The sequence below is a fragment of the Psittacula echo genome (assembly GCF_963264785.1).
Source record: "Psittacula echo genome assembly, chromosome: Z".
NCBI classification, from domain to species: domain Eukaryota; kingdom Metazoa; phylum Chordata; class Aves; order Psittaciformes; family Psittacidae; genus Psittacula; species Psittacula echo.
In genome coordinates, this window is record NC_137742.1 from 83,256,139 (window position 1) to 83,399,135 (window position 142,997).

At 46.1% G+C, this 142,997-nt stretch overlaps 2 protein-coding genes across 11 annotated transcripts; one reads left to right on the forward strand and one right to left on the reverse strand.

Moving 5' to 3' along the window:
* Positions 1 to 2,918: 2,918 nt before the first annotated feature.
* Positions 2,919 to 39,680, reverse strand: TSNAXIP1 (translin associated factor X interacting protein 1; the record flags this gene model as incomplete). Its single annotated transcript, XM_080638356.1, is given in 26 exon segments — positions 2,919 to 2,937; positions 3,454 to 3,596; positions 3,744 to 3,903; positions 6,824 to 6,880; positions 8,461 to 8,523; positions 13,879 to 13,948; positions 13,993 to 14,059; positions 14,545 to 14,713; positions 15,496 to 15,602; positions 15,927 to 15,961; positions 15,964 to 16,011; positions 16,014 to 16,045; positions 16,194 to 16,303; positions 16,584 to 16,628; positions 16,632 to 16,745; positions 18,268 to 18,393; positions 20,786 to 20,943; positions 21,169 to 21,328; positions 22,714 to 22,892; positions 23,662 to 23,794; positions 26,087 to 26,172; positions 31,514 to 31,607; positions 32,967 to 33,090; positions 34,590 to 34,693; positions 37,843 to 37,933; positions 39,652 to 39,680. Coding segments are annotated over 26 exon segments (2,523 nt in total).
* Positions 39,681 to 40,193: 513 nt separating this feature from the next.
* Positions 40,194 to 115,392, forward strand: RANBP10 (RAN binding protein 10). 10 transcript variants are annotated; one of them, XM_080636577.1, is made up of 14 exons: positions 40,194 to 40,441; positions 41,345 to 41,456; positions 56,377 to 56,429; positions 78,815 to 78,982; positions 85,344 to 85,366; positions 90,811 to 90,995; positions 96,269 to 96,381; positions 100,214 to 100,322; positions 101,318 to 101,466; positions 103,581 to 103,776; positions 104,831 to 104,955; positions 105,767 to 105,909; positions 106,387 to 106,498; positions 107,687 to 115,392. In XM_080636577.1, exons 1-14 carry the CDS (start codon positions 40,237 to 40,239, stop codon positions 107,815 to 107,817), a joined length of 1,824 nt encoding a protein of 607 aa, XP_080492703.1. In that variant the 5' UTR covers positions 40,194 to 40,236; the 3' UTR covers positions 107,818 to 115,392. The 10 variants fall into 10 exon arrangements, with proteins under 10 accessions (XP_080492703.1, XP_080492701.1, XP_080492702.1 ...); XM_080636575.1 differs by having other exon boundaries at positions 105,764 to 105,909; positions 107,687 to 115,324; XM_080636582.1 differs by having other exon boundaries at positions 40,318 to 40,532; positions 105,764 to 105,909; positions 107,687 to 115,324.
* The last annotated feature ends 27,605 nt before the right edge of the window (positions 115,393 to 142,997 follow it).

Genomic DNA, 142,997 nt, shown 5'->3' on the forward strand with positions numbered 1-142,997 from the left:
AAAGCATCCCCTAGACACCTTCCTGAGCACAGCAGGACAGTCACGTATAGCAGTATGCTGCCAGCAGTGCCTGTGGCTCTGGCCCTGCCTGCCTGCACGTTTCCATGCAGTTTGGGAGTCAGCTTAAATGATGGAGCATTCTCAAAGCCAGTTTGCATGGGGCCACCATGACTTGGAAACTGGCAGCATGTGACAGTATGGACACAAGTGTTTCCATGCCTGGGGACATTCCCAGGGATATTTCAGTTTTTAAACGTGTTGGAGCAGCTGTTTGCGGCAGGAGCGTTTAGTTTTTCTAACCTTAGTGTTGCCTCTTCTAGGTCACTTTGTGGGTATTCAGTTGTTTTCTCAGACCCTGGAAAGGTGTTTTTCTCTTCAAGGAGTTGCTCTTTTGGGGCTAATTGCAAGTAGTTAGCCTGAATTTTCTCTTTGTCTAACTGTTCTTTAGGTTTACTATCTAGGGATCAGACTAGATCTTGTGAAGTTTGTACGAACAGAGATTCAGCTGTTTGTTGTTGTTCCCTAGCCCCTATTGCAGCAGCCAAGCTGGCGCTTGGTATGGCACAGACAATAGATTTACCCTTTCTGGGATGGGGTTTTGCATCCTTTTGCAGCGCACTTATTCAGTCTGTTACACTTTGCAAATTATGCCAGGTTTTCTTTGCCCACTCTACACCTGGCAGGGAGGGAGACTTATGTTTCTCTAGAAGACCATACAACACATCTCTACCCTGAGGCACAGCTTCACTGCTTTGAATGGGGCAATCGTCTCAGGGAGGCAGCAAGTTTGTTTCAACAAAATTTACCCCTTGCATCCCTGAGAGGTATGCACATCGTACCTTACACTTTACATGAGATTACGGTACTTTTCACTGCAAGGCATCCTGTCTGTGATTCCAGTTTAATGCCAGGGTCCGACTGGAGAAAAACCCAGTGTCAGACCTATTTAATTCATGATCCGAAGAGTGAAATTAAGCGAGGTCAAGTACTGTAATTGATCAGTTGGTTTATTACAAAAAGACAATTATTATAAAAAAGGAAATTATTATAAAAAAGAGATAGCTATAGAACAGATGGGAAAAAAGATAGAAATGAAGCAAAAATTTGGGGTGCAGAGAGATGGTCACCACCATGGATCCAGCAGTGTCCCAGGGGTCTGTAGTTGTTGTTGAAGGTGGGTGTCCCTGTGGAGGGTGTCCTTGTGGAGGGTGTTCTTGTGGAGGGGTCCTTCATGGTGACTATCTTTTTCTCCTTTTATTATGAGTTGGGGGGAGTACCTCTGTTCTTAATGTCATGTACCACACGTTCCTGGTGGACCAGCTTTGCTGGTCTTGCAGCCCGCTCTTCAGCTGCACGTCTGCAGCAATTCTTGGGATAATGGGCAGCAATTCCTCACACCAGTCCTCGAGATAATGGACAGAAGCGTCTTACCTCAGCTCCTTCCACCCATCTCTCAGGCAGCTGTCTCTCCTCTCTCCGTGGAGTCCCATTTCAGTTCCTCACACCCTTCTCTGAGGCAATGGACACTGGGGTCTTAACCTCAACTCCTCCCATACCAGTCTTTGAGACAGTGGATGGTGTAGTCTGATTTCAGTTGTCTCTCACACTAGCCTAAAAAGCCAGACTTTCTGAAGGCCTGGAAAATGAAGATTTTTCTGTGCAGCTCCTGGTCCCTGCCTTTGCAGTGCAGAGAAACTCCCATGCTCAGCTGCACAGGCTCCCCAAGCCCTGGGCACAACCAATTCTGCCAGCACCACCCAGCTGGTGCCTTCTGCAGCATGCAAGGAGCAAAAAGGGCAAAGATACCCTGCAGTTTCTCCGTGCCCTCCTGGCTGTGAGGAGTCAGGTGGGAAATGACACAGAGATCTCTTGACATCTCCTTCAGTCATCCAGGAGCTTTGGAAAGAGACCTTCCTGCAGTCCTCAGGCTGGGCACATGGGGGTAACCGGCCCCTCTCTGGTGTTCTCTGTGCCACCCCAGGGACAAGCTCATAGATCAGAGGGGTCAGTTCAGAAGGGCTCTGGGGTGCTGGAGCTGCTGGGTCCTTGTCCTGCTCCAGGTGACCGTACACTAGGCCAGAAATGAGGTCAGAGACTTGTGGTCTCAGTCTCCAGAAGGACTCAGATCTCAGGGCTCAGCAGATCTGTGCACTCTAGGGGTGCATGTGCTCAGCATCTCTCTAAGGTACAGCCTGTGTAAGGAGTCCTGCAGCTTTCAGCTGCTCTGGAGGCAGAGGAGATGCCAGAGGCAGGTGTCTGGGATCCACAGGCACCCAGAATGAGCATGGATATGAGCTTTCTGTAGCTCATGTCTGCTGGGCCCTGTTGTGCCAGCTTACAGGCTGCTCTCTGGGCAGTGCTGTTTGGGCTAAGCCCAGCAGGACTGGGGCAGTGGAGCTCAGCAGAGAAGGCTACCCGCTGCCAACGGCTGTCCCTGCATGAGCACAGGGTGGCAAAGACAAGCCCGGGTGAGTGAGGCTAGTAAAGGAGTTTTGGGATGGGCAGAGCAGCTCTGCTGCAGGGCCTGTGTCTCCTTGCTTTGCCCAGAGATGCTTCCTCCGTGTCCTGTAGCTGTGCCATCCTGAGCGGGTGCGATGCTGGTATCTCCTCATGCGTGGAACAGGGCTGCAGTCACAGCTCTGCCAGCTGGACGTGCTGAAAGCTGCTCCAGTGACAGCCTCAGTCATGGGACTGTCCACGGGTGCTCCAGAGCCAGTAGCTGGTCCTGGTACCAAAGTAAATTAGTATTTTACTGTATAATTGATACAAGGTTAAATTAGTATTTCACTGTGTATAGGGACTTAGACATGGACAGGGCTCCAAGGATTCTTAAGGAAGGTATCCAACAAGAAGACAAGGTGTCTTCTTCTGTTGGTAACGCCAGAGAAACAGGTAATCGGCTGCAAAAGAAAACAACTCTAGGAGCCTCTCAGGGTCCTAAATTAGACCAAACAAGAACATGTAGTTAACTGGAAAGACTAAATACACATTCCAATGTCCTTTAGTAATGGCTGCCCATAAGGATAAAATGAGTACTTTTCCCCAAAGTTTCCCCAAACGACCACCACGACCCCTAGAGGCCATTCCTCAAATTACCATATGCACGAATAATGAGAATTGGGTGGGCATTTCACAGAATTATAATGAATATGTATATAATAATGGTGTTTAAGCTGTAAACTGCCTCTTCTCAGTGTGCATGACAGGCAGAGAGATCCCCCATGCACCCAGTACTGTAATAAAGTCACATGAGTTTCTAACCCATCATTCTGATTGGAGGGGTTATTTCCCGGATTTTGGTGACAGTTCAGAGCAGGAATGCTCGCTTGTCCAGCTCACCTGCTTCTTCTGCAAAGGAGAAGTCTTTAACACAAGGGCAAGTGTGGATACTGGGCTGTGGGGCGCTTCAAGGAGGTGTTGGCTCACTAAGAAGCTACATGCCTGTTTTCTTACCTCCATGTGCCCACTGGTGGGACTGTAGGTGTTGCAGGTGGGTACTGAAGAGCAGCATCTTTCCACACACGCTGCTTATGCAGCAGTTTCTGTGAGGGGCCCACTAATTGCTGCTGAGGACAGTGGGCCAGGACATTCATGAGCTGGAAGCAGTGGGGAATTGGGAGAGTATCAAGTAGAAAGTAGGACTTGGGGGTGTTCAGTGAGGAGACGCTCCCCATGACCCAGCTTCAGTGTGCACTTGATATGAGGAAAGCTAGTGCCTGAAAAACATAGGGTAATAAACATACCTGCTTTATAACTCTCCTTGAGTTGTAGAGCCTGATTCTGTGCATCAATTTGGCACCCCAGATGGGACCTTCTCTGTCCGACCGTGGGACCTGCTGAGGACAGGACTCCTCTGGGCATTCCTGAGATTTCTTGGGAGGACTCCCCCACTCACCCAGATCACTGCGGGGACAGACAAGGACCATGAAACCAGATAAAGGAGATACCTGTAAGTCATAAGGAGACTTCCTACGAGACTTCCTACGAGAGGTAAAGAGCATTGGTGCTCACCCCAGGGGTTGGTTTGGTATTGGTAAGGTCAGCCTGGTGCCAGCCGTGAGCCTGGAATCTCGTAGTAGGGTACCTGGAATATCACAGTAGTAATAGGGTACCTGAATTGTCTAGGAGGGTTGGTCTTGTATCCATTCTGTACTAAAGGGTGTCAATACAAGGGTAACTGTACTAATGGCTTTATAAACTTTTGGCCGGTGAACAATGGCTTAAGATTTATGTGTTAACCAATTACTGGCTTAGAAGACATTCTGTATGAAGCGAGTGATTGAGAGACGGGCCCTTGTGTGAATGAATGTTTTGCATGAGTGAGACATGGCACAGCTACAAAGCGAGTGTGGAGCCCTGATGCACGCTTCCGTGTTCTCCACGAGGGGAGTGGCTGGAGATGGATGAAGCATATGATGTCCCTTGAACCTGTTGTTGAGTTTTGGTGTCCTATCCACTGTAGTGTTGTGTGTCAACCAATTTTTGTCTTTGAATGATTTGTTTGTGAAAGTAAAGTGTGGGTGGAATTTGGTCAGGAATTTCGGTGTGTTAATTGCCCAGGAAATTGGTCCGATTGGGACCGGATTGAATGCTTGGGCGAAGTTTGTGGAAGTTTGGAAGAACTAAAGAACCAGTAGAACAATATAAGGGGTAACTGTCAAAATAGTGTTCAGGCTCCCTGGTGCAGGGCTCGATCTAGCCCTTGCCCTATTTGTCATCATTATATCTGTGCTAAGTGTTCCACTTGTTTGAAATATATTATCTCTTTTGGTGGGAGACAAGAGTTCTATTTACAGTATTGTTTGGAATTTAGGTGTATCCGTTGTGGGTGCAGCACTCCTTTATACCTTTTACTTTGGGTAAGATATTATTGTTGTAGGACTAACCGTCCTTTGAAGGATTACAACAGGAGGAAACACAGTGGGGGAATTCTCAAAAAGAGCCGGTTAGGTTGCATTTTAGCTCATTGGAAAAATATAGGGGGGTCACCAGGAGGAAGTGTGAATAAGAAAACTCTGATCATATATTGTAATCAGTGGTGGCCTTTATATAAATTGGAAGATGGGGAAAAGTGGCCTTTTGATGAAACTTTGAATTATAATACCTTATTACAATTAATGTTATTTTTAAGAAGAGAAGGAAAATGGGATGAAATTTCATATGCTGATATGTTCTTTATCCTTCAGAATCATCCCGAATGGCAGATAGAATGTGGGCTGGGGGCTCCACAAGACCCAATGGTGTTGGCTCTGGAGAAGGATAAGAGGAGGGAAGGAAAAGGGAAATTAAAGAGATGCTGTTCAGCATGTAGTATAGGGCAGAGATGTACCAGATTGGGAAAGGTAGGAGACCCCAGAGCTGGGGATTTACGAGGATATTATAAACCACCCGTAAGACAAGGACCACCGCAAGAGGAAAGTGGGGATTCTGAATCAGACACCCCTCCAGGCAGTCCAGTATCTTCTCATACCCGATGAAGGTGAGGGTGGGAAATATTGCAAGCACTGTTAAGGCAAGCAGTAGGACCAAGGGGAGAACTTGTTTTGATAAAGGTCCTTTTTTCTTCATTTGATCTTGAAACATGGAAAGGTGTAGCAAAAAACTACCGCAGTGACCCTGTAGGGATGACCAAACACTTCCAATTTCTGATAAAGCAACATAATCCCGATTGGAATGATGTTCAGCTATTATTAGACCACCTGACAGAGACAGAAAAGCAATTAGTTCTAAAACTGGCTCAAGATCTGGCCAGGGACCAGCTTAAAACCACAGGGGAGGACGTAAAGGAGCACTTGTAACTTTCTGTTACAAAAATCCATTATGAGATCCCAATAGAGGAGCCCATATGAGGTTGTTAAATGCATATAGAAATCAGATTATTACAGGAATGGAACGGGCTATTCTGAAAACAACTAATTGGGAGGTCCTATATGCTGTCCAGCAAGGGCCAAAAGAGAGCCCCTTGGAATTCTTAGACAAATGAAGGGACACTATGAGGAGACACACCCCCTTGGATCCAGGATCAGAAGCTGGAATTCAGCAGTTAGTGTCCTTGTTTATAGGACAGTCCACAAGTGATATCAGAAGAAAGTTGCAGAAATTAAGGATGACTTAAAGTAGAAATTTGGAGACTCTATTGGATGGAGCATGGAGAGTATATAGTAACAGGGAGGAGGAGGATCGGAGAAAAGACAGGTGAGCATTGGTAGTGGCACTACAGGAAAGCAAAGGATTCAAAACTGGAGATCTTAGGAGACCTTTGGGAAGGGGTCAATGTGCATGGTGTAAACAGAAAGGACATTGGAAAAATGAATGCCCGAAAAGATGAACAGGGAAAGGAAGAGTACAAGCTCTGGTCAAGGAGGCTTGACAGGGACCTGGGGAATCTACCCGAGTGGATCTGCTGGTTGTATTAAAGCTAGGGAAACAACAACAGGGTGTGGAATTTTTAATTGATACAAGGGCAACATTTTCAGTTCTAAATCAAGCGTTAACACCAATAGATGATGATTTTGTAATAGTAAAGGGAGCTACTGGCCAGAGTGAAAAGGCATATTTTGTGAAACCTCTCAAATTTAAATTGGGAAAACAATTGGGAATACACAAGTTTTTATACCTGCCTGACTCAGGGAAACCTCTGTTAGGGTGAGGTTTGTTAGAGCAATTAGAAGCAGAAAGAAAATTCGAAAAGTGAAAAATAGAACTGGGGATGACCAGTTGGTTGAAGTCCTAAGTCTAGCCCTCATAAATACTCTGACTGATTCAGGAACATCTGAGGAAGTTCAGAACCAAGTGTATCCGGGAGTATGGGCTTCGGAAATACCAGGAAAGGCAAAGAATGCCTCCCCAGTAATAATCAAACTGCGACCAGGTGTACGGCCTGTAAGAATTAAACAATACCCCCTCAGAATAGAAGACAGGGAGGGAATCGGACCAGTGTATTAAATATGAGTTATTAACGGAGTGTGAATCAGAATATAACAACCCTATTTTACCAGTCAAAAAGTTGGATGGGAACTATCGGATACTGCAGGATCTTAGGGCTATTAATAAAATTGTTGAAGATCTACACCCAGTCGTGGCCAACCCATATACATTATTAACTAAATTAGTACCTGAATTGGTTTGGTTTACTGTGCTGGACCTAAAAGATGACTTCTTTTGCTTATCCTTGAGCCCAGAAAGCCAGTTGTTGTTTGCATTTGAATGGGAAAACCCAGGCTCTGGGAGAAAGACACAATTAACCTGGACTGTGTTATCACAGGAGTTTAAAAATAGCCCCGCTCTTTTCAGAAATCAGCCAAGGATTTGGAACAATGGGAGTGGCCACAAGGAATCGGATTAATATTGCAGTATGTAGATGACCTGTTGATAGCCGTGCCACTGAAACAAAAGAACTGTGTATAGTATGGACAATCAGCCTGTTAAATTTTCTTGAACTTAACAGTTATTGAGTTTCTCTGCAGAAAGCCCAAGTGGCCCAACAGCAAGTCACGTATCTCGGATATGAGATCACTGCGGCCCAGCAAACCCTAGGGACAGCAAGAAAGGAAGCTATCTGTCAGACTCCCCAGCCGCAAACTGCCAAAGAGCTCTGTATGTTCTTAGGGATGATCGGATGGTGTTGCCTCTGGATATATAACTACAGACTTCTGGTAAAACCACTTCATGAATTATTAAAATCAAGCTCAAAGAACCTTGTATGGAACAGGGAGGCAGATAAAGCGTTCCATCAGCTGAAGAAAAGATTAATGGATGCCCCCGCTTTGGGGCTACCAGATATTACCAGACCTGTCTGGCTGCTCTCACATGAAAAACAGGGAATAGCTCTGGGGTTCCTAGTACAAAACTTGGGAGCCTATCAAAGGGCAGTTGTGTAATTCTCCAAACAACTGAATGAAGTAAGTAATGGATGGACCAGGTGCCTGACAGCAGTAGCAGCAGTCTTGTTGAATATCCAGGGAGCCTACTGTAAGTTTACGCTGGGGCAAAAGATAAGTGTTGGTATCTCACACTGTGTCAGCAGTACTAGAAATTAAAGGAGGACATTGGCTTTCAGCACATGATATTTAAGATATTTAACATCCTTAAATAAGGATATTTAAAATTCCTTAAATATCAAACTGTCTTGGTAGAACAGGATGACATGGAAATAGTGGTTACTAACATTATCAATCCAGCATCTTTCCTCACTGGAAACACAGGAGAGTCAGTATCACACGATTGCTTGAAAACTATTGAAGCAGTCTGCCCAACCACACCTAAAGGAGGAACCTCTGGAAGATGCTGAAGATTCCTGGTACACTGACGGAAGCAGCTTTGTCCAACAAGGCATCTGTAAGGCAGGGTACACGGTAACCACTACTGACCAGGTAATAGAATCAAAAGCCCTTGCCCCAAACACCTCGGCACAAAAAGCGGAAATAATAGCTCCAACTCGAGTGTTAGAATTGGCCATACCCAAGAAGATTAATATTTGGACAGACTCCAAATACGCCATTGGGGTAGTCCACGCTCATGGAGCTGTGTGGAAAAAAAAAGGACTTTTACCCACCCAAGGAAAATATATAAATCATGCTGAAGAGAACTCAAGCTCTTAGAGGCAGTACAACTGCCTGAAAAGGTGGCTATCATGCATTGTAAATCCCATCAAAGAGGAAGCACTGCTCAGGAATTGGGTAAGGCTATGGCAGGTCACGAGGCCAAAAGAGTGGCTGAGGAAGGCAATTCAGAAGTGCAGTCTTTGTTCCAGAAGGTAAAATGCAAATTGATTGTGAGCCCAAATACTCCAAGGAACATCATAGAATCATACAATCATAGAATAGTTAGGGTTGGAAAGGACCTTAATATCATCTAGTTCCAACTCCCTTGCCATGCGCAGGAACACCTGACACTAAACCATGCCACCCAAGGCTTTGTCCAGCCTGGCCTTGAACACCGCCAGGGATGAAGCATTCACAGCCTTCCTGGCCAATTCATTCCAGTGCCTCACCACCCTTACAGTAAAGAACTTCTTCCTTATATCCAATCTAAACTTCCTCTGTTTGAGTTTTAACCCGTTACCCCTTGTCCTGTCACTACAGTCTCTAATGAAGAGTCCTCCCCAGCATCCCTATAGCCCCCCTTCAGATAGCGGAAGGCTGCTATGAGGTCTCCACGCAGTCTTCGTTTCTCCAAGCTGAACAGCCCCAACTTTCTCAGCCTGTGTTCATACGGGAGGTGCTCCAGTCCCCTGATCATCCTCGTGGCCCTCCCCTGGACTTGTTCCAACAGTTCCATGTCCTTTTTATGTTGAGGACACCAGAACTGCACACAATACTCCAAGTGAGGTCTCACGAGAGCAGAGTAGAGGGGCAGGATCACCTCCTTCGACCTGCTGGTCACGCTCCTTTTGATGCAGCCCAGGATGTGGTTGGCTTTCTGGGCTGCTAGTGCACACTGAAGCCAGCTCATGTTCATTTTCTCATCAACCAACACCCTCAAGTCCTTCTCTGCAGGGCTGCTCCGAATCTCTGCCCAACCTATAGCTGTGCCTGGGATTTCTCCGACCCAGGTGTAGGACCTTGCACTTGGCATGGTTCAGCTTCATAAGGTTGGCATCAGCCCACCTTACAAGCGTGTCGAGGTCCTTCTGGATGGCATTCCTTCCCTCTAGCTTATCAACCAAACCACACAGCTTGGTGTCATCGGCAAACTTGCTGAGGGCGCACTCAATCCCACTGTCTGTGTCGCCAACAAAGATGTTGAACAAGACCAGTCCCAACACTAATCCCTGAGGGACACCACTTGTTACTGGTCTCCAGCTGGACATTGGGCCGTTGACCACAACTCTTTGTGTGCAGCCATCCAGCCAGTTCTTTATCCACCAAGTGGTCCACCCAGCAAATTGATGTCTCCCCAATTTAGAGACAAGGATGTCGTGTGGGACAGTGTCGAACGCTTTGCACAAGTCCAGGTAGATGATGTCAACTGCACTACCTATGTCCATCAGTTCTGTAGCCCCATCATAGAAGGCCACCAAACTCGTCAGGCAAGATTTCCCCTTAGTGAAGCCATGCTGGCTGTCACCAAGCACCTTGTTGTTTTTCATGTGCCTTAGCATGCCTTCCAGGAGAATCTGCTCCAAGAGTTTGCCAGCCATGGAGGTGAGACTGACTGGTCTGTAGTTCCCCAGGTCATCCATTTTCCCCTTCTTGAAGATGGGGGTTATATTTCCCTTTTTCCTGTCGTTGGGAACTTCACCTGACTGCCATGATTTTTCAAATATGAAGGACAGTGGCTTAGCAACTTCATTTGCCAGCTCCTTCAGGACCTGTGGATGGATTTCATCAGGTCCCATGGACTTGTGTACGTTCAGGTTCTGAAGATGGTCTCAAACCAGATCTTCTCCTACAGTGGGCCTGGGGTCATCATTCTTACAGTCCCTGTGTCTGCCCTCCAAGACTTGGGTGGTGTGGTCAGACCATTTGCCAGTGAAGACTGAGGCAAAGAAGTCATTAAGAACTCAGCCTTCTCTAAATACAGGGTCACCAGTTCTCCGGTAGCTTCCAGAGGGGGCCTACGTTGTCCCTATTCTCTTTTATTCGCTATGTACTTACAGAATCCCTTCCTGTTATCTTTCACATCCCTAGCCAAATTTAATTCTAACTGGGCCTTAGCTTTCCTAACCTGGTTCCTAGCTTCCTGGACAACATCCCTGTATTCTTCCCAGGCTGCCTGTCCTTGCTTCCAACTTTATAAGCCTCTTTTTTCCTTCGAATTTTCCTCAGCAGCTCCTTATCCATCCAAGGAGGTCTCCTGGCCCTCCTGCTGCACTTCTTTCTAGTTGGGATGCAACACTCACAGCACCAAGGACAAGGTGTTCCTTCAGTTTTCCAGGGATGGAGATGAGGCTGACCGGTCTATAGTTACCCGGATCCTCCTTCTTGCCCTTTTTGAAGACTGGAGCAACATTTGCTTTCCTCTAGTCCTCAGGCACCTCTCCCGTTTCCCAAGACTTGGCAAAGATGATGGAGAGTGGTCCAGCAATGACTTCAGCCAGCTCTCTCAGTACCCGGGGGTGCATCCCATCTGGACCCATAGATTTATGGATGTCCAGATTGCTTAATTGCTCCCTAACCCAGTCCTCATCAACTAAGGGAAACTCCTCCAATTTCCCGACTTCCTCTGGGTCCTCAGGGGTACAGGGCTCCTCAGGACAGCCTCCAGCAGAGTAGACAGAGACAAAGAAGGCATTCAGCAACTCTGAATTCTCTGTATCTTCTGTCACCAGGGCACCCACCCCATTCATCAGTAGGTGATCCTTGAATATCAACCAACAGTCTTGGGCTCCCCTGCCCTCTAGGGCTATATCCCATGGAACCTTACTAAGCAGGTTCCTGAAGAGGCCAAAGTCTGCTCTCTTGAAGTCCAGGGCAGTGAGCTTGCTGCACGCTCTTCTCCCTGTCCTGAGGATCTCAAATTCAACCATCTCATGATCAAAAGTTAATTGAGGATTTAGGAGGAAGAGTAGAAGAAAGTGGGTGGGCAAAGACTCCACAAGGTAAGATGATAATACCATTTGTATTACTGTGGGCAATAGTCATGGCAGAACATAAGAATTCCCACTGGGGAGTAGAGGCCCTGTACAAATACTTGAGCAAACTTAAGATTGCCCGAAATTTATATACCACCATTAAGCAAGTAACACAGCAGTGTGAAATTTGTTTGCAGAATAATCGCAAGACAAGTCCTAAAGTTCAGCTCGGTCAAATAGGGAAAGGAAATTATCTGGGCAACATTATCAATAGTGGCAAATTGATTTCTCAGAACTCCCAAGAGAAGGGGGGTTTTAATACCTGTTGGTCATGACAGATACCTTTTCATGATGGCCAGAAGCATTCCCTTGCCGAACCAATAAAGCCAGAGAAGTACCCGAAATACTTTTACAAGAAATAATACCAAGATTTGGGGTCCCAGCAGTAATCTCCTTGGATCGGGGATCACATTTCATTGCAAAAGTTGTTCAGCAAGTTAGTAAACTTTTAGGAATTGATTGGCAGTTACATACCCCATATAATCCACAAGCAAGTGGTCAAGTGGAAAATATGAACCATCTAATTAAGTTGCAAACTGTAAAACTGGGACAAGAGGCTAGTTTGTCCTGGCTTCAATCTCCACCTCTGGCTTTGCTAAGAATTAGGACTAAGCCTTGAGTAAAAATCGGCCTGAGTCCTTTTGAAATATTATATGGAAGACCATATATTGTTCAAGCTGGAACTTCAGCACAAGTAGGGGAAGAGGTCCTCTACAACTACATAATGAGCATGCAAAAACAACTCCAAGATATAGAAAGACTAGTCCTGGGGACTAGAGCTTGAGGTCTTGATGGACCTGTGCATAATATTAAACCTGGAGATTATGTATACATCAGATCTCTTTCAGATTTACCTCTGGAACCCAAGTGGGAAGGTCCATTTCAAGTGTTGCTGACTTCTCATACAGCAATTAAGATTAAGGAACAAGCATCATGGATACACCACACCAGAATAAAGCAAGATCCTAGACCACAGTGGGAGTCAACACCTATCTGACCCCTGAAACTCAGGATCAAGCAATGAAATCATTTAGACTTACTTTATATCTTTGTTACAAGGGGATTGACCTTGCCATGGCTTCCTACTCAGCCAAAAGAAAATATTTGGGTGACACTGGCTAATGCAACTGGACAAAACGTGTTGTGTCTATCGGTTGCCTCTTCTATGAATCCTTTTAGCACATGTTTAGTGGGACTACCTTTAGATAACTGGACATTAACTGTAGTCCCTTCCTCAATGGCCATGGTGACGCTACCCCACCCTGTGGATACATGGGATGGGTGGGTGGTACATCAATCAATGACTTTCCTAGAACCACAAGAAATTGATCTGTTAGGATCTGTAAAAATGGACATGTGTCTGTATTTTAATTATACAGGACAAAACCAATCATTAGTACAAAATGTGAACTCCCCTTTAGCTGTTTATCGAAATGCTTCTTTATGGCGCAATTATACTTCTGTTAATTTTTCTCATTCTTCAAAGGCACCAATATTGCTCCCTTGAAGTATCTTTTTGATCTGTGGAGACCAAGCATGGCCTGGTATACCTTCCTATCTACGAGGAGGTCCTTGTAGCCTAGGCAGATTAATGATGTTAACCCCAAATATTTCCATGATACTTGATCATACCAGATTCCATCATCTCCACTGGATAAAAAGATCGGTTCACGCTTCTACTCATGATTGTAAGGATGAGGTAACGCTTTGGAATCCTGCAGAAATAGTTTCAGCATCTTTTCTTGCACCAGGAGTAGCCACTGCACAAGCTCTTGCGATTCTAAATAAATTAGGATGCTCGCTTGCAAAGCAAACAAATGCGACATCTGGTGCTCTTTCCAGCCTCCTTCTTGATGTAGATTCAGTAAGACATGTGACCTTACAAAATTGAGCTGCCATAGATTTCCTTTTTCTTGCCCATGGCCATGGATGTCAGGACTTTGAAGGTTTATGTTGCATGAACCTTTCAGATCACTCTGAATCGGTTCACAAGAGTATACAAACTCTTAAGGATCTTACAGGAAAACTCCAGATTGAAGATGCCTGGAACCCTTTTTCAGGCTTATTTCCTAGGCTTAGTGCATGGGTAAAGAAATTAATTGTTTTAGGAGCCTTTATTTTAATAGTATTTATTAGTTTAATAGTTTGTATTCCCTGCTTATTAACATTAATACAGTCTCTTACTAATAAAGCTCTCACCAGCAATGGATATGAAGATTGGAAAAGACACAAGATTAGACAAGTTGAAAGTGGCAAATACTTTGCCAGAACTCTTGAGCAAAATGGAGTTCAGTTAAACCTACTTGTGGGGCAGCACTTGAATTTCTTTTGAAGTGACTTTGTACTGGACAACAACAGCTACACCAAGTCTCCCTGGGGAGAGGCATGACAGCAGATTTGGTGTAGGCTGAACTCACCTTGCACTTGTACCCTGACTATACTGCTGGCTCCTGGTTTTGGAAGTGAATCGTTGAAACCTTTCCTCTGTTAGCCAAGGGACCATAAAGCTCAAGGCCTAAAGCAGCCACATTGCAGCCCACAGTTTGATGATGGCTTCTTGGGTTCTGCTTCCAGTTGCTGGAGCAACAGTTATACTGTCACCAGCCAAAGCCCAAGCCCCTGCAGTGTCCTGGTGCTGTGGGGGGGTGAAGCCTCTATCTAGGAATCAGACAATTTCCCACTGCGAGTCTGGCTGAGCCGGAATGACTCTGCAGAGGCTGCAAAACTGTATTGCAGGGCTTTGCTGCTTAAGCTGAAAGTGCTTCTGATAGTTCAAACTAGCCTATCCTCTCAGCTGCTGGTTACTAGCTGTATCTCTGTGTGCATGGGAATAAGTATTTAGTGCAGTAACTCTACTCGGCTTAGTATTCAAACCTGTTGATCAAACGTTCAATTTATTTTTAACACTGGAGGTCTCCTTGCTCTCCTTCAAAGCCTGTTATGCTTCCCACCCCGGGTTAGGGCCCTACTCGTCTCACATCTCCAGCAGTGAGGACAGTTTCCACAGGCACAGCTTTTTGGGCTGGCTCATCTGTTTGGACCTGATAAGCCAGGCCAATGTAGGTATCCAGTGTCTGATCATCAATACCAGGATCGATTGTGCAGAAGGCGGTTTTCAGATCATCTGCCTTCACCTCCCTGTTCAAAACCAAGTCAGTTACTGCTGTGCTGTGGTAGGTGAAAGGAATACTTACTGGTGCCACAGTAAGAATCCATGTTGCTTGAAATGCAGAGCAAAGATGACTTTTGGTATTGTTATCTCTGCTTCTACTAGTATCCCTTTGTTTTTTAAACACACATGTAATAAAGACTAAGTATAAAATTTCAAACTGAAGGGAAATTAGGAAATGTTACCTTTGTGATAACATGGGAAGACCTTAATTTCACTCTCTCGTGCATTGTGATATCCTTTGCTGCACAACTATATATTCTATTGCTAACTCAGTGCCCATATTGGACAGTACATAACTTCATGGGCATCTACCTACCGTTGGTGTTCTCCTCAGTGCTTCGTGCATGGCGCCAGCCTTTTTCTGTAGGCAGTAACTGCCTCTTGGTTTGAGGTGGAATTATTTCTCAGATTAGCACCTTTAAATCTGCAGTTGTCAGTCCCATTTGCTCTTCACACTCCTCAGAACCACTCCCTAAGGATTTACAGGATTTTACTACTATTTCTGGAGAGCTAAGGGGTATTGAGATGTGAGATTTCAGGTGCTGAAGGGGATTACTGGTGCAACCCATTGTCTCTACTCGCTGCTTGCCATATCCAACTCCTTTGGGTCAGGAACTGCTGCTGTGCAGTGTTCTGCAGAGCAGGGCCCAGCCAAGTTTTCGTATTTATGCATATTCACAGCCAGGGTTCCCTCTGAACATGCTGTCCTGGTCTGCTGCCCACATCAGCCCGTTCCCTCCACACTTATGTTACATTTCCCAGGTCATTCTTCAGCTGTCCCAGATCCTCCTGCTTCCCTCTGACATACTGGGTCCTGAGCTTGGCAAGAAAAGGTTCAGCATTCCCTTTCTCATCCTGAAAGAAGTTACAGGTGTGTTAGCACTCAACATGTGTTCCAGTTTGGATAGGAGCAGTCCACCAGTGTGTATAAAATAGCCCAGCCCTCCCAGAAATGTTATTTCCACATGAAAAGTGAAAATAAAGAGAAAGAATATGGAAAAACTCCTATCACAGGAAAACACAAGCTTGAATTGCTGTTGTCTTGAGATGGTCTTCAGGTGTTAGAGCTTCTGGTGGGCACTGCAACTTTGTTAGTCTAATAAACATAGTTAATCTGATAAATTTAATTACTAAATTAGACTTAATCTGAATCAAAAGGAAGACTTAACATCAGCTTACCTCTTTGAATAAGGATATGTAGTCAATGAGGTCTCATTGCTGTCCAACTTGCACCTGCTTGCATCAACCAGTTCCTGGATTGACTCCTTTTCAGGGGAAAAGCTTCCCTCAGGGCTGTGCTGTATAGAGACAGGAATTTAAAGGTGAGAAAAAAACTTCCCGCCTGGTTGCACTGGCAGGTAAGGAGAGCAGACAGAATCAGTGCGTCACGACCTCTGACGTGTGCCAGATGTGGGCGGAGCTCATGGGCAGCAGTAGGGCTTTTGCCTGAACTGCTTGCTTGTCAAGAATCCACTGTTTGAGCTGTCACAGGCAGCCAGCTCCTCCTGCAGATTGGAAATGAGCTGATTCTGTCTGTGGTACTGTTCTTCACCCACCTGTGAAACACAGGAGAGAGCAGGTATCGTATTACTCAAAGTGTTTGGAAGAAATGGGATCTTCTAGAAGCTCTGTTAGGAGCAGCGAGAGCCTGATGTGTCTTGCATGGACAGGATTCCCTTCTCTAGTGTATGTCAGCTTTCACCACCATGAGAAGGTGCAGCTTCCCAGGGGGAGGAATGGGAGGTGAAGCTGCTTTGCAGTGAACATTGCCCTTGCCTGCTGCCAGTGCCACAAGGGCTGTCTGGGCAGAACAGCACTGGGCTGTGGGTTGCCTACCTGCCCGATGAGTACAGTGTAGGTTGAGCTCACGATGTGGTTTGATCAACAGAGCCGCATGTTATCAAAGAGGGTATAAGACCATTCCATGGCAGTGGCATCTCCATACTGCTTCTGGAGGTAGCTGAGAAAGAACTCGGACAGACTGGATTGTTTCCCTGTCTGCAGGTAACAAGTAAGTCCCATAAGCAGCAGAACCAGATCAAGTATGCCCATGAAACTCCAGCTGTTTGCATACAGTTTGTCTTTTGGGGATGGGATCCCACACAGTGCTAACATAGCAGTAGTGCTGGCTGGACCCTTCCCCTTGTTAGGTCATTTGAAATGTTTCTCCCAGATAAATGAAACTCTCCCATTGCTGAGGCCACTCACAAAATATCTCTTCTCCTACCTGTGCTTGTGAAATATGTAGAAACTTGCTACCTGTGAGGTGCTACTGCTCCCTCAGATTTAGCTGAGCTTGGCTCATGGGTTGGGAAATGGAAGCAGTTCTTGGAAAAAAGTAGAGCCAGACAGTGACTGCAGCAACACTATTTCCCCAGGAAACCAAGCTGGAAGTAAAAGGACAGCTGCCATAGAAAACATTAAGCTATTTAGGGCTTATCTCAGTGATGTTTCTAGGCTTCTAGCTCAAGAGAAGAGATCTGTAAAGCGACTTTGCCTCTCTCAAGGTTGCTCTCATATGACTGAGACACAGTGACAGGGCTTGACCAGTAGCTGGGGATATGGTCTCATACTTGTCCTTAATACGGGAAGAATTAAATAGTTACTTTTATTCTCTTTTGAGTCTTGTATCACCCAAGACAGGCCCCTTTGGTCTCCAGTTGTCAATCCCAACCCACCCTTCTTGGCCCACAAAGAAGGGCAAATGCTTTGGGGTTTGTGTAACAAAATCAAAGCACTTTTGTATTGGTAAATGAACTAATGTGAATTATTTTTTGCCTCTACTCCCTTTTTTTCCTGCAGTGCCACCTGTTCCTCTCTCACACAAACACTATGAAGCTTAATAACGGATTGGCATGGATTCAAATTAACCCAGCAAAAGCCCCTGGCAATGCTCTGGCTGTGCAGATGTTGCCAAGGTTTCTACCACCTAGGAGCAGATGTTGCCTAGTGGTGATGGCATAGTGGTCCATAGTGCACCATCACACCCCAGAGTAGCAGCAGCTGAGCTAGCTGAGGTCTTGGACTCCTGAGTGTGGCTGATTTGGCTCGGGTTGACTGCAGCAGTTCCTCCCCTGCACACCCTGTCTTGTGCAGGAGTTCTCACTGACTCCTCCTGTTTCTGCTCTTGCAACAACTGCTGGACTGCTGCAGTATACAGCCCTGGACACGTGGCACTGAGTTCTGGTTTCCTGAATACCTCTGAATTTGCAGTGGTGGCTGGGCATCACCAGCGTCGTGAGCAACTCAGCTGTTCTGGGAGCAGGAGCTGCAGAGTAGGCCTCTGGCCTGGGATGGAGCTATGCCAGGTTATCCAGGTGATACTGTCCTAATCCATGAGTCACATTCCTGGCAAGCCCTGCCAGGCACAGGATTACTGCCAGCTGAGGCCATTTGGTGTTAAAATGTTTCCTGCAGCTCAGTTCAGATGAAACAGTAGGCAGGACATGGGGAGACCCTACTTCCCAAACTGGATGGAACATCATAGCAAATGCTGTTTGTGAAGGAAACTGGGACAAACCTGTTCTAGTGCAATTCTCTCCTTCCAGACATCCTTTAGGATGTTCACCACATCATTCTGAGTCAGCTTTCTGTTCTTAACTTCACCTTCATGCCTCAGGTACACAGGAACATTGTCACCTTTTCCCTAAGGAATGGAAAAGAAGCAGACATAGGTAAGGCATTCACCTCACTGACAGTGGTGTAGCACCAAAGCCACATCCTCAGCATCTAAAGCCATTAAAATGAGTCATCTGTGTGAGTCTCATTCCCAGTACTATACAACACACATGTCAGCACCTCTGCAGTGTGCCTCAAGTGCTCCAAGGTGGACAAAATAGGACTGTGTGAGAGGTTCTACCCAGCAAATACAGAACAGGAAAGATCTTCCTTGGAAACCTCTTTCAGGAATGGCTGGGCAAACAGTTCAGGGTTCTGGAAAGGCTGAGGAAGAGATGTTGAAGGACCAAGAAATATTGCTGTGTCCCTGAGAAGACCTTTGGGCACAGTTATGCTTGCTATCATGTCCTGGGTTGGAGAAATCTCAGGCACAGCTACAGGTTGGGCAGAGAAGAGATTCAGAGCAGCCCTGCGGAGAAGGACTTGGGGGTGTTGGTCGATGAGAAAATGAACATGAGCTGGCTTCAGCGTGCGCTCGCAGCCCAGAAAGCCAACCATATCCTGGGCTGCATCAAAAGGAGTGGGACCAGCAGGTCGAAGGAGGTGATCCTGCCCCCTACTCTGCTCTCATGACACCTCACTTGGAGTATTGTGTGCAGTTCTGGTGTCCTCAACATAAAAAGGACATGGAACTGTTGGAACAAGTCCAGAGGAGGGCCATGAGGATGATCAGGGGACTGGAGCACTTCCTGTATGAAGACAGGCTGAGAAAGTTGGGGCTGTTCAGCCTGGAGAAATGAAGGCTGCATGGAGACCTCATAGCAGCCTTCCGCTATCTGAAGGGGGGCTATAGGGATGCTGGGGAGGGACTCTTCATTAGGGACTGTAGTGATGGGACAAGGGGTAACGGGTTAAAACTCAAACAGGGGAAGTTTAGATTGGATATAAGGAAGTTCTTTACTCTGAGTGTGGTGAGACACTGGAATGGGTTGCCCAGGGAAGTTGTGAATGCTCCATCCCTGGCGGAGTTCACGGCCAGGTTGGACAGAGCCTTGGGTGACATGGCTTAGAGTGAGGTGTCCCTGCCCATGGCAGAGGGTTGTAACTAGATGATCTTAACGTCCTTTACAACCCTAATTATTCTATTATTCTATGATTCTAAGAATCCTGATAACATTTCCTTGTCCCCTTAGCATTTCTGGATTCCCCCAGGTGCTAGGGTGCAGTGCAATCATAGGATCATCGAATCATAAAATCAGCCAGGTTGGAAAAGACCTTTAAGATCATCAAGTCCAACTGATCCCCAGCACTGTCAAGTCCACCACTAAACCATGTTACTAAGGGCCTCCTCTACACAGTTTGGGAACATTTCCAGGGATGGTGACTCCACCACTGCCCTGGGCAGCCTGTTCCAATGCCTGGCCACCCTTTTGGGGAAGAAATTGTTCCTCATCTCCAGTCTAAACCTCCCTGATGCAGCTTGAGGTCGCTTGTTCTTGGGAGAAGAGACTAGCCACATGCTGGCTCTATCCTCCTTTCAGGTAGCTGTAGAGAGCAATAAGGTCCCCCCAGAACCTTCTCTTCTCCAGACTGACACCCCCCCCCCCCATTCCCTCAGCTGTTCCTCATCAGACTTGTGCTCCAGGCCCTTTCCCAGCTCCGTTGCCCTTCTCTGTACTCGCTCCAGAACCTCAATGTCTCCCTTGTGGTCAGGGGCCCAGAACTGAATACAGGATTCGAGGTGCAGCCTCACCAGTGCCCAGTACAGGGGAATGATCACTGCCCTGGTCTGGCTGGCCACATGGTGCTGATACACAAGCTGGCTCATGTTCAGCTCTGTCAATCAGCACCCCCAGGTCCTTTTCCACCAGGCAGCCTTCCAGCTCAAGATAGTGTGAGTTGAATTATTTTACAGCTCCCACAATAAGTCATTTCCTGTGTAGTCTTGCTACTTACTCTTAGTCGTTCTAGTGCTTGTCTTAATTAATCTCATCAGCAGAGAACTAACCTGGGAATAAATGAGTACCACTCTGCTGGACACTTCCCTGTCACTGCAGCCAGTGTTGGGGTTAGGGACAGGGGAGAAGGACAAGGCTTTTCAGCAGCAGGAAGCTGTTAATTTGGCTCAGCCATATAGTGCAGCATTAGCAGGGGCTCTAGCCCACCTGCATGTGTGATGATTCATGTGGAATCATTGTAAAGTGTGGCCACTTCAGCTGTGTCTTCAGTATGCTCGCTCTCAGTTTCAGCTTTCCTACTGCACCTGAGTTTTCCTAGCTTTAAAGTTTTCAGTGGTTACACTGATGGGAAGGTGGATATTGAGGACACCAGCCACGAAAGCAATCCTCCCACCTTTGTAGTGGATACTTATTACCAATTATTCTCAGTGGAAACAGGCAGTGAAGAAAGCTTGTACATACCTGTCCACAGAAGACCTTCATCTCTTTTAGCACTCTTGTTCCTATTTCTTCCAGCTGCACATCCAGGAGCTCATCGCTGGTCTTCCCCTTAGCCAGAAGATGCCACTGGTCAACCCCACCAGGAATCACCTCTGTAACAGCAAGACGACACTGAGCTGCTAGAAAAGGAAAATGGTTTTGTGTGAATCCCAGTAGGAGCCTTACAATAGCATCAGATCTCTAGACACCTAGTTTGTCTCCAAAGATCAGTAAGGCAAAAGGGAATACTCAGGCACTCCTAAAAGCCTCAGAGAAAATGGGGCATTGCAGATAAGAAATGCACCATAGGAAAGTGTTTAAAGATGGGCTGCCTTAAGCAAACCACTACTAAGTACATTTAGTACCTGAACACTTTGCCCATTTTGGCCAGGGTGCGCTGTTGTGCTGAACTTGTTGAAGTTCAGCATGGAAGTTGTCTCGCTCTTCTGCAGTCTCTCTTTGGATTTCCAGAAGTGCTTCATATGCCTTATGGAGCTGATTAAAATTCTTCTGCAGAGCCTTTGTCTAAAGGATACAGAAAGGAGGACTGTAACAAACTAACCAGAGTAACAGAAATTTTCTGTTTCTGACAACTGCTGGACAGCTCAGGTCAGCAGTCAGGTGTAGTCCATAGACTTACAGAGAGTGGTGTCTGGATAACTGCTTTGAGATCAGAAAGGAAATAAATTATTTATTAAAATTTATTGTTACCAATTACAAAAACTTCTGAAAAACATGTGAGTGACCCTTTTATACCAGTTTTTGTGTTTAGAAATATATCTTAATCTACTAGGAGAGAACAGGAGAAACACAGGCTTCTGTTCTAGAAATTTGTCCACCCGTCCTCTTCAAATCAACTATATTTTATTTAGAAAGTATTTATTTTTGATATGATTTATCTCTGCTGTACTAGTACAAAGGTCCATTGGGATTCAGAGGTACCCACACCTCTGGTCTGGGTCTTGAGGGCTGTGTCTGTATTTATTATGCCCTGACACAGGGACATGAGCAGTGGATCAAGCTGTGCTGACAGTCAGGGCTTGGATGAAGCTGTCGATGGCCCAAATATATCTTGATCAGCCTGGCACTACTTTTCTGAAGCATAGCCACAGGTACTTCTTTTTTAACTTAATGGAGGTTTTCATCCAACCCTCTTGACAGCTGTGCACTACCTACATGGTGGGATCTGATGTGGTCTCTTTTCCACTCTCCTAGAGCTCAGGTCACTACCACACTGCTGCTGGAAGGTTAGAAGCAGACCCTATCTTGCATGTGACTTGGCATTGCTCCTATGCATCTCCAGTGCAAGCTAAGCTGTCAGACTTTTATTCTGAAAAGGCAGCAAACAGATAAAACATGAGGAACCTAGTCCAGATCTTTACAGCTGGAAAATGCATAGATCAGCCCCAAAGCTGGGTTGATGACCTTGGAGTCCCAGAAGACTAAAGAAGTCATTTAATTCTATTGGAAAAGGCAAAACCCCAGCTAGACAGATAAGTATTAGTAGGCCAGCAGTGGTTTTGGACAACACTGTGCAATGTATGTGAGGTGAACCTAGTTCATTTTTTTAGATCTATGATGACTTCAGAGAATAGTGCTCAAGCCAATAGTCTGTAGGCTCCTGGTGCTCTGTGGGCTATCCTTGCTTTTATTGTATTAACTGAGGTAAACCTGCTGTTAAGGGTCTGTGATGGTGCACTGAGTACTCAGGCAGTCTGTAATTCCAATAGACAGGGAGCTTTTGGAATTAGAAGACAGTGACTTTTCATGTATTTTATATACAAAGAACAAAGAAGTGCCCTTATGTGAGCTCTGGGTTTACTGAGTCCCTATGCCAATTTAAATACTGAAGCGTTATGCTGCATTTTTGTATGTGTGGTGTAGCTCAAAAATTAAGAGCTTATGCTTACCTCCTGAAGTAAGTTGGAGTATTTTTTCTCCAGTGATTCAAAATCTGTTCTGGGCACATCATCTCCATAGCTTGCTTTCATTTGGTTCAGCGTTGCATGGGCTTTTGTGAGGTCCTGCCAGGCTACCTTCAATGCCAGAGTTAACTTCACCATATCTTCACCCTTGACAACAGCCACTGCTGAAAGCCCGTGACAGTAAAATTGCAGTTGTAGTTTTCAAAACCATCTATTAAGCTTTTAGACCACATAACCCTACAAAGTGTCAGCAAGAGCTGAATGGGTGCAGACGGTATTACTGTTGAAAAACTGCAAGTCCACAAGTATATTGCAGTGTTCCCATTCCCATCCACTGTCCTACCTCATCTCCCATAGACACATACATATGTGAAAGGTCAGGTTTAGTTTTGATTGACAGAGAGGACCCCAGGTGAGTGAGCCCTTTATGCAGACGCAATGGCTACAGCCAGAGAGTAAGAAGCAGTAGCACTATGGGTGCCTGTAACGTGACTGTGGATCAACAGAGATCATGCACACTGAAAAGTCCCTACCACTGTGAGTAACCTCTATGCTAGGTATTTGTGACACCTGAAACGTGAACAGGCACAAAGCTGCCACCTGTGGATGGGTCAGATGTCAGTTGGCACTGGAGTCAAAAAACCGTAAAGAACTTTTGCATTTGTTTATCTCTTGTGCTGAGCAACAGTGTACAAGAATATAAAGCAATGACTTATGGAATCGGATCACACTATTAGGTACCTCCCTGCTTATTCCCTTTCCTACCTCTTTATGGAATTTTTGTCCATGAATTTCTCTAACTTCTCTCAAGAATCAAAGCATATCTGAGGATATTTCAGAAATACTCTGAATTTCTTTTGCACTGCTGCACCCATGTGTGTGCATTTGGGTCTCTGTGCAGGACAGGTTCTTCCAGAGATCCACTCTCTCTACCTTGTTCTTGGCAAGGTCTTGTGTCCAGCTGTGCATTCATATAATTCAGTTTTTCCAGAAGCAGTTTGCGGGCACTGTGCTCATTGAGATAGCAGGAATACTCCTCAGCTACACTTGCCTGCAGATGCTCCACCTGCAGGAAACAGAGGCTTGAGCTGATCAGGAACACAACATCAGTGGGAACTCTGGAATGCTCTGGTGTGTCAGAGAGAACACTCTAGAAAAGGATTGATGGGATGGAAGTATAACCGACAGTTCAAGCTCAGATGTAGCATGCAGAAGGGTGTTATAGAAGGCTAGTCTGAGCGCTTAGCCTTCTAGAAAGCGAATTACATACATTTCATCATCTGAGTACACCATCTCTCTGATGTACGCCTGTATTTAGAAAACCTTCCAGCAAGATATTCTGTCCCTGTTGCTGATCACACAGGAGAAAATAAGCCGCTGCTCTTACCAATCTACTCCACTGGAACTGGTGACAAAAATGTATCTTGGATGGCAACATGGGATTGTATTTGTGCTGTACTTTAAATTTCTTGCTGTAATTTTGAATTTTAATTGCATTTTAAATTAGTGTCAAAGTAAAACTATCAGAAATCTTGAAGAACTGGGTCTATGGGTAAAACTATAGCCTATTCCCATGATAAGCATTTCATTATGTGATTACATCCACTCACTGCCAACACCTGCCTGAGCTGCTGGATAGGGAAAGAATCAAGAGGGTGTTTTACTTGTTGCTCAGAAGAAAACTAGCGTCCTGGGGACCTCTGACTATTCTGATGAGAATTCTGAATTCTGTTACTCTCATGTAAATACCAGCCCTCTGTAGCAATGCTGGTCTGCCTATGTCTCCACAACCATGCTGCCTCCAGCAGGCATGTCAGCAGCCTAGGTGGCTTCTTCCAAGGAATTTTTCAGTATCTAACCATGCCAGTTAGAACAGTTGAATGCTGTTTCAGAAACTGAATTCTGGCTTTAGCAGACTTCCCAAACTCCTCCACCCAAATCGTAAAACTGAAATAGCCCAAGCTAGAATTTGGATTCTGGGCTTTCTAAGGCAAGTGTAACTTTGTTTAAGTTCTCAGTTGCTCCTTTCAGAGAAAGTTCCGTATGGCTCGATGAAGCACTGAGGCCTGGGAGTACCAGCAAGTGGATCTGGCTAGGTCTAGAACTGCAAATGGAAGGGATACTCATGAGCATTTGGATCTTGCTAATGAAACCAAAGCCTCTTAACGTTCACCAAGTGCTAGCTAGGTGAATAAGAAGCGTACCTCGTCTGTTCCAAAGCTTGTTCTTTTTCACCTTTACCACTTAAGCTTAGTACTTAAACCAGGGATGAAAGGATGTTCAGGCAGTTGTGCCTGCTCTTATCACACCTCTGACTACAGTGGAATTGCTGTAGGTTATATACAAATCGTAGGACAATTTGTTTCTTCCTCTTGCTGATTTTCCACCAAGAGGATGATCCAACTATGGAATGCATTGCCCAGGCAAATGGAAGATCACCATCCTGGGAAGATCTCAAAAACTCAGCCAGACAAGCTCATGACTGAGCTGATGTAATGTAGGTGATAGTTTTGTTTGGTGGGCCGGAGACTCTAAATATTCCTTCCAACCAACACTTTGATGCTTCCTGAATTAGCTATAGTAGCTGTCAGGGCCCCAAGAACCTTAATTATCCTGATCAGCCTCAGCTAGATTCTCCATCCACCCACCATGTGCCCACAGCCAAGGAGCTCTGTTAAACAGGTTGAGGCTATTGAGCTGTGCTGTAGGTGTATCTGCTTCTAGTCCTGTCTCTGTATACTAACTGTACCTTGGACTGATATCACAAGTAACACTTCTGGATGGATCCTTTTGGATGCCTGTTGCAGTTTTGTCTCCAGTCCTGACTCAGTCCCTGTCTTGTGCTGCTAACTTCGCCTACCAACCATGCATGGACCCTGGGGTTAACTGCCTCATCTGGAACTGCTGAGGACAGCTGCTACCAGCACCTTGCTTGGTGCTGTAAGACCATGCTTTGACTGCACTGCAGTCACCCTCATCCCCTGGCTTCTCCTTCCTCATGCAGTAGCTCTGCTCTTACTGCTTTCCAATAGTAGTGTCATTTCTGCCTGAATAGCTGAAACTGTTCAAGACCTGTATAAAGTGGAAATTTAAATTGGAAGGACTTAACTAATCTTCCCATAGATATCAGTGTGACTGCAGTGGCAGGCAGATGAACAATACAGATTTAAAGATGCTAAGGTTCAGTGTTGTAAAACAGTGGACTTATTTTTACGTAAGAACTTACAACATTAGTACCAGGAAGACACTGATTTCCTTCCCCCTTCATGTGTGACCCCGGAAGAGCTGGGACAATGGATGCAAGTGAAGACTTCTGACAGTGGCAGCACAACCTGTCTCAAGGGAACAGGATATTCACCAGAGCCAGCCAAGACCCAGCAGCACAACTGTGCCAAGTGGCTAGTATCTGCTCCAGAACTTCTACTAACACCAAAAGATCAGACACTGGGAGGTAAGAGATCAAACATATAAAATGCATCCAGCTGCTGTTGGGAAACATTTGACTCATCATTGTCTAAGTTACCTGAGCCTGAAGAGAATTCTTCTCTTACTTTATGTGGCTAATGATCTTTAACACTTAGCTGGGCTGTGGGATATTCAGCTTCAAAAGAGTGCTGGTGGGAAGTGGGACTGAAGATGGAGCTTCTGTTGCTTGGCCTGGTGAGTGCCTAGGGACTGGGGGTAATCACTTTTAGGATTATCTAAAAGATAATTTTATGGTTATCTCGCTGTGCGTATGAACTTGGTCAAGATTTCTGATGTTAGTTCATGATATTTGTTCTGATTTGGAAAACAAAGAATGAGCAGTATTTTATTTTGTGTTCTTGAGAATTTAAGGTTTTGATAGGACATAATGAGCACTGATGGTTTTGCCATGTTTCACTAGGTGGGTAGGTCCCCATCTAAGCACAGGCAGCATGTGAGGCTAAAGACTACTGGTAATTAGCAATATATCTTCTTCTCTGAAGGAACATTCTTTGTGAATTTTGACCTGCTTTCTTGTCTCCAAATGCATGGTCTCATGCAACCTTTTGTATACGAACTTCTTGTCTACCCACTATCCCCTCCTTTTAGATTTTCGTCTCTTATCTTGCCTTTCTCTTCAGAACACCAAATAAAGAACTCCTGTGCTGCTCTTGGTTTTCTCTGCTGTAACCTGTGCTTTTCACTCTCAGCTATTTCCCCTTTGTCTTGAAAATCTGTCTTTAGGATATTTACTGAGGAACCCAGTAACAGTACTTGACTTGGGTCCCTGTCCTGGTTTAGCAGTAGCAGTCATTTTTTTCTCCTTCCTTAGTAGCTGGTGCAGTGCTGTTTTTTTGACTTTTGGCCTGGGAACAGAGCTGATAACACTGATGTTTGGTCTGAGCAACAACTTTGTGAGTCTCATGCTCTGCCAGGGAGGAGGGGAAGCCGGGAGGAAGCAGGGACAGGACACCTGACCCAAACTAGCCAAAGAGGTATTCCATACCACAGCACGTCATGCCGGGGATGTAGAACGGAGAGTTCCCAGAAGGGCTAGATCACTGCTGGGTGGGGGCGAGTTATCGGTCAATGAGGTGTTGTATTCTCTTCCCTTGTTATTTTCCTTTATCATTATTATTATTGGTGGTAGCAGTAGTGATTTGTGTTATACCTTAGTTACTGGACTGTTCTTATCTCAACCCGTGGGAGTTGCATTCTTTTGATTCTCCTCCCCGTCCCTCCAGAATCGGGGGGAAGAAAGGGTCAGGGGGGAAGTAGACTGCATGGTTCTAATTTATGGCCTGGGCTTAAACCATGACAGTCCCACATCCTAGTTACAGCTACATGGTAGAATTTCATTTGATGTTACCTCCCTGGTGTGGAGTCTTCTTTTTATGACTAGATGGAATTCCACCAGGAGAATAAAATGATCAAAGATGGGATATGGTGTGATTGAAAGGAGGCTGTGAGCAAGCCTTGTTTTGTTTGCGAATAACTGCATTATTCAGCAATCAAAACTCTTCATTCCCTTTCCTGAACAGAAGGATAGAAATGGTGGATACTGAATTATCTGACTTGAAGGTTTTTGCCTCCTCAGTAAAACCTGGTATATTTATGTACAAATACTATGCAACAGAGTTTACATTTTAAAAGTTAAAACTCATACCTGAATCTAAGAACAGGAACTACTTTTCTTATTGTACTTGGGTGTGAATTTCCCTCCCATGCCGTAACTGTACCAAAGGTTTTGCAAAACTCTTTCATTGTGATACTTGTGTCAGGGTAAGAGATAACAAAAATTAGAGCATTAGCACAGGGATTCTGACATTGTGATGTTTAGTTGCTCAGAGTGAGCTAAGAACTCTGTGTTAAAGTTTCAGCATATGTGTTTCAAGGCATAGTTTGAGTGTTTCACAACTGACTCCTGACCACAAGGAGTCTACCTAAGCCCCTTTAGTTAAGTGCAGCAATATTTATAATCCTATCTGCCTAGCAGTAGAGCACAATTCGTTGGCTGCCAAAGTGATTATTTGGTAGTGTGGGCACTGACTAGTGCCATTTGAGAACATCAGCTCTCTGACCTCTCATAACTCTCCCCATGCCAAGAATAGACAGACATTCTCCCACTTAGAAAGAATTCAGGCTGCAGTGCAGCTCACTGCAAATACAGAATTGCTGGATGGACCCAGAAGTCTTAGCACCACGAAGGAGTGAATGTGAAGGCCCTGTGGACATAGCAACCTGAGTATTATTTCAATCCAGAAATGGATTAAGCTGTGGATAACATCACCATGAAGACCTACCCTATCACTTAGCTTTGTCTTAGAGGAGCTCTTAGTGACACAAACTTTATCTCAGATCAAGCTTACAGCTGTAGGGATTTGAGGACTCTTCCACAATAATCTTTTCCAAATATTGGGAAATATATATGGATAATATTTCTCAAATTCTGTTTAGTACCTTCACATTAATGTGAATTTACACCAGAAACAATGCCATAAAGCCTTAGTGCTGGCTCAGCACCCAAAGGAGCTACAGCTCTATGTACAATTCTAGTAGAAGGGAAACAGTGATTGGAAGCAGCCAGTACAGGCTGCATATCCCTGTACCTATCAGAGGCAGCCATCTTCTGCCTGCCTGTGTGCTCAACTATGCATGAGCTGGCTACCTCAAATGTCTTGTCAAAAAGATGCAGCTAAATATACAGTGTAAGCAGTACTTTTTTAGAACAGCATTTAATAATATATTTTTTGGTTGTTTTGTGGGATTTGTTGTTTTGTTTTTGGTTTTTGGTTGTTTTTTTTTTTAAACCAGACCTGAAAAAAACTGACTGAAGTGGGCTTACACTGTAATGCTAGCAGACGTAAGGGCAGAACCCACACCAGCAGTGGGTGTAGTGGTGAGTACCTTAAATGTCATCTAGGCTAAGGTAGTATATGGGACATATGCCTAGGACAATAAAAACAGAGTAAGACAAAGCTGCTAAATCAGACCACAAAGGTAACAGCTGGTTGGCTGAGAAATTCGATGCTGTGGTGTAAAGCAGGTTTAGTCTCAGTTTCAAAGACAGCTGAAATGCTACGGATAGAGAGCTGTCTCATCACTCCACCTAAGCCAACTGGCCCATTTATCACCTCCAAAGCTGAACCTAAAGACTGAGCATTTTAGTGGGTGACTATAAGCAGAATGTTAAATGCTGATTTTAGGAGCCCTCACAATGGCCACCTCTCACAGATTTTAAAGAAGTTGTTCTTGTTAAGCACAGTCAGAGATAATTCAAGAATAAAGATAAATATTTAGGAGCTCAGTTCTATAAATCAGTAAATGTCATTCCTTTTGTATGCTTTCTGCTTTCAGACACTTGCTTTTGTCTCTTCCCTAGCTTAGATACCTTTGTGAGCAAGTCAGCTCACTAAACCAACAGGAAACTTTGCGGCTCTTGGTCTCTGTTTTTCCTGCTGGGTGAATTGACTCAGTGAGTATCCAGTGAGTGCCAGAGCTGGTGCAGTCTAAGCAGTAGGAGGGCACCATCAGGACTGGGAAGTGAGCCCTTCTTGTTTCCATGGCCAAAAGCTGTTGGATTAGATCTCTGCTTCCTTGGCCAGGCAGGTGAGCTGTTATCTGTACTGGGCAGAGAGGAGGAGGCCGGAAATTACTGATAACCCCATCCAATACTCTTAGCTAGAAGTGGATAGATGTCATGTAGGCTTCATTAGCAGGGTAGTATCTGTAATTAGGGAAATGAGTCCTCAATATTCAGAAAGATGGGAGGATTCCAATTAAAAAAAAGGAAAAAGAAAATCCACTCATTTTCTTATTAGACCTTCAAGTATGTTTGCTACCATGGCATACTGGTTCACTGGTATTCAGCTGATTTCCAAAAAACATAAAAGATATGTTTTTCTGTCTACAGAGACTTCGAAGAAAAAAGGGACCTATCACATCCAAGCAAAATGCATAAAAAAGATGACCAACACCCCAAAAAAATAATCAAATAAAAACCAAACCAAAACCCTTCAGAAAGCAGTACGATATCACCTACAGCATGGGCATCACTAATCTCTCTGGGAGCTGAAGCAAAGAAATGTCTAGTAAAGAATTCTGAAAGGAAACTGATAAAAGTGATTTGAAAAAGAATTTTTCAGAGAGTGATTAAAATGGACTTATTCACCTGGTTGAAGGTGCAAAGAACAGTTGTCTGTAATGAGGGCCTGTGATTTGGATAGTCCAGGTAACAAGTACTGTGATAAACAGTATATATCCCTTAAAAGTTTGTCCCAGTAGAAGACTGCTGATATTTGATAGCTGCTCAGTACCCTGTGTGATATGAGCTGCTGGTTACAGTCTATTTCTAGCCCTCTGTGATAGTTTACAAAGTCCTGGTATCACTGTGGCACCTGAATGCCAATCAAAGTTTAAAGCTCACTAAGAATAGCCTGTTCAGTTCTCTGCCCTGCCTTCAGGAGTAATTCAAGCTTCAAGTTACCAGTGCAAGTTCCTCCAAATATATTAGTATGATATACCTCACCAGAACTGTGATTGTCCCAGAAAATCTTGATACATTGCTGTTGCCTGAACTGTGTATGTGATGAAGATTTAAAATATCTAAAAACCTTAAATCTGATCATCTAAAGTATTATAGGAAAAAAAGGATTCCAAAAACATCTTATGTATGAAAGAAATTGACCTAATGGACCAGAAAGAAGGTTTTACCAGTTGACATCTCTTTAGGCTTCTCATCCTATGTACATATCTAACACAACTAAGCTCTGTAAGAACATCTCCATTAGTGTTTGTTCCCCACAGGTCCAAGTCCAAAAGCTTATAGAATCATAGAATAGTTAGGGTTGGAAAGGACCTTAAGATCATCTAGTTACAACCTCTCTGCCATGGGCAGGGACACCTCGCACTAAACCATGTCACCCAAGGCTCTGCCCAGCCTGGACTTGAACACTGCCAGGGATGGAACATTCACAACCTCCGTGGGCAACCCATTCCAGTGCCTCACCACCCTCACAGTAAAGAACTGCCTCCTTATATCCAATTTAAACTTCCCCTGTTTAAGTTTTAACCCATTACCCCTTGTCCTATCACTACAGTGCCTAATGATTCCCCCGCCCCCCAGCATCCTTGTAGACCCCCTTCAGATACTGGAAGGCTACTATGTCTCCACACAGCCTTCTCTTCTCCAGGCTGAACAGCCCCAACTTTCTCAGCCTGTCTTCATACAAGAGGTGCTCCAGCCCCCTGATTGTCCTTGTGGCCCTCCTCTGGTCTTGTTCCAACAGTTCCATGTCCTTTTTATGTTTAGGAAGCTTACCCAAAGTAACTTCATATTCATTCCTTATAGCGGACAGCAAGGGCTTATACGTCTTGAAGCTGTCTATGAAGAATTCAAAGACCTCTCTGTAGGGCTAAGAGAAGAAAACAAGCTTGAGAAAACATTCAGTAGCCTATTTGTCAAAATTTAGAGATAGCCATTTTGTCTGATGTAAATGGCATCTAATGACAGTAAAGATAATTGCAAAAATACTGCTAACACAGTGCACTTTGTCTCTCCATCTCTGGTCTGCCATCCCAAATCCTCACATGAAGGTGGAGTTCTCTCTGCTGTTGATGGGCACTACAGTATGATGGAGAGCAAAGAAATAGAAGCTTTGGTCAAGTCTGTCAGGGCACAGCTCCAAAATGAAAATGATAAGCATAAGATGGAGCTGACTGGAATTCAGGTTACAATATGGATGTAACAATATGTTCGTAAAGGTAAGAAAGAAGATCCTATTGCTGCTTTTGTTGCCATTTTGTGAAGCTCAATGGCAGAGTGGAGAAGGTCTCTCTGCAGATGACCTCCTCAGCAGACTAAAACTTGTTCAGAGAGGATAGTCAAACTCCTGAGTTGTATCTGGGCCATACAAAAACTTCACTAGCAGTAAGTAATGTTCTCATTATTAAACACAACAAAATTAAAACATGTTATGCAAAACAGGAAAAAAAAAAATTCCAAAGCAAAAACGCACTTATGAAACCTCTACTTTCTCTTGCCATTAGACACTTTGTTTTCTTCCATCTATCACTTTTCCCATCACTACAGGATTCCTTTGGAATGAGAATTTGAATGAATTAATTCAGAGAAAATCAAATGCAAACTTCCCATGGTCTGCATAAATGCTCTAAGGTCAGGATATAACAAAAGCAGGAGTACCCACTCCTGTTCTATCAGTGTTTTAAATTAAAGTGGTGGTTCTCAATGTCTCCATGAGATGTGTCCTCAAAACACTCACAACAAACCTCCCAGGATCAGGCCCCTTAGAACTAAGAATGTTGGGGATCCTGATTAGGTTCAGGCAAAACAAAGCATCTTTTTGTCACACACAGAAACCGAACTTCAGAAAGGAGAGGTTTTGGGGTGAAAATTCGGGAACCTGCACCCTTGCTGCTTGATGGATTTAGGCAGGAATCTCTAGGAGTTTAGTATGTAAATTCCGTTTCACATCCACTTTAGATTATCATGTCTTTTGAAGACTTGGGCTTTGATTTGAAAATGGAAACCATTATAGAAGATGTGGAATACATGAGAAGAGGTCAACAACTCAACGACACGCAATCAGCAGCAGCCCAATATATAGATAAACTGAATCCTGTGTGAGTTCTCTAGTTTGAGCAGCAAATCCACTTATTCAATACTACCCATAGGTGCCTACGTCTTTTTCCTTTGGATAGCATATTTAAATACCCATCTCAGCGCTTCCTTTTAAGAGAACCTTGTATCAGACCTGTAACTTCAGTTCCTGAGTGTTCTCTTTAGTCCAGTCAAGAGCCTGCAGCTCCTTCTCTAAGTAGGACTCCATTTGCTCCAAGTATGACGGCTTTGGAATGCTAAGAAGGGCCTGTTTATTGCTGCAGAGACACAGGGAAAGAATGGACACATGAACTCAAACCTGTTCTATACATAAGAATGAATTCATAATAAATCAGCTCGAGGATCTTGCTTTTCTTCCTACTGCTCCCTTTTTTTTCTCTTTAACCTGTAGGGTGGGTTTTTTTTTTTTTTTTTTTTTTTTTTTTCTCTTGGGTAAAGAAAATTATATAGCATACAGTGGACAATTTAAAATTCCTTGATGGAGCAGGAAGCTATTCAAGACGTCCTGCTTGTACTACCTCTTGGTTTAAGAACTTCATAATGGGTTTTGGTATAAAAAGCCTGGTGAGTGGGATCTTTGCATCAGAAGAGCATAAATAGCAATTGTGCATTTATTGAGTCAAGGAAAACAGCTGTTTGAAGAGAGAATTGAAAATATGCTAAGTTTCAGGTGCTTCTAGATTCCTCAGGAACCTCAGAAGGTTCTAGGCTAAGTGTCCTTCTGCTGTATTTTATTATCATATTATCATATGGTTATCATATAATATTTATGAGTTAAAGCTCATCTAGTTCCAAGCCCCTGCCACAGTCAGGGACACCTTCCACTAGACTAGGTTTCTCCAAGCCCTATCCAACCTGGACTTGAACACTTCCAGGAATGGGGTAGCCTTCTCTGCATATTTCATATTACAACCAGCTAGAATTAAAACTGAAAAGCCCAGCTACCCTTATTATATCATCCACAGAGGTGTCTTGTTTTCTGTCAGAGCCCTGAGTACACCAACAGGCTCTACAACTTTTCCCCTTACTCCTCAGTTTGGATGCCTTTGCTCAAGGGGAGCTGGGACCCTAGGGGGTGACAGCAAGGAAATCAGGGAGCAGGGCACAATGCCACAGGACTTGAACAAGAAGAGCCAAGCAGGTCACTTGATGGTAGCCTGGGTCACCTATAGTTCAGTGATGGTCAGGCAAGTCTGCAATGATGAGGAAGGTGTGATGCCACCTGGGATGTCAAATCAGCAGGCTAGGGTCAGTGAGATATGAGATGCATGGCTACACCATAGCTCCAGCAAGAACCAATGGTGAGTGCACTTGAATGAAGGCTTCTCAAATTTCTTTCTCACACAGCTTTTTCCACAGCACCTGATCCCAGGTTATCCAGCCGTGCTGCATCAAAATCAGTCTTGAGCCCAGGCATCCAAGAGCCTAGGACTGGAGAAGAGCTCACAGAGACTGTTGGTGCACTCAGAGCCCTGATAGAATCCTGTATGATGTCGGTCAATGAATCACTAAATGATAGCATGGTATGGTGATGTTTATATTAAGCATGACTCACTATTATGTTAATACTTGACATCTCCTACAGAGCTACTAGTCAGAACCAACAATCTGTTCTCTATTATGCTGAATGCTTGTGGGGTAACCCAACATCATTGTTCTCTCTAACACTGGAGGAGGTTCTGCTTTGTAAGGTCTTAGTTTTCAAAAACCTTCCAGCAATTCTGGTGACTTAACCAGTAGTACAGGCTGAGCTTACCTAGACTCTGTCTCCTGTGGAGTGCAGCAGGGTTTGTGATTCCTTAGCACTGTCTGTCCAACTGCAAATGTAGGCCATATGGACCAAGGGCCTTTAGTCGAAAGCTGAATGATTGAAAGGAGAGAATCTTTTTGCTGTAGCTGGCACTACAAGCTTACCACAAAGAGCCAAAATCCAGAATCAGTACAACTGCCTATGAAAGACGAGGGCTGAACCCTGAAACTCTTCTCAGATGGGACTGACCACATGTAAAAACCAAGTAAATGTTTCTGTTCTTTGAAGAACATCTCCCCATACTAGACACCATTTGTTACACACCTCTGAACAATCCCCTGGTAGCTGTTGTTCATGCTGCCTGGATTATGTGATTGTGGGAAAGTGTTCACATCTTTGGCTGCAAAAATGTTCTTGGTCTACACTGGGACCAGTGGAAAATCAAGCATCACACAACCAACCAGAATTTTGCAATAATCCTGATGCATATATAATAACCCATATAAAATAACCCAAACTAGCAAGTTTGACACTGCTCTTGTTTGCAGTGGGGAGCTTTGCACTAAAGTGTCCCCCCCACAGGAAGGACACACTGGGCTAGGTTAACTCATACAAACTATGAGTTTTAAGGCAGGTTGGTGACCCTACACAAAACAGCTGATTTGCCTCAGTCTAAGAATGTAGTGAAGGTAAGGTCTGCAGAACCATGAAAAGACCACGATGAATCAATTTTACTTCAGAAGCTGCAAGCTCTTCTGAAAGCAAAATTTTGTTGTTAATTTTAAGAGTCTGTTCATTTCTATCGTGGAGCTTTGTCAGTGTTTCTTTGCGGGTGGGGGGATGTGTGGGGTGTGGGGTGGGGGTGAGGGGGTGGTGGAAAGCCAGGTATACAGGATTGCTCTATTGTCTACTTTATTCATTCATAGAATCCCAGACTGGTTTGAGTTGGAAGGGACCTCAAAGCTCATCCAGTTCCAACCCACTGTCACAGGCAGAGACACCTTCCACTAGACCAGGTTGCTCCAAGCCCCATCCAACCTGGCCTTGAACACTGCCAGGGATGGGGCAGCCACAGCTTCTTTGGGCAACCTGTGCCAGTGCCTCAGCACCCTCACAGGGAAGAACTTCTTCATAAAGTCTCAATCTCCCATCTGACAGGTTAAAGCCATTCTCCCTTGTCCTGTCCATTTTTGCTTTTATAGGAAAGTCCCTGTCCCATTATTAAAACCAAATAATTAGTAGATGATTATCCAATACAAATCCGTCCCTGTTCTGTCTGTAAAATTTACAAAAAATTAACCATGGGCAGACAGGAAGGTTTGACTTTCAAAACCTAAACTTCAGGCTGACCAAGCCTTCAAATGGTTTAATGTAAAGCCTCAGAATTTTAAATTTCCTAATTCCAGTTGAAGAAGCAGGAAGATTACACCGGAGAAACAGTAAGATTCCAATTTACAGTAGGCTAAAAATCTTCTGTACAATGAGGAGGGGCAGAATCTAGCTGGAGGTCTGTGACTAGTGGAGTCCCTCAGGGGCTGGTGCTGGGACCAGTGCTGTTTAATATTTTCATCAGCGACCTGGATGAGGGAACTGAATGTACCCTCAGCAAGTTCGCTGATGATCCTAAACTGGGTGGAGTGGCTGACACACCAGAAGGCTGTGTTGCCATTCAGCCAGACCTGGATGGGCTGGAGAGTTGGGCGGGGAGAAACTTGATTAAATTCAACAAGGGCAAGTGTAGAGTCTTGCATCTGGGGAGGAACAACCCCATGTACCAGTACAGGTTGGGGATTGACCTGCTGGAAAGTAGTGAAGGGGAAAGGGACCTGGGGGTCCTGGTGGATAGGAGGATGACCATGAGCCAGCAATGTGCCCTTGTGGCCAAGGTGGCCAATGGCATCCTAGGGTGCATTAGAAAGGGTGTGGTCAGTAGGTCAAGAGGGGTTCTCCTCCCCCTCTACTCTGCCTTGGTGAGGCCGCATCTGGAATATTGTGTCCAGTTCTGGGCCCCTCAGTTCAAGAAGGACAGGGAATTGCTTGAAAGAGTCCGGCGCAGAGCCACAAAGATGATTAAGGGAGTGGAGCATCTCCCTTATGAGGAGAGGCTGAGGGAGCTGGGTCCCTTTAGCTTGGAGGAGACTGAGGGGTGACCTCATCAATGTTTACAAATATGTAAAGGGTGAGTGTCAGGATGATGGAGCTAGGCTTTTCTCAGTGATGTCCAGTGATAGGACAAGGGGTAATGGGTGTAAACTGGAGCATAAGAGGTTCCATGTGAACATCAGGAAAAACTTCTTTACTGTGAGTGACAGAGCACTGGAACAGGTTGCCAGGGGGGCTGTGGAGTCTCCTATGTTGGAGATATTCAAGGCCTGGCTGGACAAGTTCCTGTGTGATGTACTCTAGGTTACCCTGCTCTTGCAGGGGGGTTGGACTAGATGATCTTTTGAGGTCCCTTCCAACCCTTGGGATTCTGTGATTCTGTGATTCTGTGTGCTTACAGAACGTCTCAGCTCCAGGAATAAAATAATACTTAAAGTTCTTGTGCTAATTTAGCACAAACAGCTTGCCATAGAAGTGGCACATTCTTGAAATACAACCAAAACACCAACGAAAAAAACCCACCCAAACCCAACATAAATGTGACTTTTATAGACCTTAACATCCCATTTGTTTATTGGTCTATATATTCCCAGAATTCATTTTCTCATAATTTGGATATATATTTTTCTCATGCTAGTTTATTTAGTAAGACTGATAAATACCAGGGAGCAGATGTCCTTGCTGGATGCTCTTAGCCTATGATTAAACAGCATGGGATTTCTCTTTATTTTTCCTTTTTTTTAAACTACATGGATTGAATTCTGGCTTTAGTGTTTTACATAGAATCAGAATAGTTAGGGTTGGAAGGGACCTTAAGATCATCTAGTTCCAACACCCCTGTCATGTATGTTCCCTCATAAAGTCACAGCCAAGAACATTTATATTCCTCTCCTCTTTCCTCCACCCTTAAACGTGCAGTAGTTAATTCACAAAGATGACATCTGACTGAAATTCAAGAGTTAGCTGGCATGTAAAGATTTTATACGTATATATGTGTGTGTGTATATATATATATGTATATAAATAAGAAAGATTTAAGTGATTAGAATCTGCTCAGCTTCCTAATAGTTTGTGATCGTTCATGAGCTTCCAGCAAGATTTAAAGGTGCCCAAGTGAGCTAAAGCCTGGATGTTTCACTGGAATTCTTCAACTCACTGGGTCCTTCTGTTCCTCAGACAGGAAGTATATCAGACTGTTGGTGCATGTCTGGCAATATGGAGTCTCTGAGGAAGATTCAGGAGCAGTCCTGTGAAAGAAACTTTTCAAAATATAGAAAGAATATGTGAAAGAAGTCCTGCAAGAACAACTTTTCAAAATACACAAATTAACTAAAAATACAGTGGTGATTGAGTGCCTGGCTCACATATACCTAAGGTAAGCAGCCAATTATCAAGCGCCTAATGGATGAAAATATCCAACAGCATAATGTACCGGGTGGGACTGCTGGAAAGATCTGTAGTACAACTGAATTTCGGGGTTTGCCATCTGGTGACCGGCACACCAGTTGGTACTGTCCTCACTGTCCCAGTGAGAACATCCATGAATTGCATCTCTTCTGAAGAGGAGAGGTGCAAAACAGCACCAGAGAACCTGTCACCCGTGAGTCAAGAACCAGGATTTGGGATCCCAGAAGTGCTTGCAAAGCCAGTTTCCTGGGGTGGCAGTCATGCCATGGCACAGATGGCCTGACAGCCAGTAGGAACTACTGGACAAATACATCCACGAACTCTTTCCTAGACTAGAAACTGGCATGTATAGGTGAAAGGCTTTGAGAAGTAAACATACACTTGCATGAATATTGTAGGGAAAATGAGTGTGGCTGTGGTACAGAAAAGCAGCCCTGAGATTCCAGTGAATTTTCAGGTGCTGCACTGAACAAGATGACCACAGACTCAGCTTGATCTCTGAGCACTGGCTTCAGCTGCCAGCCTGGCTTCACCCTTAGGGGGAAGCAGCTGTTGTACCTTTAGCAGTTCTCACCCTCCAACCCACTTTCCAGGGAGGACGGCACAGGGTAAACTACTCTCACTTCCAGGAGCCCACCAAGGGCCAGCACAGCACTGGGCTGGGAGACTGCATCTGGTGGGCTGCTGGATCTCCCGCTCTCATGTACAAAATTGCAGCCTCAAGCTGCAGCTCTCCAAAATGTGATAACAGTGCAGCCACAGCTGGGTGGGGAGGTCCTGTTTTTCCTCCACTACTATGGGCTCCTGGTGCCTACATAGTGTAAGCTCTACTGTATGCTGGACAACTCTCTGAGCTGTTTCAGTTTGCTAATAAAAGGGAAGACCTGAAGGTCCCCAGTTTAGGCTGCCTAAAAACCTAAGGCACAAGATCCCTTACGCAATTCTGCAGCTGGCAGTGAGGGTGGAGGCAGAAACTCCAAACACTGGGTCAGCTTGCCCAAGGAACTCCACCTTTGGGCGAGATTCCCTCAGACACTGTGAGTTGATCTAGCAGCTCAGTGCTTTTGAAATGACAGAGCACTTCCTCCTCCCAGCCATATCCTCCCGCTGTTTACCTTGTAGTGCTGCCACGGTTTATCAGACCTCTTTATAAGCTGCTTTCAGTCATCACCTCAGTGGAACGCTAACCCAGTATAATCGCTGAAACTTGCTTAGTGGTCAGCACAACGACACAGAGAAGATTGTACCCGGCACAACTTTCACGGCACAGTTACACCTGCACGAAGAGCCGTGGAAGCTTGTGCTGTGCGGTTGGCTACAGGGAGCACAGAAAAGCAGCAGCAACTGGAAGCCATGCCTGGCAACATTTACCGGGGCGCAGAGCCGGGGCTGCACCACAGCACCGTAGGAAGGAACAGAACGGCTCCGCTCGGCTCTCCCTGTGGCGCCCAGGCCCCGTTCCTCTCTTCTTTCGTTCCTCCCTTTCTTCTTTCCTCCTTCCTTTCCTTTCCTCTCTCTCCCTCCTTTTCTCCCTCTCTCCTTCAGGCCCAGCCAGAACCTGCCCTGCGGAGAGCGGCCCGCCGTCATGGCTGCGCATCTGCTGTTTACACGCGTCCCCATGGAGACGACTCCCCTGCCAGGACCCCGTTGCACCGTCATAGCTTCTCAGGCAACGCCTGACGCTCTGGTGCTGTTCGCCAGCGGCAGCAGCACGGGCACGGCCCAGCACCGCTCTATCAGGAGGCGGGCTCTGCAGAACGGCCGGCCCCGGAGCGAGGCCGCCGGCACGGCGCTGCGGGCTCTGCTGCAGGTGCGGTCCGCACCGGCCCTTGCACGCAGGCGGCGTGAAGAAACCCCTCAGCACCGCACTGCCTCGGAGCACGATGGGAGCAGAAGTCGCGCACCCAGAGGCGCTCTCCGGGCCGTTTTCCTGCGTGAAGCGCACCGATAAGGGCGGGGTTTCACGCGCCTAGCCTTTCGGGAGCTGTAGTCCCAGAGAGTAAGAGAGGTGCGCAGGCGGGGACGGAGCAGACTCCGCTTCCCATCGGGCAGCGCGGCGCCATTGTGGCTGCGCTCACAGCTCATTGGCCGGCGGCCGGAGCTGGGCCTCGCTCCCCGCCCAGTGACACAAAGCAAATCCAAGATGGCTGAGGCGGTGGTGGGTGTCTCTCACGGAGGGGATGCGGCTCTGCCGTGTCCGCCCGAAGAACAGGAGCTGACCCGGCGCCTCCACAGGCTTTACCCCGCCGTCAACCTGGAGGAGACTCCGCTGCCGCGGTCCTGGAGCCCCAAGGACAAGTACAACTACATCGGCCTCTCGCAGGGCAATCTGCGCGTCCACTACAAAGGTGCTGGGCTGGGGCGGCGGCGCCGGTTTCGGCTTCGGCCTGTGCCTGGAGCAGGGCGGACCCACGCAGCCCTTGCCCGGCCGGCACCCAGGTCTGCGCTGGGACCGCAGCGGGTCTGGTAGCCCGGGGGAAGGGGCGACTTGGCTAAGGGAGTAGCGTGGGGAACAGGGTATGCCAAGCTCCGGCCGCGGAGCGGGCTGCTGGCCCGGGGTGCCGTGTGTTTCCCTGGGCTCGGACAGTGAAAGCGTTCGGGAGCCGAGGCTTCTTACCCTGGGGGAGTGTGCTGCCTTCTAGAACGCTTCTCAATTTCACCAACCCGGGCCCGAGCGCCTCAGTGTAGACAGATCATGTGTTTACTCCGTCATCTTGCCTAAAGCCTGGTCAAGGAGCCGCACGGCATCGACGTGCAGGGAAGCTGGGGCTTTGGCTCCGTGAGTTTACAAAAAAGGGATGCCTGCGGACTTGTAGGACTAGGGGAATCACACTGGTGTTTTCCTTCCTTGCCAGTGGAGGCTGTTCTCCCTACCCACCCAGCAGAGAGCTGATTATTCCTTTTCCTGCCTGGTTAGTAAACAGTAATGTCATTCCCTTCTTGTGTAATAATTTTTGTCTTCTGTTGGTGTACACTGGTCTTCAAATTCTGTATGTGGGGAGAGAGGTGCTACTGTGAGTCTTTCTCAGTTACTTCACAGTGTAAACAAAGGAAAAAATACAGTGTTCATACTGAGGGAATTGTTCGCGGTGGCAGCACAGGGTTGTATATTGCAGTTCTCTGAAAAGAGGGCTTCAAATTGTTGGATGTATGTAGAAACAGGTCACTGCCATGTTCTGGTGGTGGTGTTTCAGACCAAAATGTGGCAGGCTTCAGCTCCCATCGGGACTTACATTTATGTTCTTTCCTAGGTCATGGTAAGAATCACAAAGATGCTGCCTCAGTCAGGGCTACACACCCTATACCTGCAGCCTGTGGCATTTATTATTTTGAAGTGAAGATCATCAGTAAAGGTAGAGATGGGTAAGTGCTTCATTCCAGTTCAGTAGTTGGTGATGTGGATTTAACAGTTCTGCTGCACTCTGACCTCCTTTCTGGAAGGGCTGGAGGTCCTGTGCTTGTAGGGTGGAACAGGCAGGTATATCACAGGGGGGCTGGATTCTTTTGGCTAATAGATGTAAAGTGGTAGAATGTGCTGGAGGCAGAGGCGCTTACACAGCTGCTTTTCTGTGTTGTTTGATATGTGCAGTTTTAAAAATTTAGGAAACCTTGGGTCTCTGGTGCAGTTTGAATTGATACTGTTTTTCCTCTTGCTAGCTAGATCTGGTCACTTGGATTTCTGGAATTATGCTTCAGAAGTTGAATGAAATAGGGAGGAACTTTGACCTTAATTTTGGACTGTTAGAGAGATTTTGGTGGGGTCAAGAGTACTCATCGCAGTGCTTGAGCTCTGGAAGGAGAACTTCTAAGACTGTTTTTTATAAACCCTATATGCATGTGAAAGGAAGATATTCAAAGAAGGGAAATGGGGTGATTGTAAATATAAGCTGGAATCTGTGCTAATTCTGTCATCTCTGATCTAGGACCTGAATTTGACCTCAAGCCAAAGGGCCTTAGCTCAGGATAGATTGTATCACAGAGCAGCATGACAGATGACAATGTGGAAGCTTGGAGGACTGTGCTGGAACGAGGATGCTAAATCTGAGAACATTTTTCCTGCCCCAGTCCTGCTTTTTGTGGTACAATTTAATATTGTAGACTGTTGTTGAGGCTGCGTTTGCCCTGTCAGTGTCTACTGCTTGATCATGAGCAAGTGGAAGAATTGCCACAGCAGCAGATCCTCTTGAGAACATTAGAAGCAGCCATCCCCTGCAAGGTGGCACCTCAGGGAGCTGAGCTGGCAGTGGGGTTTGGATCACATCCAGTCTTGTGGTCACTCTGTTGGGCAGTATTTTGATCCAATATGTAACTGAATGAGGATGTATATAGAGTTCCTTTAAAGCAACATTAAGGAAGTTGGGAAAGCAATAAAGGGGCATTTCTGACACGGGCAGAGTTTCTACCGTTACTGCAGATCGAATTTTTAATCATTATAAAGGTATCAGCCTGGTATGTGTTTGGCATTTTTTGTTGCTAAAGGATGAACATCACAGACCTACCTATCCTGGAAAGGGAAAGCCCCATAGGAGAAGATATGAAGTGCAATTAATTAATCCAGTCTCTCAAGAATAACATTTGAACTCTAGCTGGTTTAGGGGTCTGTCCTGGGTTCATCTGTAGCAGTTATTTTTCTCCTTCTTAGTAGCTGGTGCAGTGCTCTGTTTCAGCTTTAGTCTGGGAACAATGCTGATAACAAACGGATGTTTTAGTTGTTACTCAGAAATGTTTACTGTGATCAAGGACTTTTCAGTCTCTCACACTCTGCCAGTGAGGAGGGGTTGGGGGAGCTGCTTGGGTTGGCCTGGGTATCTGTTGGTGGGGTTGAGCAATTGTATTGTGCATCACTGCTGCTTGTTATGGGGTTTTTTTTCCCCTCTTCCATTTTTACTTTTATATTCTCTCCCCTTGTTATTTCTCTTACCATGATTATTATTAGTGGTAGTAGTAGTAGTTTTCTATTGTTCTTTAGTTATTGAGTTGTTCTTATCTCAACCTGTGGGGTTTACATTCTTGTGATTCTCCTCCCCATCCCAATGGAGGAGGAAGTGGCCGGGGAAGAGCAGGGAGTGAGTGAGCAGCTGTATGGTTCTGAGTTGCTGGCTAGGCTTAAACTATGACAGGGTTGTAGGGAAAGACAGCAAACATCCTTACTAAAAACTGAATTAAGGTCATGAGTTCTTACTGTTGAAATGTTTTGTTGTTGAATTGAGAAGTGGTCTTATTTGTAAAGGAACTTGGAAAGGATCTTGGATTGTGCTGCGTTGGGTCTGTAATGATTATTAGGGTATCTGTGCAGAGGTGGATGCTGGACTGAATGCTGTACAGATGCAGGGAAAAGACCATCTGTATTCTTTCACTTCACTGACTTAGTGATTAACTGCTTGTCTGTTTCGAAACCCTACACTTGATTAGTTTGTGATTGCTGAAATTGAAATAATTGACAGGGACAATTTTACTAAGAAACTGCAGTATGACAGGTCACTGACCTAGAATCATTCTAGATCAGTCTTACAGAGGGATAATGGAATTTTCTACTTGTTTCCCTATATCCTAGTTGACTATATTATTAGTCCATTGTTGGTTTTGCTGTATTCTGTAGTTACAGTTACTTTCCCAGAATACTTTCAAAGATAGGGAGCTGTGTGTACTAACACTACAGCAATATGAACGTGAACTGTGATCTGAAGGCAGGCATTGGGAAGCCTTCGAGAGCTTGGCTCGTGTCTCAACCCTTCCTGTACTTTGTTTCTCTTTTGCTGATAGAGTGTACTCGAATTTCCAATCCCATTTTGGCACTGGGATTTGGAATTGTTGATTGATATTGTAGCTGCTTTCTGTCTGCCACTCAAGAAGCTGCTCTTAAGTGTCTCATCTTTAATAGTTTAAAGTGTGCTTGTTGGAGGCTTTGTGTGTTGTAATAGTGAACTTTCAGCAGAGACATCTCTTCTTAAGAAGCTCTCCAGTGTTTATTATGCCATGGTGGCTTCAGTTTAAAGGAATAAAAGTCCAGAAATCTAAAGCTGGGATTGGAGGAAATGAAGTTTTCAAGTGGCCCAGGTGGCAAAGCATGCCTGTGGGAACTCAACTGGAAGCCTGTTAGTAAGGGGAGAGGAGGAAGAGTCTTTCTGAGCTCCTTTCCAAAAGAGGTACTTCAGATGTGAAGTCTCTGTTCCATAGCTTGTTATTTTGTTTCTGCTGTAGAAAGTAGTGAGGTGTATTCACTGTGTTCCTCTTGCTGGAGTTTGTGACAGCTTTTCACAGGTTTAAAACGTGAGTGATTGGGGTTTGAAACAAGATCTCAAAAAATTCATAGGTGCAGTGGATTTCAGGAAGTGTGCTTTGAGGAGTTCTGGTTGAATTTGCTCAAAGCTGTCCTCTTTCTGTGCTAATAATTGTTAGTGTAGCACTCTGTGCTCTGTTTGGATGCTGACAGCTTATTCTGTTAATAAACAACTGAAACTAAGGCTGCAGGTAAGAGATGGGATAGAAGCTCCCAGTGGCTTTTACTGGAGATGTGGGAATCCTGAAGCTGGCATGATGGGTTTTCGCGGCCTGACAAGAGATGTTAGAATCATAGAACCTGGAATCACTTAGGTTGGAAAAGACCTTTAAGATCATCACGTCCAACCTTTACTCTAGCACTGCCAAGGCCACCACTAAACCATGTCACTAAGGGCCTCCTCTGCATGGTTTGTGAACACCTTGGATGGTGACTCCACCACTGCCCTGGGCAGCCTGTTCCAATGCCTCACCACCTTTTGGAGAAGAAACTGTTCCTATTATCCAGTCTAAACCTCCCTGATGCAGCTTGAGGTTGTTTCTTCTTTCCTGTCGCTTGTTCCTTGGGAGAAGAAACTAGCCACGTGCTGGCTCCATCCTCCTTTCAGGCAGTTGTAGAGAGCAATAAGGTCCCCCCTGAGCCTTCTCTTCTCCAGACTAAACCCCCCCCCAGTTCCCTGAGCCGTTCCTTGTCAGACTTGTTTTCCAGGCTCTTCCCCAGCTCTGTTGCCCTTCTCTGGACCCGCTCCAGCACCTCAATGTCTCTCTTGTAGTGAGGGGCCCAGAACTGAATACAGGATTCGAGGTGCAGCCTCATCAGTGCCCAGTACAGGGGGATGATCCCTGCCCTGGCCCTGCTGATAGCACTGGTGCTGATACAGGCCAGGATGCTGTTGGCTTTCTTGGCTGCCTGGGCACAAGTTGGCTTATGTTCAGCCCTGTCATTCAGCAACCCCCAGGGCCTTTTCCATGAGCAGCTTTCCAGCCACTCTTCCCCAAGCTTGGAGCATTGCATGGGGTGGTTGTGGCTCAAGTGCAGGACCTGCCACTTTGCCTTGTTGAAACTCATACCCTTGGCCACAGCCTATTGATCCAGCTTGTCTAAATCCCTCTGCAGAGCCTTCCTATCCTCCAGCAGATCAATATTCCCACCCAACTTGGTGGTGTCCACTAATTTACTGAGAGTGCACTCAATTTCCTCATCCAGATCATCAGTGAAGATATTAAACAACAGTGGTCTTAACACTGAATGGGGAATTTTCCTTGTGAATATGGTTAAGCACCAAAACAGGATGCCTAGAGAAGCTGTGGCATCTCCATCCTCAAATGTGCCTGGTCAAAGCCCCAGACTGCCTGACATCTTTCATAGTTAGTTATGCTTTGGGCAGAAGGATAAAGAAGGAAGCATAGAACTGTAGAACAGTTTGGGTTGAAAAGGACCTTCAAAGCTCATCTATTCCAGCCCCTTGCAATGAGGAGGGACATCTTCAACTAGACTAGGTTGCTTAGAGCCCCACCCAGCCTAGCCTTAAGTATCTCCAGGGATGGGGCATCCATCATCTCTCTGGGCATCCTGGGCCACGATTTTGCCACCCTCATTGTAAAGAATTTCTTCCTCACATCGAGCCTGAATCCCCCCTCTTTTAGTTTAAAATCATCACCCCTTATCTTATCACAACAGGCCATGTTAAAAGGTCTCTCTTCATCTCTATTATAGGCCCCTTTTAAGAACTGAAAGGCCACAATAAGGTTTCCCCAGAGTCTTCTCTTCCACAAGCTGAACAACCCCAACTCAGCCGTTCTTCATAGCAGAGGTGCTCCATCCGCGTGATCATTTTGTGGCCCTTCTATGGAACCTCTCCAACAGGTCTGTGTCTTTCTTGTACTGAGGACTCCAGAGCTGGACACAGTACTCCAGGTGGGGTCTCACCAGAGCGAAGTAGAGGGGAAGAATCGCTTCCCTTGACCTGCTGGCTACGCTCCTCTGGATGTAGCCCAAGATACGATTGGCCTTCTGGGCTGCAGTCACACGTTGCCCACTCATGTCCAGGGCTACTCTCAATCCCTCCATTCTTCAGCCTGTATTGATACCATGCAGAACCCTGCTCTTAGCCCCTTCAACTTCCTGAGATTGAAGGTTGGAAAGTCTCTAGGTCCAGACCTCTCCCTGTTTTTGTGGATGGCTTGCTTCCAACATTCCTCGGGTGAGCACTCACGGAAATGTGCATGACTCTCTTGTTCATGAGCTGCCACAAATAACTCCTGCTTGTGTAAACGGTGGTGTTTATAAGTTCAACCTTAACTATATTTTAAACACTGGACTCATCCTCTCTCAAATACATGTTTGTGGTCACTTGATTTGTCAGCACATCTCTCAGCTTCTGTTTTCCCATGAGACGAGCTCTGCTTGGTAAACAGGAGCAGTGTAAGACTCATCAGGGTAGGGCAGTCAACCTACAACTTACAGGCTGTTATGAATCAGGAGTACAATTCGTCTTTATTGTCCTCTTCATGCTGAGACAGCGTGAATTGTCTCATGAGTGGCAGTGCTTGTTCCTGGCCACCATTTTGGTTTCTTGACCTGTTTAATCTCCCCCAGCCATGCGGTGGTTTGTGATGGATTGTGACTGGGGGATCATCCCGCTGGCCAACCCTGTGTACAGGTTCCTGATTCTGGCATTGCTTTCTGTGGGGAAGAGAAGACCCAGAAGGGCAGAAGAGGGAGGTTGGGAAGACATGGGCAACAAAATGAGTTGGTATACTTCTTCAGCACTGTTTCACAGTTGCTCTGGGATGTGCAGCCTGTTGCCCACAGATGCTGGTCGATGCTCCCTTAGGTGATGGCATTTTTCTAGGAGAGGAAGGAAAGAGTACTTTGAGATGAGTGGCCAGAGAGCTAATCTGGCTTGGTCCATACCATAGTTTATTTTAAATCTTCCTTTAGGTTTCATACAGAAGTGCACTGTATCCCAAACTTAAAAATAGCTTTGTTTCTCTCTGAAAGAGAAAAATAAAGGTCAGAGGTATTGGTTGTTTAGCAGTCTTTACATCAGTAGCAATTAATATGCCACTCTCTCTCTTGCTTGTTTCTCCTTGCCAACTTTGCACTTCTCTTCAGCATATGGTGAGTGTGATTGCTCTTTGGAAAGCCTTTCACTCATGTGCTTTGATGGTTTCCAGATACTGATAGAAGGCCTGTTTGCGAAGCGCTCTGCTTTAATAGCATGGTTGTCTGTATGCCCTCATCTGTGCTGTGGCCATCCTGTAATGTCAGATGTGTCTGGATATAGCTGAAGGGAAGGCTAAGGGATGTTCTGTGGGAACTGAGGATTTCCAGTGCTTGCCCATGGTGCGTGATACCTAATTGGTATCTGATAATCCTGTAAGTAATTGATTTCCTTCCTCTTTTTATTTTTTTTCCATCCTGGTTTCCAAGAGTGCAGAACCAGTGCAGAGAGGGGGTTGCTTTGTTTGGAAATGTGTCTGCTTACTTGAATTTATGTTTTTCCATAGACATTCATTTAGACAAACACATAAATCCCACAAGTAGATTCAGTAAACAGTTTTCACCTTGTTCCAATTTGCAAACAGTCTTGCCTGAGCAAGTCCTGCTTGCTCAGCTACTGATTGATGAGCTGTGGTGCTCTGAGGTGGAGAGTCATGCATTTTCTTTGGAGTTCTCATGTCAATTGATGGCATCCCATGCGAGGAGTTATTTTCTATCGATGTTCTGCTAAACTCCTGCACAAGGGAGTAACATTGAGAGCAGCTTTTTCAATGTAAAGCAGGTTGTGAGATTGGAATATCTGATTTTAAGCTGATAACTTTTTTATCACCTTTTTTTTTTTTAATCAATGAACTGGGAAGTGAAACTCGAGGCTTTGTAGCAGTATCATGGGCTCATGCATTGTAATGGTAGAATATCAACTTCTCATTAAAAGAATTTATGAAATAAGGAAACAAAATGGAAGTAGTGATACGTGACTTCCTCCTTGTGATGTGTGCATTTAGGTATGTCTGAAGTCTGAAAACTAGTTTTCAGGCTGTGATAATAACCTCTTTCTTTCTGTTAATTTTTTCATTTTTTCTGTGGGCTTTTTTTTTTCTTTCTTTTTTTTTAGTGTTTTGGTTTCTGGTTTTTTTTGGGTTTTTTTTCTTCATTTGTTTGTGGTGTTTTTTTTTTTTTTGTCCAGTTAGAGTTATGAGATTTGCAGAGTAAAGAAGAAAAATTTCAGAAATATGTGGTTTTGTTTTTGATTTTGTTTTCTGTCCTCTCCTCTTGCTTTTTCTGAATATCTGTTATAAAAAAGGTGGGAAAATGACAGAAGTCAACTATATCAAGATCAACTGAACATCTTTAGAATATGTTCTGGTGTCCTCAACATAAAAAGGGCATGGAACTGTTGGAACAAGTCCAGAGGAGGGCCACGAGGATGATCAGGGGACTGGAGCACCTCCCGTATGAAGACAGGCTGAGAAAGTTGGGGCTGTTCAGCCTGGAGAAGAGAAGGCTGCGTGGAGACCTCATAGCAGCCTTCTGGTATCTGAAGGGGGTCTACAAGGATGCTGGGGAGGGACTCTTCATCAGGGACTGTAGTGACAGGACAAGGGGTAGTGAGTTCAAACTTAAACAGGGGAAGTTTAGATTGGATATCAGGAAGAAATTCTTTACTGAGAGGGTGGTGAGGCACTGGAATGGGTTGCCCAGGGAAGCTGTGAATGCTCCATCCTTGGCGGTGTTCAAGGCCAGGTTGGATGAGGCCTTGGGTGGCATGGTTTAGTGTGGGGTGTCCCTGTCCGTGGCAGGGGGGTTGGAGCTGGATGATCTTAGGGTCCTTTCCAACCCTAGCTATTCTGTGATTTTACGATTCTATGATTCTATGTGTAAAACCAGTATGATTCAATTCTTCAGAATATGGTTGCAGTTAATAAATCATAAAATAATGGGAACTAATTATTTAAATATTCTAGCCTTATAGATCTAAGAAATTCTCTGTTTAATAATGAAATTGTACAAGTGGCATAACTTTTTTAGAAGGGAAACTTTTGTCCTTCAATTATGAAAGTCTGGGATGGTGAATTGCTAAAGAATTTATAATCTTAAAGGTTTTTTCCAACCTAAATGATTGTGATCTGTTGTGAAGCTTGATTCTCTTAAGCTCTGCCACTGGCACTGTAAAGCTGAATTGTGTTAGCTGTGCTCTATCTGCATTGTAAGTGGGGCCCCCAACACAAGAGGGATGTGGAGCTGTTGGAGCGAGTCCAGAGGAGGCCACAGAGATGCTGTGAGGGCTGGAGCAGCTCTGTTCTGGAGACAGGCTGAGAGAGCTGGGCTTGTTCAGCCTGGAGAACAGAAGGCTCCAGGGAGACCTTTCAGCAGATTCCAGTGCCTAAAGGGGCTACAAGAAAGCTGGAGAGGGGCTTTGGACAGGAACCTGTAGGGACTTGACATTGTAGGAACTACTTGACTTGTAGGAACCTGACAGAAGGGAGATTTAGATGAGATCTTGGGAAGAAGTTCTCCCCTATGAGGGTGGTGAGGCCCTGGCACAGATTGCCTAGAGAAGCTGTGGCTGCCCCATCCCTGGAAGTTTTCAAGACCAGCTTGGATGGGGCTTGGAGCAACGTGGTCTAGTGGAAGGTGTCCCTGCCCATGGCAGGGGTTTGGAACTGAATGAGCTTTAAAGTCCCTTCCACCCAAACCATTCTAGGATTCTATGAAGATTAAGTTCAAAGAAATAGAGCTTTTTGGTTCTCTCCCCCAGTTCCAAGTTCTTCAGCAGTAAACATCAGCATGCATGGTAGTCCAGCCCAGTGACCTTTAAACAGGACAGCATCACTTCTGACTCCTAAAAGAACTTGTGAGGTGGGTTCTGCATTGCAGAGATATAAACCACACAAATTTAAGTTGCATCTTTGAAAAAAATGCATACTATTTTTTTGATTCTGCCAGTATAAGGTTTTTCTTGGAAAAGAGATGGAAAGAGCCAAAGTGGTGACTGTCCTTTGAAATTTTAATTAACTCTTAATTTAATTCACTCTTACAGATACAAAAAGTCTGAGATACACTGACTCAGACAGGAAGCATTATATATTGTCACTGGGCAGAAATTACCCAAAAAGGTAGAAGGAAAGTTTTTTCACAGAAGTGGCAATATTTGACTGACCTAAATTGAAACACAGGGATGTCTCAAAGAGGCTGTTATAAGCGGTCATACAAGGAGAGGAGTACTGACCTCTGCATTAGGGAAATTCACCCATGTGAGAAGCAGTTCTTCAAGTCAAAAGTTGTTTCTGCAGAACAGTCTTGATACCCAGAGAGCCTGCCAAAAAGTTGGTGTAAAAGGAGTTTTTTGGCTAGTCTAAAGCTACTTTTGTGAGCAACCCACAAAAATCCTCATAAAACCAGCAGAAAATCTTCAGAACAAACCTTCCCTTTAACAGCAAGTAGCTAATGTTGGAATTCCAGTGCTTCGTCTATTTGCCTTTTCAAGTGCAGGAGTGAAGAACCTGTTGGGTAGAATAGAGAACTCAGCAACAGAACTGCAGGTATACCTGTACTTTTTATTCTCCAGTTTTAAGAATCCCAGAAGCAACAAGCATTTCCCATGAAACACCTGGAAAACTTAGCCTTTGGGAAGCATTGCTATATGCAAAATAAATGTGATGCAGAAGGAGAGAGAAAGCAATTAGTCCACGGTCCTAGCTGGACCCAGGCACTATCCTTTAAACAAAGGAGGTATTTCTTTACCCAAAAACCAACAAGACTTTCTCCAAGAAACATTAAAAGACTACTTATCTCAAATGCTAGTTCTGACAAGTAGCAGAGCAGATTTAAAAAGGCTCTGCCATGAAAACAAAGATATTACAGTTCCCCCTTATTTCATAACCTGCTGAAAGGTACCAGGTCAGGATGGTGAAACAATTTATGCTGCTCCTCTTCCAAGTGCCTTTTGCTGGAAGGCAGACAAAATTCACACATCCTCTGAAAGGTGGAGAGATGAAGGTGAAAAATACACTTTGGTTGCCTGTCTAATACTCGCAATCCTAGAACTCTTCTTTGCTGCTCTGGTAACACCGTGCCAGAGTAAAGCATGCTGTAAAGAAAGACAGCTGTGGATGCCGAGATACATCAAGGCCCCAACTTAAAAACATAGATTTTAAATAAGTTAATAGGTCATGACTTCCAACAAAGCAGTCATGCTCTACTCAGTCAGTGAACTAGCAACATCAACAACATGTGGTAGAAATTCCTGGGGTTAGAATTTTATTACGCAGCTCAGCCAAGACCAAGCAGCCCTGCTGAGCCATGAGTTAACCAGGAGATGTTCCTTTCTTCCAGAAGTGGGCCTGTGATTCAAAGGCTTACTGCATCCTGCATTTTTTTCCAATAACCACACCTGTCTGGTAGGAATCCTGTCCTCCCAGCTATCATGCACCCCACTCCTTCAACACCCACAGCTAAGTCTAAAATAATCATACTGAATTATGGAGTTAGAGACTAATAATACACTCCATAACACTGGTGGCATTTCAGACACTTCCACAGTCTCTTGTGCAAAGCTCTGAACTATCATTCTTGTCTGAGGTGGGCCCTGACTTCATGCCAGGTTTAAAGAGTGGTGAGAAAAGATAACCCATATCAATTTACCACCTGAAACCACATTGTTGCAGTTATGGTGGGGGAAGGGGCATGTTCTTTTAAGGGAGTGAAAAAATAAGTTGCATCTGTTAAAAAAAAATTATATATACCTGTGGTACATAAAATATTGGATTCCGACTGTCTCTGACTCCTAACAATATATGTTTTGGAACTACTACATAATGGAGTATAATGGATGTCTGAAGCGGAAGCAGTTCTGGTTTTACTTCTGGATGCTGTGCTGTTCTGTAGTGGTGCTTCAGAAATAGCACTGACAGAAGGAATCGGAGTTCCTCAAGCAGAGGTCAGTAAAAGAAATAATGCAAGGTTGAAAAGAAGGAAATAAAGGCAAGAAAATAAAATTCTTAAAAACTCTTTTAAAACAACTGCAAGTATCCTGAGGGATGGAGGAGATGCTGCTCAGCTGCCCTTGGAAAGGCAGAGAAGCTCTAAAAGCCAAAGAACATGGAAGAGAAGGTGAGTGAGCAGAACAAAATGAAGAGGCAGCAATGGGGTAACATAACACTTCTCAGTCTGTTTATGAGTACCTACTGGCAAAACTACAGAGGAAGAATAAAAAACTGGTTTTGCTGGACCAATGTATTAGATTCCCAGCTCCCTTCCACTTTTAGGATCAGGTTCAACTGGTATCTGTCAGCTGTAGGAAGGTCAGATCATCTCTTTTCTGAGTTACCTTCAGGAAAGGAAGAACACTGATGATGTAGATTAGCAATATATGTAGGAATGCTGAAAGACTCAAGATACAGATCAGAGATGAAGACTTGAGCATCATTTAAGAAAGAAAAGGCATAATACAAGCCTCACCAGGCTAAAATTGCCACTGGGATCTAGAAGAATAACCACCTTCTCTGCCTGCCACCCCAAGCAGTATTATATCTGACATGACCCCAAACCCTGCAAAATATTGTGATTGAAACCAACTGTACCTTAAACTGAAGTGTTCCACCAGTTTAGTTTTCAAACTTCAGATCTTTCACTCGTAACAGCTGACTTTGTTCTTTAAGTTCAACAAAGGCCGCATAAACCACGTCAGTGGCAACTGGTGTGTTCAGCCTGGGAACAGCATAAAGCATTACTGACATGAATTCTTTGATTATTTATTCTGGTGACACCCAACAGAATAGGTGAAACTTCTGTTTGGTTTGTCCTGGTGATAACAAACCTCACTTCCAAATGAACTACTGAAAATTGAATGAAGAGTTGCTGAAAAATTTTATCCTGCTTGTGTAGTTACCTATTTTATACATGGTGAGAGCTGAAGGATCTTGGCTGACCTTTCTTGCATGTAGCTGGCATGTTACATTGGGATAGCCCAGTTTGTCAGTGTTCATCCCAAGAACCTTTGAACTCTCAGAGCCCTCATCTTGTGGCAGGAAGATGCTGAGCTGTGTGAAGTTACGGGTCCAGGAACAGATTCTCCATATGATCACAGCTACAGGGTGGGTAGAGATGAAATTCAGAGTAGCCCTGCGAAGAAGGACTTGGGGCTGTTGGCCGATGAGAAAATGAACATGAGCCAGCAATGTGCGCTTGCAGCCCAGAAAGCCAACCATATCCTGCGCTGCATCAAGAGAGCATGACTAGCATCAGGTCAAGGGAGGTGATCCTGCCCCTCTACTCTGCTCTCGTGAGACCTCACTTGGAGTATTGTGTGCAGTTCTGGTGTCCTCAACATAAAAAGGACATGGAACTGTTGGAGCAAATCCAGAGGAGGGCCACTGGACTTGGAGGGGACTGGAGCACCTCCTGTATGAAGACAGGCTGAGAAAGTTGGGGCTGGAGAAGAGAAGCTGCGTGAAGACCTCATAGCAGCCTTCTGGTATCTGAAGGGGGCCTACAAGGATGCTGGGGAGGGACTCTTCATTAGGGACTGTAGTGATAGGACAAGGGGTAACGGGTTAAAACTTAAACAGGGGAAGTTTAGACTGGATATAAGGAAGAAGTTCTTTACTGTGAGGGTGGTGAGGCACTGGAATGGGTTGCCCAAGGAATGCTCCATCCCTGGTGGTGTTCAAGGCCAGGTTGGACAGAGGCTTGGGTGACATGGTTTAGCGTGAGGTGTCCCTGCCCATGGCAGGGGGTTGTAACTAGATGATCTTAGGGTCCTTTCCAAGCCTAACTATTCTATGATTGTATGATCATGTATCATGTCTGTCTGAAGACAGCCCTGATAGGCCAAGGGCCAGCTAAAGGGAAAAGGTGGACCACACAATGGTTGAAAGTTCAGTTATCAGGTGTATGGATAACTGGGTTTCTGAATCCAGGGACAACAAATGGCATCCTAAGTGGACTGGTAGACATAAACACGCAGCTCTTCTGATGTATCCAAGTATTGTGCCAGCTGCTGGAGTGTGAAGTGATAGTTGTGATGCCTTTGGAGCTGAAGGCATAGGGAAGAGCAGCAAAGGTTATCAGAGAATCCTAGCATGGTTTGGGTTGGAAGGGACCTTAAACCTCATACAGTTCCTGCCCCCTGCCATGGGTAGGGACACCTTCCACGAGACCATGTTGCTTCAAGCCCCATCCAGCTTGGCCTTGAACACTGCCAGGAATGGGGCAGCCACACTTTCTGTGATTCTGTATGTAAAACTTAGACTATTACATAGGAATTTGAAAACCAGAATATCTGCTGTAGCAGTTTCCAAAATGCTTTTCTCCAGCTTTACACACTACTGATACTAGCCCAGTACCAGAGAGGTGAGGAGGAACACTTCGGGTATTTTTACTGAGGAATTGGTGTGGGGAGGATCCTCTGGACACTGGGGCTCTTCTGAAACAGGGCATGTTTTCTAAGGAAGGGACTGACTTAATTTAAAGCCCTGAAAAGCTGGGGTTTGCATGATTAAAATCTGGAAGTTCATGCTACCAGGATGTGAAGTGCACAACAAAGACTAAATAGGCCATGTTTGCGACAATGTGTTTCCATTTATTAAAGAGATTGTAGGTAAAGATCTGGTAAGCTTTTAGATCTCTAAGGATTAACATTTCTGTGTAAACAAACAAAAAAATCAATTGCTACCATTTCTATGCTCTTTGATTGGGGTGTTGACAATGATTGAGTTGGAGAATTGAAGGGAACAGTTGCTGCAGGAGACTTAACCCACATAGCTTGAAGAAATTTAACTTTGGGTCAAATTGTGAAGTAAATTTTTAGTCATGAATAGTGTTTTGTGGAGCAGGTGGTTGAGGAAGCCACAAGAAGAAAACTGCTACTGTGAAAAAACAGGGGGTGCTGGCTGTAGCCTGTTGGATTTATACATTTACATGAACGAGAGCCCAACAGCAACCTAAAAATATGGAAACTTGTTAAAAACCAAGTGAGCCAGGAAGCTGTTTCTATGGTTCCAGGGGTTAAAAGATTTACAGACCATACAAATTAACAGAAATAGAACAAACAAAATGGGTATGTGCATAAATATTGCAGTGAGGAAGATGAGCCTTTGCGGCTTACTGTTTCGGTGGCTCGCTGTTCTGGTTTCCCCTGGCTTCTCAAAGAGAATACAGAACTGGAAGTGTAGCAAGAGTATTAAGAGGTATAGAGGAGCTTCTGGAAGAGGAACAACTGAGTAGACTGTGAGTAGTCAAACTTGAGACCACTAGGGAGTGCGTTATGAATGAGGACTGTCAAATCCTTGAGTAAAGTTAACAGAGAAACACTCTTCCCCTCTGTTCTAATTCTTAAAATACAAGTGTGAAGCAAAACTGGCTTGGACAGTAATTAAGTGGTGGAGCTGCAGGATGTTGTCTTCTCAAAGAGCTTGCAAAGGTTCAGAAAGCCATCAGATTAATGACGGAAATCTATTGGGGCGTGAAATACAGAAAGGACACTTTAGAAATGTGTAAATTATGTGTTGGACAATGAAAGAATGCTCTTGGAAAGTACAACTGTTTGCTCTGTCCTGTGCATCCACTGCCAGCTGTTCCCTAGGCAATACCTTAGGCTTGATAGACGTTTGTCCCCATATACTGTAGCTGCCCTTACGTATTTTTTACTCTCTTTTAACCACCTATATAAATGGGATTTTTTTAATGATATATGAAAAAAACCACCTCAACAACAAACCCCAAAACCTCCAGAAGTTTAGTTGCTGATTGCTTTCCAGTCTTCTTCCTGCACATGAAGAGCTAAAGAATAGCTGTAGTTGTATACTGGAAGGCTGTCAGTCACCAAAGCAGACTGATATTTTATCTTGGATTCAATAAAAGAGTGAAAAAGTAATGGAAAAGTGGTTCTTACCTTAAATGATTGTGTGTTGGGGTTTTTTTACTGCTCTGTTTCTGCTGCAAGAAATCAGGTGGCTTGGCAGTTCTGTGCTTGACTGATCCTTTGTTTTTTTGAAGGTACATGGGAATAGGACTTTCTGCTCAAGGGGTCAACTTGAACAGGCTTCCTGGTAAGTCACTGTTAAGGTTTGTTTTGGTTTACAGTCTGTGCTCAGTGTTCATTTGAAAATAAAGATTTTAATTTATATATATATATATTAGTGGATGTGTTTCTATTAGTAAAAATGCCATCACTATGAGTATGGGTCTGGAAGTTTTGAATTATTGAGTGCTACCCTAAAATGAGTTACTAGTATTGTTAATGTAGCCATGATGATTTTAGCAGATAATGGAAATTAATATTAAACTAAAGAGTGATGGGTAAGGTAATGAGTTTGCAGACAAGCAAGCTCTTCTTTGTGTCCTATCAAAATAATTTGACATTTCATGTGTGCATCCCACTTGACAAATTTACATGAAGGAACCTGAAAATGACAGAAAAATTGGCCTGTCATTGCCTTTCATCTTCTCTTTCCCTCTTCCCACTGAAAAAAACAAAAGAATGTGACAGAGGTGTATTTCCAGTTAATATTGTTGCTTCCCTTGTTTGAAATGTTTGTAGGTTATCCACTAAGTTGGTTAAGTAGCTTCTTTTTGAAAAGAAAGAATTGGTCATCTTTCTCTAGCAGTATCCGATTTATTAAGTAAACTTACAGTTTTTAGATTGGGATCAAGAGAGTGGCTTCTGCAGCAGGAATTGTTTCAGCTGGGTTGGAAACTAGAAGTGGTCTGTGTTTGGTAGAAGGTAAATGTTCTTCAAGTACCAGGATGAACAAAAGCTGGTCCCAGTGGTCATTTTTTTTGATTTTGGGTGTGATTTACTGCTGATGGAGTTGCTTTACAGCTGAAATGCCTTGTTACGCATCTTAGTATCTCCAAAGGAGAATGTTTTGTGAATGTCCTACCAAAAGGAAGAGCTTCCATAGGGTTTGCACTAAGACCCTTGTGAATTTATTTCTCAGTGAGGATTTTGCTTTCATCTTTTCTGGTAACTGACATATTCAGAGATTGGAACGTGCTTTGTTTTGTTGGTTTTTTTTTTTTTGTGGTTTTTTTTTTTTTTTTTTTTGTTTTGTTTTGTTTTGTTTTGTTTTGTTTTTTTCCCTTATAATTGAAAGTGTTGCAGCATTGGAGCAAAATCACTGACTATTCTCTTGGCAAAATACGTGATTCTGTAGCTCTGTGATAAATTTCTGAATGTATATTTCTATAGCTATGTCCCTGAAGTTCTGCTAAGACTGCAGGTGGAGTGTCAGCAAGAAGATGAAAAGAAGACTAAGCCAGCCAGGGTCCTTGGGGATTTCAGAAAATAGCCAAATTGCTGGTGCCCATTCTTTTAATTGTAAATCTGCTGCTGAACTTTGTGTTGGAGCAGCTTCCTTGTCTCATCACTGAAGAGAAGCATGGGGATCTTGGAATGCATAAGGGAGCATAAGGAACCTTTTGCATTGATAGAGAAGAAATTTGGAATTGTAGCCCAATTGAATTAGTTAATTACTTCAACTAAGATTTCACCAGTAAAACAAGAAGCATTGTCAAGTGTCAGTGCAGTATGGGGGCCATTGATAAACTGCAGCCACAGTTCCCAGTTGCAGGTAGACTTTTCTTTCCCAGGTACCGCTTTGGTTACATTTGATTGACCTCGAGAGTTGTCTTTTGGCCACTGTCAGAGGCAAGTCCTCAGTCCTTTTGCATCTTCCTTGCATCTGTTTTTCTCCAGCAATTTTGGAGCTCATGGAACCTCTGTCTTTGGTGGTATTTAGAACTCAGATGCATGTGGCCTTGACTAACCTGATCCAATTAGACCTCCTTCTGGCAGGGGTTGGACTAAGTGACTTATGGATGTCCCTTTCCTCCTTAATTATTCTACATTTATGTGATAGCTCAGGTTTTGGGGAGAATGCTTTCAGTGACACCCATGTTTTAAAGAATGTCCATTTTACTGTAGACTATATTTGTTAATAATTGTTACGAAAACTACAGCATATGCACATTGGCAGGAGAATTCAGGTCATGGGTCTGTATCCACTTGGAACTAGAAAGAAGAAAGGAGAAAGTCAGGACACTGACAGTTTTCTCAAGTAATACTTGGTTGCAGAAAGGTAGGGAATGTCTAGATCAGGATGATCTGGTGTACAGAAGGTATAGAAGTCTCAGTTTTCAGACTTCTTTCTCTGCACTCCTCTCCTGCCAGACCTCCTGACCCAAACAAGTTGTGCATGTAAGAGATGAAGCACAAGTCTCTTCCCAGAGTTATAGTGCTTGGCTGTGTGGAAGAGGAGTTACTTGGCCATTAACATAGCATTATCTGTTCAGGAAATGTCTTTCTGGCTTGTGCAGTGGAAAGATGGATGGGTTTGTCTTAGTAAACTTGGCCAGTAGACTGCTGGTTGGATTATGATTAACCTAAGATTCTCCTGGGATTATAACATACACATACGCACATATATAAAACACCACTGAATATTAATCTGAGATGGTGTATGTACTGAATGTCATCAGTGTGCTGTCCTGAAATTGAACAACCAACATAATTTCTTTTTTTTTTTCCCTATCTATAGACTGAAAATGAACCAAACCACTTCTGATAAATGGCTTTAGAACTCAAGAGCTACGTGAGCAGTATTTTGTGGCCAGTTTGAATCAAAGTGCATGTATAGTGTTATTTTCTAGAGTGCAGGTGGCAAACTTGGAACTCTTTTCTCTGTGTTAAGTAAAACGTAAAATGAACTTGAGACTTAGATAGTGCTTGTTTAGCAATAGCTGTACAAATTTGATCCTATGAACCTGTTGTTTGTTTGGTTGCATGTGGATTACGCTGCCAAGAGTGATTCAGTGGGCATAGTTAGGGCAATCTCCCATCATCTGTGTAAAATGAACTGTGTAACTGTATTGCAGCTCAGTAATTATATTCCTGGCTTTTGGAGAATGGGTCTGATTTATTTTGTTATATTGCTTAAGTAACTAAAGTGAGAGTGAGGCTTAACTGTTACCAGGTCCTTCACAGTACAGAGTGAGAGCTCATAAAGAAGTGACAGACTTTGAAGTCTTGACTTGGCTTTATGTCAAAGTGTAATTTTAACTTTTTGTGACCTGAAACCCTGCCAGGGTTGTCTCTTTAGATCCTTTCTAAGTCACTTCTGCGCTGACAGACCAACTTTGGCTCAGTGTGGTGACAGGGCAATATGTAACCCACTACAAGCAGTGGTTTAGGAGCCCAAAGCCTGGTATAGGAGCCAAAGCTGGTCCCTTTCTTGTTCTAACTTTAAGCGAGGATCCTCCGCACCCTATCAGCCCTAATTCAAAGAATGATCTTGCTGCTGGGTTCTGTCTTTTAGCTCCTCTCCCCCTGCCCCTGAGAACAAACGCTTTGTCCATATCCAATTCCAGGTCAGGGCATTTGTACTTTATGCCAAGTTTATTTTGGCTTCAGCCCAGCTCAGTGCCGGTGGGGATAGTGCTGAGGTTTCTCTGAAGAGTGGAAGTGTGGCTGAAGCAACTGTGCTGTGAGCAGGACTGCTTTTGAAACTAGAATGCCCTGTCCCTCTTCCATTCAAGGTTTTGTTGGGCTGTACTTTGAAAGTCGATCGGCTGGTCTGAAATTATTGTGTGGTTTTATTGAAGTGCCAACTTTTGTGACCCTGACATGTCTTGACATATGTTCACATTTTTACAAGACATCTACAACACTAACCAGTAAGCAGCCTGCTTTAAGCTAGTGGCTTTTACTAAAATGTCTGCTCACTTCTTGCCCCAAATACAACTTATTTTTCATGTGTGCCCAGCGTTTTTTTTTTTTTTTGTATTGGAGGATGAAATTACATGTTACAGCTGAACTGATATATCACTTACTGTCATCAAAACCTGACCATTCCTCCCTGCCACCTACAGCTTCACAGTCCCTCTTCTTCCCTTGTGCAAGCTGCTGGCTTTGACACTTGTCACCTCCTTCAGCAGGCCTTTGCTGGTTTTCTGCTGTTCTGCTGTGTTGGGGTTTTGGCAGGCTGGTTTCTTCAGAACTTACGGAGCAGAATTGTTACCTTTGCATCCTGAATATAATGTCCAAAACATCCTTTTATGATGGTGATGATGATGATGGTCATGGTTATTTAGCCCTCAATCCACTAAGTTTTTCTGAGCTCAGCTGAAAGTGGTTGTTTGCCACAGGTTTCACTACACTTTCATAAAATGGAACAGACGTGTTTCTGTCTTTACTATGGATGAGAAGTGCACACTGGAGGCAGTTCTCCCCTGCATCTGTTCGAGTTCTTCCTGGTGTTGGGAGAGAACATTACTTTTGTTACAGATCTTTGAGGGTAACCCAGAGGAACATACAGCAAGGCAGAGAAGAAAGGAAGGATGCTCCTCTAGCATCAAGGCCTTAGTTCAGCCTGTAATGTTGTGAAACCATACCCTTAGGCATACCCTGCTTCAGTTTAAGAAACAGCATAGGTAGGATCTGACCAATCTCTTTTACAGATTTTAAACACCCTCTGGTTAATAACTGACTTACCCTGCTGTCCAATATTGCACATGTTAAGGGGAGTGTCAGCTGCCACTCGCTATCCTTTTGTTTTATGAAACTTTGATTATTTTTTCACCTTACTTTTCAAGTGAAAGGGTACTGCTTGGCTTAGTTACTCTCTGCCTGCTTCAAACTCTATATCAAAGAGCAAGCTTTCAAAATCAATAAACTTTTATAGTCTTGAATTAGAGTGCAAAATAACCAGCAAAAATCATTGTACAGAGACCTGCTCTGTGTCGGGGATTGGCTTCAGGGACTATGATGCATTAAGCGAGGTCAGGCAAATCACAAACAGTTTGCCCAGCTGTCCTGTGTCCCTGTTCAGCAAAGGGTCCTTGTGAGTAATCTATTCCTGTAGACATGTAGATAAAATGAAGGCAACCTCATCTAATTCTTAAGTTAACACTGTGATGAGGGGGAAGTTTGGCAGGAGACCTCCAGATGTTCCTTCTGACCTTCCTTCTAGTTTTGTCTGGGTTTTGTTTTGGTTTGGTTTGGTTTTTTTTCTCCCTGTAATTTTTCACAGAACCCAGATCGTTCTACTTCAAATATATCTAAAGAATTTAATTTCTGTGTATCAGTTTATGCTTTCTGTTGTCACTTTCTGTTACTCCAACGATAAATGAAGGACTTGTGCTAAAGGACTTAGTCCCAATGGTAAATATAATAATTATAGAAGATGAAACCTCATGAAATATTCTGATCTAAAGCTAATTCAATTATGCATCAGTCCTGCCTGAGAGGTGTGCATCTAAACGAGTCTTCCATTATCTTTCTAGCAACTTCTTTCAACACTGTCCTTGTGCTGGAAACTTTTCCTGATGAGTAAGCTGAATCTCCTATGTAGTCTTAAGTCTATTACTCTTCGATCATGTGGAGGTGAAGAATAATTAATTTCTTTCATCTTTATATACATGGAGACCTCTATCACTTCTTTTTGCTCTTCTCTCTGGTGAAACGTCCCTGGCTCTTCATGCACCTTATCCCTATTTGCCATGTTTTCTTGATTTGTGGCAATGTGTGTTGACCTCTTCTGAAATCTAACCATCACAAGCAGTGTCTTACTCCCTGTGGTAAAAGAAAACACTATAGTTCAGACAAGTCCAGGAAACAGAGCAAATCAAAGTTTTGCTTTTAGTTTAGATGTAATTTTAATGATGTAGCCTATCCTTCTTGAAACTTGTTAACAAATTAGGAGGGCAGATAGGTGATTCTGCCCCTCTGCTCTGCTGAGACACTCTCCCCGCCCCTCCCTCCACCCCCTGGAGTACTGCATCCAGCTTTGGAGACCTCAATACAGGAAAGACATGGACCTGTTGGAGAGGGTCCAGAGGACAGACACAAAAATGATCAGAGGGATGGAGCACCTCTGCTATGAGGAAAGGCTGAGAGAGTTGCGGTTGTTCAGCCTGCAGAAGTCCTGGGTTCAGCTGTAACAGTTATTTTTCTCCTTTCTAGTAGCTGGTGCAGTGCTGTGTTTTGGCTTTAGTCTGGGAACAGTGCTGATAACAAAACGATGTTTTAGTTGTTGCTCAGTAGTACTTACCCTGATCAAGGACTTTTCAGTCTCTCCTGCTCTGCCAGTGGGGAGGGGCACAGGAAGCCTGGAGGGAGCAGAAACAGGACAACTGACCCCAAAGTGATAATCCATACCACAGAGCATCATGCCTGGGAGATAAACTAGGGGGAGTCACCTGGAAGGCCCAGATTGCTGCTTGCATTGGGCTGGGTTTCAGTCAGCAGGTGCTGAGCAATTGTATGGGGCATCACTTGGGTTTATTGTTTGTTGTGGGGTTTTTTTTTCCCTTCTCTTTTTAGTTTTATATTCTCTCCCCTTGTTACTTCCCTTATCATTATTATTATTAGTAGTAGTAGTAGTAGTAGCAGTAGCAGTGTTATGTTATACTTTAGTTATTGAATTGTTCTTATCTGAGCCCGTGGGATTTACATTCTTTCAATTCTCTTTCCCATCCTGCTGGGAGCAGGAGGGAAAAGGAGGGGTTTGAGTGGCTGCATGGTTCTGAGTTACTGGCTGGGCTTAAACCACAAGAAGAGAAGACTCTGGGAAGACCTTATTGTGTCCTTTCAGTTCTTAAAAGAGGCCTGTAAGAAAGATCGGGAGATACTTTTTTGCAGATCCTGTTGCAACAGGAAGAGGGGAGAAGATTTTCAAGTAAAAGAGGGAAGATTCAGGCTGGATGTGAGGAAGAAATTCTTCACAATGAGGTTGGTAAAATTCTGGCCCAGGATGCCCAAAGAGATGGTGGGTGCCCCATCCCTGGAGACTTTCAGGGCCAGGCTGGATGAGGTTCTGAGTAGCCTGGTCTGAATGAAGATGTCCCTGCTCATTGCAGGGGGGTTGAACTGGATGACCTTTGGGGGTTCCTTCTAACCCAAACTATTCTATGATTTTATAAAAAAAAGGATCAGGAAGCAGCATGTGTGAAGGCTGGGCAAGTAGACCTCAGGTGATGGGCACGCTGTCTGTTGTGCTCTGTGCACATCAGGCTGAAGTGAAGCTACTCGTATGTGGTGCCTGTGGAGTATGTAGAGAACCTTGGAGCACCACAGAGAAACCCACATTCTGTTCCTCTCCTCTATTGTTATCCATAAGGAGGGTTTAATGCTATAAAGAAGCATGGAGACATTCAACTTACCTACTCCTCAACCTCCTGCTTTGTTCTTAATGTTGCTGTAGTTCTTCTTGGGGAACTTGAGGCCATTGAGGTTTCTAGTTAAACCACTTAAATTATTCAAGAATGGCTGAAGGAAGCCTTGTGATTTCTTAGGAGGGGCTTGAGTACTTGCTTGTACATGATCATTGCTTAGTCCTCTTTGCTTGCTTGTGTTCTTTGTATTTTCTTCTTGCACTTTGTTGTGTCCTCTCCAGGACTAAGCACCACAAAGACCTGTGAGTACTGTTTGATAGAGTTTTGGGATAGAAGTGATTCTTGAGTAACTTAAGGTGATACCAAAATGTATACTTGGTTCAAGATTTAATACTTTTTATGGCAATTTGGATCTGTTAATATTACTTCTGCTAGACTGGTAATGGCAAGACTGTCTCTGCACTGTCCTGCTGGAGTTATTCAATGAAAAGGTAGTATATAACCAAACTCCACATTTAAATCTTTCCCCTTACTAGCCAGGAGGAGATACAACTTGTAAGGAAATTATTTAATTTGTGCAGTAAGTATAACCCAAATTGAATAGTCCCGAAATCTTTGGTTTGGTGTCTGATTTGCATATAGATAACTGTAGTACCCATAAGGAATTTCATAAAGACACACATTACTTACTTAGTACCTGTGTAAATGGTAGAGTATGGCCATTAGTTTCTGTATTTCAGTTAAAGTAGGGCTGATACTGATTTTTAAAATAAATAATAAATAAAAGTGCCCTCCCCCAAAGCTGCTTCGGAATCGCTCCCAGGATGTAGATACACATGCAGTCCTACAGCTGGCTGTGCCAGTTCCTATCCACAAACTTGCTTATGCTTCTGGTACCCTCTAATTTATCCCAACAAACTAGTTTGTGGGGCTGCATTTGAAGTGGGTCATGTAATTGGGTTAATAATGGCGGGCAGGGGACGCTGGTTGGTCTTAGGGTTGTTATTAACTTGGATCTGTTTGTTGCCCAGTTCATCACACAGGTAGGGCAGGTTGAAGCAACTCCTCTGTAAAACTTTATTCTACAGAATCACAGAATCCCAAGGGTTGGAAGGGACCTCAAAAGATCATCTAGTCCAACCTCCCTGCAAGAGCAGGGTAACCTAGAGTACATCACACAGGAACTTGTCCAGCCAGGCCTTGAATATCTCCAACATAGGAGACTCCACAGCCCCCCTGGGCAACCTGTTCCAGTGCTCTGTCACTCTCACAGTAAAGAAGTTTTTCCTGATGTTCACATGGAACCTCTTATGCTCCAGTTTACACCCATTACCCCTTGTGCTATCACTGGACATCACTGAGAAAAGCCTAGCTCCATCATCCTGACACTTACCCTTTACATATTTGTAAACATTGATGAGGTCACCCCTCAGTCTCCTCTTCTCCAAGCTAAAGGGACCCAGCTCCCTCAGCCTCTCCTCATAAGGGAGATGTTTCACTCCCTTAATCATCTTTGTGGCTCTGCGCTGGACTCTTTCAAGCAATTCCCTGTCCTTGAAATGAGGGGCCCAGAACTGGACACAATATTCCAGATGCGGCCTCACCAAGGCAGAGTAGAGGGAGAGGAGAACCCCTCTTGACCTACTAACCACACCCTTTCTAATGCACCCTAGGATGCCATTGGCCACCTTGGCCACAAGGGCACATTGCTGGCTCATGGTCATCCTCCTATCCACCAGAACCCCAGGTCCCTTTCCCCTTCACTACTTTCCAGCAGGTCAATCCCCAACCTGTACTGGTACATGGGGTTGTTCCTCCCCAGATGCAAGACTCTACACTTGCCCTTGTTGAATTTAATCAAGTTTCTCCCCGCCCAACTCTCCAGCCCATCCAGGTCTGGCTGAATGGCAACACAGCCTTCTGGTGTGTCAGCCACTCCACCCAGTTTAGGATCATCAGCGAACTTGCTGAGGGTACATTCAGTTCCCTCATCCAGGTCGTTGATGAAAATATTAAACAGCACTGGTCCCAGCACCAACCCCTGAGGGACTCCACTAGTCACAGACCTCCAGCTAGATTCTGCCCCATTGATCACAACTCTCTGCCTTCCTCCTTTCAACCAGTTCTTGATCCACCTCACCACCTGATCATCAAGCCCACACTTCCTTAACTTATCTATGAGGATGCTGTGGGAGACAGTATCAAATGCCTTACTGAAATCAAGAAAAACCACATCTACCGCTCTACCATCATCCATCCACCTAGTTACTTCCTCATAGAAGGCTATAAGGTTGGTCAAACATGACTTCCCATGTAAAACCATGTTGGCTACTCTTAATGACCCCCTCATCCTTGATATGTCTAGAGATGGTGTCAAGAATAAGTTGTTCCATCACCTTTCCAGGGATGGAGGTAAGGCTGACCAGTCTATAATTACCCGGGTCCTCCTTCTTGCCCTTCTTATAGACTGGCGTGACATTTGCCATCCTCCAATCCTCAGGCACCTCTCCTGTTTCCCACGACTTACCAAAGATGATGGAGAGTGGCCTCGCAATGACCTCTGCCAGCTCCCTCAGCACCCATGAGTTTATTCCATCCGGACCCATCGATTTATAGATGTCCAGATTGCTTAACTGATCCCTAACCCAATCCTCATCTACCAAAGCAAACTCCTTTATCCTGACTCCTTCTGGGGCTATAGGAATCTGGGGCCTCTAGGGAGAGTCTGCAGGAGTAAAGATAGAGGCAAAGAAGGCATTCAGCACCTCTGCCTTCTTTATATCCTCTGTCTCCAGGGCACCCGCCTTGTTCAGCAGTGGGCCTAGAAATGCATGGGTAGCAGTGGTCTGAGATTATTTTTGATAGAAACAGGTTTTACTCTCACCTATGATATGTGCTGAAAACCTTAATTAAAGACTTAAATTAAATTAAACAATTAAGTGTTCCCTCCAATTAATAGTTATCCAGCTGATCATGAAAACTTCTCATAAAGGAGCATCTTGCTATGGCGTACTGGGCTGGCTGCGTCTCTGGCTGGATACCTTTTATTTACTATTCACATAATAAAGCATTGAAAACAGATGTTAATGGCAGCATATGCTTGTTCTGCTGTTACCTATGTGGTACATTATAGGCCAAATGATCAAGGGACTGAAGGTTGTGAAGCTATGGAGTTAAGAAAGGCTATTAGCTGTTTCTAGAAGGGCTAAGTGCTAGTAGTGGCAATGCCTGTGCTATGGAAGGGTTTAATGAGGAAAACTCAAATGTAGGTGATGGAGAAGAATCTTATTTTGGGAAATTTCTGAGCTAAATGCCTTCTAGTTGTGTCTGGTTTCTTGCTGGTGATAAATTAAAGAGGCTGTGATGTGCATGCTACGGTTATTAATGCTGTAGAGTACTGTGGGATGAGAGCATCTACGGAAATTGCCTTGGTGGTAGTGGAAGAAGTTACCTTGAAATCATAGAATCATGGAATCCCGTGGTTAGAAAGCACCTCAAGGATCATCTGGTCCAAGATTTCTGCCCAGTCCTTGGATCATCTTTGTGGCTCTTCTCTGGAAGCTCTTCAGCCTGTCCCCACCTTTTTTGTACAGGGGGGACCAGAACTGAGCACAGCACTCCAAGTGTGGCCTCACAAATGCTGAGCAGAGTGGGACAATGACATCTTTATCTCTGCTGGTGATGCCCTTGTTGATGTTCCCCAGCACCCTGTTCCATTTCTCTACCACAGCTGCCCACTGTTCACTCTTACGGAACTTATGTCCCCCAGATTCCCAGGTCCCTTTATCCAGTGCTGCTCCTAGCTGGGGAGATCCCAGCCTGGGCTGCGCTCCGGTATTGTGCAAATCAAAGGACAGTGGTTTCTTGCAAAGAAACCAACTTTGACTATGAACATGCTGTGCAGGAATTGCAAGAAATGCACAAATTTGTGTGTTAGTTTATTGTACCATTCCCTCTTTCTTCCCAATAGGTCTTGGGTTTTGGAGTCATGGTGCTGAAGTGTACTGTGTAGGAGTTGTGGTTTACAGTGGATGGACTCACACAGTTTTTATAAGCAGTTGAGAATACCAAAACAAGAACTGCTGAACTGGCAGTTGTTTTTGTGCAGTTTCCTTCTTGGCCCTCATGGCTGCCACAGCCCCCAGCACTCCTATGCTCTGCTCGTTAGGTGTGCCTCCTCATCAGGTTATCTTGTGCTAGCCTAAACAAGTTGTTTAGGTGGGGCATGTTTTAAAACATGAGCCTTCTGCTGAGAGCTGATATCGGATGAGTTGGCATGGCAGGAGGAGTTGGACATACCTTAGTTCACTGCTTGATGCTTGCTGAATAGTGACACCAGAGCAGTGATGATCAAGTTCCCAAACAAGGTCAGGCCTGACTCTCTCTCCCAGATGTGTTCAGAGGTGGAGAGTATCAAAACCAGCTTCTGAGCCACAGAATAGGGATGAATAACCTTCTGAGTTAAGCGTAAATTTAATCTCATGTTTTATTTATGGCTATTTATGTGAAAATGGGGACTCTATAAAGTAAAAGTGACTGCCTTGTTCCCCTTCAGTTCCACGTCAGTTCATGTGTTTGCTCGTATTGACTGCCTTGTCTGCAGGCAGCAAAACTGCTGCCAGCCGTTTGGGCCAGTTTTTAGGGAAGTGTTGTTTTCTATTATTTTCCCCTGTTTCTGTTGGTCTTTTCAGTTAGACCTGCTTTTGGGCATGCAGACTGCAGGGTTGAATGGAGGAGGCAGACAAAATGCTCAGCTTTCAGTAATCACACTTCACCCTGGAATATTTGGGAATGGGCTTAGCCACATCATTTAAGCTGAACAAAGTCATCAGTCAGTATTTCAAGGCAGTAACCGTAGCCTTGGAAGCTTAATCAAAGAAAATGTTTCCACTGTTAAGTGCTCAGCGAGTAAGGCTGTGGGTAACCCCTCAGGGGCAACCTGTGCCAGGGCCTCACCACCCTCACAGGGAACAACTTCTGCCTAAGATCTCGTCTCAGTTTCCCCTCTGTCAGGTTAAAGCTATTCCCTGTTGTCCTGTCCCTACAGACCCTTGTCCAAAGCCTCTCTTCTAGGTTTCTTATAGCCCACTTAGGCACTGGGGCTGCTCTAAGGTCTTCCCTTAAGGAGCCTTCTGTTCTTCAGGCTGAACCAGCCCAGCTCTCTCAGCCTGTCTTCAGAGCAGAGCTGCTCCAGCCCTCACAGCATCTCTGTGGCCTCCTCTGGACTTGCTCCAACAGCTCCACATCCCCCTTGTGTTATTGCCCCAGAGCTGGAGACAGGACTGCACGGGGGATCTCCCCAGAGAGCAGTAGAGGCAGAATCCACTCCCTCAACCTGCTGCTTACGCTCTGGGGATCCAGCACAGCACACGAGGGATTTCTGGGCTGCAAGTGTAGCCCAGAATAGATAAATGGCAAAACTCCTTATCCAACTTCTTTTTCATCCCAGGCCTACACTGTTTTACACCCCTGCTCTTCTCCCAACCCCCTCCAGTTGGGATGTCAGGGAATATAATAGTTATAATAGTGCAGTGGTGACCTGATCGTGCTAGACAGCTTTTTGAGCCTTGCCTTGTAGATAAGGCCAACCTATTTTGTAGTTGTGCTTTGACCGTGTTGTGCTCTTTACGGGCTATAAATGGTTTGTTGTGCATCTTGATCTTTCTGGTACAGGGAAGACCAGATCATGTTCTGATGCCAGCAGAAGATAACCCATCAAGTTTGTAATCTAGGAGGGTTTGTCATCTTTATTCATTCAAGGAAATAGAATTTTTATCTTGATGACTGTATTCTGTGGTGAGGTGCGTGCTAATTTATAGTGGAATTAATTAATTGACTAATCTCGGGGCAGGGAGAACAGACCATTCCTGTTGACAGGGGTCAACAATAGCCCTTGTTGCAGCCATCCAGAGCCTTCCATTTTGTAATTTTCTCTTTATGAGTCAATGGGTAGTGTCATTTTATATAATTAGGTGTAGACTGTTGTTTGGTGGTGTTTTGAAGGCTAGTTAGGGTGCAGTAGCTGCCAAATGGTAGGAGCTGCTGACCTGGTCTGAAGACCATCATGCCACATCAATATTGTTAAACAGGAAATTTTAGTGTTATTTTCTGCTTGTAGTCTATGGTGGATCAAGAAATGCTGCTTAGCACCCACGTTCTGCTGGGTCTCCCAAATGCTTGCAGGTCTTTTTAGCTGTCCTGGGAGTCTCTTTGATCTTTGGGTTGCTGTGTCCTTTTGGTCTTGCTCTCTTAATATGAAAGTGATGCTGGGATTCCCTTTTTCTTTTTTTCTTCCCCCTCTCTCTTTTGAATGGTTGCCACATTTTTGGTCTTGGATGAGCCAGCTTAATCTGCTGGAAGCCAAGATGAAAGGGAAGTCTGTGGTTGGGATGTGTGCTGTGGTGTGGTGCACTGCACCATTACCCTGGACATGTTCACTGTGATAATACAAAGGCCATGGGACCTGAGCATGTCCAGCCCTACTTTAGGAAGTCTGTCCTGCGTGGGGTGAAGTTTTATATTCTGCTTATGCATTGGTCCCGTAGTGCAGTGTTTAGGCTTCTGTTGCATTCAAAGTCATTTTGCCACCTTGCAGAAGCAGAAGCTGTTACGAGAAAGAAAATGTTGGGGTATTACCAGCCAGGGATTCTTCATTTCCTGGTGTCCCTAGGTAAGTGGGTTTTAGGGACACTTCCTTTTCTTTGACATGTTCTGGGCAAATGTACAGACCCTTGGAGTTCTGCCAGGAAGATGCTATAATATGCTGAGCGTGCTGTTCCCTCATCCTATTCCTGTCTTGCAGCTGGTGGTGTGACTGTGCCTAGAAAATTGTTCCATGTCAGGACCATGCCTCCCCTATTCCCACCACCCGTAATCTATAGCATAGGTTATTTAAACAGGACGATGTGTTGCAACATTAGGAGTTGATCTGATTCGGAAGCATGGTTGAAATGTGACAAAAACCAAATCTACCTCCTTGCCCTCACTCAAGCACCTGATATTTATAAAACTTCATATGGTTTGGCATAAATGCTATAAAACAGCACAGTACAGCTGAGAGGCTGCAGCACCCCAGATGCTTCTTGAGGCAACAGGCTTTTCCTGACCAGGCAATTAGCTTCTACAACTGTAGGAGCACAGGTGCTTGTTTGGCCTTCCCTTTGCTGGGGCGAAGGCATGCTTTGACTGGCTTGAGCTGATGTCCACCAAAGGCATATCCACTGACAGAGTCAAGAGTACTGGAAGATGGTAGAGCAGTCAGTTAGAGGGTGGTTCTGCTTCTAATGTGGTTAACAGCTTCTTCCCCATGTTTATTTCTGTCCTGTCCCTGTCTGGGACTGCTGTGCTCAGGACACTGTAGAAGCAACTCTCAACAGCAACATCCTACTTCTCTCTGCACCATATTCATCTTTTCAGCCTCTGTTTAATGTACCTTCCCCTCCACTGCCACCATGTTTTGCTGCTGCCAAAGGCCATGGCTGGCTGGGAGCAGCAGCCTGCACAGCATGGTGCATAGACATGGCCCTGCCTCCAGCGGGAGCATGCTTCAGCAGCGGCCCTGGGCCCTGCACCTGGCTCCACCCTCCATATCCCATTCCCCAGTCACTGCACAAGCAAAGTTTGTACATCTGTTTCTGCTGGACTTTGGATTCAATAAATGTCATTAAAATTACTTTGTTTGGTTTATTTCAGTGTGTTGACACAAGTTCCTGTCCCTCTGCAGCTAGTGTTTGCATGCTACTTGCCCAGGCATGGGCAGCCTTGGAAAGCTAGGATTGCTCGCCAGAGGAGTGGGAAGAGGAGTGCCACAGGCAAAATACTGGACAAGAACAGGGAGGGAGGGAAATGAAAAGTGTTTCAAAAGACAGAAGAGAGAAGGTAGATGCAGTTAAGATCTGGAAAGATGCAAACCCTGCGTAGAGTGTAGAGCAGACACTGGGGTCTGTCCTGAAGAATAAGCCTCCAAACTCTCCCATTACTCAGGATACAACAGCCACAAACCATATTTACAAATCTGACTCTTTCTGAGGATCTTCCATCTGCTTTTCCTAAGCTCAGATGCATACTTCTGCACCATTGCTTACTGCTTTAGCTGTTTCAGGTTTTCCAGGTTGCAGGTCAAGTCACCATGGCGCTTGTTTGGAACAAAGCCCTGCCTTTGGCAGCAGCTTCTGCACCAGGTACCAGTGACCTTGAACAAACGGACTGAGCTGCAGTGGGACATGTTTCTCCCCTAGAATGCACATGGGTAGGGAATGGTCCATGTGTCAATGTCCATCTGTCTGCCATCATTTCAAGCCTGGCAGGTGCCAGAGCAGGAAGAGTCTGAGGTGTCAAGCTGTAACTTACTTGAACAACCATCTTTTCTGTGATCACTGGGCCTTACACATCTGTTCTTGGCATGCAATCAAACGAGAGCTCAGCACGGATCCTTGTGTATGTTGCCTTCCCCATTCTCCTGTGCCCACTGGCAAGTGTGGCATGTTTGAACCTTGGTGCACAGGGACATGTCAGAACCACAGAAGCACAGAATCAGACTGGTTTGTGTGGGAAGGGACCTTAAAGCTCATCCAGTTCCAACCGCCTGTCATGGGCAGGGACATCTTCCACTAGACCACGTTGCTCCAAGCCCTGTCCAACCTGGCCTTGAACACTGCCAGGGATGGGGCAGCCACAGCTTCTCTGGGCAACCTGCGCCAGGGCCTCACCACCCTCACAGGGAAGAACTTCCTCCTAAGATCTCATCTCAATCTCCGCTCTGTCAGGTTAAAGCCATTCCGCTTCGTCCTGTCCCTGCAGGCCCTTGTCCAAAGCCCCTCTCCAGGTTTCTTGTAGCCTCTTTAGGCAGTGGGAGCTGCTCTAAGGTCTCCTGGAGCCTTCTCTTCTCCAGGCTGAACAAGCCCATCTCTCTCAGCCTGTCTCCAGAGCAGAGGTGCTGTAGATGCTTCAGAGCATCTCCATAGCCTCCTCTGGACTTGCTCCAACAAGTTCTCAGTTCACTTTCTTCTCTGCACTCTGTCAAAGGAGCAGCAGGCTAGCAAAGTCATAATGAAAATACTGCTCTTTGTAATTTCCATCAGGGCACCTTGCATTGTCTCTGTGCTGTACATGGGCTGATGCTACACATTTCTAAGGCTGAGCATCTTATTTGTGTCCTGGTGTTCCTAGATGTGTGATGTAGCCATGATGCCAGTTTTATTCACTGTCTGACAGAAGTTCTGTGTACATTGCTGGTGCTCTCGAGATGGAAAGCTAAAATGCGATGTTATTTCCACAGTGCACAGCAGTAAATGGTGTCCTAGCCCAATAGTGCCACTTCCCTGTTGCAGCTTTGCAAGGCAGAGCCTGATCTTAGATACAAAAGGTGCCCATCACAGGATCTGCCCAAAATATCAAGAGTAGAGCAGGGTTGCCACTGAATGGGCAAGGCAGGGTTGAGCAGGAGTGAGTGGAAGATAGTTGAGGGTACTAGTGCACACTTCGTCCATCTCCAGTGCTTAAGAGTGAGCATGCATGAATTGATCCTGCAACCGTGTCCTGAAGTAACTCAATTCTTTCATGCCATGTGCTCTGGCATTGTGTAATTCTGTCCTGTTCAGCAAGCAGCAGCAATGGGACTTGCTGTTCGGTTTTTTTCACTGTGTGTTAGGACCAAGATAGCCTGCCAAGAAGATTGTTTCTGCTTTTTCTTGTTAGCAGGCCAAACAGAACTTCAGTTTGGTGCTGAAAATGTAAAAATATCCTCCCAAGCCCCCCTCATGGTTTCTGGTTTTCTTTCTTCACATTCTCTGGTTGATTGCACAGTCTGAGCTATTCTGAATCTGTCTGGCTGGTTGCAAATACACCTATCTTGGGTTTGGGGGTTGAAGGGTTCAACTCAAAGGACATCATTTGAACCTCTTTCTGTTCGCTGGCTTCTGAGGTCCTGCCTGCGGAGTGGTTCTGCCTGTGTATTTGCATGTGCACTTATCTTCAAAATGAGCTGTAGTGAAAACAGAAGCCTTAGGAGTTGGAAAGTTTAGGTTCTGCTTTGACTACTGCCATGGGCCAGGTGGCCAAGTCCATACTCTTCTCTGCCTGTCTCCCCTCTTTATATGATTTTGTGCTTTCAAAGAGGGATGGGGAAGGAAAAGGAAGGAATGAACGATCTGCTAACTGGACCCTCCAGCCACTCTAGCTCACTACAGTCTATCAAGTATGGTTCTTTGGGGATCTGTGATCTACTTTTCATAAGAAAAAGAAAAGCACGTTCTGCTATCTGGTCCAGATGTCTGACATTTTGCAAGGAATCTGCACTTGCAATTGAGAATTTTTAGACTTGGTCAGCTGCACATAGGTGTGAAGTATCCATGGCTCTAGACAGCAGCTATCACCCAGAGACTGAAATGGGGTGTTACTTACACCACATAGCCTTGTTGGACTGAGTTACTGGTCAGAAACGGTTCATTCGTAGGTGGTTCCAGGGTTTTTCTCGAAGCAGCTGCCCAGGATAGACTGCACCAGCCCACTGGGGGTGGGAAGGTGAGAGGACCTGGAAAAGAGCTGCAGGAGTGAATCGAGGCCAAAGGTTGCATCGGTGAGATGGCAGGTGGGAATCTGTGTGGAGAGAGCATTGTCACAAGAATGACGATGCGCTTTGGAGTGATGACAGTAGCTTCATGGAAACATCAGTGGTAAAAAGGACAAAAAAGGGAAAATGCTGGTATTAACTCAGAGAGAGCTAGGAAACAGTATAGAGAACAGCTACAGCCTGCTGTCCTTCTCCATGATGCACCTTCATCTCCATTCTCAAAAGAACACTGTAGATCCAGAAAAGGTTCAGCTGCTGATGGTCAGAAATATAGGAAGTAGCTGAATAGGCTAGGAGTCATCAGTCCGTAAAAGGAATGATTATGGGGGATTTTGCAGAGGTCTATATAATGATGTATGTTCTGGAGAGACTGAACATATAGTTTGCCATCTTCTCAAATGCAAGAACTACAGGGTATCAGATACAAGTAGTAGGAGGCATGATTTCATGCTGCTTACAGTTACGCTGTAAAACTCCTTGTTGCAGGGTACAGTGGATGGTATGAATGTTTCCATCTGCTTAAAGGAAGATTGTACAATTTAATGGAAAGAAAATCCTCCAAGTACCAAGGGAGCAGAATCTCCACCTGGCTCAGTGTGTCTCTGCTGAAAGTGGTCACAGTGTTTAGTGAGAGCATGTTACGCACGTGTTCTATGCTTATGCTGTCTCACTCTTAGATAGGACCCTTATCTGGGTTGACCCCATCTTCTGTATGACTGACCTTTATAAGAACTTGTCTTCCAGGTCTCAACAGTGGCTTCTGGAAGTACTTGAGTAGAAGTGGTACAGAAGTTAAAATGTCCAGGCAATTTGTCAGTGTAAGTGTGGGGAAGGCATAAAGAAGTCTGAGGCAGCCCTTATTAAAGCAGTGTTAGGTTTTGTAAAGAAAAAAGCTACTGAGTAACTGGAGGCACGAGCAGTGCCATAGGAGTCAAAGGTTGTAATATCATAAACCTATTACCAGGTGGCGATAGTAAATTGTTAATAATGCAGAAAAGTCCCAAGTTTTTCAGCAAGTGTTTTTGTATTTGGAGAGAAGTTGGAGGACGTATTTGCAAAATATGTGTGATGAGTTACTCCCCACTCTGCTGGTAATTCGAGATAATACCAAACACTTTTGATAGGGTACACTATTTAAATCAATAGGCCCACATGACTTTGACCTAGAAGTATTAGAAGTGCTGATTGTTATTTTTAATTCAGATTATTAGGAAATTCCAGGAGACTGGCTGAAGTTGGCCAGTGCTGGAATGTCCTGGATGCCATTGCCCTCATGTTTATTCTGGGCAGAATTTTAGAAATACTGATGCATTAGTTGATTAATAAATAACTAAAGGTTAGGCATATAATTAATACCGCTCAACTTATGTTTATGGTAACTTCTCGCCAACAAATATGGTTTGGTGTTTTAAGCTGACCATGGTGATTCGATAAGGCTGACAGTCTAGATTTAAAGCACTTAGTAGTATGTCAGGTCCAGATTCAGCATTATACAACTTCTGAGTTGAAAAAGTTAACTCTGTATGTCATTAGCAAAGTGCTGGGTTAGTGACATCTCCTGAACTGGTGGTATTAGTGATTCTCTGGGGAGAGTAAAATTAAAATAAGACTTTGTCCAGGCACTGTTGCAATACATACCACATCTAACACTATCCTCGGAGTGCCTGCTTGAGTGAGTCCAGAGGAGGCCATGGAGATGCTCTGAGGCATCCTCTGCTCTGGAGACAGACTGAAAGAGCTGGGCTTTTTCAGCCTGGAGAAGAGAAGGCTCCGAGAGACCTTAGAGCAGCTCCCAGTGCCTAAAGGGGCTACAAGAAAGCTAGAGAGGGGCTTTGGACAGGAACCTGTAGGGAAAGGGGAATGGCTTTAACCTGACAGAGGGGAGATTGAGATGAGATCTTAGGCAGAAGTTCTTCTGTGTGAGGGTGCTGAGGCCCTGGCACAAGTTGCCTGGAGAAGCTGTGGCTGCCCCATCCCTGGCAGTGTTCAAGGCCAGGCTGGCTGGGGCTTGGAGCAACCTGGTCTAGTGAAATGTGTCCTTGCCTGTGGCAGTGGATTGGAACTGGATGAGCTTTGAGGTCCTTTACAACACAAACTGCTCTCTGCTCTCTGATTCTATGAAGCCTTGCTTCAGTTGCTTCTGACTGCAGTTCATCTCATCAGTGTGTTCATCACCACCTTTGGGAGTACAGCAAGTACTAGTACTGTGAAGCACAAATCTTACAGGAGCAGGAGGAGTTGGGTTTTTTTCAGTAGGATCTGTCGAGATCTGTAGGTGATGAAACCTTTTTTTTTTTTTTCTTTATACTGCAGAACCTATAATGTCAGTGTTGGCGCAAGTTTTTTTTGGAATTGTCCTCACAGTTGAGCACACTGTTGCATTTCTTCTGGTAGCCTTACCTGGTGTGTAATGTGATGTGTAAGCATCTGACTATGTAGTTGTATCTGATGACAAGCTCTTTTCAAATGCTTTTTAAGGCCAGGAATGCTTTTTTTTGGTGAACAGCTAGAAGTTTGCATTTAGATTGTATTATATTAAGTAGCTTAGTAGATAAATTGATTAGAGTTATCATCTGAAGTTACCAACAGCTTCATGAGAGAAGTTCTGAACTAATGCACATGTCACAGGTCTGGTTCTGGGGAGACTAAACTAATAGATCAGCGATGGCAGCCTTCCACAGGCCAGCAGTAGGGAAAATAAAATGGATAATGGAGAAGGGCCACAGTGTTAAAACCTTGGTATTTCAGTGATACTTTTACTGGATAGAGTCTTGGCAGTGGAAGTTTGACAGTAGACTCTAGAGCCCTTATCACTCCCTTCTTTGTTTTTGGCAACCCAATTTGGCATCAGTTTTGAGCTTGCCAAGGGTAATGTCTGTTCTGCTGTCCCTGTCCTTCCTGAAGGTGTTAGGCGGGACTGGTGCTCCTGTTGACAGCTTGTTCGGAGCTGGTCCAAGGGAAGATGGAGCTGACTCTTGGATGTCTCTGTCTGTTCCTGTGGATCTGTGGGACTTAACAGAGGGAATTATTCACCATTTCTAGTCTAGGATTTGGTACGAGTCCTTCACACTTTTCACTGCCAAACTCTGACCGGAGGCCCAAAATCTTGGGCCATGGCATGTTTCAGTCTTGCTCCATTCCCTGAGTCTCCCATTGGCATTCCTGTGGTGTGGTGCAATAAATGGAGGGCCTTGGCCATGCACCCAACGTTTCATGCTTTTCTGAGAAACCCTAAGTCTGTAGGTCAGCCGATGAAGACATCTGAGTGCATGTAACTGAGCACCATTTTACAGGATTAAATTTCTAGTGCCCTCAGGTGGTTGTTGTTGTCTTTGTAGGAAAGTCATGGCTTGCCAGGAGTATTCCAGCCCACCTTCACAGGGCTGCTCTCTGGGCTTTGCAGTGCATTTTTTATCTAGTCCTTTTGCCAAGACCATTGCTCCACATTTAACAGATTCTGCACTACCCTCAGGTTGTACACAGTCAGCGCACTCTCAAAGCACCTTCTTTTGCTTCCACTTCAGTTGGCACTGTCTGCCTAAGGACCCAGACCTATCTGTTTAAAACACAGGTGGTTGTTATTAATGTTATGTCTATTTAGGCTTTTTGATAGAAGCCTGTCTCTCTGTGCCATATGGTTTTGATTGTGTAGTTCATAGGAACACTATAAAGAGCTGGAAAGGTCCTGATTCTTTTTGGAAGTCTTTTAATGACAGTGTGTTGTGCTTTCTTTAAACTCTCTGACAAGACAATTCCTTAGGACTCTGTGGTGTCCATGCTTATGTTAAGGGGGGTTGGAACTAGATGAGCTTTAAGGTCCCTTCCAACCCAAACCATTCTATGCTTTTATGACTCTTCACCTGCCATAGTCTCCCGCTACATAGCAGTCTCTACCTGTGTGGTCTCCTAAGAGAGTTGGGGATAAGCCATCTTGAGCAGTAGTGGCACCTGAAGCTGACACAGGCATGGTCAGTAAATTCAGTTGGCATTCACTGAATCACTCTCTGGCCACAGCTGTGGGAGCACTCTCCTCTGCTAGAGGGAGATGAGAGTCCTGAAAAGATAAGAGCAGTGTGTTACCTGAAGAACACTTCCACTTTTAAAAGATGTATTAATCTCTCTTCTTTGCAGTAGTTACCAGTTATGTCTGGCATTTCTACATGTAGGAAAGTCACAAAAGAATCTACAAGAGAACCGGGGTAGATCAGAACAAAACTAGGAGCTCGGCATGGCGGAATTACTGTGATACATGGAAAAGGGCATGTGGGCAGAATGCTGTCCCTGACCCCAGCTGTAACCATGGCACAGTGTTACTGGCAGAAGAACTAAAATATATTTATGTTAGAATTGACCACTTTTAAAATTGCCAGCTGAGGGTTGTGCTGTATGATGTCCACAGAATGGGAAATGTCACCACCTAAGGAGAACACAGAAATCCTTATCAGCTGTTGGAAGGGAAATATAAATGCAAAAGGTGCCTCTGGCCATTGGGTTACTCCTGTGAGCAGACAATGCTGCACTTGGTGGAGGATTATTTTGTTACTCTGCTGGAAGATGGTGTTAGAGGGAAACACAATTGCTTTATGACTTTTCAGGTAGTGGTATGTGAAAGTTAATATTGGGATGAATCAGGAGTAGGATTAAAAATTTTGAATTTCCTTCCAGAAAATTGTGTTCTGAGGCTATCACTGCTGTGTTGCTCAGCTGAAATGGCTTCACTGCTGACTGGCTCTTTTGTCTTGTCTTGTGCAGGATGGGATAAACATTCCTATGGGTACCATGGGGACGATGGGCACTCCTTCTGCTCTTCAGGGACAGGACAGCCCTATGGCCCTACGTTCACTACCGGAGATGTGATTGGCTGCTGTGTCAACCTCATCAACAACACCTGCTTCTACACAAAAAATGGCCACAGCTTAGGTAAGTAAAGAAAGGTTCTCAGGAGAGGGATGCTTCTGCCTTGCTCTTGCTGCTGGTTACTCTAACACTTGGCATGTGTTGTAACACTTGTCCCACATTTATGGAATAAGAGAGAAAAAACAGCTCTGGGCAGCAGTCAGGAGTTGTAAATTGGCTGCAAGACAGAAATTTCAGCATGTGAAAGGGTTTTTGTGCTGCTCTATCTGTTGAAATAGGTTAGAATTGCATCTCCAGCTTCTGCTCTTTTCCTCTGCTACTGCACAGCTGGGGGAGGTTGGATCAGATGGCAAATGGCTGGGCAACAGAGAAGTAAAGAAGTGGTAAGTTTAGTTAGTGTATTATTCAAATACCTACAAAGCCACTGTATCACTGTCTTTACATTTTTAAAAGGGACTTGTCCATCTGTGAGCCTTAACACATTGGTCCCAGCATTCCCAAAGCTAGACATTAATTCAGCTTAAGAAGTCTTACTTTAAGCACTGGCCTACGATTTGATTCATTCCACAGTTGTTTCAGTATTTCCCCTAAAGTTAAGGACTTCAAAACTTTGCCCAAAGGAATCTCTTACAGATGTTTTCCAGGCATCTGTCATACCTGATTTGCCTGAAATAAAAACTGGTGGCCATTTTCATTTAAAATATCTTTCACTTGGATGACATATTCTCCACCCCAGACAAATTCTTGTCTTTTTTTTTTTCGTCACATAAGACGTGCAGTATATTTTGATAAGTTCATCTCACTTTTTGTGCTGGAATTCACTTGGTTGGGCAGGAACAAGCACTCCTTTCCTTTGCTTCTCCTTGCTGTGTCAGTTCTACTTTGTTGAATTCGAGATGAAGTAACTGGTAGAAAAATACCCCACTTAAAGCATTCAACAGAACAAAAGTTGTTTTGAGTTACTGGCTGGACTGAAGGAAGGAGTGGGATTGGAGTTTGGTGGAGAGTGTGTAATTTCTGGTGTGCTCTTGGAAAAAGTACTGGGCACCCTGGTATTGGAGAGAGATGGACATGCTGGAGAGAGTCCAGCAAAGGCCTGCCAAGATGATGAAAGGAATGGAGCATCTGGGACTGGGAGAGGATTCTGCCCCTCTACTGCTCTCTGGGGAGACTCTCCCCTACAGTCCTGTGTCCAGCTCTGGGGCAACAACACAAGAGGGACGTGGAGCTGTTGGAGCGAGTCCAGAGGAGGCCACAGAAATTCTGTGAGGGCTGGAGCAGCTCTGTTCTGGAGACAGGCTGAGAGAGATGGGCTTGTTCAGCCTGGAGAGGAGAAGGCTCCAGGGAGACCTTAGAGCAGCTCCCACTGCCTAAAAGGGCTACAAGAAACCTGGAGAGGGGCTTTGGACAGGGGCCTGTAGGGACAGGACAATGTGGAATGGCTTTAACCTGACAGAGGCAAGATTGAGATGAGATGTTAGGCAGAAGTTCTTCTCTGTGAGGGTGGTGAGGCCCTGGCACGGGTTGCCCAGAGAAGCTGTGGCTGCCCCATCCCTGGCAGTATTCAAGGCCGGGTTTGATGGGGCTTGGAGCAATGTGCTCTAGTGGAACGTGTCCCTGCCCGTGGAAGTGGATTGGAACTGGATGAGCCTTAAGGTCCCTTCCAACTCAAACCACTCTATTATTCTATGATCTGTCCAAGAAGGGGAAAGGCTGAGAGAGCTGTGGCTGTTCAGCTGAGAAAGCTCAGGGGGATCTCATCAGTATGTGTAGATACCTGAAGGAAGTGTGCAAAGCAGACAGAGACAGGCTCTACTCAGTGGTCCCCAGTGCCAGGATGAGAGGCCATGGGCAAAAACTGAAACACAGGAGGCTTCCTCTGAACATCAGGAGACTAACTGTGAAGGTGACTGAGCATTGGCATATGTTGCCCAGAGGAGTCATGAAGTCTGCTTGAAGGTTTTCAGAAGTCATCTGACATGGTCCTGGGCAACCAGCTGTGGGTGGCCTTGCTTGGGCAGAGGAGTTGGACCAAATGATGACGCATCCAACCTCAGCCAGTGTGTGATTTTTTGAAGATAGCACACTATGCTAGAGGTGTATCATAGATACAGATCTGAGATGTGGGCTTTGCACCCTCAAATCTCAAGATGAATTCTTCCTTTGAGGTAGATGAAGCGAGGTCTGGTGCTCCTGCAGAAAGAACTTTCTGGGGAGACTTGTTTTCAGTTTTGTACCCCCCATTTGTTTGATGGTTGCCTGGAAATGGGGCACGTGCCTTCTGAGAAGCGTTCTCAAGTCTGTGACCCTGCATTCAGCAGCTAGTCCTGATGCTTTGTAACAGGTTAGGAGGTTTCCATTCTTTGAGCATCCTTTGAGACTTGTTTTTAACATTTTAATTCTATAAATGGAGCCTCAATCAGGATCCCAGTGGGGAGTTTCTGAGAGTTGAGTGTTTGATTTGGCTTCTTTTTTGAAATTATAACTGTTTATCAGTCAGACCATGTGTGATGCTGGGGGAATCCTGGTGAAGACTTGTGGTTTACTACCTAGTACGATCAGTCACTGGTGAAGACACTAGGAGTCATTTCTAGTCTGTAAGTATTAGTTTATTGCCCAGATTTCTGTTACCTGGATTGTTCTAAATTTAATTTATAATCTGTGGATGTTGCCCTTGCCAGTCAAGAACTGCAAGGACAAGCAGAGGTGTGAAAGCAGCTGCTGAGGGTGTTGAGAAGGAACTGTTGCTTAGGAACAAGAAAAGTTCCCCCATACAACAGTGACTAAGACACTGAAATAGTTAAAAAGATTTCACAAAATCTCTCCTTTTAGTTGCTGTCCTTGATGTTTATTGTGTTTACACAAAAGTAGTGCAGTGGCTCATGCTTGCTGTTTTCCTTTGTTGGAGGGGGTGGTTTTCCAGCTTCACATTTTTCAACCTGACAGTGCTGTTGCTTTTGACTGCAATAGAAGCATAACAGTCGGGAAGAGGCCAGGTCTTCTGTTTAATGAATACAGAGTTGTTTGTTTGAAGTTTAATTTCTTTTTAGTGACCAGGAGTGTGCAGAGTAGTAGGAAGGGTATTCTAGAAATTGTCCCTTGCTCCATTCTCTGTTCTGTTCCCAAGGCTGTCCTATACCTGGTCTCTGGGCATATGAAGCCAAGCACAAAGCGTGGTTCAATGTCATTACCATACTCGAGTTCTTTGCCTGATGTCCTGGACCCGGATTTTGTTTTTTTTTTTTTTTTTTTTTTTTGTGTCCCAAACAAAACAATGATCTATAAACATTTGGAGATCTTTATAGAAGTAAAGTCACGTGGTCTTTCTTTCTTCATTTTTAGTGCTACTTTTTCTTCAAAGATGGGCTTTTGGGGTGAAAAGCTGTGTTTTCTAATGTGCCATTGAATGATCCCTTGGTGAGCAGCCTATCCCAGCAGTGAGCAATGTTAGTGGGAAGAAACAGGAAAGGAAGGGAATTAAATTACACTATGCTTAGAGAACTACAGTTACACTATGCTTAGAGAACAGCACAAGGAGTCGTCCTTCTCTTTGGCTTTCAGATGTATGGTACAAGACTTGAGATATATGAGAAGATTATAGGTAGGAGACTCTGCTGCGAGTTCACAACTGGCTCATTTGTGTACCAACTTCTCTTTGAGCTGTAGTGGCATAATGGTTGTACTCAGAGAGGAGTGATGATGTGGTTAGAGGAGACAGTGATGGAATTACAAGGAGGTACAAGGGAGTAGCAGACTCATTGCAGGGCAGACCCAACAAAAGCTGCTGCAACATTTTACTGTCTTTTTACAAAAAAAGAAAACCTCAGCCAGGAAGACTGTTGTTAAGTGCCAGTTGTGCCACTGATAAAGAAACACAGCATTCAAGATAAGTGCTCCCCAGTGAATGCTGAGGAGTCCCATGGGCCACTAATCAGTCTCTTACACAGCTTCTTATGGGCACAGAACAGATAGACTTAAGAGAGGAGGTGAGGCAGGTGTCAGCAAAGGAACCAAGAGCAGATGGAGACAGGAACAATGATTTATTTGAAAGTCTAAATGCTTTCTGCACTGGTGGAAGCATATCCTTGAAGATCTTGAGCGTTTCATGATGCTTCATGCTAGCCTGAGAATCTCATTTCTGGGTTCTGTAAACCCAAGGTTTACCTGGAAAGGGATGAATGTGCTTTTTTCTTGATGTTCCCTGACATAAAGCCGGTGAAGCTGTATATGTCTGCTCTTAAGGAATAAGGTCATTGTGTAATACTGCTGCAGATACCAGAAATATTCATAAGACAGTCAGCCCCTTTGTGGTGCCAGTTAGCTTGACAGCAGGGTTCCAGTGCCCTGCCTCTGAGCGTTTGAATTTGTCACTTTTAGCAGAATAGCAGTAGCTTTTTCTTTCCCTAAAGATGTTATTCTCTCTTCACCTTTTCAGCCCTCTCCTTTTCATATGTTAATTAGATATCCCACCTTTTGTTTTCCTTACAGTTTCTTACATTGCTTAACTGATCTTCCATTGTCTCGGTATTTTTCTATTTAATCAGATCCATCAGGAGCATGGTATACGAACTGTTTTCTTGGCTACCAAATTCTGGATGTTCTTGTTGAAGCTAAGTATTGAACTCTGGAGACATCCCACAAAAACTGTTTGACATCATACGTAGTCTTAATTCCCTGTTCTGGAATATGCCCTGAATGTCTTTTGGCTGCTGATAAAATGTTTTCAACAAGTTCTGAGTAGAGTCCTGGCAGTAAAAAACACGGTGTGATGTGGCTAGAAGTGAGGTGAGGGTGAATTAGGAGGGAAAGAGAGAGAAATAGATGAGAGGAGGGAGACCAGTACCTAAAAGGGGCTGACAAGAAGTCTGGAGAGGCACTTTTTACAAGAACAGGTAGTGCCAAGATAAATGGGAATGGCTTTAATCTTTCATTTGACTTAGTTATGTAACAGAGTGCAAAACATACAAATGCCTTAATTTAAAGGCAATGTAATAACTTTATTTATAGAATCACAGAGTAGTTTTCACTGGGACAAGGTCCAAGCTGCCATCAAGTTAATGAAACCATGTTGGCTATTTATTTAGTAAAATATTCATGGGTTTTTTTTTCTGATAATTTCATTTTCAATCTGTGCTGTATCAAATAGTAAATATTTCATGGAATCACAGCGTAGTTTGGGTTGGAAGAGACCTTAAAGCTCATCCAGTTCCAGCCCCCTGCCATGGGCAGGGGCATCTTCCACTAGACCACGTTGCTCCAAGCCCCGTCCAACCTGGCCTTGAACGTTGCCAGAGATGGAGCAGCCACAGCTTCTCTGGGCAACCTGTGCCAGGGCCTCCTTCACCCTCACAGGGAAGAACTTCTGCCTAAAATACAGTCTCCCCTCTGTCAGGTTAAGACCATTCCCCATTGTCCTGTCCCTACAGACCTTTGCTCAAAACCCCTCCCCAGGTTTCTTGTAGCCCCTTTAGGCACTGGAGCTGCTGTAAGGTCTCTATGGAGCCTTCTCTTCTCTGGGCTGAACAAGTCCAGCTCTCTCAGCCTGTCTCCAGAGCAGAGCTGCTCCAGCACTCACAGCATCTCTGTGTCCTCCTCTGGATGAGCTCCAACAGCTGCACATCCCTTTTCTGTTGTTGCCCCAGAGCTGGACGGAGTACTGCAGGGGGGGTCTCCCCAGAGCACAGTAGAGGGTCAGAATCTTTTCCCTTGACCTCCTGGCCTTGCAGGTGCAGAGCATTCTGAAGCTGTGTTCGGGGATAGCCTGATGCTAGCTGGGTGTTGTCTTTGGCCACAACACTGTCAGCCATCCTAGGTAGTGCCTGCCTTTGTCTCAGCATCTCTTTTCTGGCATGCTAAATGTAAATGAAAAGGGAAACTATACACTTCATTTCCGTTTCTTCTATTTGGAACTGTAGCAGTGTAGTTTAGAATGGAGCTGTTCTTGACACACTATTTCTCAGGTGCTCTTGGGTCCTGTTGCATGGCTGTTTCCCAGCAGTAATGCAAAGTTTTGACTGTTCATTTCTGTGTCTCTGGCTAGTAAGAACTAGTTATAGCCTAAATCAAATCAGTGTTACCGTAAAACTCTGTAAAGCCAAAGTGAGTCTTGAAAACAGTTCCTTCATAGTAACAAGGGAGTAAAGAGGGACAAGCAAAGAAAAGAGGAGCTGCCTTTTAGAAAATCGAATTTTTGTGGCAGATGTTGGAAACATTTAGGCTTTTCTCTGAACCTTTCTCCAGATGCAAAACCTTGCAAAGGAGGAGTCTGGGGAGGGAAGTTACTTCCAGATACAGCAGCTCGTGAAGAGCAGGGTCAGAGCTGAGAGTTACTGAAACACAGCAATGTTTTGTAGCATGTTAAGGATGTAGCCAAGCAGGGAGAAAATCCTTTGTCTTTTTAATTTTAATATTTTTCCCCCTACAGGTATAGCCTTTACAGACCTCCCTGTAAGTACACCTCTTTTCAGTATTTTAACTACAGATGCAAACAGAAGGGAGGGGGAAGAGTCTGTGTGTGTGTGTGATTGTGTTTGATGCCTTGTTAAAGAAATGGTAAACCATTACTGAATGATGTGGATGCTTCTTTTTCTGTGACTGTAATCCTGTCCCTGGGTTTGTGGACTACTCACATGCCTTCTCTCATCCCTCATCACCTTTAGAGGGTGAAGCATCTTTTAGATGTGGTGAGGGATCCTTCTGGAATTAAAGCTAGGATTCAAACTTCATTACAGGTCAACGTCTTTCCAGTGCAGATTCAACTGTGGGGAGTGTATGTGCAAAGCCATTGAGTAGCCTCTCATATGTCCCATCAGCAGGCTGGCTGTAGCATGCGTGCTCGTCACACAGGTTTTTGACAAGCCTTCTCCCACGATGAGTAACCAGCTCATGGAATCACTGGAGGAATGTATTTGGCATCCATATGGGGCTGATAGTTACTTTTCTGACTCACCAACTAGTATCAAGCTACTTTTGAGTGCAGTGACACCAGCTGAGTTACACCAGGCAATAGCATCTAGTCAGAATGCAGAAAAGCACGATTTTTGCAGTGGGTCATGAGCAAAACCATGGTTGCTGTTTTTCGGGCTCAAGTGTTTCTAAACAAGGGGCAGATGTTTAGGAAGAGAAGATAAAACAAGGTCAGGCATACACCAGTACATCCACTGCACCCACTTCCTTCACACAAAGAACTTCCTGTCCCTGAGGTTGCACTCCTTTCTTTGTAATTCATAACTCTAAGTGAATTTCCTCTGAGGAATTCCTTAGTTTCCATAACTTAGGACTCAAAAGTGCTTATTTGCTTGGCTGACTTCTGCAGTGTGTGAAAGAAAGCTTGTCCTTGTCTGCTTGGCACCTCCTGCCAAAAAACGTATTTTGTTCTTCTAAGTTTTGCGTCGTGAGAAATAATGCCTAGCATTCCCTGCTCACCTTCACAATGGGATTTCCTGCTTTACCAATCTCTCCCATATCCCAGCCAGTGTCTGTGCTGAAAGATGTTCCAGTTATTTAATTTGCCTTTTCACATCAGCTGTCAATACAGCTTTCTCCTTGGTGCCCAGGCTTACTGAGCCCAGGGCATCCCCCATACTGCTGTTTCTTGATCTCACCGGATCATCCTTACAAGGTCTCATGCTTCTCTGTGTGTCCTTTGCAGAGGAGATGCTGGTTTAGTGATAAACTGGAAGAAGACCTGATCAGATCGTTTTGGAGATCAGCTATTCAAATGCCTTGTGGCAGGGTCTCTAATGGTTGAAGAGTATCTCTCTGCCTTTTACCAGCCTGTTTGCTGAGCTGTTTTCCATGGAAATCTCCTTTGGATTTTACAGCAGCAGCTCATCCATAACTTCCTCTTGCCTGGAAGGAGAACAGTGGCCTTATAGGCCTCCTGCTATTGAGAATTATCTTCTATGAGAGAATTTATCTTTAAAAAGAAGGTTAGAGACACTTGAGTGGGTCATTTCACCTCCTGACTGTGAATGTGAGCAAGAGCAGCAGACTTCTGCCCCAGTGTGGCTTTTGGATGTTCCTCTTCATGTGCTAAATGGCCTGCTGCTGTGTTGGCTGCACATGACTTCTGTCAGTCCCGTTACCCTTTTCCAATATTATTCACTTGAATTTCTGCCTTCTTGCTTCACCCTTGCAGGCACCTCTCTATTCCATGTCCTTTTCTGGCCTTTTTTGCTCCCTTGGTGCTGCCTGGCTTCTTTGTTGTTCTTCCAACCAGTTCAGGTTGCTGCCCTTTCCTGAAGAAGGGAGTACCAAACCCAAGACAGTCTTTTGGTTTAAATATAATGACTATTGTCAGAGACTGTAGAAGTCTTGAGGTAGTAGGGAATCGGAAGCTGGTGTAACTTGCAAGTGATATTTTTCACCCAGGCTTGAACACAATGTGCATGTGTAAGGTAAAGAAAACATCCATTTTATGAAAGTTATGCAATGTAATCTGTGTTCTTTACCTGCTAAAGCCTCAGTCTAAAAATTGAACTGGAAGCAGGAATGGAAGCAGCAGCCCCACCTGAGTGACCTTGAGGGTTCTCTGCTTTGAGCAGCTTGACATACAGTTTTGGCTCTGGCTCTGTTCCATAGCTAACTCCTGAAATCCCCCAGGAAGGAGCTGCAAGAGGAAGGTATTTTCTTATATTCCAGCCAGTGCGATGAAGCTGACTGGTAGCACATGTCAGTGAGAAGCTTAGATAGTAGACTCCATCAATTTTACCCCTTTTAAACTTAAATAACTTTTAGGGTTGACTTGTCCATGAGATTACACAAAGAATTAATTTGACCCTTCAAAACATTATACCAGTGTAGAAATTGTTTCCTTGAAGTGCTTATTGCAAAATTCCTCTTTTCGAGGCAAATGATGAAGACAATATTTTGCAGTATTCACAATACTAGGAAGTTGGAATGGATACTTTCAGCTGAAAGCCACATTTTGTTGTGATAAGTCACACATAGTGAAATGTATTTGCTTCAGCTTTTTTTAGTTCCCTCTAAAGAGTCTTTGCATTTCTATGAAAATACTGTGTGGGATTAGCTTAGGCTGAAATTAATGGAAGAATAACTGCTTGCAAATAGAAGGAAATATCCCACAGAGGGATTTTTCCCCTTTTGTACCAGTTTAAGTCAATCCTGGGGCCCAGCTGTCGTATTTACACAAGCCCATATAAGGTTCATCCTGCCTGCCTGTTTGCTGAAATGTGGAAAAGCAGGATGTGGAAGAGAACAGGGTGGGATTGCAGAGGTGCAAAGGGACAAGGGGGTTAAAAACCAAGTCAAAATGAACTAGGAAGCTGTGAGCAGCTAACCAACATCAGAGGCAAGAGGTGATCCAGATGTTACAGGGAAGGTCTGAAGAACTTGGCAGGACAAGCATCTGCCTGGTCAGTGGGCTCTGGGGTGACATCTCCCTGCATCTGGCAGGGTGGTGAAGGTATGTGTAGTTTCCATCTGCTAACCAGAGAGGACATGTCTCACATGTGAAAAATGGAATTTTAACTTGGAGGTGATTTGAGAGCAGTTCAGGGTGGGCAGCTTCCCCTCAAAGATGAACACACCCCAAAGTGTCTGAAAAATATGTGATATGTTGTAACTGAAGGATTTTTACTTCTAACTTCCAGGTATTATGGGTGTTTGATTGCCGGCTTTGGATGTCCTTGGTTTCATAATACTAAAAAGCTAAGTTAATAAAGAAGTTGACATTATGGACTGTGGAAAAGATCTGATCCCTCGTTACAGATATTTCCTTGTCAGCAAGGTTTGAAAGAGGAGAAACTGACTTCAGACACAGTGTTTTCCTCTGGTAGCTCTTCCTGTGCCATGCTGTTATTTTCTTTGCACACCTCTAACCCAGCGACTTCCTTGGTGTAAGAATAGAAAAGGAGGAGGTGTGCTGAGTCAGCAGTGATGTGGTCATCTTCATTTCCAGCCTCTATTTATAGATTCATGTTTTTTCCTTAGTTTTTTTGAGATTCAATCATTTCAAAGGTAGAGGAGGTTGGTCAGGACCTTATCCAGTTGAGTTTTGAAAATCTCAAGAGGACAGAAGTGCTTCCGTCTCTTTGGAAACCTGTTCCAGTCCTTACTCATCCTTACAAGGAAAAATTTCTTCCTTAAGTCCCATCAAAATTTCCCTGGCTGCAGCTTGTGCCCATTGTCCTTTCACTGAACACCCTTAAGAAGAATCTGTCTCCATCTTTTTTATCACATCCCTTTTGGAGTGGAAGACTTGCAGTTAGATTTTCCCTTTTGTCTTCTCCAGCGTAATTCCCTCAGCCTCTTCTTATGTGTTGTGCACTCCAACCCTCTTATCCTCATAGCAGAACCCTTCTGGGCCCCATTTGTGCATTTTTCTTGTCCTGGGGATGTGGATATGGAGGTGGAGAACCAGGTATGATACTGCAGATGTAGCCATGCCAGCGAAAGCAGAGAGAAGTAATTGCTTCCCAAAACATGCTGGTTCCATTTTTGCCAATGGGATTAGGATTCTGCTGAGTTCTGCTTCATTAATACATTAGTATAAAGTAATCCACAGCAAGGTTTCAAGGGGCACTCAGTGACATTGCCAGTATCTCAGGTCTCTGCAATAGTGAAAAACGAGCTGAATAAATGTTCCAGATAACTGCAGGGAAACCCATGCCCCTTACTATAGAGGAGGAGAGAACTTAGGCTTTCTTTCAGTAGACCTCGCTGATTTGACCTAGAGGGAGAGGTCTGCCCTTCTGCTGATCTAATGTCTGACATGAGTTTCACCATGAGCAAGAACCAGGCACCTTCCAGACTCTAATTCCACTGCGGACATTCATGTGCCTTGCCCAGAGTCTGTTTTCTGGCTGGGTCGATATCCAGCGTGTCAGAGCAAAGTGAGAAAACCCAACATGAGTGAGTGAGCGGCATGGGAGAAATTTTTCCCTGAACCCTGCAAGCAGTAGCAGATGCTCTGAAGCAGAGGATTGGTGAAGTTTGTGTTGCAAACAAAAAAGTAATTTGTGCTGCAGAAAAGTAACACGACAGCGAATGAAACATGCTCTTAGAAAATGTGGTCCAGAGTATGAGAACCAGGCACCCCTACAGCTTTTCTGATGCCATTTCTCTTTTCCGCACGTTTAATTGGCCCAGGTATTCAATTTGTATCCAGAAACTTATTCTTAAAAGAGCTTAAATTCAGAGAACTTCTGGATAGACTTTGACTACCTATTCTCAATTAGATCATTTTTGGAAGCAGAATTGCTGGCTGAATTTTAGAGGTCTGTTCATAGTGGTAATTTTTTCTTTTCCCCGTATTCTGCTGGTGAGTGAAAGCTTCCATTTGGATCCACAGGCTTGTTCTTAAAATGAGATTCATCATCAGCAATGGAATTTCTTGAGTGAATGACTTGCTTTCTTGGGGCCATCAAAGACTTAACCTCAGAGCTCCATTACCAGCCATTCCCTTGTCATCAGAGATGTAAAATATTCAGAGAACAGCTGCCAAGAAATAAGAGAAATCTGTCAAAAAAAAAGAAGAACACATAGATCTGTTGATTGACATAATGCACCTTCCATTTTTGTTCTTCTTGTTGGTAATCTTCTTACTATTAGCTGCTGGCTCTTGCATTTTGGTAGAAATTGCATAGAAAACTAAGCCAGGAAGTGGACAGGCCATGGGCAGCAGCCATGCTGTCAATCACTGAGTGCTGGGAGATTGAATCCATGGCTCTATAGTTTTATGCAATAGTTTTCAATAACTGCACAGTAAGTTGTGGGGCTCCTTGAGAGGTCCCTAACGGGCTGTTGCCCCTCCCTACTCCAGTGCATTGTTCAATATAAAGAGCAGCATTTCTGTCTTACCAAACTGTGTAACTAGGACAGAAGGCTGGGTTTGATAGAGGGTTGTTTTTTTTTTTCTTCCTTCCCAGTCAAATCTCTACCCTACAGTGGGTCTCCAGACTCCAGGAGAGATAGTCGATGCCAACTTTGGGCAGCAGCCATTTGTGTTCGACATTGAGGACTACATGAGGGAGTGGCAAGCGAAGATTCAGAGCACCATTAAGCGGTTTCCCATAGGAGACAGACTAGGCGAGTGGCAAGCCATGCTGCAGAAGTAAGTCACTGTTTTGGTGTTCAGCTTCCTCCGTTCTGTTAGGCTGTAAATACTTTATAATGCTAATTTATGCATTCTTACGGCAAAAATTGCCAGGCAGTGCATTTTGCTCAAGTTGTTTTACCCTCTGTTTTGTTCTTTGATAGTCTTTCCTATGTAGATTGCTGCTGTTTCAAATGTAAAAGATATGGGAGAAGTTTTCAGCCAAAGACTGCATGAAAGCTTGTAGAAATGGGGGAAGATACACTTTGAGGTGGTCTCAAGGGGAAAGGGGTGGAAAGGATACCATAAAAACTCTTAACATAGGAGAAAAGCCAGTATGTAAGTCAGCTGAATTGAGAAATGAAAGAGCAAGAAAGAGCCTAAACTAGAGGCTTCCAAACCCAACTTAACTGAAGACACGGTTACGGCACTTTGTAAATGTATGAATATTGAATGCATTTCCAATGGCAAAAAGGAGTGAGTGGAACTTGGTGAGAACAACTAACAGGAGTTGTCAGAGGTCAAGAATATCTTCTGTCTGAAGAAAGACCCAACTGACTAAAGCTCCACAGCTTGGAAACAGGTAATTGGGGAAGGTGGACTGTAGTTGTCTGTTGTCAGTCATTCACACCATAAAGGGCATGACTAGAAAGTGATTATTCACTATTTCTCAAACCACAAGAATTAGAGAAAAACCATCTTCTCACTTAAAAACATTTTTTTTTATTCACTGAAACTGTGGGACTTGCTGCAAGAAGTAGTGGGAGTTTAGGTATAAGTAGATTTTTAGATACACATTTAAGTATTCACAGTAATTCACGGAGACCAATTCCATGGTGGTATTTTAAACCCCCAGGTCTGTGGCTGTTGGTTCTGTCTCTGATTACAGGGAGCTCTATGTTTCACCTTTTTATTATATTCTTTCCCTAAACAGCTGATGCTGGTCACTGTCATCCAGGAGACTTAGATGCAGTGATGATTGCATCCATGTGATCATTCTTGTTTTCTGTTAGTCTTGTATTTAGTTATTTGCAGATAATTCAGGGCAGCCAGCAAAACCTTTGAAAAACAACTAGCAGAAGCTATTGAAAATAATAATATCTTTCTTTACGAAAACAAGGAGCAGGAGGCCTGCCAGAGAGTTTGTAGGGCCTATAGGAAGACTGCAGTATAAAAAGAGACCTTGTGGAGGATAAGACCATATGCAGTTGAATTCTTTGCCTGTGTGACCAGAAATCAGGTAGGTTGTCATACTGGAATGCTTCTTTGTGAGGGACTTGGCAGAGCCTGTGTCTGGAATTGAAGTGTCTGTCAAAGAAGCACTGGAAGAAATAGGCGAGTGAAGAAAGTCTGTGGGTTCAGATATTTGCCTAGAGTCCTAAAGAGACTCAAGGAGAAAACAGGTGTACTTGTGGCTGTGGAACAGAGTTTCTTTCCAAACTGCCTAGGGTCAAAAGACGGGGAGGATGATGTGTATGATGCCATGTTTCATGAAGGGTTTCAGAAGAGTGTCAGGCACAAATAGGCTGAGAGAACCTTGATGTCTGACTTGGACAAACATGTAAAAGCACTACAAAGTGTAGATGTGTCGGGCTCATGCAGAAATAGGATGTGGGTTTTGCAAAGAGGAGCCTGCAGACACATTGATACGGTTGTTGGGCTGCTGTCTTCATCTTGGAAGACCAAAAGGCTTTTGAGAAGTTCCCTTGCTGCAAACTAAGGGGGGACTATGCAGCCAGAGGCTAATGTCCAATGTTGATTATGAGTTGTTTAAGAGACAAAAGAGGGAATGATTGGGCAAGGAATTGTTACTTTGGGATGACGAGACTGTAGAGAGACTTGGATGCATGCTGGTAGTGTCTGTGGTGTTGAGGATGTTAAGAAATGGATGGGAAGAAGAGACTGTCCAGGAAGGAATGAGATCTTTGGGTTATGATGAATCACAGAAATGTCAGCTCCTTTTTTTTTTTTTTTTTTTTGTAAAAAGCAGGTTAAAATAAGTAATGTAAGGATTTGTCAGGGGAAATACAGAGGCCAAAAGATAATTCTGTCACTGTGTGAATATGTGGTGCACCATTAATGTGATGTTTTGGTTCTTTCTCTCCAAAAGTATGTAATAGAAGTGAGAAAAGCATGAAAAAAATACCCAAAGTAAGATCTGCCTTTGCACATGGAGTGGGTGGGTATGGGGTGGGTGTAAGGCTGGGAACAAATACACAGCGTCAAAGGATATGATTGTAAGGGGTAAGGCAGAATTGTGAAATAAATGTGTTGAATAGCCTTTAGAAGGTGATGAAGGAACAATTGTACTGCAAGAATTAAAGGACATCAGGTGACCTTCTATAGCAAGGTGACCTGCTTAGTGGATGAGGGAAAGGCTGTAGATGTTGTCTACCTAGACTTCAGTAAAACCTTTGACACTGTTTCCAGCAGCATTCTCCTGGAGAAACTGGCTGCTCATGGCTTGGATGGTGTACTCTTCACTGGATAAAAAACTGGCTGGATGGCTGAGCCCAAAGATTGTTGATGACAAGTCGCAAGTGGTGTTCCCTAGGGCTCAGTACTGTGGCCAGTTCTGTTAAAGATCGAGTGCCCTCTCAGTAAGTTTGCAAATGACACCAGGCTGGGTGGGAGTGTTGATCTGCTGCAGGGTAGGAGGGCTCTGCAGAGTGATCTGGAGAAGCTGGGTCAATGGGCTGTGGCCAGTGGTATGAGGTTCAACAAGGCAAAGTGCCAGTTCCTTCACTTGGGCCACAACAACCCCATGCAACACTCTAGGTTTGGGGAAGAGTGGCTGAAAACTTCCTGGTGGAAAAGGGCCTGAGGGTGCTGGGTGACAGAGCTGAACATGAGCCAACTTGAGCCAAGAACGCCAGCAACATCCTGGCTTCTATCAGCATCAGTGTGGCCAGCAGGGCCAGGGCAGTGATCATCCCCCTGTACTGGTGGGCACTGGTGAGGCCACACCTTGAATCCTATGTTCAGTTCTGGGCCTCTCACTACAGGAGAGACATTGAGGTGCAGCGGGTCCAGAGAAGGGCAACGGAGCTGGGGAAGAGCCTGGAGCACAAGTCCGAGGGGGAACGGCTGAGGGAACTGGAGGAGGTTTAGTCTGGAGAAGAGAAGGCTCAGGGAGGACCTTATCACATTCTACAACTACCTGGCAGGATGATGTAGCCAGCATGTAGCTGGTCTCTTCTCCCAAGGAACAAGGGATAGGACAAGAGGAAATGGCCCCAAGCTGCACCAAGGGAGGTTTAGACTGGATAATAGGAACAGTTTCTTCTCCAAAGGGTGGTGAGGCATTGGAACAGGCTGCCCAGGGCAGTGGTGGAGTCACCATCCAAGGTGTTCACAAACCATGCAGAGGGGAGGCCCTTAGTGACATGGTTTAGTGGTGGCCTTGGCAGTGCTGGGGTAAAGGTTGGACTCGATCTTAAAGGTCTTTTCCAACCTGGTTGATTCTAAGATTTTAAGTGACGATAACCAGATGGCACATTGAGAAAGAATAAAGGAGGTTTTTTTTTCAAACTCTCTGCCATAAGATACCATGAAAACAGTGTGGATCCAAAAAGTAACTGAAGAAGTCACTTTTCTGGAAGAAAACTGAAGAAAAATCTATCAAAGCTACAATGGGGTGAGATTCCACCATTAGGATAGGAGCTATCTGACTGATCATTGAGAGCTGGAAGGGAAAATTGTATTTCATGTATGGCTTTATTTTTTCCTAGGCATTTGGTTTTGCCAGTTAGGAAGTCTAAGTGTTGAGCCACAGGGTGTTTGGTCTGACCCAGCATGGATGAGATGTAACAACTGGCACTGACTTTAACATTCATTTTCATTCTGATGTACTGAAATGTTGACACAGTAGGGCCATTTCATTCTTTGCAACACATCTTGTCAGGCTTTGGAAGGACAAGATCTGCTTTTGGAAAGCAGGCAAAGAGAAGAAAGTTTAGTTGATATTTGAATAAAAATAATTCATAGTTCCTAATGCTGTAAAGGCGACTTGTTCAGAAAAAAGTGTGTGCTGCATCTCTGAACACAAAAGGATCTGGAGTGGGTGAGAGCACTGGTCTGTCAAGCTTAGTTTTAGATGTTTTAGTATGTTTGGTAGGACAGGTTCCTGCAGCACCTGAGTGCTACTGAATTACACCAGAACAAGAGTTGCCTTTTCTCCTCGGCTCCTGCCAGCCTGGATCATGGTGTTCAGTGTTTCAGCCTGGCTGAGCCAAGATGACCTGACTGCTGTGCTTGACAGCAAGAGGGATGCACTTAGGTCTGCCTATCTGTGCTATGCCAAGGGCAAAGGGCATGTCTTGGACAGAAGGTCAGAAGCACTTGCTTTTAAAGCCAATTTTAAAAATAGACACATGCTTACAACGTTAATGCCTGTCATGACTACTGACTCATAAAATACTTCTTTCTTGTACTGAGAGTAGCCAAGTTAGACATGAGTTTTGAGCTGTGACTTAGATCAGTAACAGCCTCATAATGAGAAACCTATTTTGATATTTATCACTAGAAGCTTTGAAAGGCTGTGCTGGCTTTTTAGGTTTTGTTAAAATCTGGTGAGCATTAACATTTAACCACCATATCTTGGGAAGAAGTGCCTTAGAAACGGTCTGTTCAGAAAGATGGTTTGTTGTGTTTGTTCTCTACAGTGATGCTGCCTCCTCCTTCACCCCAATCCCCAAAAGAAATTTTTTTAAAATACAACTTAAAAATATGAAAATACTTGTAAAATCACTGCTGATGGTCTACTTGTTGTAAGTCAGCAGATAAAGTATCTGTGAATGTGTAGAATTCATAAGGAGATTTAACTACCAGAGATATGATTGCTGGCAAAATAAATGGTGGAAGAAGTTCAGGACCGGAATCTTTTATTTTTGAGATCTACTTGAAAGCCATGAGCCTCTCTGAGGTTCAGGTGTGATGTCTGTATGGTATGTCACTAGATGCAGTACTAAGCCCTTATTAAGTGACCCTGGACAGCAGGCATAAAATAAATAAATAGCGTGTATGAACTGAAAGTCTAATTTTTTGTTATTCTCCCTCACCCCCTGTAAGGTGAATATAGAGCCTTCCTCCTGTTTGCTGAGGAACAGGTGCCTGTGTTGTAAATTTACACTTGTCTGAACCCTGATTATGTCCTAAGCAAGCTGAGTTTGGTCACTGCAGTTGCAATTTCTGTTGTGTTGATTTTTTTTTTCTCCAGTGGATTACCCTGGAAAACCACTCCAGTGTTTTACCGATGTCTCTTCATCTGTTTGTATTTTTCTATTTTCTAGTATGGTTTCGTCCTATTTGGTTCATCATGGGTACTGTTCAACAGCAACTGCCTTTGCCAGAATAACAGACACCACAATCCAGGAAGAACAGACCTCAATAAAGAATAGACAAAGTAAGTCTCTTGGGTAGCTGTTTCCAAAGTGTGGCACGCTGGCCATGGAAGCAGAAAAGTTACTCAATGACACTACAGAGCTGTCCAGAGCACACTGCTGATTCAGCATTGCTGCTTGTGGGCCAGCACAGCCTGGGAACCATTGCTGGGAGCACTTTTCCCATCATCACTGTGTCCTTTCCACCGTCTGCCCCCTTTGCCTGAAGAACTGCCCTATTCTGTTCTTTGCTTGTCTGCTGTGGGCACTGACTTGCAGGCTTGGCAGTGTTGAATGTGCAAAATTTCTGATCAACTTGGTTAATTTTCCTCAGTGTTGTTGAAAATGAATAGCTGAATCCTGAAAGTTATGAGATGACTCTCAGCTTTTGAGTCCAGCAGTTTCACACGTCAGGCTAAAGGTAGTATCTAAGGTGCTTTCTTGGAGGTAGTGTCAAATCAGTGGAGAACAGAACAGTTACGTTGAACTTTACCTGAACTGAGGTGACTGTGCAGCAAAGATCCTTTAGGGTTTGGATTATTAGCTTTTTGGGTTATTAGTTTCATTAGCCTTCTCATAGGCATCCAGACACATCGATCTATTTTGACTGCAGCTTCCAAAGGTAATGAGCTTTCCAGTCCCTTTGCACGTTTTGTTTTCATGTAAATTGTTTGCATATTGAAGATTTTGCAAACTTGTACCCAGTGTGTTTAGCTTGCACTAGCTGAAAGATTTGCATTCACTGTCTGGTTTGGTTACTGCTGTTTCCTCCAGAGTGGCTTATATCTCAGCTAGGGAGGCTGTAAGGGCTTTTGGTTCCTGCAGAGTAAGGCTTTTGGCTTTCTCCTGCTGTCTGTTTGGTTTACCTTTTTTTTTTTTTTTTTTTTTTAATTGTTTTGGCTTTTCTATTCCCAGGCTCAGCTTGCAGAGTCACAGAACACTGGTGTGTTTTCTGCATTCTCCTGGCTGTTGTCTACAGGCTACATCCCACTTTGTAGTTTCCCTTCCCTTTGTGAACCGTTCCTCATGTGACTGTTATGCATGGGGAGCATCATGTCCCTTTGCAGCTCACTCTCCATACATTACATGCGCTTAGCCAGCATTTAGGTTCATCAGGGAACTCCGCTTAGTACCCACAATAACTTGTAGTTGCTGGCCGGTAGTGCTGATGGGGTTTATGCTTTCGAGATCATGCACTGTGCAACTCTGAGTTCAGTGTTCTGCTGGTGTAGGCTGGTGGTAAAGCCTTCCAGAGGCATGCGAGACTGAGTAGTCTTGTTTGTCTGAAGACAGGTGATGAGGCAGATGGAGAAGCTCTGAAGCTGGGACTCAAATAAAAGCTGTAAGGAATACAGAGATGGGAAAACAAAGAGAGGGGGAAATAAAAAAGCAATGACATCTGCGAGAGTTGCCAAACAAGGCAAAGAAGAGGGCTGTTAAAAGCAGTGAGACACACAACAGAGAGTGAAGTGAAGGAGTGCAGCACATGTTGGCGTGAGAGCCACCTCTTTGGTTTTAGCTTTCAGCTACGATGACAAGCAGATAAACACTGAGACATGGGAGCCAAGACCAGTCATTGCACATTATTACTTGAGGATTGCTAATATGGATTTCCAGGCTGGGCTTTCAGCTGTTCATGACTTACAAAAGTCATGGCTTGCTGTCATTAGAGCACCTCACAGGTGATCCAAAACCTTCTCTCTGTTGTTTGTAAGGAGTCCTGGAAAAACAGAGAAGGAAGTGCTATTAATTTGTAGTTTTAAGGACATTAAGAAAAAAACAAAATGTGAACCTCTGTAGACCAGCAGCTTTGCTGAGTGTTCAGAGGTGGGATCTCAAGTTAAGTCTTGCACTTGTGTCTTCTGACGCACTGAAGGAATATATGCCAGCCATGAACACCCAGGATCATAGATCACTTCTGCCTTGTATCTTTGCACCTCCTAGAAACATACAACTTGTTGAGCTGTTTCTAGTTTAGTCTGTAGCTGATTCTTGGAGCTGGCTTACGGATGCCACATCCTTATTGCAGGCCAAGCTCAGGTGTTATTTCAGGGCTTTGAAGTGGGACTTGCAGGAACCCAGTTTTGTTGGTATAACTACTTCTACTTAGAGGTAGGGATATGGGGGAAACAACTGTGGCTTAAGCCCACAGGCCCTGTAAGAATACTCTGCTGGTCTGATGCTCAGCCATACAAACACTTCCAAGTGTGAACCAGCCAGAGGATGTAGCATGGGTGTTACCTGGGGTCTTCACAGAATCACAGAATCATTAGGATTGAAAGGGACCTCTGCAGATCATCCAGTCCAACCCTCTGCCAAGGCAGTGCCACCTAGAGCAGGTCACACAGGAACCAGGAGGGTTTTGAATGTCTCCAGAGAGGGAGACTCCACAACCCCCCTGGGCAGCCTGTTCCAGGGCTCTGCCACCCTCAAAGGAAGTCATTATTCCTCATGTTGAGGTGAAAATTCTATATCGGTTTATGCTTCTTGTCCTCTTGGTGGGCACCACTGAAAAGAGTCTGGCACCATCCTCCTGGCACCCACCTTTGAGGTATTGATTTGCATGGATGATGATGATGATATAATTAATGATCCCCTCTCAGTCTCCTCTTCTCTAGAGTAAACAGGCCCAGCTGCTGCAATCTCTCTTCATGAGAGAGATGCTCCAGACCCCTGATCATCCTTGTGACCCTCCCCTGGACCCTCTCCAGTAGCTTCTTATCTTTCTTGTACTGAGGAGCCCAGTACTGGACACAGTTCTCCAGATTTGGCCTCTCCAGAGCAGAGCAGAGGAAGATCACCTCCCTTGACTTCTAGCCACACTCCTCCCAGTGCCCCCCAGTGTACTTCTGTCCCTCCTGGCTCAAGAGCACACTGCCAGCTCATAATCAACTTACCATCTACCAACACTCCCAGGTCCTTGTCAGCTGAACTGCTGTCTAGTAGGTCAGGCCTCAGCCTATGCTGGTATTTGGAGTTCTTTCTACCCAGGTGCAGGACCCTGCACTTGCCCTTGTTGAACCTCATTAGGTTTCTCTCCAGCCTATCAAGGTCCCACTGAATGGCAGCGTGGACTTCAGGTTTGTCAGCCACTGCCCCTAGCTTCGTATCATCAGCAAACTTGCTGAGGCAGCACTCTAGCCCTTGAGCCAGGTCATTGATAAACAAGTTGAATAAGACTGGACCCAGTATTGATCCCTGGGGAACACCACTGACTACAGACCTTCAACTGGATTCTACTCCACTGATCACGACCCTCTGAGCTCTGCCGTTCAGCCAGTTTTTGATACACCTCACTGTCCGTTCATCTAACCCATATTTCCTAAGCTTACCACCAGGATGTTATGTGAAACAGTGTTAAAAGCCTTGCTGAAGTTGACGTAGATAACATCCACTGCTCTCCCTTCATCAAGCCATCCTGCCACATCATCACAGAAGGCTATGAGGTTGGTCAAGCAAGACTTAGCCTTGGTGAATCCATGCTGACTACTCCTGATGACCTTCTTTTCTATGTGCTTAGTGATGACCTCTGAAATTGTCATGTCCTGCTTTCTTTTCCATGGCTACATAGCTCTGGGGCTGAAGGACAAAAGTCCCAGAGCACGCCACCCCAGCACATGTCTACTTCTCCTGCAGATCCTTCTACTCTTGGTGTTTCTGAGCTACTAACAGAGCCTTCCTCATTTTCACAGTCTTTTTCTCACCCTGCTCCATAATAAACAAGATGTGGTCCCCAGTTTTCCCTAGACTTTATGCAAAGTGGTAGTGGGGAGCCATGTGGCATATGTGAGACAATTCTTCTGGCCATTCTTGTTGGCCAGTCCTGTGTGTCAATGGGTCTCCTTTTGCTTTCAGGAATACAGAAGCTAGTGTTAGCAGGCAGAGTGGGAGAGGCTATAGAAGCCACCCAGCAGCTCTATCCTGGCCTCCTAGAACATAACCCCAACCTGCTCTTCATGTTAAAGTAAGTATGAATAGCTTTATACTCCCTAATGCTGAAATGCATAGATGAAGGACAGAAGAAAGAGGCTGTCCAGCCATCCAGTCTGGCTGCACTCCTTGGTCTGAATTCAAATTGTTTGAGATCCCTTTGGGAGCAGGTGGGAGAGGATGGAGGTTCAGCCCTTTGCAACACTGCTTTTAGCAATGTGGACCTAGCCCTGTTGTTGCTGCTCAGACCTGGTATGGCTTTGCCTCGTGAGGCAGAGGTAGGTGAAATTTTAGCTCTGTGAAGGAGTTTCTGCTCCTTCACAGGTGGTATTTACTTGTCTTGTGGAGATCTTGCAACACTGGAGCATGTGGCAGTCACTGTGAAGGTTTCCTAGAGGGGCAGAGATACAGAAAAGGCTGTCTGGGGAAGTTTAGAGGGAAAAAGAGATCATGTGTCCCAGTTCTTCCAGCTGTACAGAGTGGCTCTCCCTAGCCTTCTGAGACATATAAGGACAATTCCCAGTAAAGCTAAATGAGGAGTTGTCCTCACTATCTCTGGGAGTATTGCATTTTTTTACCCTTACTTCTCTGTTTTCCATTGGCCGCCAGTATTTCCAGGCTGATGGGATAGTGGGGGAACTATGATGTTTGGCAGATTTAGTATCTTTTATCTGAAAAAAATACAACCCACAATAGAATTTTGGAGTACCTGCAGAGGTGGTGGAGGTGAAAGCATGCTGTAAAGGAGCAGTTTATTCTTACTACAATGGAAATAAGCTTGCTTTTTGGGAATGTTTCAACGTTCATTAACTTCGAAGTTGAAGTTTCTGAACTCCTTCCTCCTATAGCATTATCAGAGCACTTGCAATACATGGGTACCAGGAGTTTGAAATGTCTTTTTGAAAGCCAAGAAGTTTAACTTGTATGCAGTTTCCAGAAGTTCTCCACTTGGTAACTGAGGAAGCCTTGGTGCAGAACATTCTGGCTTTTCACACAGCTCCTTCTCCTTCTTCCCTCCTGTGAAACCAGGTGTCGGCAGTTTGTGGAGATGGTGAACGGGACAGACAGTGAAGTCCGTTGTTTCAGTGCCCGCAGCCCCAGATCCCAGGACAGTTACCCTGGATCCCCCTGCTTAAGTCCTAGACATGGATCAAACAACTCACACGTTCATAGTACTGGTAAGTGTGTTCTCTGTGTCTCGTAGTGAGAAAAGCAAGTGTCAAAGGTGGACATGGTTATGTGTCCACCTTACCTGCTATTTTCTGTATATTATTCAATGAATGCTCATTTCCTTTCTGATAACCAGCTGAGAGGACATATGTGATCACAGGTGTCTCTACACAGTTGCAGAATTAGTTTTGCATTAGTTATTTTCCCCTGGCAACTGTCTGCACAGCAGGGTTTTTTTTCACAGTAAAGAAGCTTTTGAAGGTGGCCTTCTTGTGCAGCCACTAGTGACTCAGTGTCCCACTGACAGAGGTGTACGAGGAGGTCTGAAAACAAGGCCTGCTCCTGGATCTTGGAGTTTCCAAAAGAATTGCTTTTCAGTAAGAACTGAGCAGAAGATACTGCTCAGTTCTGGCCAACTGAGTGAAAGGTTAAAAGGGTTGCCTTGCATGAGAGGATCTCCCTGCCCCATGGACTTTGCTTTGAAAGCTCTAAGCATGTGAGAAGGGAACAATTCTATTCCTTTAAAGCCCATCTCTGGAGCATCAACTCTTTGCAGTTAGGGAAATTAAACTTCAGGATTTGAAGTGGAAAGAACAAGATAAACCAGGACACCCAAGATATGTTCCCTAGGTAATTATTGACTGAGGCTTTGAAGATGGAGTGGACCAGGGAGTATGACTTGCAGAGCCCCTGAAAACACTCAGAGCTGCTTCACTGAGCCTTGAGCTGCTCACAGCCATATAAGTGTATTTTGTTTCAGTATTCCCACTGCTGTGCATAGGCAAACACTGAAGGGAAAGGAAGACAAGTACTTGAATGCCTCCAAGCTGTCGCTCACCTTCCTAAGCCAGTATCTTTGTTTTCCTATATTGTGTTGTGAGGAACCCTGGGTATGTTTCTCTGACTAGGTAGTCAGAATCATCCCATCAGTTCATGAAAGCTCTTGGTAATACCTGTTTTGAGCCAGAAAATGCCTACATCTGCAGCACAAGGCAGCACTCATATGTATGTGTCTCCATCCATGAGACATCACCTTCACAATTCTTCTCCCTGTCAGACCTTGTGCTTTGAAAATAGTGATCATTTCATCAGTGCATATTTTCAAAGGTTAAGCAGAACTGTTGTGCACAGTCTGCTGCGTCTTTGTCATTAAAATGCACAAAATTGCTCCTTGTTTGAATCTCTGTTTTGTCATGATAAAAACAGAAATAAATTCCCTAGCTATAACTGTGTGATCAGCTGATTAATTTGGATATATCACCATTTCTGGAAGAACAGCCATGCCAGGTTCCATCATCTAGCCAAGATCCTGTGGTCAGTAGTGGTTTGCCTAGGGAAGAATATACGAAGGCAGAAAACCATAATGAGGTTTTTCCAAATTTTTATTTGAGACCCTAGTGATTCGCAGTTGGTATTAAATAGCCCCTGTAAGGTTAGCCAGTCCTATCTGAATCCGTATAAAACTTGCGGTAATGACTAAGGGTTTTTTCCTTGTGTCAGTGAGTTCCACAGCTTGTTAGACACCTGTTGCGGGGGAGGAGCAGTTTCGATTTCAAGCCTGACTCTCCTTTCAGTGATGTCTGTTCTCCTGATGCTTGTGATTTTTAAGAGGATTGTTCTTACTTGCTGAGTGTTGTGTGAAACAAATATACCCCTAATGTAAGACAGGTTGTGGAAAGCCTAGCAAGTTGTTACTGCCCCGAGTTCTCCTTGTTGCCCAGTTTTAACCTGTGTTTTCTTAGTTTTTCTGGGTAGAGGATTTATGAGAAATACTTGGGTTTGTGAGAAGAGGGTTTCTAAACTTCTTTACAAACCATCCATGCTTCATATTTCAAAAATAATTTCTATACTTGTGTGAGCTGTTTCTGCTCATCTTTTATTTACAGCCTGTTTTTAGAACTTCTTTCAGCTCAGATGTTGCTGGTGAGCAATGGGATTCCTTCAGTATACATCTGTGTTTTCTCTAAGCCCCACTGAATTTAAGAACAACGAACCATAATTGAAGCTCTAAAGTCTTATTTTGCTTTCTTCCTTTGGGGTCTGCTCTCTTGATAAATTGCTGGCTTCACAGTATAGTGATATTGTCATTCTGGTCTCATTTTTCCTTCCTCTTGACTTACAGGAGCAGATAGTCCAACCTGTAGCAATGGAGTTGTGTCCATGAAAAGCAAACAAAGTCACAGTAAATACCCAACACTGAGTTCATCATCTTCGTCTTCCTCTTCCTCCTCCCCCTCATCTGTGAACTACTCCGAGTCCAATTCTACAGATTCTACCAAATCTCAGCAGCACAGTAGCACGAGTAATCAAGAAACCAGGTATTTTTTTTCTTTGTAGATGCCTGAGAAGGGTGAGATGGTGGAGAGGGCTCTTTCTGAGTCTACTTTGTGGGGATGTGTAAGTGTGTTTGTGGTGTGTGGAGTGTAGGTGTAGGCTTCAGGAGCAGCCAGAAAGTCATCTGTCCTGCTCTTTTGAGCAGCAGAATTATTTACAAGATCACTACTATTCCCAGCAGAAACAAGCCTGTTCCGGTTCCCCTGCTCTGGCTTAGGCTTGAAGGCTCATAGAATCAGACTGGTTTATGTGGGAAGGGACCTTAAAGCTCATCCACTTCCCACTCCTTCCACAGGCAGGGGCACCTTCCATTAGACCAGGTTGCTCCAAGCCCCGTCCAACCTGGCCTTGAACACTGCCAGGGATGGGGCAGCCACAGCTTCTCTGGGCAACCTGTGACAGGCCCTCACCGCCCTCACAGGGAAGAACTTCCTCCTAAGATCTCATCTCAATCTCCCTCTGTCAGGTTAAAGCCATTCCACTTTGTCCTGTCCCTACAGGTCCTTGTCAAAAGCTCCAGGTATCTTGGCAGCCCCTTCAGGCACTGGAGCTGCTCTAAGGTCTCCCCTTAAGGAGCCTTCTCTTCTCCAGGCTGAACCAGCCCAGCTCTCTCAGCCTGTCTCCAGAGCAGAGCTGCTCCAGCCCTCACAGCATCTCCATGGCCTCCTCTGGACTCACTCCAACAGCTTCACATCCCTTTTGTGGTGTTGCCTCAGAGCTGGGCACAGGACTGCAGAGGGGTTCTCCCCAGAGCACAGTAGAGGGGCAGAATCCCCTCCCTTGATCTGCTGCTCATGCTCTGGGGATGCAGCCCAGCACATGAGGGGGAATCTGGGCTCAAGTGCACACTGAAGCTGGATCATGGGGAGCTTCTCGTCACCCAACACCTCCAAGTACTTCTCAGAGCTGCTCCATCCAGCCTGTATTTGTGTTTGGGATTGCTCTGACCCAAATGCAGGAACTTGCCCTTGCCCTTGTTGAACTTTATGAGGTGTGCGTGGACTCACCTCTAACTTTTCTTTGTGTCTTTCACCTCAGTGACAGTGAGATGGAAATGGAGGCTGAGCATTACCCCAATGGAGTCCTGGAAAATTCATCTACCAGGATAATGAATGGCACCTACAAACATGAAGAGATCCTGCAAACAGATGAATCCAGCATGGGTAGGGCCTCAGAGGCAGGAAGGGTAAAGAGAAATAGAAAGAGTTGGTATTGAGAGTTGAATTGTAATTGGATTGGGGGCAAAAACCACATACCCACCCCAGTGAATGAAGTTCTCAAGATGCCTGTTTCACAAGGAAGATGAATCTGTCCCGGAACTAAACTAGGTCTGGTTTTTCATAGTCTCTTGCCAGTGCTGGTGATGTGGAGCAGGGAAAGCAGTAGGAGTCAAAGGGTTGTTCAGCACTGGTCATTAAACCAGCTTAAAGCAGCCCTGGCGCTTCTGCCAGCTGAGGAACTGAACTGAGCTGTGGAAAGGTGGCTGATGCCCAGTCACAAAGTTCAACTTTGAACTTTGGGGTGGGAGGGAGAGGATGAAACTAAGAATTCCTCCAGTTAGAATGGGTCTTGTGGGCAACCTGTTCTGGGAAGTAGGTGGTGTTAGCATTGGTGACTTAAAGTTTTTGGAGTCCAGGAGTTTCCATGTTGTGTGTGCTATACTACACACACGAAGAGGAAATATAGCTGGAGCTGCAAGCTCCCATGATTTTATCAGAAGACTTGATATGTAGCTAATCCTCAGGCATTAAACAAACTGAGCTTAAGTTTTCCCAGTACCTAAAAAGTGCTATGAAAAAATACTACTGGCTCTTGCAGTTCAGGAATCACAGAAAGCTTCGAGTGGGATAAACTTGGAGTGGAGAGCAGCTACCTGCTCCAGAAGGGGAAGGAGTTTATGGGTGTCATGTCACAGAGTAGGCAGTGGTGGGGAATGAAGGACAATTGTTACTTCTCTGCTTTTTTTTCTAGAAGACAGCTGCCCCCAGAGGCAGCTGTGTGGAGGGAACCATGCTGCTACAGAACGAATGATCCAGTTTGGACGTGAGCTGCAGATTCTGAGTGAGCAGCTTTGCAGGGAATACGGAAAGAACACAGTGCACAAAAAGATGCTTCAGGTAAGCCTGTGCCTCATGCTGCCTCGCAGCAGTTCTGTGGGCCAGCACTGGGATTGTGGGCTCCTTTGCAAAGCTGTGGGTATCCCCCACTTTCGCTCTTGGTGAGGAAGAGGGGGCCTGCATGGGGATCAGAGATGAAAGCTTGGTGAGCGCAGATGATCTAGACCAAATTCTCAGGACAGGACAGAAGAAACACAGTTCCCACGTGCCTTCCTGGAGCAACTACATGCATGCTCTTCTCTCCAGGTGACTACCTGCCTTCTCCCCTGCTATGTGGAGGGGGCACCCTTTTTAATCCACTATCTCAACAGCCCAGTGTGGTCCCTTGCTGCCAAGAAGAAAAGGGTCCTTTCTTTTCAGGAGGTAGGCACCTATCACCCTGGTGATGGCAGGAGGTGCCCCAGCTGATGGACCTGGTTTTCCTGTGTCTTTGCAGCCATGCATGACCTTACTGTGCCTTTCTGTTCTCTCACACAGGATGCATTTAGCTTGTTAGCTTACTCAGATCCTTGGAACTGCCCTGTTGGCCAACAGCTGGACCCGATCCAGAGGGAACCCGTGTGTGCTGCTCTAAATAGTGCTATATTGGGTAAGGCCTGGTTCTTATGTGAGTGTGACCCACTGGACATACCTCTCAAGGGCTGTCCTGTGTCAGGCAAGCCTGTGAGTGTCAGGAAAAGCTCAGAAATACTTTTACTTATCTTTTGCCTCTCTTCCTGTTGCTCAGGACTGACAGGGCAGTGATGCAGAAAGGAAAGCCTACAGAGAATGAATCCTGATGTAATCTTCTTTTCACTCCCTTCCTTGGGTCTTCCTCAATGCTGCTTCCAAGGGTGTTCCTTAGGATTTTCCTCCCCTGCTTATTAAAGAAGCCAAGATCTTTTTGATACATTTCCTGCCTCTCCCTCTTGCTCTGAACTCACCTGCATCATTTTGCTGGCATTACCAGAGCTCTTTTCTGTGCTGTTTGGGTTGACAGAGGCTTGTCCTACCATCATCCTACTTTCTGGCAGGGAATGCAGTTGCTGTGTTGCAGTTATCTTATAAGTGAAGCAGGTTTCCAAAGTGCTGGATGTAAAGCAGAGGGGAGCTGTAATTCCACTTACCTTTGAGCTCATGCTGAACGTGCACAGTTAAATGTGGGCAGAGTTTGTATTCCTTTCAGGCATTGCCTTTGTGTGTTTCCATCATGTGCTGTGCTTCTTATAGCCCAAAGGGCCTGGCTGCCTGCAGCCCAGTGTCAGAATCGAGGCTGTGGTAATGATCTAGCCCTCGGAAGGCACCTTGTCTATAGGTCAGCTGAGGATTCCTTCTTGCATACATAGCAAACATGATGTTGGAAAGAAGCAGTGACCAGTGAGTGAGTTTGTCTAGTGCTTGGACTGCTGTGTAGACTTGCGTAAGTGGGAGAGATGGAGAGGTTGCCTCTCATTTGGTCCCAGTTTCTCCTGCTTTTCCTTATTCTTCCACACTTTGATTTCTCATGTTTTGGGGGTTTTGCAGCAGGAGCTCCATTGCCTTTTTCTTGCCCTGGCCACCACAGTGGCACTTTCTCAAAGGCTGTGGTGAGCTGTGGCTCCATGTGGGACATGACATGGGTGGTGGGGTGTGCAGAGGAGCAGTCGTGCAGAGCCACTGGTGCTCAGGAGTAGCTTCCTTCCAGAGCCAGCACTTTCTGCCAGGGGTGCTGGGCTTGATGCCCAGGTGGGACTGAGCGGGACCGAGCACATGCATCCGGACACCTCTTCTAAACAGATTTCTGTTTTTTGCCCCACAGAATCTCAGAACGTGCCAAAGCAGCCCCCACTGATGCTTGCCCTGGGCCAAGCCTCGGAATGTTTGCGGCTTATGGCTCACGTGGGCTTGGGCTCCTGCTCCTTTGCCAGAGTAGACGACTATTTGCACTAGCCACCAGAGCAAGATGGAGTTGACATCGTTGAGTGCTGCCCTTCACCTTCCGTTGCTGCCACTCTACACCACCACCTCGTTCAATAGCCTGACCTCCCTGCCACCAACACCCCTCTAGCACACACACACACTGCCTGTGAACTGGTTGAGTGAGTCCCTCACTGTGTGGCTATTCCCAACCCCAGGAACGGCTGGGAGATCTTACCTATCTCTGTGCCATTGCTGTGGCTCTAGCGGCACTCAAAATTTTGCTGGTTTTTCTAATGCAGCACCTTCCAATGTAGGGATTTCTCTTTTGATTTGAGCTGTTTCTCATGGATCCACCAATATTTTATCTGGAGAGTTTTGCTGAACTGGTGTCTGCTGGTTTACTGAGGAAGCTCATCAAGTTGCTGACAGCTTGTTCTTTTCTTCCCTTCTTCCCCCATTGTGCACATACAGCATCATCTTGTGTGCTAGTTATCTGAACTCTTCTCACAGTGGCAGCTCAGAGGGAATTTTTTATTTTGCTTGAATCCTGTTTATTAAAAAGGTCTCTTACACCTCCGCAAAGTCATTGATGTATTTATTGCCCACAGACTCAGTCCCAGCCATACACATCATACAACCCTTCAGGAGATCTAGTGAGGTACATCCTGTTGTGGACTAATAATGAAAAGTGGAGGGGCTTGATCCTTTGCAGTGCATGCCTCTCTTAAGAGCACAAGGCTCTCAAATCCTTGTCTTTGTGAGGGGAAAAATTAGAAGACTTGACATTGCCTCTGTTAGTGGCTGAACTGTAGCAGCATCTTACAGCCCTGAGAAATGGGTAAATCAAGCTCTCACAGCAATAAGAAGGACAAGATTGTTGAATATTAAGTTATCTACTGTTGTGTTGGTAGAAGCAGGTTGTTGGCTTCCAGGAAACATCCTTGGATGCTGCCAGTGGGCTGTCAGTTTTGGTGTTAAATCACGTCCCCCCGTTTTTCTCCATGTAGGGCAGCTCTGTCACTAAAATTCAGTAATAATAGTACTTACTGCTTCTCCCCAGGTAACACTGATCTAAATGAGTACTTTTAAATTTGGAAGTATCTTGGGAACAGTAAGCTGACCTGTGCTCACCCTTGCAGGTGGCACATGCTGAGATCAGGCTGTGGTTTAGATCAGTACCAACTTTGTAAGGTCTGAGCCATTTAGAAGGAAGCAGCAACATTTCTTTATGGAGTGCTAAGAAAATTATTCTAGTTTCAGACCAGAGCAAGGATCTGTGTGTGAGTAACCTCCAAGTAAGGTGGCTTGATGTGTCCCTCTGCAGTATGTGTCAAGCCCAGGGACTTGAGTGCTACTGAGCTTCTGCCATTCAAATCATCTGCCTGTAAGTGTTTCTGAGCATGTACTTTTAAGTGGTGAGGCTGTGTAGCAGGACCACGTGCTTTGCATCCACTGGTAATAGCCTTGAGAGACTTCAGGTTCAGTCTGGCTGCACAGGAGGAAGTGTAGTTCTGCACCAGATGAGTTTTAGGTCAGTAGCTCTGAGGAGGGCCCATTGGTGCTGAAACCCAACATGTATTTTACTGCTGTTTATGCATTTTCTTTTTTTGAAAAGTCAATGAAAAATGAAGAGGTTGTGTTGAAGTTTGCCCTGAAAATGGAGGTTAGCCAGTGCCAGGGCTTCACAGCCAGAGAGCTTGTGTGCTGCTGAAGAAGGGATGACGCTATGTGACCTCTGTGCAGAGCGTTAAGGATTTTCTGGTTTTGCAGGCTTGGTTTGCAGCTGGAACATGAGGTCTGAAACCAAGGTAGAGCAGGGATCAGGTGTCCCCTACACGGCAGAAGACAACTGTGGCAGTGAATGTGCAGATGGTGTTGGAGGTGGTTGGGAACACGTATTTACTGCATAAGGAATACTTTTTAGTGAAGGTATATGATGTGTAAAGGCAGTGCTTGAGCAATGATGGCCTAAGAAAACAAGCAATATGAGGTTTAGAGATGGAGGAGAGATTTTTATTAGATCAACTCAGCTGAAAAAAGCAGAGGGAGGAGTTTTGTGTACTACAGCTTTTCTTCTAGACACACAGGAGCAGAGAACTGCACCATGCAGAATTAAACTTAATTTGGGGCTTCTGGGAACAGCTCATGTGGCTGGAAGCTCCACTACTGATTCTCAACTCTGCTGGTTGTCCCAGTGAGGGCTGTTACCCAACCGGCAGTCCTTTCCTGGCTGCAGCTGCAGAGACACTTAACTCCTTTCTGAAGGCCTTGTGTGCCTGTGCTGAACCTAAGGCAGCATGTGAACTTGTCCTGGTGAGAGATTCTTCTTCAGGCTGTCCATTTCTTAGACCCAGGCTTAAGGCCTGCTAAGGGGCTGGTTGTGGGTACTTAGGCTGGAAATACCGTAGTACCTGGCTTTGCCTTTCACATTTGGCGACTTCCTCTGTTGTTGGTCACCATTCAGCTTGCTGCTGTCTGGCTGCGGTCAGGCCTCTCTCTCATCTTTGTAACAACACAATCTTTATCTCTTTCTGAGCTTTTTTGTTCCTTCTTTTGGTGGTTTATTTAAGCCAGGTCTCTGTCATGTGTCATATTAATGCCTCAGTCTCCCAGCAAAGCTGTACTGACTATCCTAGAGTATTTTATTTTGCATTGTTTTTCTTTTCACTACAAAACCCCCAAGAGATGCTCCTAGATACAGTGTTATTCTGGTGCCAAGAAATTCTGGTGTGATGAGATGGTCTCTCTGGCTTCTCATGGAGAGCATCTCTGTGGTAGAAACCATCTTGCTCTTGTGTCAGGGTTAGTGTTGAGGGGTCACACTCTTACTGGTGACTAATTGTCAGTGTCCCTCACTGCCACGGATGATGTGCAGCACTGATAATAGCAGCAGATCGCTGTAGACGATCTACAGGGAAAGAGCTTCAGAGAAAGATCTACAGAGAAAGATCTACAGGAAGAGCAGTGATGCTTTCCACTTCTTGCAGTCAAAGCAGTAATGGCAGCTTGAGTTCTTCTTCCTTTTCTGCTTGACCCAGTTCCTGACCAGCCTCACTGCTGTAACCAACACCCATCGCTGCTGCCAGCTTCTCTTGCCTGCTCTTGTACTTGCTGTCCTGATTCTGGTTTTTGAGGAATACAAAGGCTTTTCTGCTGTGATATACCTGTCACCTGTTACTTGTTTGGGTTTTTTTTATTTCAAGTGTTCTTGTGGTTTCACTAGTGGTTTCTCATTGTTGTGCTCAGATTCTGACTAACGCAACCATGACTCCATGTGGGGATATGTTAGTGTGTTTGTGGTGTGTGAGGTGTAGGTGTAGGCTTCAGTCTACCGTGGATTTCTAGACAATATGTCTGACTTGGCTTTCCCAGACTATTTTTCAAAGCCTTTTGGACTTTGAATGTCCCTGGCTGCCCCTTGATGGTTCATGTCAGCTGAGATTTGGTTTGAATTCTTCGAGGTGATTGATTCAGGAGGTGGATGCATTGGAGTAGCTGGGAAAAATGCTTCTGGGAGGTGTATCCACCTCATATACCTTGTATTCGAGTTCTGACCATCTTAGTGGCCTCTGCTGAGTGCATTCCAGGGCCATTTCTCCTGTACCAAGGGAGCCAAATCTTGTTCCTCTTGTTTCTCTTAGAACCATCTTGTTCTGAACGACTGCTTTTGTGGCTCCATGATCCTATCCTAGCAGGTATTTAACAAAAGCTGATACAAGACTTGCAGGGTTGAGTGAACTCTCAGTCAGGCTCTCCTGTGAGCAGGCAGGGCAGCAGTCTTTTTCCCATCCAACTTTAGGTGTACTCTCAGAGCCAGCTTGTTCGGTGAAAGCTTCTTGCTGCTCTTAGGTCTCCTTTCTTGCTCCATTGCCTTGTACAATCCCAGTGTTCTCTCATCTCTGTGATACCAGAGGTGGTATCTGTGGTGTTTTGTGCTGCAGAAGCTACTTTGAGACCAGGGTCAATGCTGCAGCTCATGTCTGCAGCATCTTCGTTGAGCATGGACATGGCAACTCCAGCTACTCTTCCTGGGCTTCTTTCTGCTGCAGTGGCCTGAATGGCAGATCTGTGTGTGACCATACCTTTTTGTCACAGTACAGGGACCCGTTGGCCTGCAGCTCAGCTGGCTGTAGCACTTCTGCAGTTCTTTTGGAGCTGGTTAGGAATTGAGCCTTTCTGTGTGGCCAGCAGCATGGAGAGGGACCTCCAAAGTAAACACCAAGTATGTGATGTCCAGCTGTTTGTGAGAGGTTGTCCAGTGGCTGCTCTCCCTCCCTTGCAGCCCCCCACGTGTACCAAAACTGCATCTCATTGCCGTGGAACACAGTGGAAGGTGTGTGGTTACCAGTCCTACAGAGTCATAGAATCACAGAATAGTTAGGGTTAGAAAGAACCTTAAGTTCATCTAGTTCCACCGCCCTGCCATGGGTGGGGACATCTCGCGCTAAACCATGTCACCCAAGACTCCATCCAACCTGGCCTGGAACACTGCCAGGGATGGAGCATTCACAACTTCCTTGGGCAACCCATTCCAGTGCCGCACCACACTCACAGTAAAGAACTTTCTCCTTATATCCAATCTAAACTTCTCCTGTTTTAATGCATTACCCCTTGTCCTGTCACTGCAGTCCCTAATGAAGAGTCCTTCCCCAGCATCCCTGTAGGCCCCCTTCAGATACCAGAAAGCTGCTATGAGGTCTCTATGCAGCTTCTCTTCTGCAGCCCCAACTTTCTCAGCCTGTCTTCATACAGGAAGTGCTTCAGCCCCTTGGTCATCCTCGTGGCCCTCCTCTGAACTTGTGCCAACAGTTCCATGTCCTTTTTATGCTGAGGACACCAGAACTGCACACAATACTCCAAGTGAGGTCTCACGAGAGCAGACTAGAGGGGCAGGATCACCTCCTTCGACCTGCTGGTCACGCTCCTTTTGATGCAGCCCAGGATGCAGTTGGCTTTTTGGGCTGCGAGCACCCACTGAAGCTGGCTCATGTTAAGTTTCTCATCAAGCAACACCCCCCAAGTCCTCTGTTTGTATTTCCAGCATCCTTGTGGTGCTGACTGTGCTGCTGCCCAGCCGATGTGGACACTGGGAGATGCAGCTGTGACTGGTGTGGAGAATGGGCCCCTTTGGAACATTGTTCCTTTTGGCTGTGTATACCAGGCATTTTGCCATTTGCTTGCTTGTTCCTTCTGGTTTTGCAGTGATATCTCAACCTGTCCTTGAGCTGTGTCCTTATTTTTCACTCTTATCAGGGTATCTTTAACATTCTTTAAATAGCGTTGTTCTTGAGGCTTCCTTGAACAACTGGAACAGCCAGAGCTGATGTAACTAGCTCTGGGTATTGAATTTATAATTTTCCTCCTTAGGAATCAGGGATGATGACCTGTCTCCTTCTCCAGCAAAGCAAACCTTGTTGGATTGCTGTGATGCTGTTGTGGTTTGGTTTTGGGAAGTGCTTTCCATGAAGAAGCAGTGTGCAGAGTTCAACTGCCCCGTGGGGCAGCAGGCAGAGAGGTCCATCACACCAGTCCCATGGAGCTGGTCAGCATGAGAGAAGGAACATGTTCATTCAGAAGGTGGTCCTGGTCCACCTCGAAGGAATAGCTTCCTTCAAACCCTGCCAGTGTTAGAGCAGCCTGAGTTGTGCATCCAGAGCGGAGTAGGTCTCTTGTGGAGAGCTGGTGCGGGGCTCCAGCTGTACGTGTGCATCCCTAGATGTTATTGCACAAGGGTTCAGGGGCCATGACAGGCAATGTGCTATGTGCTGCTGGGACCCTTCTGGCCTCGAAAAACTGAGTGCAGCTCAGTCCAGCAGCTCCCAGCCAGAAGCAAAATCTGTCTGTGAGTCATGTCCCATCTGCTGTGTGGGTCAGAGAGCTGGAGGTCGTGTTGGTAGGTTGTGTGTGTGTGTGTATGTTAGAGCAGATCTGGGGAGGAAAGAGGAGTGGTTGAGAGCTCAGCGGCCTCCTCCAGAGGAAGCACTAGCTGCTCTCCACCATCCTGCCCTGCAACAAGAAGTGGCAGAGGATGGATGAGTGAATGTGGCGTGTCTGCTCCTCTCCCTGCATCCCACACCAGTGCTCAGAGCTCGGCAAGCCAAGGGTTCATCCAGGCTTGAGGAGCACATCCTGCCAGCTGGTTTTCTTCCAAGAGGGAGGCTTAACTATCTTGTGCTCGCAGGAAGACAAATCCTGTGTGGGGTTTACACTCACATCGCTGCGGAAACATTCCTGGGGACCATGCAAACCTCTGCTCCTTGTTGATCTTCCTCTGGCTAGGCAAACACTCCACTCGGATCCAGGCATGTGGTCTGACTGCTTTGCCTGGGAGGGCTTCAGCTGCATTCTTCCTCCAGGTGGGAGCACAGGGTGGTTTTACAGGCTGGGCTCCTCACAGGCTCAAATGTGGAGAAAGGAGAAGCAGCCACTCTGGGGATAATCAGGATTGTAAAGAAAACTTTACAAAATATATGTGTGGTGACTTTCGGACCAAGGACTCTGCACATGCCTTTGATGGGGATTGACTCTCGGTCCTACCTGTGCCTGTTCCTCACAGCTCCAGCTGGGGCAGGCAGGAGGAGGCTGCCAGCACCATCATGTTCAAGCCCCAAGACCTACCCACAATGCAGTTAAATTCTCTTCTGCTGATTGCTCAAAACTCAGGTATGAAGTGCTGAGCTGGGCCATGGGGCATGAGGTCTTTGCAGGTTTCCAACCAGCCCTGGATGAGCGGCCACCATTGGGCTGTGATGGAGCAGATCCCCTCATCGCCTGCAGGGGCAAGAGGGGGAGTCTCCTCTTTGGTACATCCTAAATGGACATTACACAAATTGTGCACATTAGTTCAGTTTAAGCGTAGTATTTGTGAATTAAGTTATCTGATGCTTCGCATGAAAACTTCAAAAAGGGGAGGGGGTGTTAACTGGGAAAAGCCTATGAAAATATACTGGAATTATGGTAAAGAAACTGACAGTCTGCTGTATATTGACAGAATTATTTTTATTAAATACACATCCCTGTGCAAGAGCCAGTGTGGAGCCGTGTGCTTTGTCAGCCCCATGCGCAGGGCCTCTCAAAATTTTCATCTCTCATTGGCAATAGCATCTTGTAACACCTTGTAGGTCAAAAACTTCCAGATTAGCAGTATGCCATGGCAAGAATTGCTTTTTCTCCTTGAGCATTGTGTTCTCCACTTGTAATATTCTGGTTGAGGGCCTGTGTGGTTTTGATTTGCAGCAGTGTTCGAAACAAATTGAGGAAATCATCTTCGCAACCCTCCAATGTGAATGATTGGGAAAGGCTGCTTAGTAAGGGAAACGGTGAAAGAGTCTCTGAAATACAGGCTGGGGCTTTCTATCCATGAGCTTACTACCTTTGCATTACACATGGTTCAGGTCCATTTTTCCTTTCAGAAGACAACATGGCCATCACAGCCATCGGTGTTACATGCTCCCAAGGTGTAACATGGGAGCTTTATGTCTGTAAAAAGCCAAGTGCCATCCACGAGATGTTTGTCCCCAAAAATCTGATTCTGCTTTGGCTTCCCTTTCCACCACTGCATCATCCCGTGGTGCTTAAGATCTGTGGGATGGGTTATTCCTGTGCCCTGCCCACGTTCAATACTCTAGAAAATAACAGCCCTGCCTGTTTTCTAGTCGTGAGCATGAAATACTGATGAGGCTAAGGATCAGTCCATGACACTTGCCACTGAGGGGGTTGCATCCTCACCCTGTGGGCACTGCAGACGTTGGTTTTCATCTGCCTCACCTTGCAGCAGCCACCAGCATATTTGGAAGTTGATAAAGGATCTAGATCTCCTTAAACCCTCCACTCCAACCACCTAATTTTGGAGTGCCTGCAATGCCTGGGGGACAGAGAGCGTGCTGTAAGGACAAACAGGCTTACGTATGGGTAAGGGTAATCTCACCCATGGGTCAAGACCTAGCCCCACTACGACATTCCCAAAGCAGCATGCAGTGATCAGGCACAGTTTGTGCCAAGCCTGGAGAAACACGAGCCTATGGCAAAAGGGGCTTTCAGTCAAACCATGCCCTGGGCTTGCAAGATGTGTCCTTGGGCTAAAGAATCAGAAAAATTCAAAAAGCAACTTGCGGCAATGAGTCTTTATTATTATATTTATATATTTATTATAAATATTTGCTCAACTGGGTACATCTTGGCAGGGCAGTGACAGTGGAGCAACTTGGTGGCCACTGTTACACTGGTCCTGGGGTGGTCTGGGCTGGCTCCACCTGCAGTGATGGTGCCCACTGCCATGGGACCCTTTGGAGAAGCACCACAAGCACCATCAGCTTCCTCCAGAGACAGGAGTGGATGGGCAAGTCGGATGGTGGACAGCAGAAGGGGGATTTCATTTTTTCCTTTGAAGCTTTTCTATGGCTGTCTTCACCCAGGGCTTCTTGGGGTTGGTGCAGACCTCGTCACCACTGGCAGCCACAAGCCTGCATTGAGAAAGTGAGGAAAGAGTAAAAACATGAACTGTGAGCTGTTCCTTTCCCAGGCACGACTTCTCCCCTCCCTATGTGCAGCCCCATCCTGGATGGAGTCTTGAAGCCATCTCCAGCAGCCTGTGCCCTCCTCAGGCTGATGGTCTATGTGTGAGTCTTCCCAGACCACTGGCATTAGCAAAAAGCACCAAAACCATTTTTTTCCTCTTCTGCCCACCCCACAGAGCTGTTTTCCTACTGCAGCCCTGCCCAGGTCTGTGCTACCAGCTGGGACCAAGCTGTTGGTAGGGATGGGAGAAGCTGCTCTAGCTCTCAGCTGTGCCGCAGTGTAAACCCCGGGGGTACTCACACAACTGCAGGCAGGCGGCATCCCTGGGGGGTCTTGTAGAAGCTCTTAACATGTTGGACAGGTTTCCGCGCATACCTGTTGCAGCATTCTCTGGGCAATGTGTGGCCTGTCAAGGGAAAGGAGAAATGTGAATGCCCTAATTGCATCACGAGACAACTACACTGGAAGATATTGAATATATGATGGGGGCTGTGGAGCTTCTTGGCAACTTCCACAGCACCCCACAGCAGGGATTATTTTCCCTTTGTGGCAGCAAGCACAGGAATGGGAAACGTGGACAGTAGTGGGGAGGGGAACGTGAGACCACAGCCCACACTGCTGCAGTGTATGGTGAGGTTAGGGTGCTCAGCCTGGAGAAGAGGTTTTGGGGGTTTCCAAGCTGGGGGCACAACTTGCAAGGTATTTTGGGAGTCTCCAAACCACTGCAACAGGCTCCCCCACCTCCAAGCACTTGCTCATCCAGCTGAGACCTGGGAAATGGCTGTCAGAGGCTCCTCCAAGCTCCTGCAGCATCTCCACAGGGTCGGCTTTGCTGAGGCCACCCAGCACCCTCTCCATCCTTCCCTGCACCCCAGTATGTGCACCCTGCCCTGGCCAGGGAGGTGCACCTCCTGCCAGCAGCACCATCTATGCTTCCCACCAGGGTTTCTTGCCCTGAACCCACCCAGTGGGGACATGCTGAACCCAACCTGCAGCAGTGGCCCATGGGGTGCCTTACCTGTGATGTGGTGCAGGGAGAAAGTGAGGAGCAGGGTAAGCAGCAGGACTGTCCTTGCAGCGAACATGGTGGCAGCGCGAGGGCTCTTCCTCCGTCCTGCTTCGTGCTACCTTGCCCTGTGTCTATGCCTTTGGCTCTCGCCACGCCGTAATTTAACTTCTGCGTGCCACCCACTTTAACCACTTTTCCCCAAATTTCAGACATATTCTAAGAAGTCTCCTAGACAAGGGGATTTCTGTCGTTTATTCTGGTGGCACATCCAGTGGTGGGTCTAAGAGGGTGAGGAGTGGGGTGGCCACTTCTCTTTTCTGTGGAAGAGCCACAGGGCTGAGAGGGGCTTCCAGGAGGCTTCAGGGGAAGCGAAATTTACTCAGGAAAGCAGATTATAAACAACTTTCTGTGATGACAAAATGTCAAGTCTGATGCTTTCTTCTTCATTTCTGACAGGAGAGACAACACAAAATCTCTAAGCAGCTACAGGTCAGTGAGAGGTTTAGCTGGTTTGCCTGAGTCATCAAAGGTGAGTGACTGATGAGTCCCCTATAAACAAGCCTCCTCAACCACCCTGCCCATACCAAGGGCATTGGGTTAAGGCATTGAAGTACTCAGCATGGGAAGGAATGGGATGGGATGAAAAAGCCATGCTGGACCGAACTAGGAGGGATCCCAGAGCAAGTGATGACAGAGATGCTTTTGATAGGTTCAGGAGACTTTATAGAAGAGGAAGAAATGGGGCAAAGGAAGTGGAGTGTCTGTGTCTGAGCCCAAGACTGAGCCCAAGCATTGCCTCCACCTCCCACACCGGCGATGGGACTGACAGGGGAGGGTCAGAGTGTCATCCCAGACCCCAGAGAGGACCCTGAGGGCAGCACCATGCAGCACTGGTGGACATTAGCCCAGCTTCCATGCAAAAACCTACTTCCTGGGAAGGTGAGACGTAGCTGCAAAGAGGGGGTGAGGACCTGGTGGGAACCCACAAAGGATGATGCTGAATGGGAGCATGGGACAGGACCTGGCTGTGGCTTGGGAATGAGGCAAGGCAGGTCTTCTTGGAGGAGAGAAAGGTGGAAATGGACTTCTTTGAAGATTATATCATGTTCACACAACTTCACTAAAAGAAGAAAGGAGAAGGAAACAAATCAAATGTGCTGATGACTGTTTTGGAAGGATGGTCTGCAGGCCATTGGGTCTGGTGACCTGGCACAGTAGCAGGTGGGCATGCAGAGAACTGGGCACAACACTGCTGGTTTCTCATGACACTTTCCCCAGGCAAGAGCTCTGTAGGGAGAATACACCTGATACACAGTCTCTGAGCCCCCTTCCACAGCTTCTGCATCCCCCAGCCTGCCCTTTTGCAGCTCCTCTCCAATGTACAGACCCTCGAGCCCAACAAGCCACCAGAGTCACACCACTTCCCAGACCTCAGTTAAAAGCAAAGGGCTGTAATTAGGGGGAACTGATCTGATGGCTTTCTCCAGCCAACATCTCCTCACATAGGAAACTTCATATGCCAAGCTGCGAGCTCACTTTTCAGACTCATCTGAGGCACACAGCCACTGCTCCTTTCCCCTAGCTAATTAACCCTGTCCCATCAGAAGCATTAGTAGATGCCTCCATTATCTGTTCCTCATAAAGCTAATGAGTGCATGTGGGGTATCTGAAGGCCTGGAGAGGCCCCAAGAGGCTCTCTGGAGGACTGGGCTTTCCCCTGGTATCACTGCCCCAGCTGTGGACCTTTGGGCTTGGCTTCAGTCTTCTCCAGCCCCTTCCAAACTGCCCCATGCGGGTGCTCCCAGCAAAATCCCAGGCCATCCCCACCAGTGTCAGAGTCTCTTCCCCATGTTGGGAGCTCCAGGACCTCCCTCAGGTTTGCCCGGTTAGGCAAGTGCAAAGGCGGGAGCCATCTGTGTAGAGAGAAGAGGAGGGACAGGCTGTGCGCATGATTTTATTGATGTCTACACCAACTGCAACCTCACTATTGTTGAATGCAGCCCTCTCTAGAGGAAACCTTCATCACCATCAACCATGGCCAAAAAGGCAAAGGCAAAACTGTAACAATAACCAACTTCCAGAAATTCACCAGAGCCTTCTTCCAGTGCCATGGCTAGGAATAAGAGAATTGGAAAAGGCAATGTGTCAAGGGAAGTAGTATAACAAACTGTATGGTAGAGGCCATACAGCAGAAAGACCTCACAAACAGAGGACAAATCTAAATCTCAAGTGGTGATACAAAGCCAGTTAGCACAAGATGATCTATTAGAAGCCAATGGAGGGGTTTGTGCTCTCATTAACACTGTGTAGGACAAGACAGAAGAATAGAAACAGATGTAATGACAATCCAAAGCCACTTAAAAGTTTTTCATAAAATTCAGAACCCACCCCTTTTTCTGGGTGGGGTTGACACCAGGCATGGTTTGCAAATGTACTTAAAATGTTGTTCAAATCTGTATGTATAGGGCTAATGGCTATAGTATTAACCCTTATGTCTGTTCAGCTTATTACTGGTTGTGCTGAGATTGTATGTCTAAGCAGTGGGCAGTTCCACAACAAATAGAAAGCTGATGGCAATGGAAATGGATGTGAGAAAAAGAGAAATTAAAGCCAAAGAAAACCAACTCTTCAATAACAGAATCCCAGCCTGATCTGGGTTGGAAGGGACCTCAAAGCTCATCCAGTTCCAGCCCCCTGCCACAGGCTGGGCACCTTCCACTAGACCAGGTTGCTCCAAGCCCCATTCAGCCTGGCCTTGAACACTGCCAGGGATGGGGCAGCCACAGCTTCTCTGGGCAACCTGTGCCAGGGCCTCACCACCCTCACAGGGAAGAACTTCTGCCTAAGAGCTCATCTCAACCTCCCCTCTGTCAGGTTAAAGCCATTCCCCCATGTCCTTTCCCTACAGGCCCTTGCCCGAAGATCCTTTCCAGGTTTCTTGTAGCCCCTTTAGGCGCTGGAGCTGCTCTAAGGTCTCCCCTTAAGGAGCCTTCTCTTCTCCAGGCTGAACAAAAAGTTTCTCTTCTTCTCAGCCTGTCTCCAGAGTCTGTCTTCATTTCCAGTCTGTCTTTTAGCCCTCCCCTAGCAGCTGTGCTGGGGTCTTCCAGGACAGCAAGTCCTGGGTTACCCAGATCTTCCCACAGAACCCACAACCACTGTCCCAGACAGGTGCACTTCTCCAGTCCTGGGTCTGGACCCTCTGTTGGAGGCTTCTAATGCACGTCATGGCCTCACAGCCCTGTTCCTGTCCCTATCCACAGGTGACAGCAGCTGTGGAGGTCTGTGCTGGTTGGAAAAGACAGCTCTGAAGGATGGTCCAAGCCCCACTGTACTGGATACCATGGAGCTGGCAGGGACCCACATGCACCGTGGGATGGGGCAAGAGACCTCTCAATGGGCTAAGCTAGGGCTGAAGTTACGGTGATGCTGGTTCTGTGCTGGCACATCTCTGCCAGGAGCCAATGCTGGGGAAGGCGGATTAAAACACAGGCTGGAGGTGAGGCGCTGGGATCCCGGGCACGCTGCGCTCACCCCCTGCACAGTGCCGGGCTGGACATCCCCGCACAGAGCCCTGGTGTCGGTGCTCCATCCATGCCATAGCTGCCAGGAGAGGGCACCAAGACCAAGAAAACCGGGTCTCTCTATGGCCCTGGAGAGTAAAGGCAATGGTTTCAAAGGTTTCCTCAAACTGAATTACCTCCTGGTGCCCCCGGGAGGCAGCAGGAAAAGCTCCCATTCCAACCCATCCCCTTGGCTGGCTCCATGCCTCGACACGACAGGCAGCATCACAGTTGCTGAGGCAGGAGGAGAAGTGCTACCACCATATGAACTAAACCTTTATTTGGTGGCTGTGCTCAGCATGCGGGTGCTGGTGGGGCCAGCAGCACTCCAGGAGCTGGTGTCTGGCTGGTCACTGCGCTGCAGGGCTCTGGGAAGTCAGTGCCCACCCTTAGTAGTGGGGACCTCTGCAGCCCATCCCCATGGGCACTGACTCCCCAGAGCCCTGCACCGCAATGACCAGCCGGGCACCAGCTCCTGGTGTGCTGCTGGACCCACCAGGGAGTTGCTCCTCTTGCCCTCAGCACTGTCAATGCTTCACACTGCAGTTTCTTGTGTGCAGACCTCTTGGGTGTAGTTTCAGTGTGCAGACCTCTCCAACAGGACAACCTGCAGCCCTGACCTGCAGCAGGGGCCCATGAAGAGCTTTACTTGCATCAGAGCATGAGGAGAGAGTGAGTAGCGTGCTAAGCACCAGGACCATCCTTGCACTGAGCATGGTGGCAGCATGAGTGTTCTTCCTCAAGGGTGCTGCTCTGCCTCCTCCTTGGAGCTCAGCTGTGAGCTCAGGCAAGGTGGTGCTGCAGTAAGCCTTTTCCAAAGAATTTTGACCAACTTCAAGTGAAAGCCTTGTGGGTTTCCTTTGACCAAGAGGATTTCCACATCATGTGGAATCTTCAGGGTTACTGACTGTGGTAATATCTAGAAAGAATTTTGTACATCGAGGGAAAGCCGCAGGGTCTGCAAGGGAAGTGAAATCCTCCTCCGCAGAGGCATAAACCCAAACACACATGGGCTCTCAAATCCACATAGAGGGGATTTGTGATGGCAGGAAAGGCAAAGCCCGACTTTCCCTGCAGAGTCACTTGTTAGCCCCAGAGCAAACAGAGACGTGCTGGAGATGGCTGGATGGCTTCTGAACTCAACAGGAAGTGTGAGTAGAAACACAGTGACCGCTGTTGCCATCAACCCTCTGTGGCTCAAAAGCTGCAAGATGTCAAATGATGCTAGAAACTACATCGCATTCCATACTGTTCCTATGGAGAGGAACACAAGCTTTCCACCAAACATCTCTGTTTACAGATGGGAACCATGGGGTGAATGGAGAAGGCGGTGCTGTCAAGCCCTCTGTTGCAGATGAGGCTGGCTTAGTCCACTGGTTTCAGGGCAGAAGGCTGAATCAGGCTGAGGGAAGCGGAAGGAAAAGCTGGTGTCCACAGTTCTAAGGTGTTTTTCCAACACCTTCCTCCCCTCACAGCCTTGAAGCCTGCAGGGACCTGCAGAAATGGGGTCAGCTTCTCTGTGCTAATCTGAGGACAACTAACACTCACTGTGCTCAACTTCCCCTCCTCACTCAGCCACTCAGAGCACCAGACCCTTCTGCAGCTCCTTGTCAAGCATCCAGGCACGCACAGCCCCTTCTCTGAAGCTTGTTGTCCCATTGCCTAGTTTTTTCCAGGCTGTAAGCAGATGCATAGAGCAGCAGCATCCCATGCAGATCCCTCGGCACCGTAGTCCCCCCTCATCCACTGTGAGCTACTCCAGGGGGCACCTCCAGCCCTTCTTCACATTGTCACCCCTCTGCCCCTTTGGAGCAGGGCATTATGCTTGGGAGTGCATCATCACTGAACACCTTTTTAAAAGCTTGGGGAAACCCACTCAATGCTGAGAAATGCTGTGGTCATTCCCAGGTCTCCTCAACCACAGCTGCAGTGGGAGACACATCTGCTGACTATGGCTCAAGGAGCTTAGGCAGAGTATGCCAAAGCTCTTTCCAACCTAGTAGACATGATTAAAATACACACTCAGATGGGTAGCTGCTGTGCTTTGGCTCAAATCCTGTGGAGAGATGGAGTCTCTTCATCTCAGAAGCATAGCTTAGCCCAGGAGAAGCTGGCATGAGGCCACCTATGCTGTGTAGCAGCCAGAAGACTAAAAATAAAGCATTTCTGGACAGGTCCCACAACCTCTAAGGACAGTTCTGCTCCTTCCTGTGTGCATTCAGCCCAGTAACTCAGTGTCTCCCTGGGCTGTAATAAACTCATGCCCTCCTGCTGATCCCCAAAATCATTTTTCCTTTCTCCCACAACTTTGCGGGTGCTCCCTTCCCTTCGCGGCCACCTCCCCACCTCTGCTTTGCCTGGGGCTCCCTTCCTGCAGACTTGTGTACCTCTACAAGAGCCTCTCCCCAGATCTGGGCCATGGCTCCTGGGACCAATGCAGCCTCCAATCCCACAAGACTATCCCAGCACACAGCCTTTTGGAGACCACAGTGCTCTCAGCTGCAGCCAAACTGGCAACACTGAGCTGACGACATGGGCCATATTGCTGCTCATGATGCATTTCTGTCTTGCCTGCGGTGTGCACAGGATCAGAGCCACCAAGTGCAGGTGACGTGGTGCTGTCATACCCATGGCAGATGTCCTCAAGCTGGGAGAACACATGCTGCCCTGCAGTCACAGGCCAAGGGAGCTCACAGCCTGCCTTAACCATGCCTGGGACAAAGCCACTACCTGAGGGCTGGACCCTGATCAACACAGAATGATTTTGGGGATGGACTTGCTGCAAGCCCATGGCATGTCTCCTGTCTCCCCATGGCCTGGGGCTTCACCCAGCCACTCCATCCCCAGAGGATGCTTTGGGTGGACGGCCAGGGCAGCACATAGTGCTGGTGGCTGAACAAGTACAGGGGCTGCCTGCAGCTAGAGTCAGGGAAGGGACTACTCTGTATGGAGAGGACCTTGAGAATTGAAACTACTAGTGGGGGCCTTCTTCTACAGGGTTGTGCCTACTTGTCTGGCAGAAGGTCTGGCCTGCTTCCCATTTCTCAGGTCTTCAAGCCATTGCTATTGCAGCCAGACAATTCACAATTCCCTGGAGACCCTTTGATCTTTATTCTTTTACTTTTTGGGAAGGGAAAGGCTAATGTGCTGTCATTAACTGATGAGTGCTGGAAAGCCCCACTGCTGGCCCAAGTTCTATTTTCATTTGGCTGGGCTCTGGAGAATATGCTTGTTTACATTTAAAAACAAACAAACAAAAACCCCAAAAAGAAAACAAACAGAAAACAGTGTCCTCTTGATCCTGCAAGAGGAGGAAGAGGAGGAAAGCTTGGGGACACCTCACATGCAGGCTTTGTCAGCAGTGGTGCCAGTGGAGGGAGGAAAGAGCTGAGCAGAACATGCTCCATGCTTGGAAATAGGCTCTCAGCAAGTAACTGAGCACACCCAGCTGTGCTGGACAGCAGCCACACTGGCACTGTGCTGCTCAGGAATGTACTGCAGAGGAAGTTGGGCTGCCAAGGCAGGAGAGATATTGGCTGAGCATCACTGAGTGCCTGAAACCTGTCCCCAGGGAGGCAGTGGGATGGTTAGGAATAAGGTTTGCCCTATTATCTTTGCTTCTACCCAGTCACTTTGAGTCTTCTCCATTTAGAATATGAAACATTCTAGGTTTTCTGCTATTTAAACCTCAGCTTTCTGAGTGTAAAGCCCCTTCGTAAGTCTTTATGGTGCTCACTCAAGGGTCTCCCCAGCTCCATTTTGAAGCTCTGGTTGACTCAGGATGCAATTATAAACCAAAAGCAATGCTCTCATTCCTTCCCAGAGTCAGTGCTCACCCTGTGACTCCAGGTAGGACTGTGCCAGGTCCTACATCCTGGAAAGACAATTTGAAAAGAGGAAAACAAGAGTCTCTTCCAAAGCCTGCTTCCTACAGCTGGACACTGGGGACAAGCAAGTACTGGAAGCTGATGATCCAAACCACATCCTGTGCAGTAAGTCCTCCCCGGTGCCACGAGACACAGAGGTTGCAGGAAGGACATGTCCAGGAGCCCTTTCCCAGGGGATTATCTGCAACTAAATCACTGGGCAAGCGCATCCACCAGTGCAGGGGACACAGCAGAAACGCACCATGGCCAGGCAGGGAATCCTCACCACAACAGCCAAGCAGAGAGGCAGGGGGGAGGATGCACTTGAATGGGAAGCAGCCACTTCACTAAGGAAACAAAAACAGTTTGTGATGCTGGTTTTTGAGCATTTTTCAAATGTACTGGAAAAGGCGACTTTTTCAATTTTTTCTCCAATGATGTTGATCAGCTGACTGGAGGTTAAGTAAAGGTTGGATCTGGGGTGTCAGGAGGAGCTGCTGCTCCTGAGGGATACTGTGCTGGAGAGGCTCCTGTGTCAGGTAGCACTCAAAGACAAGGATATTTGGTGAGGACTTCAGCCTTCTTTTTTCAAGCCTGATCTCTTTTGAGCTCCTAAAGGCAAAGGCAATGTGTGAAGCCTTGTTGCTCACTTCTGTCACCTGAGATGGTCACTGAAGGGGTATGACCCTGGAGAGTCCTGACAGCCTCTGCGATTACCCAAGGGGGACCTCAGCTACAAGAGCAGCCCTTGCAGTGAGGTGAACAGGGACACAATCCTCACAAAAGCGGAGATTAAGAAAACCCAAATCATGGAAGAACCACAGCTACACAGCAGAACTGCAGCTGTGCAACTGGAGAGCCAAAGCAACTAAGAGGACATCATGCATTCTGCCAAGCCAGCATCATTAAAGCAGTGGCAGTTAGCTTGACAGGAAGATGGCCTAAGCACCAGCATGCTGATGCAACATTTCACAGGAAAACCACCATGCCAAGTGGGAACAGAAATTTCATATGTAACAGTGCAAGTCTCAAACCAGAGAGGATGGAGACTGCTGGATCTCTGCTTTGCAGGAATAACTGTGCCCCTCACACATCACCCTGGAGACAAGTCAGGGCTTAGAGAAGGCAATGGCAGAGGTCCAGACTGCAGGGAGCAGTGAGAGGGCACAAGCCAGGAGCCAAAAGTGACCAACACAAAAGGGATGTGGACCTACTCAAGTGAGTCCATAGGAGGACACAGATGCTGCGAGGGCTGGAGCAGCTCTGCTCTGGAGACAGGCTGAGAGAGCTGGGCTGGTTCAGCCTGGAGAAGAGAAGGCTCCTTAAGGGGAGACCTTAGAGCAGCTCCAGTGCCTAAAGGGGCTATAAGAAACCTAGAAGAGAGGCTTTGGACAAGGGCCTGTAGGGACAGGACAAGGGGAAATGGCTTTAACCTGACAGAGGGGAGATTGAGATGAGATCTTAGGAGGAAGTTGTTCCCTGTGAGGGTGCTGAGGCCCTGGCACAGGTTGCCCAGAGAAGCTGTGGCTGCCCCATCCCTGGCAGTGTTCAAGGCCAGGTTGGATGGGGCTTGGAGCAACCTGGTCTAGTGGAAGGTGTCCCTGTTTGTGGCAGGGGTTGGAACTGCCTGTGCAGGGGTTGTAGAATCACAGAATTCCAGCCTGGTTTGGGTTGGAAGGGACCTTAAAGCTCATCTAATGTCCTCACCAGTGAGGTCACACAGGGTCTGAGCACAGTGACAGAGCAGGTGCTGGTAACAGGGTCTATCTATGCTCCCAGACACACCAAAGTGAGAAACTAGGTCCATGATCTACTTGGGAGGCTTAGGGGCATCCACTCACCAGCCACAGAAGAGGAGAGACGCAGGACTACAGCACCAAAGGGTCTAGCCAGCCAGGAGACAAGATACCTACAGCATAGGTCCAAGGTCTCCAATAGCAGGGCCAGGACATCAGATGAGCACTTTACAACACATCCAAAGCAGGCATCAGAGGCTCAAGCCTGAGCATAAGTGGGGCTCCTGGACTTTGGGCAGAGGGAGGAGGTGTCCATCCCCAGGTGAAGGTGGTCAGGGTGATTAAGGCCAATTAGTGCCCTCAAAGCCTACCACTGTGTTATCTGATGTATCCTGTGGGGATGTGAAGGCATGGAGGTGAGCTTGTGTGGAGTCTCAGTGATGCCTTGTTCTTATAAGGTCAGCCGAAACAGCAAGATAATGAAGTGGTGGAGAGGGCTGCACTGGTGTGGAGCTGTAAAACAATGAAGGTCAGGAAGGGACCAGAAGGGGTGTTCCATGACCATGGCCCCCCTGTCTCCCACGGGTTGTGGGGAAACCTCAAGGCAGAAGCATGTCTGGCGCAGTTGCTGCAGAAGACAAGCCTTGTCCCACCTGAGTGTGACAGACTTGGCATTAGTTATCTCCTGGACCAAATTCTACACCTGTGGCAGCCCAGGCACCTCCACAATGAGCACGGAGAGGTGCATGGCTGGACATGTCTTGGTTGGTTGGTTGTGCACAGGGTCTTTTCTCTGCACTGCCAGACTTAGAGAAGCTGGGGAGCAGCAGCAACTCTGGCAAGAATGTGCCTCCAGCTGGAGAAAGGACCGTCCACACATTCCAACGCTCCCCAGGAGACACAGCCCACGGTCAGCCTCACGCTGGTGCTTGCTCCATGTGTCGGAAGTGATTCACTGCTGCTGGGGCTGCCTCGTTTACACAGTACCCCTCCTGTGTAACAGACAGGAGAAAAGAGCTTCTTATCCCAAAAATGACCTTTCTGATTCATGGAGGGGAAATTTTTCACAGAACTCACTATCTTCCAGGCTTGTTGGCAGTGCTGGCGCACCGCTGGGCCCATGCCCCAGGGGAGATGCTCACCCCTGACCCTCTTGCTCCTTCCAGCTCCCCACTACAGGCAAGTCGCTGGGCACTCACTCTTGTATTGTGTTGCCCTTACCACCTCTCTTCCCAGCACCAGAGAGGGAAACACAAGGGCAGCCCAAGCCCTGGCTGGGGTGCGAGAGGTTCTAGCTCAGCCCGTGGGCTTTTACTGAACACACTTGAAGAGTAATGTTTGATTTCTATGGGTTGTTGTTTGGTCATAGCTTTGCTTAAACAAAGCAAAACCCTGGCTGTTTATTCAGTACTGCTTTAGCAGGATGGAAATGCAATTCCCTGTGAGAAAATATACTCTCTGCAAATTTTTGGCAAGACTGAAGCCCTTAAGCAATAGTCTGGAGCAATAGTCCAACAAAAGGCTGGAGCAATAATCCAGCCACATCAGCTGTGCCGCATTGCTGTCTCTCGGGATTCTTCCCATGGTGCTTAATCACATGGGCACCTCTAAAGCTCTGCAGGGACCAGGCTTGGGAATTCAGCCCTGGGCTGAATACCCTGAGGACAAGAGTTTTTAACAGAAAGACTTTATTACTTTTACTTTTATAAAAAGATATAGAACAGATATCTCGTGCACACATGCAGATACACACGATACAGCAATGAATCAGAGCTTGACAATCACCACACTGTACAGCGAATGACATCTTAAGCCTAGGAGCTGAAACCAAACCAGTGCCCTTACAAACACTGATTGAAGCAACCACATCATCTGGTGCTCACTCATCTTCCCAGCATTGCCTCCAGCTGAGGACATCATCTGTAGCCAGACAAGACAAGTGTCCATTCCATTTGCTGTAGTGCCTGTAGAGTGACCCCGTTCCCTTGGATATGCACAAGCCGTCCAAGCCAAGCAAGAAAATAGACAAGGCACAATGTTTTCTAGTGTTCTCAGAAAGCCCTCGACTCCGCAATGCTCCAGTAGCAAGGACAGGACATTACATACACTCAAGTTGCTAGAAAACTTTACTACAAAAATAACATTTCTTCTATATGTGCTTCATATAAAAATAATGCCACAGGACATGACCTCACGAGGTGCAAAGCTGAGAGCTCAGCTGTGCAGGAGCAGGGCAGGTGGGCAGGCACCACTGACAGCCCCTGACTTCAGATAAGTCAACCCCAGCCAATGTCACACAGCTGGGCTGTCACCCCAAATCCCTGATTACAGTTAATTTGATTGTGTTCTGCACTTGCAAAGCCTGAGATCAACCCCTGCCTCCCCTTTCTCAAGTCAACAAAACACAGAAATAAGGGATTAAATGACAGCAGAAAACAAACACCTTTGCAGTATATCCTCCCCACATCCAGGTCTGGATGGATGCCCCGATGGTGCAATCTTATGGATCTAATAGGCCACCTTCCTCCAGCTCTGCTTTACAGCTGGCCCATCCTTTTTGCTTTATGTTCCTTATTATGTGGTTTTGCTTTCTTTTTTTCCACATGCATATTTATACTTCTGATTCACTGAGGTTGGTTAGAGGAGGATCTGACCTTTGATAACTTATCTACAAAGCATCATATTGTGAAGATCTTTGCAAACTCCAGCATAATTCATACTGGAAAAGACATTTTGTCCTTGTGGACAGCAAACATGCTTATTTCTAGAGAGAATATGGGACCAGAAGGATGATACATCTGCTGCTTAATTCCTAGGTGACTAAATCCAGAACTGCATTTAGCTGCTCCAAGAGTGTACTTCCTGGCTTTTGTGCTTGCAGAGAACAAAGCCCCTCCAATGATATCAGAAGAACAGCAAAATTATTGGGTGACTTCTTGTTTTTTCCCCATTTGTAAAGGCTCATCCACATTATCCTGCCCTGGTGCTGGACAAAGCTGGGCATGGCCCATCAGCTGGCAGAAGGGTTTTATTGCAGTTGACTTGCCAAGAACCAGGTCTCAGACTAAATTCACAAGAAGAAATGCCCATAGCTGTTAACAAGAAAGGTGGCCTGATTTCAAGGAGATACATGGTGGGTTGCCAGCTCCTCTGAACATGAAATCTGAACATGAAGCACAGACGTTCAATCCCCTAATCAGATGCAGTTTTCATCACCTCAGTCTGAAAAGCTAGGCCACCTTTCCTGTCTCCAGCAAGAGTAGATGGAGTATTTGATCAGCTGAAGGAGAGCCAGCACCCAGCTGACCACAGGCATCAATTCTGGTCTGACCAAGAAGCCAATGAAGTGCAAAGAAAGCAGCTGTAGAGGGTTTGTTAAGTGCAAGTTGTGTGGGTTTGGTATTAAAATTACCCAAGGTGGCTGAGCCCAGCAGCGTGGGTGAGTCAACCTCTTCTCAGCTGGGCCATGATGAAATGCAGGAAAATCCCCAACAGTGATTTGGAAAGTCACATCTGCCCACCACCTGGCAAAGAGCCACCATGCAGCTCTAGAACAGCTACAGCCTTGGTATGTAGCAGTGCCAGAAGGAAAAAGGGTCTAATTTATTTCCAAAATCGGTCAAAGATTAATTTTTTTGACATTCTGCTGTGGGGAAAAAAAAAAAAATCAGTTTTCTCTGGTATTTTTATTTTCTGCTTTCCTTCCTTCTGGTCACCAGCTCAATATAAACTTAACTTTACTGCAGCAACACATGGTCTGGGCCAAAAATATCCATGCCATAAAGCATTCAGATTACTTCCATTGGATAGATATTATTTTGATGTCTCTTCTGCTGGTAAAGCAAGCCCTGCACCATTTCTCTTGACATTTCTTCTGTTATGACTCCAAATTTTAGATATAGCCATATAGCAACAACACTGCAAACCATCAAACTGCACACCACGGAAACTGGAATGACAAAATGCATTTGAGATGTTGACAAGAAGCTGGGAAGAGGCAGAGCATTCGGCCTTTCTGTAGTCGTCTGCACTCTGGCTTGGCCCAAGAATGCTTGACTAGTGAAAATTAACATATCTGAAGGCTCTTGGTTTCCTACAGGCGATGAATAATCAAATGTTGTGGTACCAAAAGCACCTCCAGAGGAATTGAAAACCTTGTTGGTATGGACAGAAGGACCTTTGTCTGTGGCAGTTGTGGAGTTTAGAGTAGGAACTGAAGCAGTTTCCATGCTGTCCAGGATGGAGGAGGGATCTAAACCCCTATAATCAGTGTCTGGTGTATTGGTTTTAGTACTTGCAGGATCCAAGGATTCATTTGTAGGAAGTACAGGGTGGTCTGATCGTTTAGAAATGGCCACGGGGTCTGAATTTGAGCTAGAAGTCACGTCTCGAACATCAGACATAGCATTTGCAGTATGTTCTACAGGTTCTTCTGTAGATCCTACAGCATTGTCAAAACCATGCACAAGAGCCTTGTGGAATGGGGTGGGCTGGCTGGAGACAATGCCTATTGAAGAAGTTGTTGAAGTTGCAGGAGATTTTAAGCAATCTCTGTTTGATTCAGGACTGACTTCAGAGCGGGCAGTGGCCTGAGATGGAGATGTTACTGTAAAGCCAACATGTTTCTGAAAAATACCAGGCTCTTCTGGAGCTGCTCCTGAGGTGGCACCATGTGAAAGCAGGGAGGCTTCAGCCTTTTTCTGGTCCAGTTTCTCTACAATCTTCTTCACCCACTTTGCCTCTGGATCTGCACAAATCTCTACAGACTTCAGAGTAATAAATCTGAAAATAAAAAGGGATTACTTAGTGGATAAAGCAAACAGTGGTTTAGATGATCAGCGTGATACGGAAGGCATGCAGACAGTAACACTGTCTCTCTCAAGCCCATAGAAAACACCACAGGGGTTGAATGGATTGTTTATTTCAGGAAGGGCAGGTGCCTCCGAGATCTGACTGGATGGTGAGCAGCTGAACATTACTCATGAGTGAAGGGTTTCCCCTAAGAAGCTTTCCTCCTTTGAAAGCATTGTCCTGGTGTTTGGATGCAGTGTTTGCCTCCAGTGCTCAGGGCAGGAAGCTCCTCAAGCATCAGTTGCCCAGGGGCAAGCATATGTGAAGACAAAATCCTCTGGTTTACTGAGTGAGATGAGACTTTGCAAGGTCAGCCCAGCGGATTCATTTTGAAGCAACCTTCTGGACTTCAACAAAATGGTCTTAATAGTGCCTCAGTTTCAGGATAAGCTGAAAACAACAATTATCCTAAAGGAGAATGAAGCTTTACTCATCCCTAGACAAGTTCCAAGTCTTAATCTGTCTCCAGAGAAAACGATTGCTTTCATAGAAACGTGAGCTCTCATCCTGCGTGCTTCCCTGGAAGCGTTGGAACTGGATGAGCTTTAAGCTCCCTTCCAACCAAAACCCATCTGTGAGCCTATGATTCTATGATTCCAATGCCCCATTCTGCCAACAAGTACATCTGACAGTCCTTTTCCCATCTATTTATCCCCACCTCACTCTGTGTGTGAGCCCATGGAGGCTGCTGGTCTTTAAATGGGGGGGAGTGGGAACCACCCACCCTTCAAATAAATACCAGCATTTGCTCTGTTTCCCAACTGCTCCTTGCTCCGAAGCAAGGGCATGGGATGGCAGGGTGATGCTGAATCGGGGTTTGGGTGATGGGGCAGTGCTTACATGACAGCTTGTTTGGTGCAGCGGGGCTCAGTCCTGCGGTAGCTCCTTATCCGCTTTGCTGCTATGCCAGATGCAAAACCACCACACTCAGTTGAACACTTCAGAGGTGCTTTAGGTTGCCCTGAAATAAAGTATTCAACATATTAAACACTGGCTTTTTATCTGGTACTATAAAAACTGGTAGCGTTTCTTTTTTCTCTTCTCTGGGCAGGAGTCCAGAGCTTGCCATGAAAGTCTCCATTCCCTGCTAAAATGAGATGAAGAAAAATCCCATCAGGGCCACGAGTTTCTGTATCACCCAAAGAGGCAATAAAATGCCCAGAAAACTACAAAAAAAGCACCGTGAAAATTGTGGGACTCTTGGGCCACCACTGCAGCTTGCCTTACAGGATCTGCAAGCACTGCCTGGATGTCCTTTGTGCAAGGACCTAGTCCTGCAGGTCTCCTTCTCTTTGGATCACAGGAGGACTGCTCTTGCACAGTGCCCAGAAAACACATTTCTTCATCCCCAAAAGACTTGCTACAACTGTCACCAACAGGCTTTTGGTGCAGGCAATGCAGACCAGGGGGCCTGTCCTCTCCTTCTCTGGATCAGACATAGGAATTCCTCTGGTGCGAGTTCCCCTCCAGGCGAGCATCCTGCCTCTCTGTTTGCTTACATGTGATCTCTGAATGCCACCAGAACTCAGAGAAAGTGTGCGGAAAAAGAACATTTTGGTGAATGATGCATTGCTCCATTAGATATTTCAGCAGCCCAGCTTTACAGCAGTTTCTCGCCAAACATCTCTTCCATCTCCTCCAGAAAATTCGGTTTTAATTTTGTGAAGTGTAAAAATAAACCTCACTTGACCCCTTCAAGGGGCAAAGCCAGTCACAGCACAACGGACCCTTTGCTCCTGCTCCTACGCCAGCCTCTAACAACACATTTGCCAAGAGAGGGGAGGTTGCACAATACATCTTGGCAATTTGTTTCTGACATCCCAGGGGTCAAGACTTAGAAAAAAAAGCCCTGATTTATCTTAGCCCCTCTTAGAAGAAAGGAGCTGGAGGCTGGTTTAGATCAGCCAGTCTCTACAAAATGTTGTCTGCGTTTCCCAAATGAATTTGGTGAATTTGATGCAGTTCATTTGGGAATGATCCACCCACCAGGAGCAAGAATGAACATCACAACAGGAACACCCTCAGATCTTCTGATCCATTTACTGAGGAAACCCATTGCAAAGAAATCACAAGCAAATCCCTGATGGCCCTTTGACAGAAGCACATTTCAATCTCTGTAATGCTAAAGCAAAGCCATTTGTTCACACACAATAATGTGTTCTCTGGCACTGTAGGGTCAAGAATACCTATTCAGGGGAGACCAGCTTCCCAATTAACTCTCTATAGCCAGAGGACATACTGCTGGTGTCCTCCACTTCCAGAAGCACTGTTCAACAAAACAGGCATAGCAACAAGAGAGCCAGAGCCATCCCTGTGAATGGAGGTGCATGGCAAGGAGTGGCTGGGGACTGCTTCTAAAGGCCCTTCTCCTCTGATAACCATTAACTGATTTTCCAGTTATGGGCAAATGGTCTGCAATTAGCTGAATTCCTGGTGTGTTTTTCCCTAAGAGAAGGAGCTTGGAAAGCCGCTTCCAAGGACAAAGCAGTGTTAGAGGCAGCATGAAGCCAGCCCTAGTTTTCCCCCTCCTCCTGGGGCACAAAACCCTGCTTCTCTGGGCTACGTCTCAGTCTTTGCTGAAGGGACCTCAGGGACACCTGGGACCTGAGAGACTTTCCATCCAGAACCACTGCTGCTCAGAGGCACCACTCGTGGGAGCCACTGGTACTTGCTTTTCAGCATGGTTTCTCAAGAGATCCCAGCCAGGGAGCACCACCAGCCTTTTTTTCTTCAGAGCCCATCTGATTCCATCACTGTAGAGGAGATGGACACTTGGCCACAGGGCAGCAGAGCTAGGCAGTGCCGAAGCAGGCAGCGGATTCCAAGGGCAGGGTAAACTGCTTGATGTCCCTGTGCCCAGTTTACTCAGGCCAGACCTGGAGAACCTGAACAGAGGTATGAGGAGAGGAAGAAGCTCCATCCCCAGCTGCCTTTGCTGTCCGTCTTCCTCTGGTCTGGCGGCAGCAGTGCACAGGTCCTAAGGGCTCTTTGCCGCTTTCGCTTCCCTTGGTGATAACAGCTCATCCCTGTGTCCTGGGCAAAGTCCAACTTTGCCTGTGCTGCTGAGAAGCTTTCTGACAGCCTGGTAGCAATGCACCCTGCTTAATTGCTACCTGGGGCAGCAATTACTGATCTGTGTCACAGATCTTAAACCAAGACCAGCCTAGGGAGCCGTGTGCCACCTTTTTGCCATCCTTCAGCACACCCCAGAGCACAGTGCCCCTGTGTCTTGCAGTGATGGGAACACAGCATCCTGTGCAGACAGACATCCAGCCCTGGACAGGCTGTGGTCTACCCTCATGTCATATCCCTTGGGGACATGGAAAAAGTGAAAAAGAAGTGCATTATACTTCTTTTCTAATGAGGATGATCAGAAAGTCCCTCTGACACTCTTTCCCACCTATCCTCAGCAGTGACAGAAGCTGTCATGGGCTGCTTGGAGGTCACTGCTGCCAGGATCACTGCTGTAGGCTCCCTCTGCCCCTTTCCAAACCCAGCCTGATCCTGTCATGAGACGTCCCACAGCACATGAAGGTCTCCTGGTACCCATTGCCTGATCCAGCGCTGCTTCTCCTCCCCCCAAGCACTTCACCTGCCCCTTGTGAACATGGCTGCTCCCCTGGGGAGTCTGCAGGGACGCAGAGCCGCGGCTCACCTCCAGCCCGGGCCACCAGGCACAGGACCCTCAGCACAAACAGGACCTGGAGAGAAACAACCTTCATGTTCCCGTGGTCGGCAGCAGGAAGGGAAGGCAGGGAAGGATTACTGGCAGTATTTCCTGCTCCCGACTGCTTATTGCGTCCTCCGGAGCAACACAGTTGCTGCAGCTCATTCCAGGATTATGAAGCCCTGAGGTGGGTTATATAGCTCCCACAGACGCATCCCAGGGTGACGACACAGGAGTTGGAAGGAGGAGTGGGACAGGGGAGGGAATGTCGCCTGCTCCAGAGATAGACAGCTCCTGGAATTCCCCGCCTGCACTTGCATCAGCTTTCCTTAGCGCATGTAGATCAGCTGCAGCTCCTCGGTGACTCATTCAGGCAGGGACGCACTTCCAGGCGTCACCTCCTTCATCCTTCTCTCCCACTGGGGAGAGGCACCACTGTCCTCAGGCCTGTAAAGCTCTCCCCACCTCCAACCCACAGCTCCCCATTGCACTAAGCTCATTCTTTACCTCAAATGCAAAAGCAGCTATTTCTTTCCTTTTGGTGGCCATGTTATAACAGCAGCATAGGTCATTAGGCCAAAAGAGGCAGAATGTGCTAATCGGGATTACAAATTCATCAGCTGGACTGGTGATCCCAAGTCAGGCTGCCTCTTGGGAGCATCACCAAAGCCAGGGGTGAGCAGGGACCCAGTGGCCTCCCCAGGCAGCTCCATGTTCGCTGAGAACGCTGTCTGTGAAGCATGCTTGTCATCACAGCCCTGACTTTGGATATACATTGCGGTCTCAGCCCTCAGGGTGTTGCTGATGCTTATGTTGATGTACAAGACACCCAGGTCTCTAAGCAACTGGGCTGGCCAGGTTGCTTCCTACACCAGCATGAAGCCAGGTCTGCAGTAGACATACGGACACAGCAGTCACATCCTGCACCTTTACTTTCTATTTCATCTCAGATCCCAGCAGAATACATGGCAATTTTCCCTGCCAACTCCCACAGCTGAAAGATGAAGATAAGATCAAGTCTGAGACAGTGTGGCTGCCTCTGAAATATTTTTTTTCCCAGAGTTTTCTTAGGGCTGATGGAAACCGGGCTTCTCTCTGCTGGGGGAAATTCCAACAGTTCCAGTTAGGATTTTATTCCTAAAGACTGAAACCCCCTAGGTTTCCATAGGATATATTTTTAGAACATTTGGTGAAACTTCCAGCCTGTAACTTCAGCCTTTGCTTATATTGTAATAGAAGATAAAACCTATTTCAAGGAAATGAAAATAAAAATTGAGACCTTGAAATAGTCTGTTTGATCCAGCCAGAACAGAACATGCTGCATCTGTTGAGACTTTTTCAGGCCCCTGCCACAGCCGGTGTTTTCTCAGGCTTGGCAGAGCCTTACAGGAAACTTGTACCCAGGAACTGGCATTGCCTGAGGCTGTCGGTGCTTTGGCTGCTGGAAATGGTAGCGTGGCCCACACATGCTCACGTCTCCCCTGAAGAAATGGGTTCTGCTCCACCTGCAAAGGGCTTACTGCCAGTGATGGGTAAAACTGATGGATGGGCTCTAAGTGTGCATACAGTGTGGGAGGGTGAGTGCTCTGTTTGCTAAAGGCATGGCTTGCCACAGGCGTTGTTTTAAGGCAGGAAAAGCTCAATGCAGCTGCTTTTCCTGTGCAGCCAAGGCTCATGGCTGTCCTGGTAGAGAACTCCTGCAGGACACTCTTGGAGACCTCCAGTTGCTCCCGGTGAGCTTGCCAGCTGGATTTGGAGGTGGCATATGTACGAGGGTGCAAGGCAGGAGCACCTCAGCACACCTCTGTGGATCATGGCAAGCCAAGTGCTGGCAGTGGCGTGGGCCTAAGGCAAACCTTGCAGCTCCCTCCTGAGAACAGGACACAGAGGCACATCGACTGACTCCAATGGGAGCGGGTAAAAAATGTGGCCTGCAGCTGACAGAAAAGTGGAACCATTGTTCCCAATCCACTTCCTATACCACCCTCCCTGTCCCCCTGCACATCTGCTTGCTGCAATTCTTTTAGGTTTTGCAGCACTGAAAACCCCAAAGTCAGAGGACCTGCTGTAGCCCAGGAGATATTTCTGTTGTACATATCAATAAACCATAGGTGTTGTATTGATCTGACAGTGAACAGTCTCAGGACAACGCCAGGTTGGATGGGGCTTGGAGCAACCTGCTCTAGCAGAAGGTGTCCTGGCAAGGTGTTGGAACAGGATGAGCTTTAAGGTCCCATCCAACACAAATCAGGCTGGGATTCTGTGATTCTCTGGGCTTGTCTTGGCTTCAGCTGACTTTAGCTACTTTAGTTACAACAGAAATTTTCCATGCAATTGCTGCTGTCAATTTGATTTGTCTTTGCTTTAGTTTGTAAGAATAGCAAGTAGTTAATTATTCAGCATGGGTCTGGGACTATATATATTACATATATATTATATATTAAATTGTGATGTGGATGAGGGCAGGCAGGGGAGGACACCAGCAATCCCAGACCATAAACATGAATCACAGCACCTGAGCAATGGAGTCTGCAACCCTGCAAGTCAGGGACAATCAGCTTTCAGGAAACAAAGTGCAGAAAAAATTAATTACTGGGAACCAGGGAACACAGGCTGTGCTAAGCAAATGTAGGAAATGAAACCAAGCAGACCACAACTGAGGAAGAAGAAAGCCTACCATGAATGTCATATCCTTCCAGTGACCACTGTGAGCTGGGGCAGCTCCTCACAACCGTACCCCATTCTTCCATAGAAGGATGTGAAGAAGGCTTCTTGAGGTTACTCTTAGCACCCAAAGGCTCTCTGAAGGGGTGGTACAGCACTGACAAAATCAGTAGATACTGGGAAGAGGTCTGGGATTTTTCCCGTATAACTGTTAACTGCAGTATGAATGAGGAAGGAAATTAGGCTGATCTGAAACATGGAAAGGAAAAAAACATAAGCAAATCTACATCTGAGGGAACTGGGGGTATTTAGACTGGAGCAGAGAAGGCTCAGGGGGATCTTATCACTCTCTGCAACTGCCTGAAAGGAGAACAGAACCAGGAGGTGGCTGGTCTCTGCTCCCAAGGAACAAGGGGTAGGACAAGGAAAAATGGCCTCAAGCTGCACCAGGGGAGGTTTAGACTGGAGGCTAGGGACAATTTCTTCCCCAAAGGGTGCTCAGGCATTGGAACAGGCTGCCCAGGGCAGTGGTGGAGTCATTGTCTCTGGAAGTGTTCACAAACTGTGTAGAGGAGGCCCTCAGTGACATGGTTCAGTGGTGGCCTTGGCAGTGCTGAGGTAAAGGTTGGACGTGATGATCTTCAAGGTCTTTTCCAGGTTTTAAGGCTGATTCTACAATCTGTGCACATGCTACCAAGTGTGGACAGAGGGACCATGCACAGGCCACTGGGCACTGCTGGCTCTGCAGACCCTGGGCCACCTAACACAGCTCCAGGATTGATCCTCAGCACCCACAGAAGCACTCGGTGGCTCAAGCCAGGCAGTTTGATGTCAAGGCTTGAGTCTGGGCTCCCCAGCTCCAGTTCCTGCTCTGCTCTAAGGGCAGTTTCATATCAGGATGGATGTCCTGCTACTTAGGTCTTGGTCTTGGTCTGCTGTGGAGAAAGTTAGAATAAGGTCTGGGGTGGTCTGAATGTTGGTGACAGCACAAAGCACACTCAGAAGCCCTAACCTTTGGTTGTTCACTGGCAACCATTAGCCAGAGAGCTTATTGCTCCGAACGACAGATAACACAGGTCAAAGGGCCAGATCCCATCTTCCCCAGTAGTAGTTCCAGCATTTTCCACCCACTGCAGCTTTTCCAGGGCTATTTGCAGACAAGCTCTTCAGCTCTGCTCACAGTCAAGGACCTCACAGGTGGAAGGAACATATGACTAGTGCTGGGGAATTGCTCTTGAAGGCAAGAAGCAACTTAGCCCTGAAAAGACAACATGCAAAACAATATGCAAAGAGAACAAGGCCTGTGTCCCAGACAAAAAGGAAACAGTCCCAGAACATGGCATCCTCCAGGGTGTTTCCATGCTGGAAATGTTTGTTACAGTAGGTTTGTCTTCCTGGAAATCACGTGGTGACTGGAGAAAAAAGAAAGGTCAGTGAGATCTTAGGAGGCTGTATGACCTGAAGAGAGATGCCAGAGCTGATACAAAGAAATGGTGAAGATTTCCACTGTATGGTGTGTTCAGGAGCTCCCAAGACCTCAGGAGTTGGGTTTTGTGGAGCAGGGAAGCCGAGTACTCCCAGCAGTAGGTATTAACAGCACCCTTTGCGGCCCTCTGTCCCAGAGGCTTGCTGGAAAGAGGCAGCCGGAACATTTAGCTTTTGGGAACACCCAGCTGGGCTTGATGCTACTGAGAAGACAGGCTGACACAGGACTCCAGCTCTGGGTGTATGATGAGATTTTCTTTTCCCAACTAAGCCTGCCTTGTTGCAGCTTATCCTTGCACTACCCCCCCACCCCTCCCCAGTGGCAGCTCGGCCACTGCTCTTATACAATCCCTCTTTTGCTGCAGCCCAAGAGCATTAGACTCAAAGGAGCTGAAGCACCACCCCTGCAGCAGAGCTTCCATGCTCACCAGTACTGGGCTCCTCCAGGTTCTCTCAAGGAGTATATATGCAGCAAAGTCTGTGAGCCAAGACATGGGAGACTGGTGGTGCACAGACTACAGATGAGGCCAGTTGGTCTTTGATGTGTGGGACCAGATTTCCAGGCTTCAATCTGCAGAAACTCCAATGGCTTTTCCAATGACATGGCGCTGGTTGGTATGGCACAGAGCAGTTCAGAACCAGCCCAACAACCTCCCCTGTCCTTGCCTAGGCAACCAGTGACACATTCAGGCAATGGTTTCTTGGAGCTACAGGGGCCTCCCATTCTGTAGATGCTCTCAACCTGTGCTTAATGTAGATCTCTTGAGCCAGTACTATTATAAGGAAGAAAATTAAATGATGGGATCCACTAAATTTGTTTGGCACTGCACAGCTTTGAGTTTCTCACATTCAAGAAAAGGGCAGGAAATGAGAAGCAGTCTGGGGCTGTCTGTAGCCAGTGCCTCCACAGGAGATGGAACAACTCTTACTCGGGAAGTATCAACCAGTGCAGGGCTTGTGTTTTTAGGAAACTGCCTCACTTAGAAAACATTTCCAAAAACAGCAGATGACATCACACAGGCTCTCAGTTCTCTGAACAGATTTTCCCTTGTAAATAACAGCAAATCTGGTCACTAGCATACAGTGCAAAATGCTGATATTCTGTTCTCCCACAGTGAGGCAGCCCACAGCCCAGTCAGCATCCTGAGCCAGCCAGGCTGTGGGACATGGCTCTTCCCTCTGGCAGCACCACAGCTGAGCTGCAGGCTGATGGCTGATACCAGTGGGACATACATGGAAAGGTGCATACCTGCAGGCAGAGCTGACAGAACAGAGGACAACTCATTCTGCAACTGTCCTATGGAGACTGCCAAGGCCTGCAACAGCTGCTGCAATAAACAAGATTTAAGTTTGTTGAAAATACTAAGTGCAAAGAAACAAAATACTGGGCTGGTTAGTCTGCAACACGCTTAAGTTTTTCATAAACAGACAAGAGCCACTTGTCCCTCCCAGAGCAATGCAGCCATCAGGTGCAACTCTTCCCTAGGACAGGAAACAAGCAAGGCTCTTGTGGGGAGATGTGCCTAGGTGACACAGAAGAAATCAAGGCAGCTTTTCAGATGAAGTGAAGTTCTGCTCCTCTAGAACAGGCTTGCCTGAGCACATGGCCCCTGGGTCCTGCCAAGTCTCTGCAGAGCCAGAGGGACATCTTGATCTCACAAACCTTTTGCATACCTGCAGGTTCTGAAGGCACCATTTCCATGGAGCTGATGCGATGAAGGAGAGCCAGATGATCCCTGAAAGGGACATCTCTCATCACTGCACTGCAGAAAAGAGAGGGGAGAGGTCAAGATGGGCATGATAGAAACCTCCATGCACCACAGGTGGCCATGGCTGTCGCGGGAACTGCAATCAGGCTTTCCCTTGATGTGGCTGTGCTGTGCCTCACCCCAGGGTGATAGCCAGGGTCTCCCCTCCTTTGCATCATGGGAAGGAGTCCTACCAAGGCCACTGTGGAACAGGCAGAAGGCTGGGAGCAGCTAAGTGCCACAGCTCTGCACTTTCATCTCTGCTACTGCCAAGGGGCAGGCTAGTGCCTGCTGCCATGGCTATGGGAGAGGACATGGCAAGTGCCCCAGTTACTGCTTCGCTCCTTCCTGCGACAGCAGGAGCAGCAAGCATCTGTGCCAGCAATCCCCTGTCCTGGAGGGGCTCTTCTCCTGGTAGGAATTGCAGGGTCCTGACCCCAGCCCTTTGCTCAGGGACAGAGGGAGCTCCTGCCTACCACAGACACAGCCCTTTGGTCCCATCCAACAGTATGCGCAGGCCACCACCTTCATCACTTCTCCACATCCCCACTTCTCACTTCTCCATCCAACATGTTTGCACATGAACGCTGCCAGTCTCCAAGAAAGAAGCTTACCAGAAGTGGCTCTGTTTATTGCCTTTTTGGAAAGGCTCACCTTTTCCCGTCTTCACAGAACTTCCAACAGTGGCTGTTGGAAGCAGTTTGACATGAGTTAAGTCATGATGGTGGGTGGAGAGATGCAGAAAACTCTTCTCTAATGTTGCTGCTGGGGCTTACCCCCAACTGTGTCTCCAGAGGAGCCAGTGGCAACCTGTGGGCCAGCACCAAAGGATTAAAAGAGCTGCCACATGCAGTGCTGTGACGCACTAGATGTGTCTACGCTGTGGCCATTTGCACCCCAAACTCTGAGTTAAGCCTTTTCATCCTGCAAGCTTTCAAATCCCAGCCAGTCTCCTGTAGAAATGGGACACAAGTCTCCAAACCAGGGCTGTTACACAGCTTATTTAGGTGGAGCTCTCTGCCAAGCCTCAGCCACGGGTGTGTGCCAAGCTCCCCACCAGTACCCTGGGACACACACAAGCAGCAGCGAACAGCCCTAGGAGCCCACAGGGCTTCCAACACCCAACAAGCCTTTACAGCAGTAACACAATAAACATGCTTGAGCTGGGCAGGGAAACAGTCCTGAACACGCATTTGTCTGCTGAGCTCTTTATCCTTTTCAAGCCTCACTGGCTCAACCAAGAGAACGGGGAGTGACCAGACACCTTCCCTCCCCCATCCCAGCTTTGCAGCACCCCACATTGTAAGAACAGGGTGTCTCCTTCTCTGCTTATGCCCAGAGCCTGCAGGCTCAGTATGGGTTTCAGCTGTCACCCAACGAGTGACCTGCTCCCTAACCAGTGTATTTTAGATGATCAGTCAGCTTGGTCCCAATGCTTTTACCTTCCTTCTTTCTGGGATCATGACAGCATTACACCTACCCCACCATCTGCTGCAAAAGCTCCTCGGGCTCTTCTGACCAGTTCTGGTGGCTGTGAGATGTGTTTTTAGGGTCAGTGTAGCTGTCTTGTTTCCTAAAAGAAACAGGCTACAGATGCTTGTCAGCACTTTGGTGTTGCCAGGGGATAGATAGTTAAAAAAGGGGTTGCTGGGGGTAAGGATATATTTCCCCCCTGGGCTATGATTCCTCAACTCAGGAGGCAGCAAAGGAGAACTAAAAAGCAGAGATGAGGCATGTTTAGGATTCAAAACTCTATCTGGGAAACAAATTCCCCACCCAGGACAGAGTCAGTCTCAAAACAGGGCTGTGACTGAAGACTGGCTCATGCTGCCTGCCAAAACAAAACAAGCCCTCTGCTGCAAGAGACCTTCTCCTTGAGCTGGCTCCACATCCAGCCCCAGCCTCCGAAAACCGCCGGTTCACCCGCTTCAGGCCAGCCGGGTGACATTTAGCTAACAACCCGACTGCAGGCAGCAAGACCTCCCAGGTGCCTCCAGAGCTGTGACAGAAGGGATGGGCGAGCACCGGCGAGTGCTGGCCCAAAGGCTGGCTGTGGGAGGGGTGTAGGGTAGCGCTGCAGCACGCCCCCGTAAGACCCCAGCCGCCA

What these genes read in the sequence shown, in the direction of transcription:
- RANBP10 (XM_080636575.1), top strand. Translation starts at nt 40,237, where the DNA reads ATGGCTGAGGCGGTGGTGGGTGTCTCTCACGGAGGGGATGCGGCTCTG. An exon ending in CTCAATAAAGAATAGACAAA is followed by an intron (nt 96,382 to 100,213) that starts GTAAGTCTCTTG and finishes TTTTGCTTTCAG; the next exon opens with GAATACAGAAGCTAGTGTTA. An exon ending in TCTAAATAGTGCTATATTGG is followed by an intron (nt 106,499 to 107,686) that starts GTAAGGCCTGGT and finishes TTTGCCCCACAG; the next exon opens with AATCTCAGAACGTGCCAAAG.